The sequence below is a fragment of the Anoplopoma fimbria genome, chromosome 17 (assembly GCF_027596085.1).
Source record: "Anoplopoma fimbria isolate UVic2021 breed Golden Eagle Sablefish chromosome 17, Afim_UVic_2022, whole genome shotgun sequence".
NCBI lineage: Eukaryota > Metazoa > Chordata > Actinopteri > Perciformes > Anoplopomatidae > Anoplopoma > Anoplopoma fimbria.
Genome location: NC_072465.1, coordinates 797,411 through 936,883, shown reverse-complemented (window position 1 = coordinate 936,883; position 139,473 = coordinate 797,411). Strand labels below are relative to the sequence as shown.

The 139,473-nt window shown below is 38.7% G+C and overlaps 16 protein-coding genes across 28 annotated transcripts in view; 8 read left to right on the top strand and 8 right to left on the bottom strand.

The window, feature by feature from the left end:
• arfgap1 (ADP-ribosylation factor GTPase activating protein 1) overlaps positions 1-9,210 on the bottom strand; it is a 12,101-nt gene extending 2,891 nt beyond the window's left edge. The window contains exons 1-13 of one of the 2 annotated variants that reach the window (XM_054616712.1): positions 9,008-9,210; positions 6,680-6,751; positions 6,044-6,153; positions 5,779-5,950; positions 5,429-5,529; positions 5,251-5,337; positions 5,033-5,147; positions 4,882-4,938; positions 4,743-4,775; positions 3,204-3,260; positions 1,810-1,869; positions 1,237-1,292; positions 1-1,130 (exon numbers count right to left, since the gene is read on the bottom strand). The exon at positions 1-1,130 is cut by the window's left edge and continues 2,891 nt beyond it. In XM_054616712.1, the coding sequence (XP_054472687.1) occupies positions 791-1,130; positions 1,237-1,292; positions 1,810-1,869; positions 3,204-3,260; positions 4,743-4,775; positions 4,882-4,938; positions 5,033-5,147; positions 5,251-5,337; positions 5,429-5,529; positions 5,779-5,950; positions 6,044-6,153; positions 6,680-6,739 (1,248 nt within the window). In that variant the 5' untranslated portion in view covers positions 6,740-6,751; positions 9,008-9,210 and the 3' untranslated portion in view covers positions 1-790. The remainder of the gene's footprint in view (positions 1,131-1,236; positions 1,293-1,809; positions 1,870-3,203; positions 3,261-4,742; positions 4,776-4,881; positions 4,939-5,032; positions 5,148-5,250; positions 5,338-5,428; positions 5,530-5,778; positions 5,951-6,043; positions 6,154-6,679; positions 6,752-9,007) is intronic. The other variant, XM_054616713.1, reaches the window with a different exon arrangement.
• Positions 9,211-11,955: 2,745 nt separating this feature from the next.
• Positions 11,956-13,416, top strand: LOC129105901 (ammonium transporter Rh type B-like). Its single transcript, XM_054617169.1, has one exon. The coding sequence runs from the start codon at positions 11,956-11,958 to the stop codon at positions 13,414-13,416; it is 1,461 nt and encodes a 486-aa protein (XP_054473144.1).
• Positions 13,417-21,442: 8,026 nt separating this feature from the next.
• On the top strand, positions 21,443-26,484 carry LOC129105703 (translocon-associated protein subunit alpha-like). The gene is made up of 9 exons (XM_054616866.1): positions 21,443-21,571; positions 22,438-22,556; positions 22,648-22,741; positions 22,916-23,043; positions 23,364-23,498; positions 23,897-23,973; positions 24,913-24,991; positions 25,302-25,395; positions 25,521-26,484. The coding sequence occupies exons 1-9, from the start codon at positions 21,502-21,504 to the stop codon at positions 25,583-25,585; spliced, it is 861 nt and encodes a 286-aa protein (XP_054472841.1). The 5' UTR covers positions 21,443-21,501; the 3' UTR covers positions 25,586-26,484.
• A 2,623-nt stretch (positions 26,485-29,107) lies between these two features.
• On the top strand, positions 29,108-30,988 carry LOC129105219 (neuritin-B-like). The gene is made up of 3 exons (XM_054616115.1): positions 29,108-29,159; positions 29,843-29,999; positions 30,754-30,988. The coding sequence occupies exons 1-3, from the start codon at positions 29,108-29,110 to the stop codon at positions 30,986-30,988; spliced, it is 444 nt and encodes a 147-aa protein (XP_054472090.1).
• A 4,761-nt stretch (positions 30,989-35,749) lies between these two features.
• sys1 (SYS1 golgi trafficking protein) lies at positions 35,750-39,121 on the bottom strand. Of its 2 annotated transcripts, none has more exons than XM_054616959.1 (4): positions 39,076-39,121; positions 36,876-37,138; positions 36,712-36,779; positions 35,750-36,497 (listed from the first exon to the last, which is right to left on the bottom strand). In XM_054616959.1, exons 2-4 carry the CDS (start codon positions 37,035-37,037, stop codon positions 36,257-36,259), a joined length of 471 nt encoding a protein of 156 aa, XP_054472934.1. In that variant the 5' UTR covers positions 37,038-37,138; positions 39,076-39,121; the 3' UTR covers positions 35,750-36,256. The 2 variants fall into 2 exon arrangements, with proteins under 2 accessions (XP_054472934.1, XP_054472933.1); XM_054616958.1 differs by having other exon boundaries at positions 38,972-39,095.
• A 2,217-nt stretch (positions 39,122-41,338) lies between these two features.
• On the top strand, positions 41,339-46,611 carry LOC129105536 (bile acid-CoA:amino acid N-acyltransferase-like). Its single transcript, XM_054616611.1, has 11 exons — positions 41,339-41,508; positions 42,324-42,533; positions 43,004-43,103; positions 43,484-43,674; positions 43,767-43,942; positions 44,067-44,183; positions 44,317-44,402; positions 44,664-44,757; positions 44,879-44,959; positions 45,265-45,400; positions 45,556-46,611. The coding sequence occupies exons 1-11, from the start codon at positions 41,454-41,456 to the stop codon at positions 45,654-45,656; spliced, it is 1,347 nt and encodes a 448-aa protein (XP_054472586.1). The 5' UTR covers positions 41,339-41,453; the 3' UTR covers positions 45,657-46,611.
• Positions 45,959-46,906, bottom strand: LOC129105538 (protein S100-B-like). Its single transcript, XM_054616612.1, has 2 exons — positions 46,664-46,906; positions 45,959-46,102 (listed from the first exon to the last, which is right to left on the bottom strand). Exons 1-2 carry the CDS (start codon positions 46,841-46,843, stop codon positions 45,959-45,961), a joined length of 324 nt encoding a protein of 107 aa, XP_054472587.1. The 5' UTR covers positions 46,844-46,906.
• A 3,294-nt stretch (positions 46,907-50,200) lies between these two features.
• Positions 50,201-53,834, top strand: inpp1 (inositol polyphosphate-1-phosphatase). The gene is made up of 6 exons (XM_054616930.1): positions 50,201-50,368; positions 51,129-51,334; positions 51,412-51,472; positions 52,171-52,371; positions 52,477-52,651; positions 53,334-53,834. Exons 2-6 carry the CDS (start codon positions 51,131-51,133, stop codon positions 53,824-53,826), a joined length of 1,134 nt encoding a protein of 377 aa, XP_054472905.1. The 5' UTR covers positions 50,201-50,368; positions 51,129-51,130; the 3' UTR covers positions 53,827-53,834.
• A 4,323-nt stretch (positions 53,835-58,157) lies between these two features.
• Positions 58,158-63,649, bottom strand: dnajc14 (DnaJ (Hsp40) homolog, subfamily C, member 14). The gene is made up of 7 exons (XM_054616928.1): positions 63,558-63,649; positions 61,220-62,651; positions 61,002-61,108; positions 60,521-60,640; positions 60,241-60,401; positions 59,342-59,444; positions 58,158-58,478 (listed from the first exon to the last, which is right to left on the bottom strand). Exons 2-7 carry the CDS (start codon positions 62,435-62,437, stop codon positions 58,166-58,168), a joined length of 2,022 nt encoding a protein of 673 aa, XP_054472903.1. The 5' UTR covers positions 62,438-62,651; positions 63,558-63,649; the 3' UTR covers positions 58,158-58,165.
• Positions 63,650-65,767: 2,118 nt separating this feature from the next.
• Positions 65,768-73,105, top strand: nab2 (NGFI-A binding protein 2 (EGR1 binding protein 2)). Its single transcript, XM_054617258.1, has 7 exons — positions 65,768-65,850; positions 66,136-67,058; positions 67,222-67,355; positions 68,324-68,375; positions 68,525-68,639; positions 68,738-68,923; positions 71,390-73,105. The coding sequence occupies exons 2-7, from the start codon at positions 66,147-66,149 to the stop codon at positions 71,485-71,487; spliced, it is 1,497 nt and encodes a 498-aa protein (XP_054473233.1). The 5' UTR covers positions 65,768-65,850; positions 66,136-66,146; the 3' UTR covers positions 71,488-73,105.
• Positions 73,106-74,850: 1,745 nt separating this feature from the next.
• zgc:113184 (uncharacterized protein LOC553745 homolog) lies at positions 74,851-79,221 on the bottom strand. Of its 2 annotated transcripts, none has more exons than XM_054617334.1 (5): positions 79,126-79,221; positions 77,642-77,738; positions 76,464-76,598; positions 76,018-76,376; positions 74,851-75,916 (listed from the first exon to the last, which is right to left on the bottom strand). In XM_054617334.1, the coding sequence occupies exons 3-5, from the start codon at positions 76,573-76,575 to the stop codon at positions 75,740-75,742; spliced, it is 648 nt and encodes a 215-aa protein (XP_054473309.1). In that variant the 5' UTR covers positions 76,576-76,598; positions 77,642-77,738; positions 79,126-79,221; the 3' UTR covers positions 74,851-75,739. The 2 variants fall into 2 exon arrangements, with proteins under 2 accessions (XP_054473309.1, XP_054473310.1); XM_054617335.1 differs by having other exon boundaries at positions 77,642-77,735.
• A 12,910-nt stretch (positions 79,222-92,131) lies between these two features.
• Positions 92,132-97,182, bottom strand: LOC129105970 (probable nuclear hormone receptor HR38). The gene is made up of 7 exons (XM_054617257.1): positions 97,054-97,182; positions 94,601-95,436; positions 93,796-93,925; positions 93,391-93,554; positions 93,020-93,222; positions 92,734-92,912; positions 92,132-92,629 (listed from the first exon to the last, which is right to left on the bottom strand). Exons 2-7 carry the CDS (start codon positions 95,432-95,434, stop codon positions 92,367-92,369), a joined length of 1,773 nt encoding a protein of 590 aa, XP_054473232.1. The 5' UTR covers positions 95,435-95,436; positions 97,054-97,182; the 3' UTR covers positions 92,132-92,366.
• Positions 97,183-99,273: 2,091 nt separating this feature from the next.
• Positions 99,274-112,868, bottom strand: dgkab (diacylglycerol kinase, alpha b). 8 transcript variants are annotated; one of them, XM_054616355.1, is made up of 24 exons: positions 112,796-112,868; positions 110,459-110,535; positions 109,933-110,077; positions 109,424-109,498; positions 109,214-109,263; positions 108,172-108,246; positions 107,702-107,818; positions 107,428-107,545; positions 107,218-107,306; positions 105,891-105,965; positions 105,293-105,403; positions 105,114-105,212; positions 104,961-105,011; positions 104,019-104,092; positions 103,806-103,880; positions 103,646-103,731; positions 103,475-103,564; positions 103,211-103,371; positions 103,068-103,132; positions 102,867-102,957; positions 102,028-102,208; positions 101,762-101,882; positions 101,490-101,550; positions 99,274-100,696 (listed from the first exon to the last, which is right to left on the bottom strand). In XM_054616355.1, the coding sequence occupies exons 1-24, from the start codon at positions 112,866-112,868 to the stop codon at positions 100,616-100,618; spliced, it is 2,241 nt and encodes a 746-aa protein (XP_054472330.1). In that variant the 3' UTR covers positions 99,274-100,615. The 8 variants fall into 8 exon arrangements, with proteins under 8 accessions (XP_054472330.1, XP_054472331.1, XP_054472323.1 ...); XM_054616356.1 differs by lacking the exon at positions 105,891-105,965 and having other exon boundaries at positions 105,293-105,404; positions 107,186-107,306; XM_054616348.1 differs by lacking the exon at positions 105,891-105,965.
• Positions 112,869-116,062: 3,194 nt separating this feature from the next.
• Positions 116,063-124,455, top strand: stx16 (syntaxin 16). 3 transcript variants are annotated; one of them, XM_054616901.1, is made up of 9 exons: positions 116,063-116,515; positions 118,623-118,634; positions 118,757-118,864; positions 120,166-120,306; positions 120,540-120,702; positions 120,857-120,945; positions 121,935-122,078; positions 122,429-122,509; positions 122,888-124,455. In XM_054616901.1, exons 1-9 carry the CDS (start codon positions 116,390-116,392, stop codon positions 122,987-122,989), a joined length of 966 nt encoding a protein of 321 aa, XP_054472876.1. In that variant the 5' UTR covers positions 116,063-116,389; the 3' UTR covers positions 122,990-124,455. The 3 variants fall into 3 exon arrangements, with proteins under 3 accessions (XP_054472876.1, XP_054472874.1, XP_054472875.1); XM_054616900.1 differs by having other exon boundaries at positions 116,419-116,470; positions 118,536-118,634; XM_054616899.1 differs by lacking the exon at positions 118,623-118,634 and having other exon boundaries at positions 116,063-116,470.
• Positions 124,456-125,138: 683 nt separating this feature from the next.
• Positions 125,139-126,656, top strand: LOC129106245 (EEF1A lysine methyltransferase 3-like). The gene is made up of 3 exons (XM_054617618.1): positions 125,139-125,402; positions 125,486-125,597; positions 126,058-126,656. Exons 1-3 carry the CDS (start codon positions 125,241-125,243, stop codon positions 126,453-126,455), a joined length of 672 nt encoding a protein of 223 aa, XP_054473593.1. The 5' UTR covers positions 125,139-125,240; the 3' UTR covers positions 126,456-126,656.
• Positions 126,657-134,980: 8,324 nt separating this feature from the next.
• cnpy2 (canopy FGF signaling regulator 2) lies at positions 134,981-138,372 on the bottom strand. Its single transcript, XM_054617188.1, has 6 exons — positions 138,260-138,372; positions 138,012-138,118; positions 137,820-137,935; positions 136,657-136,854; positions 136,385-136,481; positions 134,981-136,257 (listed from the first exon to the last, which is right to left on the bottom strand). The coding sequence occupies exons 2-6, from the start codon at positions 138,109-138,111 to the stop codon at positions 136,214-136,216; spliced, it is 555 nt and encodes a 184-aa protein (XP_054473163.1). The 5' UTR covers positions 138,112-138,118; positions 138,260-138,372; the 3' UTR covers positions 134,981-136,213.
• Between the last annotated feature and the right edge of the window lie 1,101 nt (positions 138,373-139,473).

Genomic DNA, 139,473 nt, shown 5'->3' with positions numbered 1-139,473 from the left:
TGCACCTCAAAAAATGAAAACAAAAAAAACGACAAAGGTAATATACTGTAGCTCCAACTCATTACACATTTGATTATTTAATTTAGATTTTACGTATTCACACAGATTTGATTAATGATAGCCAATTTGTTGCAGTGGTTGTTTGTTCCTTCGATTTAATATAATACTTTGAGACTAAAGCATGGAAAGGGCTCTTATTTTATCAAAAATGCTTTTCAAAATAAATTTTGTAAGAAAAAAAATGTGCAAAAGGTCCAGGGGCAGAACAAATCACAATGATTGAACAAACAGAAAATCATGTCATTAGTGTTTAGTCAATCAAACTGTATTAACAAGATTTCATTTATATTTACAGATTCTTTTTTTCTCCATCATGCATGGTTTTTATATGTGAATTGAGAACCAGTATCATTAAACCCATACAGTTTGAACACTGGCTTATTCACCGTTAAGAGTATTATACTTGGGGAGAACAGGCAGAACGTTATGAGCATATCTACACTGATTTATTCTTTCTTCCTGGTGATGAAGGTAATTTACAATAAAATACATGACTGTAAGTCAGTAAAGTTTTACATTTTAAGAATATTCCTTAAACAATGAGCTCAACTGGGCTTCATTTATTGTTTCTTGGGTTTATAATAAATATATTTTGAATGGATTTATCGGAACTAAGCTGACGCAGCTCTTTCTCTAAAAGTGCCAGTGAGATGAGCGGAGGGAGAGAGAGAAACCGAGGGAAAAGGCCAGAGTGGGGAAAAGGGTGAGGAGATGTATGGTTGTGAGGTCACTACCAGTCTGCATTATCCCAGGTTTCCTCAGCAGGTTTTGTGGGACTCTTCTTCGTCTTACCATCTGCTTTCTCCCAGTTGTTGTCCCAGGCTTCCCAGCTCTCCTCTGTGCTGTGTTTGTTGTTGGACGCTGCTTCGGAGCCCCAATTGTCCCAACTGTCAGAGCTCTTCTTTGCAGAATTATCTGCGACGGTCCAGCTGTCACTGCTGGGTGATTTCTTGGCCTTTAAGGAGTTGTTGCTGCCAAAGGTTTCCCAGAAGTCATTTGAGACCGGCTGGCTAGAACTGCCCTGATATCCCTCAGAGGCATCCATGTTCTGGTAGCTCTCTCCGGTGGACCTGAACACCGTTAAAACATCATCTTCATGTTGCCTTGCATGAATTCACACAGTACAAAATATTTTGTATGTAGGATATTTAAAACGTATGAAGTTTTTATTATTACCCATCCTCCGGTTTTCCCGAGAAGAGATTAGTCAATTTTGAACCAGCTCCCTGAACCTAAAGAACAGACAAGACTTTTAAGCAATTGTTACATCAAATGTTAAAACATTGTTACTTTTTAAGAAACAAATGGTATTTGATAAATTAACGGTGGTTGAAGGGATAATTGAAGGAATATAAATATCTAACCTAAGTCTATTAACAATCAATATTAGCTACACAACAAATTATTATGTGGCATTTTTAGTTTCAGTTAGAGGCAGTAATTATAAAACAGAAAACAGTTATTTGTTTTCTAAAACTTTACATCAGTAAGTTCGACCACCAAGTACTCACCACCAGATTAAAAATGGCAGCAAGAAAAATGAGAGACAACATTACATTAGAATTGTTCAAACATTCATCATCACAGCGAAACCAGTCTCCTTTGAGGGTTTTGATGCAGTGGGCCAAGGCTGGTTCTGCTCTAAGAGGCCCAGGTATAACGTTATACATGTTGGATCAGAGCTGCTGTTTCTGGCTCAGGAGACTGGTTTGGCGTCTGTACAGCGAGGCAGAGGTCTGCCCATCATACCTTGGTTGCCAGCCCAGAGATGCCGACTGTCATTTCATCTAGAAATTTGCCATCTTTTACCTGAATGAGCCAAATTATTATTACAAAACTATTAAAAACAACATGTACACATGTATTAAGCAGCAGTTTGTTTTTGATTGAGAGAAAAGTGATGTGTTTTGTTAAGAGCACTGATAATCAACAGGAGGAAAAAATAACATTTTGTTTGTATCCAACAAAAGGTTATTCTTCCCGAGAGAAAATAAGTCCAAAGTAAAGGAGCTATAACTGCTCGGCAAGAGAGCAAGAAGATTGTTACAAAAGTGCATACTATAGATACCTTTAATCACAAATGCCAACTGTACATTAGAAGACAAAAACGTTTAGTTTAGAACTAGTTTCTCAGTCATTGGCCTTTCCACTTTATGTCAATCAAACCTAGAGAGTTAAAATTTACACAGAAGGTTGAAAGAGATCTTTCATCTTGATTTATTTTGCTCTATGAAAATGACATGTTTTCTTTTAGCTAAACAGGACTAATTTGATCTCATTTAAAGACACATCCAGGAGCTTCTCACTTGACAGTAAAGAGTTAGAGCAATTATGTGGAAACAACTCAACATTACCCCAGTGATTTTGCGTAAGAACAAAGCTTATTCTGATGCAAACGCTCAAACACATTGAATCTGCAAAGCCAGTGAGCTACTAATTGTCAACTGAAGAGCTCCCGGTTGTGTCATTTCATGTTTACAGGACATAACAAGAAAATCTCATCATTTGAGAAATGCAAGGACCAAGACCGGTATTCATCAGTGAAGCTTAAACTTAACTATTTCCCATTACATTTTTGAACTGGATTTCTTTTAAATGTCGCATTGATATTAAGATTAGATGCTGATGCAATATGCTTTGTATGTTTCAGTGTAAAGAATTTTCATGTAACTGACATTCAAACCAACTTGAATTGCTATTTTAACAAAAAATCTCTATATATAAAAAAATGTTTATAAGGCATTCAATAAATTACCCTGGTGATACTTTTAAACAAAAAACTGAATGCCTTGAAATGAGGGATGATCTCCGATACAATCATTTTGTTTCTCCAAATGTACTTTAAGCCTTGTTTAGTGACCCAGGGTTCAATCTGACTCACATCCGTTCCCAAATAAACAGTTCACAGCTGTGTGAGTCTGCAAATCCCATTGCTGAGTCACTAACTGGAGAAATCAAAGGTTTGATTTTTTTGCATCCTTGAAACTGCAGCTTTTGTCTTTTAATGTAAGCTGGCACAAAGCAGATAAACTGACAAAGACAGGCAGTGCAGAAAATAGCACATTCACATCTGAAGCTGTTTTTTATCCTCTAAAAGGACTATATCCCACCACCAAATCCACAACTTCAAACATCAATGTTACCTTGTCTTGGGTGGGTTTGATAACATTCTCATTTAATGTCTGTCCTAACTCTGCAGCCTAGTTGGAAGTCAGAGGGGAGAATTCACTTGAATGAAACACAGTTTAACATTCACAGTAGAGCAAGACACTGAGCTGCTTGTTCTGAGTTTGCATGAAGTGACAGTCATTCCCATTCACCATGACACTGAGCAAGCACTAGAGGGTGTAATGGTTCAAAAAACTTGTCAAGTAAACTTCTCTAATGAGGCAACACTGCATACTATTTCTTACTGTGTAGTTTGGTGAAACACATGAAGCCTTTTATGTGTTTGTCAGTATTCACAAATTAAAAAAAAACAAAAAAAAAACATCTTTGCTTTTCTACTCTGCCTCGGTAGTTCTTCAAAAAGAAACATGCTACATATAGGATTTATGTTCTAATTCGGACAGGGTCCGCCCTTTACTGGACTCTATGGGCAAAACTCTCCTCCAATCGAGAGCACAGATTTGCCCACTTAAATGAAGTGCCCACTGACTGCTCATCTCCACAGATGGAGTTACCACGTAAAGAACCTTGTCAGTACCCGCTAGTCCCGGCCTCATCTATATTATATACTGTGGGTTCTGCACGTATTGGGGTAGGCAAGCTCTGATTGAATGGCTATGCCATCGAGTCCAATAGAGGGCTCTACCTGTGCTAGAACTAGGTTTACAATATTGTAAGCTTCAATTTTTCCTTATGACTGTTTTCTTGTTGCCTTATTTATAACAGATAAGATAAGATTATAACAGAACAGATGAGTCGCCAACACCTAAACATACAAACATCTACAAAATGTTGCTCTGCATTGGTTTCAATTAATGCCAAACTTAATTGTTTTTACATACCATTACACTTCTACGGCACGGTTAGCAGTCGACACAAAAACTGTCATGCATGAATGGATAACCCACTATCAATGGATGTGAGTGAACAGTTCATGGTCCAACATTTCTATATTGGGGGTAGGAATTAAAGTCAACCCCCATCCCACAATACAGTCACAAACTGTCTTCCACAGGTTATCCATAAACTTAAAGTATAGGCACCAAGAAAAACACAGTATTCAAGCAGAAGCACGTGAAGATGGTGCTCACCATTTTACAAAATGTTTGTACTGTGACAAAGAAACTGACTGAAAAAAATGACAAGCTAACAAAAAAAAAATAAAAAAAATAGGTAATGTGTATCTTAAAACAAAGATGATGCAGAAAAAGCGCCATGCACCTATTATCTGCTTTACCGGTTCTGGGGGTGCTTTATAGCCCTTTAACTACATCCAGAGAAGGCAAAGAGATATTAAAGTAGTAACACAGTTATTGCAGCTTGAGATTTACATTGTATGGTAAGAGATTTACCAAGCTAAATGGCACATATTTTTTGAACACTCATAGTTCCCTTTAGGTAAAGGGGTCCTATTCAACAAAACAGAAAGGTCAGAGGAAAACTTAAAACGCAATCCTGAGAGAGAAAAATTTGTAGTACTGGTAACAGGTTACCCATGACTATATTAGTCTTACCTTTAAGGTTGCTTGGTTGGCGAGTTTAGATGTCTATATGAGAGGAAAACGAAGAAAAAATTAAAATACTTAAACACTTTAAATACTTAAATTCAATAAGGCTCAACATTATAAGCATTTATCTTGTAAATACACTTACATTATCTTTAGCGATGGAAGCAAACTTGCTAGCTCCAACAGCGAAAGTGCTCCAGCCCTGCAAAATAAATAAAAAATTTGAAAAATTGCAACATGGGAAGAAAAACCCAATTAAATGTCCACTCAGACAAGATTTATAAATTGTGACCTACTGAATAAATAGAAGTCATGGCATTGTTGATGAAGTCATCTTCTTTCTTCTCTGGGGTCACTGTGTTGCCAAAGCCAACATACCGATTCTCTTGATTCCCACTATAGCCCCCTCCACTAATGAAGCACAAACAAATATATAGATATAAAACACTTAAGTCAAAAAACAACAACAGACAAGTGCATAATAAAATAAATGTAAAGAATGTGAGGCTCTCACCTCTGATATGAGTTAACATCATCACTCAACCAGTCTTCAAAAGCTTTGTCGCCAGATTTTGCTCCGCTTTGTCCAGGTCCTCCAGAGCTGTTTGACAGAAGCATGAATTCACTACGTTAATGCCCATCCTGTAATCTGCCATTGCCCAAAGTGTGAGTGTTTTAAAAAACACTTTTACCGATGAGAGGATGAAAGGCTGGTCTTGGGTTGAGGAGATGTCCAGTTTCTGGCAGTTGATGTCTCAATGGACCACTCCTTACCCTCTGCTAAAGTTGCAACCTGTCATATACAGTGTCAAAAGAGCATGAATTAATCTGATCAAAAGAAGACACCGTTACAAGCTAGTTATCTCAAAGAAGCCTCAGCAAAATGTAGATCATCAGCCAATAGCTTTCAATGTAAAGATATTTATCTTATCTTGTATACACACTTGCAATTGGGAATTTAAAGTCTAGTTCTTTCTTTGTTTAGTCATAAATGTTAAATGTGTGAGAAATTATCAAAGACCAATACACCTGCACATCTCACCTGGTCTCTAAAGAGTGCAGCAGCTTTGCTGTTGTATTTCTCCTGTAACGTCCAGGTGGGATCATAATCATCTTGGACTTCAAGAAATAGACGGAATTTTCCATTTCCTCCCGCTTTCATCTTCTCAAGCTCAATATCTTTCCACTTGTCCATGGTGACAGAGCGCACAAAACTACACACAGGGCAGAAAATATACATTAATCATTATCGGGCTGTCCAGAATCTCCAAAATCCTCAACACCATATAATACTCCACTATTCTCACCTGAGATGTACTCCCAGGCCCCTGTGCCTGCCAGAGCACTCAAGACAAATCCAAATCCCATAGGTCACACTGACCCATTGAGGGTTAAAAGCGCCACACTCGAAACATAGCTGAAAAACAAAAAGGCACATCGGACAATTAATACATTTACACATCTCTTGAGGAAAACCTACAGAGATGGATTTAAAGACTTTTGTACATTAAAGAGCATATATAGCCTGACCCTGCATTTATAAGGAAAATATATATTGTATACAAAAAAGTTAATTAAACCCATGTGTTTTTTACATTTTACACAATCATTTCACCCTGACGTGTCAGTTAAATAAATAGAACAATTCTACATGTATTCATATTGTGCATCTATTTTTAGGTTAGGACACATATCTGTCAAATATTATCGCCAAAGATGCAAGCCAACAAATGTCCACTGCCAATGAAATCGGACCTGAAATGACTGCCACCATTTATTTTGATCATGAATGAAAGTGGGGAAAGTTTGTGAAGGGTAGTGAAATTGTTCTACTTTGCAGGCATCCCAAACACCTGCTATCCCTATAAGTGTCCAGTGAGGTGAAACTGTTTTGACTAAGAAGTGAAGGATAGTCATATGAATAAGTTGCTGTGAAGGCTTACATTATTCTCGTCTTGGGTTCTCACTTCCTTCAGAACTCTTCTGGTCCTTGGACTCGCCATGTTGACCCCACACTGAAAGACAAATGGTAGAGGACGTTCTTAAGTAAAACATTTAGTTACCAAAGTAGTATAAAAGTATAGATATGGTCCAAAGACACAAATACTTCTGGGAACAAATACTCCACTGTTTTATATTACCAAGCTACATCTTGAAAGAATTGTCTATAACTGTATAAAATCATATAAATACCAGAGCACTATTTCACATAGTGAAATCATATATTCCTATTGAACTGTCTCTTCAAGAAAAAAGCCACCCTAAAATAGAAGTGACACGTTATATAATAGAGGTCAGATTAAATTTTTTAATTTTAACCAGTCTCTGGTTCAAAGCTGAGGGGAGTGAGAACTGTTTTATTGATGTCATCTAAAACAAACTTGCTTCAAAGACAGCAGGATTGTTTGAGATGAACTGTGCCTTGCCTTGAAAGGGGATAGAAGCAGCATGCAGGGCACTGCCAAGGGAAGTGACAAAAAGCTGGGGAACACAGGGAATTTTAGCTTTTTTGATTAATAAACGATTTTAGATTCAGTTGATGATTTTAAATTGTTGTAAACTAATTTATGGTTGATCCACTGACTGATTAACCAACTCTTTGTTCCTGAAGTAGTTGTGAGCTTTAACTCTTTAATTCAAAATTCATTACTGTACACAGGAATTTAGGAATGGATAATGTGTTGTTGGTATTGGTCTTTTCACGATGACGATAACAAAAATAGGGGGAAAGCCAGCCCTCCCCCTTAACTTAGGTATTGAACTAAAATTGATTTGGTACTAAGAAATGTGGAAAGAAAAAAAATTCCCTCACAATTTTACAGAGCCCAATCTGACATATTCTAAATCAAGTTTCTTATACGACCAGTCAAAAACACAAATATATTATATTCACAACAACAGAATGATCACCTAATTCACTAACCATCTAATCATAATAGCAGTAGTTTAAAGACACCGGTGTTAATATAAAACAAGTCACAGAAACAGTACAAGATGCAGTGTACGGTCTGTATTAGGGTGGATTGGACCTGTGTGATTCTCAGATAGGTGTGATGTGTTCACAGAGAGGCGCTCTCCATAAACCCATGCAGACATTCAGCTGAATATGAAGAGAAAACGTCAGCAAAGAAAACTGAGTGGACTGGTAGGTTTACATTCCTCAAACCAGCATCACTTCATTAGCAGACACAACACAAAAAGGAGGAAACGTGTCAAGCCTCTAGTAAGCTTTGGCACTTATGGGGATTCATAGGAGCACATTTAGATTTATGGATGTTCTCTTTGAAAACAGATAGTTTTCATGTGTCCACAAGAACAAGGATGCAGGTACAGCAAATCAGATTTGTTTTAATTAAGATTCACTTGAAGCAAGGCCTAAATGCAATTGTCCATAATCATAACCCAGAAGTCATGGAGACACCTGCCTCTTAATGAAATGAATCACCCATGTTGACACTACTCCAGGTTTCCTCTCAGACGTGTAGTCGTGTCAACGCTGCTCGACACGTAGCAGACACAGACATACAGACACAGACACAGACACCGACCCTACAGACACAGACACCGACCCTACAGACACAGACACCGACCCTACAGACACAGACACCGACCCTACAGACACAGACATACAGACACCGACCCTACAGACACAGACACCGACCCTACAGACACAGACATACAGACACCGACCCTACAGACACAGGGTACGTGTGCATTCAACGACACACTAGTAAAACGTGAGGCCGGAGATGTCATCTGTTACTTCGGCTTATCACTGACATGTCAACAAAATGTTGCATGTCTTTCCACATGTTTTCTATGAGTTTTTAAGTTTCTACCATCCAATAAAGGTAAACAGTCAAAAATTAAATCTTACATTTTAGGAAGTCAGTCTTCAACACTAGTCCACCTGCCAAAGTCTTGACAAGTCTTATCTACCTGGATTCTTATGGTAACAGACTGTAGGTTAAATCTATGTGATCATACTACAGCTGCCTTTTGCTTTTGTTGTGTCAAATTAGCTCATGCCTCTGCTTTATAGCACCCCTATTTATATTTTATTGAGCCTAAATTATGCTCTTGAAATCTGCCTTCAAAGGGATAACTTTAAATAGGGCTGATGTGTGCAGAAGGATAACGGAGAAGATAAAGGTATCTTCCTGCTGCTGACATGTCAACAAAATGTTAGAAACGTAGGAGCATCGATGTGGTAGCTAACGAGGATGCTAACGAGGATGCTAACGCTAGCCGCGGGCTAACTGCACCGTTACCTGTCTGTGATGATGAACTACGACTACCCGCTGCTTTCACAAGGCTGCTGCTCCACCTGTAACCTCCACCCGTCTGTCTCTATGTGATATCACAGACTGTGTTCAACAGGAGTGTGTTGTAACGACGGGCTGCTGATGTTAAGCACCGGTAGCCATGTTCCTGTTTGCATACGTTGGCAGTGCAATGCATCATGGGAGTCCGTCCTCCTCTTCCTCGTCTGTGTTTGGTGTCGCTCTCTCTCTCTCTGTTCGCTCTCTGCTGCCTCTGCTGCTTCGGAGGGGGATAAGCTCATAAAACACAAAATCAAAACTTAGTAAAAGTAATGCAAACAAGAGACATAGTAAAAAAAAAAAAATCAAGATCAAAATAAGTATTATAAATAAATAAATGAGCAATAAAAAAAAACAGTAAAGAACAGTAAAGAATCCACAGTAACTGAAATATTATATATACAGACAGAAACTATTATAACTATTGTATTGTACAATAAAAACCTGTGCAATAATAGTTAAAATAGTTTTTTCTGTCTGTAAATATAATATTTCAGTTATTGTTGATTTTCTACTGTTTTTTATTGCTTATTTATAATACTTGTTTTTTTATTTTTCATTTTTTCGCTCTCTCTCTCTGTTCGCTCTCTGCTGCCTCTGCTGCTTCGGAGCGGGATAAGCTCATAAGACACAAAATCAAAACTTAGTAAAAGCAGAGAATGTCTAATATGAGGAGAACTGGCACTCTCGGGTAAGTTCCGGGTTTCCGGACTGGTTGCAGTAATAATCTTTGACCATGCGGGGCGCTCGTAGGCGAGTCCAGAATGAATGGGAGCCAACGGGGTTTTATCCTCAGAATCCACTTTTCTCACGATGTAATTTTTTGTCAAGTAATTTTAAAGTTGCTATCAAAGGGTGGGGCTAAAATAATAAACTCAGCTGAATATTGCATTTTTTAAGGTCACGTATCTGTTCTAAAAGGTGTTCAAAAAATGCGATGACGTCACACTGTCAGAGGTACTTTTACGGCAGTTTCTGAATCACTTCGGCACTTCCTTTTATTAACATATAATAGTATAATATATATATATATATAATATAAATACAGTACGCAAAAATAACTTCGACGGAAAGTCCTCCTTAAGATAATGTTTCCGATGCGCTTCAGCTTCAGATGCCGTCAAGAGGGGTCTCTGGTCGTAATCAGTCGCAAGTCCGTCCCTGACCAATCAGCATCATTAGCAGAATGCTAGCGTATACGGCCAACAACGGCCCAAACTGTAAGAAATCGAAAGGACATAAGTACTCACTCATTTGACTTTTGAACCATAATCTATATTGAACTTGCGGAATCTACAATAAAATTTGCGATATTTCAACGACAAGCAGGTGAAAGAGGCATAATTAGGACTCCCATTCAATCTGGACTCGCCCGCGATCACTCCCAGTGGATGTCTCATGGAACTACAACCAAAATCGGTACAATGGGGCGTATAGGGAGTGCCCAGGCTCTTCGTAGACGGGCTCTGGTAAAAGTAACATTTAGAGGCTAAACTGAGATAACTTTCTCCAACTTGGCCACTCCAAATTGATTCAAAAGACACGTTTTGACATGTCTTACTAAGATAAGATAATAAAAAAGATAGTGCAAACAAGAGACATAGTAAAAAAAAAAAAATCAAGATTAAAATAAGTATTATAAATAAATAAATGAGCAATAAAAAAAAACAGTAAAGAATCCACAGTAACTGAAATATTATATATACAGACAGAAACTATTATAACTATTGTATTGTACAATAAAAACCTGTGCAATACATTACACTGTGCAATAATAGTTAAAATAGTTTTTTCTGTCTGTAAATATAATATTTCAGTTATTGTTGATTTTCTACTGTTTTTTATTGCTTATTTATAATACTTGTTTTTTTATTTTTCATTTTTTATTTTTATCTTGTCTTTCTTCTACTATGTCTCTTGTGTGCACTTTACTCTTTGCTGCTGTAAGCCTGCAAATGTCCCCGCTGCGGGACTAATAAAGGATTATCTTATCTTATCTCTTGCACAGTGTATTAGTGTCGTGTGGTCTACCTAATAGGAGATGGTGCTACAAAGCCATGACAGTCAACCAGCATGATGAACATTACCAGGACACTGAAACTAAAGCAACTAATCTGTACTAATGCCAACTATACTTATTACATGTCTTTGCCTTATGTAAAGAACTTTGAATTAATTATGTGTGTGAAAGGTCCTATTATTCAAATACACTTGCCTTGCCTCTTCTGTGCATTTACACAGCCTATGTTGACGTAAAACTGAATACAACTGTGAACTGAAGCTTTATGTTTCACCTAATCCATAAAATGTATCAATCTTGAAAACAACAAAAACGGAGCATCTTGATTTGACGACCAGCAGTTTACAGTCTTCACATACCATACCGCCTAACCACAATGTCCCCTGTCTCTATATCTCTGAACCAAGAGTTGTTGCATGTCTTTCCACATGTTTTCTATGAGTTTTTAGTTTCTACCATCCAATAAAGGTAAACAGTCAAAAATTAAATCTTACATTTTAGGAAGTCAGTCTTCTACCTGAATTCTTATGGTAACAGACTGTAGGTTAAATCTATGTGATCATACTACAGCTGCCTTTTGCTTTTGTTGTGTCAAATTAGCTCATGCCTCTGCTTTATAGCACCCCTATTTATATTTTATTGAGCCTAAATTATGCTCTTGAAATCTGCCTTCAAAGGGATAACTTTAAATAGGGCTGATGTGTGCAGAAGGATAACGGAGAAGATTGTTTTGAGGAATCTGAAGGATTAAAGTACAGTTTGCACTGATTGGAGTTATGCTCCTCATCCAATGCCATTAGCTGCTCTTATCTGATAAAACAAAAATATAAAGGTATCTTCCTGCTGCTGGTGGAGTAACTGTGAGCGGTGCATCATCATGAGCCTGTCTACAAGTTTGAGGGTGCGCTTGCCGGCGTTTGTGCTGGTGTTGGAGGTTGTCATGATAGTTCTGTATGCTGTTTTTGTCACTTATGATGATAATGCCAATGCTAAGCTGCAAAACAACGAGACGAACCCGATGGAGAACTCCGTTTATCGAGACTATCCCTACTTTGCCGACGTGCAGATGATGATCTTCGTAGGCTTCGGGTGCCTGCTGGCCTTCTTCCGATTCTATGGTTTCAGTGGAATGGTCTTCAACTTTCTTACAGCTACATTTGCGATCCAGTGGGCAATCTTGGTACAAGGTTTTTTCCAGTTTTACTATGATGGTAAAATTCACCTGGGAGTAATCAACCTGCTGAATGCAGAGTTTGCCTGTGCTGTGGTGCTCATCTCTTTCGGAGCAGTGCTTGGGAAGACCAGTCCTGTTCAGCTCCTGGTCATGGCTTTACTGGAGATCCCTGCCTTTGCTGTCACAGAGTGGGCTGTATTGAAATACATTAGAATCAATGATGCAGGTGGATCCATTCTTATTCACCTGTTTGCTTGCTACTTTGGTCTAGGGGTGACGTTTGTGCTGTACCGCCCAAGCCTAAATGAGGGACACTCTAAAGAGATCACTAGTTATCACTCTGACATCCTCTCTGTATTGGGAACCTTGTTTCTCTGGGTGTTCTGGCCTTCATTTAACTCTGCTCTGACCTTTAAAGGTGACGATCAACACAGAGCGATCCTCCACACTTTTATAGGTCTAAGCTCATCTACTCTCACAGCCTTTGCACTCTCAGCAGTGTTCAATAAGAGAGGCAAGCTCACAATGGCTGATATTCAGAACGTGACTCTGGCAGGTGGAGTGACTGTTGGGGCTTCTGTGGACATGATGATTTCCCCTGTAGCTGCGTACGCCCTGGGCATCATGGGCTGCACTGCCTGTTTCTTTGGATACAGGTACCTGACCCCCTTTCTGGCCCGACACATGAGGATCCAAGACCAGTGTGGTATTCACAACCTGCACGGGCTCACCGGCCTCATATCATCCACAGCAGGGATCTGTGCCATCCTGCTAGCCACGGAGGAAACCTACGGGCCCAGCATGTACCAGATCTTTTCCCACCGGGCTCCACCTGAGGACGATCCAAAGTTCCTTGAACTGCAGAAGCTGATTCCTGGGCTGAAGCCAGGCTTGGGTCGTACTGCGCAGGAACAAGCTCTCTACCAGTTGGCAGCTGTCTTCTCCACCATCGCAGCATCTGCAGTTGGTGGGCTGCTCACTGGTTGGGTAATGAAGCTGCCCTTCATGGCATCCCCATCTGACAAGGACTGCTTTGACGATGAACTTTTCTTTGACATGCCTCCTGACTTTGACAGAGTAGATGTGTTCAAGACCCCCATAAGCTATGACGAAAAGGTACAAATGAGCTCTATGAACACAAAAGTCGACGCGGAGAGGCAGTAATTATGAGTCCATGCATTTTTTTATTATTGCCATTACCATTGTTTCAAAATTGTTATATATTGTAAACACTTGTTGCAAGAGTTACAGATGTATGATTTATTACCACTCTCTCCTGATGGAGAGATTCAATATATTTGGGATTTGAGCAAAAACATCCACTCAACTTAACCTTGAGCCCCTCAACAACAGCGTTTTACATTTGCAGTTGGAGTACTGTTGGCAAAATTGTAAAGGGCAAGTACAAGTATAAAATGCATTGCTTTCACATTATATGTAATAAAATTCAATTTGAAATAAATTATTTTATAAAGTGCACTTTTTCCTTTAGGTAACTTATAAAAGCTATGATCTCATAAAATAATTGATTCACTTCATTTTACCTATTTGATCTTACATTTTATAATTAACTCATTCCTTACCATCTTGGTCAACATTTCACTGCGTACAACTTTTCAAAGTTGTAAGCAGTTAGATAATTTATTTTCGACATGCATCATATCTTTTGTGTTGTATATTTGATTAAAGGCTGGACACAATAAAGTACGTCCTGCATATCCAAGCCAAATATTGTTAAACATTAAGCACCTGAGATAACGTCATCTAATCTATTAGCAACTGGGGGGAAAAAGAAGAGTGATATTATATTTACTACTTTGTTTATCTATTGATTATTGGGCCTATTAAGTTATTTGAGTTGAAGTCCATTAACAGTTTATTATGTCCTCAAGGAAAAAGCTGACACATACCAGATAACAGGATATGGTAAGTGATTGCCTGCATTCAAGCACATGACATTAGCTCCAAAGTTGAGGAATTTTATAACCATACTTTATTTTATTAAATTATAAGGTCAACAATGTGCCTTATCTAATCGTGGACAATGGGAAAGCAGAGTTCTATTCAGTATCCATGTAAATTGCATTTGATACAAATTTAAAAACACTCATAGATTGCTGATGCATACTTTTATCATCATCTTCATGGAAAAAGATATAGCATAAAGAAAAATAAATGAAATATTCTGAATTAGTTTCATCAGCTTTATTAAGAACTTCACACTACTGTGACCATGACTTCAAATTTGACCTAAGTTTGACCTAAGTGAAAGTGATGAACCACACAGTAGGAGTAGTTGAAAACAAAGATTTCAGTTCAGACCAATCAATCTGGTCAATTTAATCAACTCGTTGTCTGCATTGCTCTAATATTTCTTGACATTCAAATCCTGCAGGCTATCTTATTTTGCACAGTGCAAGGTGAAAGTGTGAAACGGACATATGATCTTCCACTCTGTAAACTTACGTGCCTACACAAGTTTACTTTTTACATTCTGTTTTATCTAGAGTTGCCTATTATTGCAGAAACCCTTTTCATCAGGTCAGATTTGACAGGTTTAAACATTAACCAAGTAAGTGGCTTTAATTGAACCCTAGGAAAGATTAAAGGAGCTGGCATTTACAGTATATATGGCTTAATGAAGAGGGTCAGGTATTTTTGACTAGTCAGATATTGATTGGTGGGAATGTAATTTAAAGTCCCTCTCTACTCAAAACATACCAGAATGACATTGTGGTATTACAACTAGTGTTGAAGCCAAATGTGATGAGAAAACATGAAAAAAGAAAACAAACTGTTTGGTGGAACATTTCAGAAACAAAGAGCAGAGCAGATTATTTGTCTTCAAACATGTCAATGGGTGTCATTTCAGTAAAGACACACAATTAATAAATCTCAGTGTGATTTAGCAGAGAAACAACAAGTCAAAGATATCGGAAATGATTATTCAAATGCTTCTTACAGAAGTGGTATGCCATGCACTTCTTAGCTACACAGAAGGGGTTGGATGAAAAACAACAAACAGTGCCATCCTGTGGTGGCAGGTCAAGAAGCACAAAGACGATTTAAGGAAACTCAGAGATGGTTGGCATAGCCCTCTCCGCCGTCTGCAGTGTCGACGGTTTTGGTGCGCTGATTTTGCACAGAAGCATACAGATCAGACAGGGTGGAGACGGCTTCAGCGTTGCTTTCATCCTCCTTCTCTGACTCAGGAGGCTCCTCCCGATAAACTACATCTGAGTACTGTATCTGTGGAGAGACACGGCCAGATTGTGGCCTGGGAGCCTTTATGGTCAGGTTGGCATAGCAGTCCTGAGTTTTGGACTAGATGGAGACAGAAAAAACAATAATCACACAACATTATATGTACAGGACAGGTTTAAAGAGTATTATATCAAAGTTATCCAATATGATGCAAAACAATCATCTCCTTTGCTTGCAAAGGGCCTTAGCACCACATGTTCAACAGTTAAGACCTCAATCTTTGAAAAGGAGTTTAAAGACTCTACCTGTGAGTCAGAATTGACTCTATGTTGATCCCTCAAAGATGAAGAGTGTTGAGGATCAACTCCTGTGAACAGAGTCGAGCCTGTGGAAAACAGCATCACACTGTAAACCGACACAGGTGAAGGCATTGAAAGAGACACACGTGTAAGACGCACTTACTTGACTGCATGTAGCTTATGTTTCCATAAATAGGATTATCTTCCATCTGCCTTCGGCTCCGTCTTAAATTGGACATACAAAGAGGTTATGTGTTTAATTTTTTTCAGTTTGGTAATTACTTCTGAAAAAGCCGACTGTTAAAGAGGATATAAATTTGTCTTCTCCTCTGACCAGTGAATATATAAATATATATATATATATATATGATCCATACCTTTGTCTTGGTTTACATACCCCTTTTCCTGTTGCAGGATAAAGGATAATACAATCACCATCAGTTACAGAAAATTAATTTGTGTTCACTGGATTTGTCACTAGCAAATAACGTATTTACCTGATGAACATTTGGATACACAGCAAAAAATATTCAAACACAGTGAGAGGACCAGTAGTGTGCTGATGACGCCAAATATAACCTGATCAACTTGTTTGGATTGACCGATCCAACCTGGAGAAACACAGAAAATAATGATTCATTTAAGATAATTTAATACTTGTCTTTCAATAATAATTTGTGTTGGATATGTTTTTTCCACCAAAGTTAAGCTATAAAAATTCATAAAATCATATTGACATGTCCTGCATTGAAAACGCAAAACATGATATGTCACACCTAACCACGTGTATTTGAGTTTTGGGGAAACTGGAGCACCTATAGAAAACATTTGCAGACACAAAGACAACAGGAAGGCAAACAAAGACCTCACCAGTATAGCGAGGTGACAGTACACACCACTGAACCACAGTGTCTACCCACTCAGAATTAAACAGTAAATTTAAGAAACTAAGGAAAATGGCAAGTTTATTTTTAGAGCACATTTCACACAGAGACAGCTGAAATATCACAATAATAGTGCACATAGAGTTTGAAAAAGCATAAAAGAAAAATTTAGTGGACACTGTAAACTTAAGAACACTGAAACTGCATTGTATACCCACTGTCACAGACGGTATGCACACATCAGTTTTGTAGGAAAAATGACATTCATTTGTTTGTTTACCTGCTGCTATTTTCTAACATAATCCATGACTGAGCGAATACCCATCCTCATTACAAGTGCAGGTAAAATGTAAAATGTGATTTGTGTCAGTGAAACCCTGGCCATGTGGTAAGCTGACTTACAGCTTCTTGTCCACAAATTTCGACCTGAGTCTTTTGTTTGGGTTTGTCACAAGACTGCACAAGGTTTAAAAAATATAATTTATTACCCAAAAGTTAAAGGAGTAAGTCTCAGCAGACTGTTTCATTCCCTGCTGGGTAAACAAGGCAATAAAACAAATCATGGAAGCAGATTTACACCACCTAGAGAATGTGTCTTCAGAGGATCTTCAGCAGAAGATGAGGTTTTGAGTTTGTGATGACACACATGAATGTGTGAACTGTGTGATTGCACAGTGTAGCAGGTTGCAAAAATATATGCTAAGCAAAAAAAATTGCATTCATTTCCTATCTCCAAAAATATTTGCAAAGCCATGTTTCAGTGCACAACAGGGTAGTGTTTGTTGCAGTGGCGTGCACTGAAACAAGGCTTTCTCTGAATCTATGTCTGGCTTTAATAAAGTGAAATATTCAATCACTGTTTATTCATCTTCACCACAACATTAATGGAAAATGCTTTTCAAAATCTGCTCTGATTGTTGTCCTCTTACTGTTCAAACGGCATTAAATCTAACAAATGAATAGATACATATATAAATTTACTAAATTCTCATTTATTATTAAAATAATAAATCATACACCAACTCAGTAAACAAATATTCAAAATGATCAGGAATAACTTATTAATTCAAGTGTGAACCTTTTAAATGCAACAAAAAAGGTCAAATTTAAACAGTAATATAATTTCAAGTATATAATGTAAAATAAATGTAACTGAATAGAAATTAAATAGATTGGCCAACGGTTTAAGCTATTTGCAGTCAGTATCGGCCCGATATCTGACATCAGTAGTGGGGCAACCCTATATAAAACCCATAATTATTTCATACAACATACCATATTGAGATATACATAATATTATTGGACATTCACAATTAAGTGGTGTGGTGTGAGCCACTGAGTGATTCTTCAACATGCATCTGTGTTTCACTGACTGCCTTCATTAAGTTACAGTTTCATCAGAGAGCGTCTGAAAGGAATAGTTAAATCACATTGTTACCATAGTAGCATCCAGTGGTGGAAGATTTATTCAGATCCTTTCCTGAAGTAAAAGTGCTCATACAACACTGTAAAAATAATCTTTGACAGGTTAAAGTCTGGTATTTATATTGTTACTTAAGTGAAAAAAATGGGAAAAAAAGGAAAATGGACTATGACCTCTCTAGTCTCTACAATAGCTAATGTAACCATGTTACCCAACTGGTCGCTGTAGTATTTTATTTATTTTTCTTAATGCATCTGAACGTCGCATATACCATAGATGACCTTTCAATCTCACATTAACCCTTACAAAGATTGACTATGGTAACGTCTTACATTGGATTACATTTTCTATATCTTCAATCAAGACTTACCACATTGTTGTGTCTCATTGCATCCTCTTTCCATGGCAATACAGTTTTAACCAAGGACAATTATCTATCTCTCTCTCTCTCTCGCTCTCTCTATGTCTCTCTTACTATACTGCTAATGTGATAAACAAGATTGCAGCATCTGTTGCATGTTTATCCTCACACCGTGTGATGCATTCTCAAGAGAAGAAGCTGTTAACACAGTTAAAAAAGAACTGTTGACGTAGCAGGATGTGTGCTGTTGCAGAAAACCACAAACTTTTTGGAGACTGAAAATAACATCAAAGCAACACGAAGTGAGACAGTGAACCTCTTTTGACAATATTAAGGAATAGTATAGTTAAAACAACAAATTTTCACATAAATTACCCTGAAAATTCCTTTTGGTATCTTTGAGAAAGTAAATGGTTGCATTCATTGGCTGGCCTGTGCGTAATATTTATAATTTTGTCATGTATCTTTTGAGACGATAAATTCCCCCCTCAACATTATGCTCAATATAATGGAGCATTATGGCGCCTGACTGAGGATAAACCAAATGTTCTTGACTCTAGACTCTAGACTTTACCGTCACCTGATGACCATTGCTACATGACTTGAGATGCAGAAATGAGCAGAGAATGATCAGAAAGACGAACGGTTGAAATGACAGAAAGATCGTAGCCACAAACACTGGTTACACCTGGTTACAATAAAGTCTGCTTGTCTTTGAAGATGGATTTAAATGTTGTAGTTTGAATAATGAATGAATGAAAACAGTACCGTTGTTCTGTCTTAAATCACATAATTTTACCAACTTCCTATAGTTTTCTTATTTTTACATTTCTGTTACATGCACACCACACCCTTTTCCAAATTTGACGTTAATGTCATTTCAGTGAAGTGGCGACTCAAGCCTGTCACATCCTCCCACTGGTCCCCAGGTCTGTTTTTACACATCAAACCCAACAACACTGGATGATTGGTTTCCTGTAAGGTGTGTAGGTTACTGTAGGCCAAGCCTTGTCCATCTTCCCATCATGATACACAGTTATTTTAAGAGATGGATCTGCAGAAGGAGAAGCCAGGGTATGTGTGAGTTTTTGAGGATTCATCAAAGGAAGCAGTGGGCACACAATAGAGGTTCAATAGAGGTTCTGTATATCAGATTGCACAGCTCCTCCTGATGACAATGTGTTCTGTATTGGGACTACATGATCACAAATCTCTGCCTGTTATGGTTTTATGGCACTGTGTGAAATCAAAGGAATAGTTAGAAAAATAAAATAGATACTTCTCAATGGAGGATTCATCATCCTGAAAGAGTTGACTTTGTTTTTCTCTTTAGATTTCAATAGACAGTATGCTATTGGTGCGAATGTGCTACAGTGACATCTTGAGGCCTTTTGGGCGTTACACATCCTACACTGTTTTCATTTTATTCCTCGTGGTTCCAGACACTCTTTGAACTCTGATACGAAGTTCACACAAACTCAGACAAATGGGGGCTGATTCATTAGTTCTGAGGCAAACTATAAAACTCCTCTTTATTCAAGGAATACAATGACATTAAGGTTTTATCTTCACAGTGACCTTACCGTACTTTTTTTTGTAGCCTATCCAGGAATACCTAATGTCATAGTGATCTGACAATTAATGTTAATAACCTCATGGTCTCAAGGATTTTTTATAGCAATCTATCCAATCAGCAAAACACATTTAAAGTGCTATATGAGCAGTAAAAGTTCTTATCAGGACCAGAGTAACCCGGATTATATAATTGTATAGCATTATATTACTGATGCACGAGCATGTAAAAAGCATGTCATTTCTGTGTCTATTGAAGAAAGCTTATTGTACTTAACATACTCATGAGAACTTCATTCTACAACAATTCATCTTTTTTTTTAAATACTTACATTGTTTAGATGCAAAACATGCATCTAAATTCCGTTAAGTAGAAGTATTATGGAAGCATTCAAGGACTGCTATTTATCACATAAACAAAAATAACAAAAATAATGTTTGCTATATAAAAGGACATTTTTTTAATAAAGAGAATATACTGCTGCGCTACAAGCTCACCCTTATCTGTTGTAATGAACTATTGTGCTGACAAGTGCAGAACCAAACTGTACTGTGCAACAAAATAAAAGCAAAATGAGCAAAAGTCAACTATTATTATTATTATTATATTCCTTTATTGATCCCCATGGGGGAAATTCAAGTGTTGCAGCAGCTCAACTACACAGACACAGACAATAAATACACATACTATACAACTACACAGACAATAAATACACATACTATACAACTACACAGACAATAAATACACATACTATACAACTACACAGACAATAAATACACATACTATACAACTACACAGACAATAAATACACATACTATACAACTACACAGACAATAAATACACATACTATACAACTACACAGACAATAAATACACATACTATACAACTACACAGACAATAAATACACATACATACTATACAACTACACAGACAATAAATACACATACTATACAACTACACAGACAATAAATACACATACTATACAACTACACAGACAATAAATACACATACTATACAACTACACAGACAATAAATACACATACTATACAACTACACAGACAATAAATACACATACTATACAACTACACAGACAATAAATACACATACTATACAACTACACAGACAATAAATACACATACTATACAACTACACAGACAATAAATACACATACTATACAACAAAATAAAGATAGAATTATTATCATTATTTGATAAGAATAAAAGTCTACAAACGAGTAACTTTGAAGGACAAACAGTTAAGTTGCACAATATTGTTTGAAAGCAAAAATGTGAGAGAGTTTTTGCATATTTTGACAGTTTGTCTCCATGAGTTAAACCGACAGAACACCACCCAGGCCAGTGGCCCTCCTCCCGGGCCTCAGACATACCTAGAAGGCGGGTCTTCCTCCTCTAACACCTCCTCCTCCTCCTCCTCCTCCTCCTCCTGTTGTCCTCTCTCTCCTGAACGCTGATGTGTTACTAACTTCAGCCTCTCTCTCCGACAAAATGTTCAAATTCGGATCCAGACTCCTGCTGCTGTTCGTGCTGGCCTTCCCCTGTGGCCTGCTGTCCATCGGTAGGTCATACTCTTAGTTTCGGTTCATCTCTGCTCAGTTAACAACGCTTAGACAGCCTCACATGTAGATATATTATATATATTGACGTGGCATAGTCACGTCTCCACTGCTGCTTCACTGACGTCAATGTACAGACGTTTTGTTCACAAGTTTATTCATAGTTATGACAAAGTTGTATCTCGTTTGTGAGCTTTAGAAGTGATTCTTTTTTAGAAAAAGTCTAAAAGTCCTGGTGGATGCAGCAGAAGTGAAGGTCTCGCTGCTGCAGGGACACGTCAGCATAGATCAGATGGTTCCTCTCTGTGTGTTTGTGTTTATTGTGTCTCTTTACTTTCAAATGGCAAACTAGTGTTTTATCTGCAGACAGGGAACGTTTTTCACAATGTCTCCACAGTTACATTGTTTAAAATGAGATCCATCCATTCATTTTACATTACATGTAACTAGCAGCAATACTCATCACTTTGAAACATAGTATTCATTGATTGGTTTGCTGAAGGGCCTTACTGGTGTGTAGTATTCCAATTATATTGGGCTACATTGTCATTTTTTTTCATAAGAGCAAATCATAATGTTCTCCCAAATTTTTTTCACAGCCACACTTTTGTTTCTCTGCAAAACATGGTTGTGTTGTATTGTATTCACACAAAAAAGTGGTGTGAAAGAAAACTATCAGTTAATGTTGATATGAGTTCATTATCTATTTTGTTAAAAGATGCTAGCCGAGAAAATCAAACTACCAAAAAAGTTTGGAAATACCAGGAAAACACAAAAATGGGACGATGCTCAAAATTCTGGACAATATAACATTTATCAACATTATTTCCTATGATGGTTAAACCATAACTCATACCGTTGTGTGCAGGCCATGTCTCCGCAGACTCAGACTCTGCTGAGGACATTGCTGAGGACCCAGAAGCTGCAGTAGATGAGGAGGAAGACGAAGAAGAGGTGCTCGTTGAGGAAGATCAGATGCAACCCATGGTATGTATGTTTTTATCATGCAGTAGTATATCCAACCATAGATTTAAATGCTGATGATCGAAAGACGATGTCATGTGATGTTCCTCTTCAGGATGGAGACGAAGAAGACTCTGATGAAGGAGCTGATAAACTGATATCCTCTAACCCTGATGCCGAAACAACCATCCTCTTCACGACAGGAGAAGGTGGGTTCGGATCTTTTCTTCAAGATTTCATTCACACTAAGTGAATATATCTTCCAAGAGTTTTATAGTGAGACATATTCGGCAAATCTGTGGCTTTGTTCCTTCATTTTATAAGTCGTACTTTAATCGTTTTTATGCCTTTTACGTTATATTTATTTGTATTTATAATTTTAGAGTTTCCTGCCAATGAAATTGTGAGGTTCCTGGTGGGTTTCACCAACAAGGGAAGTCAGGCTTTCACTGTTCAGTCGTTGGAGGCCTCCTTCCGTTACCCCCAAGACTTCCAGTTCTACATCCAGAACGTAAGTTTATTCTATCATAAAAACAAACAAACATACAAGAATGTGATAATTTGCTGATTTGTTTTCATTTTGAGATGATCCAAAAGTCCTCAATATGTGTTTCAAAGTTTTTGGGATGGGATTGTATTAGAGTATGTTAAAATAGGATTCTGAACAATATAGAGGTTAATAAAATACCTGCATAGGATAAATAAAACCATTACAATTGCACACATTGATTGAGTAGTGGAAGTTAAGAAAAAATCTACACCATTGATTTTTATTTATGTATCTAATGTATGGGTTTGTGTATGTTTCTGAATGATGTGTGTGTTGTGTAGTTCACAGCGTTGCCTCTGAGCACCGTGGTGCCGCCCCAGGCTCAGGCCTCCTTCGAGTACTCCTTCATTCCAGCTCAGCCCATGGCGGGGCGCCCGTTTGGTCTTGTTATCCTCCTGAACTATCTTGACACTGAGGTAAAAAGGTTTTTCATTATTTATTTATAAAATGTATATTTGTGGTTGTGGTGCTTGAGGTCTGTTCAGCTTCACGTTTTAGAGAAAAGATGTAGTGCGATGATGTCAGACGCAGGAAGGTTTTTCACAGCCCACCTCAAATTTAGATTATTCATGAAAACTAATACCTAATTAGTCATTGTCAGCAAAGCAGTTTGTCTTTTATGTTGTTGTTTTTTTGTATAATTGGGACGACTGGTGGCTCCTTACTGTCATTATTTTCTTCCTGCTGAGCTTTGACTGTTGTTTTCATGCTATTAACGAATGATGTGACAGACGCTGAGTGCAGCTCTAAAAAAGAAAGTTCTTGAAAGTTCACTTAAAGTTTTTGCTTACTAGTTTTAATTTTTTTTCGCCAGGGCAACGTGTTTCAGACTGCCATCTACAACCAGACTGTCACCATCACCGAGCTAGAAGAGGGAATAGACGGAGAAACGTAAGGCTTTCTTCTATCATGTTCTATCACGTACATACTTGTTAAAGAAAAGGTGGATGAAGTTTTTGCTCTTTCATATTATTTCACTGCAAAAAATGTAATGAAGACAGCACGCTATAAAGTAGCACCACAATTACTAAATCAGTAAGTTGACATATTAAACCAATATCTGCATCTCAGTTTTATGTAAATTTTGTGTAAATCAAATTATTTGCCCACCTATTACTTATTTGAAAGGTCTCTTACATGCAGCTCTCTAAGGCTTCACAATACCAGCCTTCCTAGTCTATTGCAGCACATGTGAGAACCTGTAAAAAGGAGGTGTGAAATTGGCACAAAGAGATTAGTTGTCAGAATTGTGCTGCTGGTGCAAGAGGCAGAAACTGTCACCAGCAATTTATTCAAGCAAAGCAAAGTGTTTTGCCTCCTAAAATCTCAAAACCAATCCGAATATGTGTGAAATACTGATCACTTGAAAGTCTTTTAAGGGTAGAAATGGGCCAATTTTGTTAAACTGGTCTTTATGATAAAACTTTTCAGTTGCTGACAACGGGAGCTATTTGCTTGAATATTGTTATTTTTTTAATGGCTTGTTTGCTTTTCTATATAATTTGCATTTAGTATTCATTAAATCAACAGCAGAATATTTAGGAAAGGTTATAGAAATGTTTTAATATCTCAGTCTTCAACTTGCTTGGTTGCTATAGATATTTAAATAAATTGCATCAGCCCCCCAAAAAATTGAAACATAGATGGCTTCACATTGTGACCATTTATTAGTTTGGTATGTAAGTACAGTAAACTCTACATTGTGTATTCAGTCAGCCAGTAGCCATGCATAACTTAAAGATTATGGTATGCTCTTCCGTCCCCTTATAAAAAAAGAAATCATTACTACACACTATTATACTACTATACGCACTATTTTTTTTCCTGCAGGATGTTCTTGTACATCTTCCTGGCTGGACTGGTGTCCCTAATGCTCTTTGGGGTGTACCAGGTCCTGGAGACGAGGACGGTATGTGTTTGTCTTCTATCGGCTGCTTTTATTAATCAAGTTAAGATATGTATGTTTGGTCTTAATGATGTACTTGGGAGATGGGTTGAGTGATTCACTCTGTTTTACCAATGCAATTGTAATAGAATATTTCCTGTGTGTGAAGTCAATGGCAGCAAAAGGAATAGAGTGCACATTAACTAAGGGTGTCGTCCATCCTCCTCCCTGTGAAATATTCTCCTTAGACAGGGAGACATTGATATTGAAGCAGGCTGATGGATAAAATGTTTTCTAAATTAGACATGTTGTCTTTTAAATTGTCTTATTGCAGAAAAAGAGAATCCCGGTGAAAATAGAGAAGGGCACTGGTGGGATGAGCGATGTGGACATCAGCTGGATTCCTCAGGAGACTCTCAATGTCATGAGTATGTTCAGTTTTATCCCAACTGTTACAAGTAATAACAGATAAACCAGACAAATTATTTGTTAGCTCACATTACTGTAACTCTCCATGAAATTGTTTTTGTGTTTTTTGCATCCTGTCTTACAGACAAGGCCTCCCCTAAAGCATCTCCACGGAAACGAACCAATAGGGCAGCTGGAGCAGATCAATAAAACTGTCCGTTTCCATCCATCATCATACTGTCCATCAGGCTTTTAAAGCTATTTTCCTCGCCGTGGTAACCCGATTCCCATTTACAATGGACCAACATTTCCAACCCGAGCAGCGAGTTTCTGATGTTTGTGTGGATCTCATCCTGCTGGAACAACCACCAGAGAGCATCCTGGACTCTACTGCTCTGATCAGAGCAAGGCCATTTAGACACTAACAGGACTGAACTACAGTCCAATTTTAAAGGGACTTTTTTATCAGTATGTATGTGTGAGATTTGATAAGAGATGAACCAATAAGTCATTAAACTTTTTGTGGAAAACAAAGCGATTGTGGTAAAAACTGCCCCGAAAACAGAGCAGAATAAATCAACTTGCTGGCTTTATGAATGCTGTCAAGTCATAGTTAAATTACTTTTTATTTTGGAGATTTGTTATCTTCATTTTTAGGTTTCAAATCATTCCCTTTTCATTTGTTGAATGAGGTGAATCTGCCTCTTCTATATCATGTAAACACCATTGTGCCTTTCTGCACTGTATCTGTGGTGCCCAGCAAAGACTTAATGTTAAGAAAAATGTAGATGCAATTGATTAAAAGGTTTCCCACTGATACCCCTCTCCTTTTACCATCCAGTCACATATAGAATGAAGTTGAAGTAAATAAATGTTTTTCAGTGGAGCAATGGCAGCTGCATTCACAACATATATTAAACAGTGTTCTCTTGAGGTTTCTGCAGGTTTAGTTTACCTGTTTTTTTTTTCTCCGTGTTGTACGGTAACTTCTCCTTGGTTAAACATTCCAAACTCTTTACTAAGTGCTGTTGGTGCAATCTGCCAGATTGCATGCCATTTCTTTTGGGAGAAAAATATGTTTTCAAAAGACAATAAAAGGGTCAACAAAGTGTACTGTGTCCCATTAGTTGCTCACTTAAAAACTGTTGTCTTCTGCCTTCTCTGACAGTTGTGGTTTGTGCAACCAACTACACAGAGTTTGGGTAAAATGTGGATGGTGTCACTCAAAGAATTCTGAAAGGAATTGACATGTAGGGTTGCAACTAACAATTATTTTCATAATCAAATAATGGTTTGGGTCAAAAAACATCCGAAACAATGAAAACTGCCCATCACACTTTCCCAGAGCCTAAAGTCATCAGATCCAGTCCAAACCCGATCCAACTGATCAACAGATGAACAGATGTTCAATTTATGATGTTAAGATAAGGAAAAGAAGAACATTCTCCTGTTTGACAATCTGGATCATCATATTTTTGCTTTTTAAATTATTTAAACATCAACTAATCAATTAATGTATTAATCGTTGCAGCTGTGATGACATGACATTTTGAGCCACAGAGAGTTTGCACAACGTTAAGCCTACATTTTACAGGTTTCATGTAATGAACTATGTAATGTGGCACAAAGTAACAAGACATTGATTAAAAGAGATTGTTTCTTTTTGGTCTACTTCAATAAATGTATTCCAAATAAATGCTAAATTTGTGTATCCCTTCAACCAGCAGGTTTACTGAACATACAGTAATGTGCAAGTTGTACACAGGTTTAATGCATCTGAAATAAAATACTTATTTTTTTATTTAGTACATCTGTATAGGAGTAGAAACATCAGGACATATAACTGCTAATCAAATAAAGTTTCTGTGTCTATCCGTGTAATGTGTGCATATTGCATTTGCTTATGCACTCATTTAATCATTTATTTCTATATCCCCATAGCAACATTTTCTATATGCCTTATGCTTATATGATAATGATGGGATGGACGCACATACCTTTAAACTCAAAATAACAGTCTATATAACAGAAATCTGTTTACCCCTATAAACCTACCAAATTACTGCTTCCCAAAATGAGAAAATAATGCAACTTTTAAAATGTACTTAATCTTTGCATGGTGGTGTGGACAGGATGAGATTTAACTTTGAAACACATGGACTATATAATACACTTGTAATAAAAAGGCAGCTATGCACTGTAAGAATAGAGAGGAGCTTCGACATTGAGATAACATCAGATATTATCTATAAAGTACGAGTAAGTGTCAGATAACAAGCAGGGGCATCCTGAGAGTCCTCCATGTGAAGCAGGAGTGTTGTTGGACCGTAGTCGTGCATCCTGCTGTGAGCCGACTGACACCCACTGCTACCACCATTATTATTACTAGTCACATTACTATTACTATTACCTGTACCATTAAGCATTTTAGCTTTACTTCCACCCTGAAGCCCTTTTGCTTTCTCGTTCTGCAGGTTTCCATGAATGAATGTTGTGGTACCTGGACCGTAGTCGTGCCTCCTGCTGTGAGCCGACTGACACCCACTGCTACTTCCATTATTATTATTAATCACATTACTATCCCTATTTTCATAACTATAATTCTACTGTAATAATTGCTGCTGTTATTATAAGTAGTCTTATTATATGAATCATTTATGTCATATACATTGAATGTGTTGTATCTCTGTTATGCTGCTCATTCTGTACACATGACATCTATTGCATTCTGTCCATCCTGGAGAAGGATCCCTCCTCTGTCGTTCTCCCAGAGGTTTCTTCCTTTTTTCTCCCTGTTAAAGGGGTTTTTAGGGGAGTTTTTCCTGTGCCGATGTGAGGGAAGGACAGAGGATGTGAGGGTCTAAGGACAGAGGAAGGACAGAGGATGTGAGGGTGTAAGGACAGAGGATGTGAGGGTGTAAGGACAGAGGATGTGAGGGTGTAAGGACAGAGGATGTGAGGGTGTAAGGACAGAGGATGTGAGGGTGTAAGGACAGAGGAGGATGGTGAGGGTGTAAGGACAGAGGATGTGAGGGTGTAAGGACAGAGGATGTGAGGGTCTAAGGACAGAGGAGGTGAGGGTCTAAGGACAGAGGATGTGAGGGTGTAAGGACAGAGGATGTGAGGGTGTAAGGACAGAGGATGTGAGGGTCTAAGGACAGAGGATGTGAGGGTCCTTTAAGGACAGAGGATGTCAGGGTCTAAGGACAGAGGATATTATTATATTCCTTTATTGATCCCCTGGGGAAACACATACTATACACAGCTGAGGGTGTAAGGACACACAGACAATAAATACACATACTATACAACTACACAGACAATAAATACACATACTATACAACTACACAGACAATAAATACACATATTATACAATAAATACACATACAAAACAGACAATAAATACACATACTATACAACTACACAGACAATAAATACACATACTATACAATAAAATAAAAAGGATGTCTCATGTGTACAGATTGTAAAGCCCTCTGGTGGTTCCTCTCGGGGAGGTGAGAGCTGTCCGGTGCTGAGGAGAGAGATGAGCTCAGCGCACAGCAGGGGGCAGGTAACGTCAGCAGCCGGCCGGAGCAGGGAAAGACTGGATACACACCCACCGACACCACCGACACACACCGACACACACCGACACACATCCATAATGGGCAGTTAAATCGGTTCCTTGTGATTCAGCTCCGCAGCCCTCCGCTTGGCTTGAAATGGGATGAAATGGGATTTTTCATGTCGACGAAGATCGGAGGGATCCTTCCGTTTGCCTTGGGTAAGATATCTCAAGACACTTCCGATGGAGGACTGCCTGACACCGTTTCTTTATCTCCCTTTGCATCAGAAATGTCACGCCATGATTGTAATCTTTATTCATCTCCATCAGTGTTGGTGATGGATGCAGTACACCCATCGACGACAGAGACTGGCTGTCTGTACTTAGGTGGTGTGCAACATCCAAAAATACATCTAAAAAAAAACATCAAACTGATTTATTTTTTAAAGGCCACTTTTACTAATATTCACTGCCTAAATTGTGCTTATTTTTGCATTCTCTTGCACATTATTGTGTATTCTACACGTTTTGGCATTTTGTGGAAGAAACATATGGGATGCAGTTGTCAGGATTATTATCTGTGGTAACATCTGCCATTAACAGCCCACTGACATTTGCCTAAAGTTGAGTTCAGACGACAGGATTGCAAAAAGCAATGTTAAAAACGTTTGAATATACTTATGACTCAACAAAATCAAACACAAATTGAATGAAATATTGTGTTTTTGTGAAAAAAGTTGCATGATCATGAGCAGTATTTGAAGTGTGGAGATGGTAGAGAAAGATAAACCAGACAGAGACTGTTCCACACAGAAGTAAATGACCAAATTACCTAAAAAAATTAGGCTATTTTGCTTGTGCCTATAAAATCAACTAAGTCATCACCTGTGTGTGTTTTTCAGTATTCCTGTCCCTAGTGGTGTCAGGAGACTCACATGTAGATGTGAAGTGTGAGAACATTTATAAGGACTTTTCTGATTGTGTCCTGGAGCTGGGACAGAGCATGGACAACTACCAAGAGAATGTGACCAGCGAGAGGGGAGTCGACGCCGTCTGCAGGTGATAATAGCTTTATGATTGAGTGAGTGTGTGAACAGCATCCAGTACCAACTTGTGCACATGGGACATCCCGAATTAAATGGGCATGTTTATACCTAAACAGCTAAAGTCACTTTTAACCGGAGAAGGCGAGAACTGAAAGACAAAGCAACTGAGATGGGCTCTAATAAAAACTTTAAGTAAAAGACGCTGATCTACAGCACTGTGCACAAAACTGTATTTCAGTACAAAAAGTATGAAATAATGCATGATTTAGTGAATGAATACAGACGGGTACAGTATGAAGTGTGCATCTTCTGATAAAACGCTGGAGAGAAAAAGAGCAGATGCCATGATCTCAGAGGGAGAATAGAGAAATGAATGGTGCTGAGACACTGAGCCATTGTACTAAATAATGTATGACTTTGCTGCAGCAGTAATGAAATTCCGGGGACGTTTTTTGTCATTGTTACGGCATGCACTCTACAACCCCTTCGCAGTATATTTAAGACAAAGATTTACACCTAAGCCTTCTGTTGGAAATGGCCCTCTTGCAATATCATCTGCGATATTGTTTCACTCTCTGATGCAGTTGCCATGGTAATTAAAGCTGAGTTTGACTTACTTGAAGCCACCATAACCGTCTGAGTGATAGATTACTGGCAAGCAAATTAATCCGAGACAGCCAGTGCACGTCTGCAGTCTGTAGCCAGGATGGATTCTTGAGTGAAATGGCAGACGCAGCGTTGATCTGATAATGCTTTGTTTGCCACAGCCACTGGGAAGACTTCCACACATGTGCCCTCAGAGCGCTGTCCGACTGTAAGGAGGAAGTCAGCTCCATCTGGGAGAATCTGAAGCGGGACTCCATGAAGATGCAGTTCCAGGGAAGTCTGTTCGACCTGTGCAGCCCCAGCTCCTCGCCCAGCATAAGTTCACCTCTCACTGCCCTTATTCTACCCCTGATAGGCGTGCTGATCATGGCTGGGCCCAACTGGTTCCTAGTATAAATCAGGGCGGGGTGGGGGTGAGGAGATGGGAGGGGTGATGACAAGGGCCTCAAATTCCTCTGGGTTCAGTCCTCCTGAGTTCAACCTTAAAGCCAAGGATTTAAAAGGGATGAGTGTTTGAATAATAAGGATTATTTTGTCTCAGAGCCATGCGGGTCTGTGGCTGGCCAATCAATATTTTCTGCAATGAATAATGTTTGAAACCTCCCTTATGTCTAGAAACTGATAGAGTACTGTAGTTGAGAAAACTACATTTCAGCCAACTCATCAGTCCAGGCAGACTAAGGCAAACCCGCCAAGTATTCAAGGGATTTCAGATACAAACAGCCAGACACCTGTGGCTCTGGGTTACCTATATACAAGGAGTGGACGCAATATCATGATCACCTGTAAAATCTAATGCAATGAATACTATATTTATGAACATTATCATGTTCAGTTTTTGTGGATTCAACCCGTAGGTCCTTTTTTAAAACAGTATTTGAGAAATTGTCCTGGTTTTCATTATATTCTAAGACAGCAGTGTGTTAATGTTTGCCCTCTCCCTGTATTGTATGGGTTTATGATAGTTGAAGGAATAATTGGGTGTCCTCGGAGCAGATCTTTAACACTGTCAAGTCGGTACGCTAAATGTAAAGACACTGCCAGTAGCTAGTTAGCTTAGCTTACCACACGGCTAACTTGTACTTTTTTACACTTTTTTACGGATTTAAACAACCTAAAAGTTAATTAGTGAGTTTAAGGTATGACCAGAGGGGGGTTTTGTTACCTTTGGACGGAGCTGGGTTATCTGTTTCCTCCTGTTCCCTTGTCCTTTAGCGACGCCAAGTTAACCGGCCTTTAGCCGTGGCTTTACATTTATTGTACGGACATAAGAGTGTGATCGATTGTCCCATCTGCTGCTCGACAAGAAAGCAAATTTAAGAAATTGAATTAGTAAATTTGTATATGTACAGCCAATCTATCGTGATGTTATAGCTGTCAAATTGCAAGAAAACATTTAAAGGAGCATGTCACAAAAAAGTAACAACAATATCTTAGCAATCTTTTATCTCAGTCGTTAAGAAACAATTTGAATATTTTGTCAATTTATTAATCCGTGAAAGGACAAAGCCTAATACATAACCAGGCATTAATCTGACAGACTTAATCAAACTAAAGCTAGCAACTAAACAACTTTCAGGTGTATTATATGCCAAATGCTCCTTTAATCTGTTTCCAAGTGTAGTAAATGTTTGTGTAAGTGACAATCAAGCCACTTGTATAATACTTTGCCCCTCCAACACTTAAGCCCATCGTGGTTGATGTTGCACGGCTGCTATAAAGACACCAAAAACCAACATGTTGACACAACCTCACACCTTCACTTCTCCTCTTTGCTCTCTCGGAGCTTCTTCCCACACTTTGGTTCAGTCTTATGATCGATCAAACTTCTGACCTGTTGATGTTTGTGTAGAAAAAGGAAATCTTAGGTGTGAATGTTCAGTGTTGTTTCATTAATACCTGATCCACTTTGTGTAAAAATGCTCACTTGCAATTAGCACGATATTACTAAAACTTTTTAAAGTACTCTAAGTACTTAATACAAAAAGTATTTCATACAGTATATTGGATTATGACAGAGATTTTCAAAGAAGAAATTATTTATTTCAATTTTAAACAGCTATAGGTAAACTAAAGTCAAAGCAAAAGCTTATTTTTGTAAAAAGAATTCCATAATCGCTTTTGTATCAATAGCATTTCAATTTATGGTAGACCCATTAATGCATTGCATAATTATGATATCAAATAAAACAGATTAACTGTGCTGCTCAATTATCTATTTAATGCTTTTAATCAATCTCATTTTGAGAAATCCTGACTTGATTTGAAGCTTCAAAAGCAGCCAAGAACGACTGTTGTGAATCTCAACAGAATAAAGTGTTGCAGTCCATAAAAATATATCTGGCATCATTCCCACTCATTTGACACATTAAGCTATAAGCCATGTGATATAATACTAATTATAATGGTGGTTCAATCACTATGAAATCAATATTAAGGTTACATTTTCTTCACAGAATTTGGTGTTTTCTGTACTGAGTATACTGAGAATTAATGAGTGAAAGCATTGATTTGTTTTGTTTGTTTTTCCAAAACTGTGTCATAATTTGCATATTTCCTTTAATCCTGATAGTCCTCATAGGCATTATCTCTTTGATCCCAAATGCATGATACATTTAGTGACAGTGCTTCAGAATAATGAACAGTATGTTGATTTCACCTTGGACAATGTGTACGGTGGTATTAATCTGTGCATGAAGTTAGGCTATAGCTCCTCAGAGTATCAGCATCCTTTTTATGCAGATTCATCACCCACCCACCTCCACCTCAGCATGTTTGTTCTAGTTGTTTCTATTGATTTCATGCTCGCATTATGTCATCCATCGTGTGTCTGGTGGTGAGAATACAAAAACAGTTGTGATGTCCTCAAAGCATGAGCAATATGTACGATCACTTATTTAAGAGAGGACTTTAATCCCTTTGTATGCTGTTGAAAAAAGCATGAAAATGAATGTTATCATAAGCATTATAACATAAGAAATAAACCCCTTATGACAGTTTAAACATGGAAAGAACTTCTTTATGTAAATGCAAGTTTGATATAAATGTTTTTTTCAGTTTACTGATAGAAAAGCACACTATTTACAAGACTGTATAAAGCAATATATGGCAAAGTAATGTGTTTGTAATAATAAAGCGCCATGTTTAAAACATAGTGTGTGTGTGTGTGTGTGTGCAGCACCTTCAGCAAAATAATGGATAGCAAAGATCTAGAAACACAAAAGAGTAAAATAGTGGAGCCTTTAATCGATGCAGTTTGTCTTCTGCTGTATGTCTCACTTACTACAGAGTTTCTGTTTTTAGCCCTCCCTGAAGCAAAGGGTTGTTAATGAGGATTTCAACCAATAGTTTTTCTCGTTAGTACTTTTCCCATCTGCTTCTTTCCACCTGGACACTTCCAGAAGAGACAGTTGGAGAAAGTGAAGGATCTGTGCCCGGGGTGGAAAGCTTTCAGAGATCTAACAACACGCTTGTGGCGTGCCCCTCATTAGAGGACCCATCTTTGACGTCTGAAGCATAATGGCCAATTATTTTCTCGCCTACTGTTTCCTGACTGAGATTTACAAGCATCCATATGAACTGGTAGTGTTTTATTAAACAGCATATGCACAAAAGTACTTGCAATATAATTCCTTGATGTTGGTGCCAACACCCTGTATTTAAATCTTCAGAAAGGAGGAAAAATATGTACAACTTGTCTGTGATGTTTCTGCACTAGAAACAAGTCAGAAATTGTAATAACATTAATAGGTCCATCTTTCAAGTTCTTTGTATTTTGACACAGTCTAAAAACTAACGTTTATGTTAAAGAATACGAAGGTGGCATTGCATTTGAAAACTTTTAGAGCAGCGATTGCAAGAAATTAAAAAACTAGTAGGGGACTTAGAAAGATTTACGCTTATTTGCTTTCTTTGGATCAGAGGATTGACACCATTCTCATGTTTGTGCAAATATAAAGCTACAGCAAGCAGCCATAAAGACTGGAAATGGAGGGGAAACAGGTAACCTGGCTCTGAATGTAATAAAATACGCTGACCAGCACTTCTACAGCTTATTGATTATTTAAGTTATTTCTTGTTTAATCAATAAGAAAACTGAAGAAAAGTTGTGGTTGCCAACACTCCAGGATATCACTGCACCCAGCAAAAAAATTGTTCAGCACATAACCTCGGTAAAAGTACATCTTGTTATTTTTAAACTTGAGTTTTATTCAAGCGAGTCATAACATTTTAATTAGTAAGCTTAAGAGGTGTTTAAGGGTTTAATGTAGTTACCTTTGGACAACAGACTAGTTTTTTCCCAGCTAAGCAAAACGCCTGGCAATAGTCTTATATTAAACGGACGGACATGAGAGTGGTATAATTGATATCGTCATCTAACTCTCACCAAGAAAGCGAATAAGTGAATTTACCATAATGTCCAAGTATTGTACAGCTTTTAAACAACAACCTGTGCTTCAAAAGCAGACACTGCATAGTCCAGACTATCAAAGCTGCAAAGATTTGATCTGACATTCACCACACAGAATAAAAAGATATACCAGTATATGTTACAGGACCGGGTGCTCTAATAATAGGCAGTTAATTTGAGTGTTTTACAAGCGATCGTTAAATGAGAAGTGTTCCAGAAACCAACCGTGCTGCACATTTCAGTACTTTCACATCCCCACAGAAACACAGACAGTCTGCTGTCAGAACGCAGCTGGTGGCTGACAAAATGTCCCCAAAGTGGCCCCCATGTCTGCATAATAAATCAAGACATACAGAGACAGAGACAAACAACACAAGCTGTGTAATATTCTGTACAAGCTTGACAAGGAAGGCCAAAACTGAGCATTGTGTGCTAAATGAATCCAGAACGGTAAAAAAAGCCAGATTTTATAGTTCTGAGTAACGATGTATTATGAAGCAGAAAACCTTTTCCTAAATTTGGATTTACACCATTGATTACTGTATCATAAAACTTTAGCATACCTGTATGAATACTGAACTTGTTACCCAACATTTAACTTTATAGTTGCATCCGTAAGAAAACATGATCAAATCTCAGATAGGTAACTTTGCACATAGACATCTATGAAATGCAGTGACTGCAACATTATAATTTAAAATCCAAAATATCCTATAACATCATGGTCACGTTTGTTTGCCAACCCGGCCAGCTTGTTATTATACAAACACAGAGAACAAATCATCCTTATAAATCACTGATTTACAAGGGTGTTTGCATTTGCGCTGAAGTTTCAATTTGTCATTTTAGGATATGCAAGCATCCCAAAAAAAAAATCCTAAAACTTAAAATGAGGAAATGGGATGCTCATGCTGACGTAATTAAAATGAACACAAAAGTGCAATTACTTAAAATAAAAAATGTATAGTCATTAGGTTCAGAGAACGGTGTAAATAGACATCTGCTTGTATAAGCAATAAAGCATGTATCATATGCTACAGAGCGACTACTGTCCAACATTTAGTGGCAGCTATGAATAATAAATATATCAGTTCATCTGGTTTATCACTTGAAGAGAAGATGGTTGAAAATCCAACATCTACGCTGATGGAGGTTCATGCTCCATTTCTTTTGAAAGCAGAGAAAAACCTCCTCTGAGCGAGTTCCACACAGTTTAACTCTCCACAGGTTTTCAGCGTGGTATGGAAAGAAATTCACAGATTAGATTTGGGTCCACTATTGACTGGAATAGCCATGAGCTCAGTCCGCATGCACAAGTACTCTCCGATTACAGCCATCAACGCCATGCAGGCTACATTGACGAGCCACCAGGACAGGGCGGATGGAAGATGAGCATTATAGATCCAGCAGCCGATCATATGGAAGAAGTGCACGGTGACTGTGAAGTCCAGGCACTGTTTCCCCCGACGGATAAAGAACCACAGACCGAGGGCGCTGCAGGAAAAATGACACAGAAAAATTATCCACTATATTTTTATGTAAATAAATATATTTTTCAGTATTGTTTATTCCTGCTAGTGTGAAATGCCTTAATTGTGCAGTTGTGAATAAATCTGTTATGCCATTTCATCAAGAGATGCTTGAACAAAAGCATTTTAGTAAGTCTTATCACTTTGGATGTACAGAGAAAAAAAAAAAAATTACTAACCAGGTAAGAGAGTTCAAGATGAATGCCATCATTGAGAGCCTGCCCTGCATTGTTGCAAAACCAAGGATCTTCCAAAGGAGAGAAAAGATTTAAATACCATTTTGAGAGTCTACAAATGTGCCACAAACATACGTCTCACAGCTGGCAGAGATTGTATAACTTACTTCATAGCTGAAGATCTGGTCCAGTGACCGACTGGTTTGCACCAGACTGTCCACTCCAGCTAACCAAAGACCCAAGAAGCTGTAGTAGATGCACTGCATCAACACAATCTGACTCACAATGAGGACCGGGTCCCAGATGTAGCTACGGAAGTGACTGGCCATTGCCAACTGATGTTACACTTACAGGTCCAAAGTGTGTTAACAGCTGGCCCCAAATGTTACCAGCTGGGCCATCGAGTTTGACCCGCGTGTGAGCTCAAAACCTGAAATACAAAAAAGTCAAATTTAATGAAATGCATTAACATATTTCATGTCTTCAGTTTTTAATGTTAGCCCAATAACTTTATTAAGCAGCAGCAGGTCAATGACTGCAGGATTATAGTAATTTCAGTAAGAATACAGAGAACTGCACTGCTGTAAAGTATTTTATAAACATTTGTTATTTAAACAGTTGGAATAGGCTAAGCTCTAAAAGCGCACTATTTTGGGTATTACATGAGGTAGAAGTGTTTAGATAAAAACAGTAAAGTGAAGTTCTGGACCTCACAATGAGCTCTACTGTGATAGTGTAAATTAAATACCCTCTATTAGCTTTGCAATTAGTGTGTGGCAATTTGGTATGTGCATAACATGTGAATAGTTTAAGCAGTACAAACAATCCTTAGTTACCTCACAAAATCAACTACTAACGTTTCTTTGTCAATAGGCCAGAAATGTTAACAATGCAATCTTGTCCCTTTTTCAACTTTTATCTTAAATGCATATCATGATTAAACTTTGAATACAGCTAAAATATCAAATGCATTGATATAAAACGATTGGCAACGGATAATGTGTAAATAATAAACCAAAGAATAGGAGTAAATTCAAAAACCCGGCACTGTATGAGAGCATGGTTGACTAAGATAACTATACATAACTCTAACAGACAACATATATACTTTTGAGCAATTTTAGTAACATGCATAGACTGCATAGTTAACTCTGCATGTGATAAAATAATAGGAGAGTTAAGGGTCTTTTCAATGACCAACACATAGCTGGTGTAAACCTCCACTGTTGTATCTATTTCCTCGTAGCACTTATTGCATTCGTATTAGTTGTTGCACTTATTGAATTCGTATTTGTTTACTGCACTTATCCTATTCGTAGTAGTTTGTAGCACTTATTATATTCGTATTAGTCTGTTGCAATTATTGTTTTCGTAGTAATCTGCCTCTGCACTATACTTTTGCTCTGGTTTATGCTTTAAGATGCTTGTTTAAGAAAGGAGATGCACTTATGACTTCTGGTGACTAGTAGTTCTCTTGAATACCTATGTTGAATACACTTCCTGTAAGTCGCTTTGGATAAAAGCGTCTGCTAAATGACTGTAATGTAATGTAATGTAATGTAATGTAATATAATGTAATGTAAACCTTTTTACTTGAATAAAACCTTTGATTACAACTATTGACTTACTCCATTAAAAGTTAATGCATTTCTTTTGAAATATATGTCAACTTAGTTTTTATATGGAGTAAATGATTGTACTTAACATTTTAACATTTTAACTGACTGTACTTTTGCTCTGGTTTATGCTTTAAGATGCTTGTTTAAGAAAGGAGATGCACTGATGACTTCTGGTGACTAGTAGTTCTCTTGAATACCTATGTTGAAGACACTTATTATAAGTCTCTTTGGATAAAAGCATCTGCTAAATGACTGTAATGTAATGTCATGTAATGTAATGTAATGTAATATAATATAATATAATGTAATGTAATGTAATCTATTTAGCCTCCACTGTGTATAGCACAGCTGTCCAGCGACACAAACACAATGCTGACGTTGGCGTTCATGGAGCAAACTACAGCCACGTTTCTCTGGTGACTTAAATACTGAACCAACCAGTGCCATTCACATCAAGAGAACACAGGAGCCGAGTTAACGCAGACATTCAACTGCTGGTTGAAACAACAGCAGCTCTGTAGTGAGTCCTGTCTGTCTGTCTGACGAACAGCTAACCAACAAGTTACCCCAAAGCTAGCATGCGTGTTGTCTTGATGGGCAGCGTTTCCTCTGTTTACCCTAACACACAGGCAGCTGATACAGACCTGAGCACCGTAACAAGGGTAGTAGGAAGCCGGATTAACGATGAACTCGTCGTTTGCTTTCTGTTTTCTAAACTTTACCGTTCAGGCCTAGTAATCGATGGTACCTTGTTAACAACACGGAAGTCACGGCGGTGGATCCGGAAGTAAAACTATTCGCTAACAGTTTCCTTTCAGCGTAAAATACCTAAGATGTATTACTGCGACTATCCGCTCTGAATTTCCCACGAAATTATTGTTCTGCTCGCAAACTATGGAGGAAATCCAACAATTATTACATGATAGCTACATTTGTACTTTCTATGAAGTATTTGATGTTTTTTTTAAATCCTTTTACTTAAGAGCAACGTTTATTTCGAAATCGTTTCCGGTTTACTTTCCGTAGGATTTAAAGGTGCGTTCAAGTCGCCTGTAAATCTCATATACAGTCTATGTTTGAAATACAAGTTTGTAATACATAAACTAATAAAGATATGACATACAAGTTAAATAACAATAAACATATAAGTTATGAAAATAAATACAAGAGGGGTGCAATGTATTTATCCTCAAGGGTTATTACAAATATATTTAAATAGTGTTTTTAAAAAGTGTTGCTTGCAAAACATTTCTGATTGCTTTATTTAAGCTTTTCTCAAAAATAAATTAGGAAATTCAGTTGGGAACCAGATGTTTGAAGATCAAAAATTGCTATTCATCTTTCTTTATTAAGATGCGTGTGGTCTCAAAAATGGCATAAAAAAAATCTGGATTTAATCTTGATATCATTCCATCTCTTTCCATACGTTCTATGTAATGCAATTTGAGGAAGCATTGACAACACATTATGTTATAATGAATGAATGTTTGTTACAAAATGTGTAAGGACCCTCTACAAAGTGAAATGCTGAAAATAGATTGAGTACACAAATATTAAATAACGTCTAATAACTTCAATGTTGTGCAGTGTATTGTCACCAAAATGACACCACACATCAATGGTCTTCTTCTGGTCATACTACGACACATATTTTGGAAAAATGTGATTTGCATAAATTTGTTGACTTTTTACTGTTAAAAACTATTGTACTACAAAATTAAGTTTTTGAAAATGTATATTTGCATAATATCTATTGGGAGTTTGATTGTTTCTCTATTTAATCTTGTTGTTTATTTAACTTTAAATTGCGAGTTGTTTGTTTGTTGTCTCGTTGACTTTGTACTGTTATTTATCATTAAATGGCTATGTACCCGATGTCAATGTGTCCTTGAAAAAGCTGAACAAAATAAAATTAAAAAAAACATTTAAAGTGTGACTGTTAGTAAATGTTATCTTTTGTCAGGGCAAATTTAATAATGTGACAATGGTGCCACCTCATTGTTATTTTTTTTGTCCATCATTCTTACTGGCTGTTTTTGTCTATAATTTAATTAGTTTATTAACATTTGATGTGAGTTGCATAAGAAAGCAACTATTGATAAAGTGGTTGGGATAAAATATGATATGATAACTCCTTGTACTTGGTTTTGTACTAATGACAGCTTTTTAAAAACGTGTATAATTCCTTATCATTTCCGGTCTACTTTTAATAAATCATAAGTTGCAGTCTTACTGGATGTAATAGCCTATAGTTAAGCTAATTAACTTTGATCCTAACTTTTGTTCAAAGGGAAAATTGGGATATAGATAGAGAAATCTTTGAAACAACTATTGTAAAATGAGTAATGAAAAATTGCTGAGCTTAAGTATTGTGAAAAAAATACTGTTTTGCGGTACTTGTACCTTAGAAAGATTACTTTTATTGAATGCCTCCTTATCCTTCTTCTATACTAGAAGGAAGAAAACACTTTGACGGTTACTTACTTTTAACGTAAAGACTTGATCTGTATGTAAAATATTATATCTTTTTACAGATGTATTTAAATACTGTCAGAAGGTTACGTTATATAATGATAGAGTAAAACACTATGAAACTTTGTAACAATCCGTTTACTTTTTATTGTTTAATAACGTTTTGTCACTTTGAACTTATTTTGAATGCAGGACATACTTGTTACAGAATATATTTATATTGCAGTGTTGCTACTATTACTTAATTAAAGATTGCTTTGGCACAGTCATAGGTGGGTTAAAGCTGAATATAATGTGTCAGGTATAAACGGAAAAGATCCACATGTTCCAGGACTGAGTCAGCCATAAAGCAGCATCTGTTTTCTAACGCAATACAGCTGGTTATTCTGGACAAAGGTCATCAGAGTTTAACATGCCTTTGCAGCAGAGTATACAGCTAACCCTTGGATCAGTTTTCAGGTTTAATATTTAACTTTGCTCCACCGTCGACTGGGCTGGAAAAATCATGTTTCGTTAAATAGACCTGACACGGAAGTGTTTCATGGGTTGGTTGAGTGACCCGTACTAGTTTCTTATTAAAGGGAAGACAGAAAGGTGATATTGGTCAGAGTTCATGTGGGTGTAAGAATAGTACGACAACTCATAGAAGCGAAAATGATACTATGCACCAGTGTACACAAGAACCTAGCATGTTTGCATCGGGCTGTGGGTAAGAATATTGGTCTTTATTGTGTTTTTAGAGATTATTGGAGAACTTGGTTGTGAAATAAGCTGTGAAATCTACTTTGACTGAGAGTAAATGTGCTACTATAATACTGCAGGTCTTCTGCATAAAGGTCTGATTGTGATTTATGTGACTATCTGAGACCTTTTAAAGTGTTTAAATAATTTCAAAACATTTTCTAGAAATCATGAGTATAGTACATTTTAAGATTACTACTGCGACTAAAAGGCATGTAGGTAAATTAACTCCTACCGGCTCCACCAAGGAGTCATCTTTCTGCACCATTTCTCTTTCTAAATGTTTATAAAGCTGGAAAAAAAACCTTTTCAGGTGTGCAGTTGTCCTTTATTAAAATAATATTTGCACACATTTCAAGATATTGAAATGTTTTCTTAAACATTTTTGCTATTGTCTCATGAATTAATGCACTTGAATCAGGGAAAACAACATGGCACACATGTCTCCTCCTTGGCAGTAGTTAAGTGTATTTTGATGCAGAAACTAACAGTGCAGTAGGAGGGCACTGATTAATCATAGGGTTAGTTATTTGATTCCAAGGTCCTCCTGTCCACATTCCTAAATCAGCTTAAGGAAGACAAGGGTTAAGGGTGTGTTTGTGGATAAAATCGTCTTGCAAATGCATAAATGTTCAAATTTCTACACATCAAGGTATGTCAGATCTTAATCCGCCCTCTGATACTTTACACACATTCAAATACTTGGCCTTTAGAGCATTTGGAATATTTCTAATGATTTTTTATTGTTTATTTACATCAAGTATATCTTTCTTCTACCTTTAGGCGGAGTTCGGTGGAAGAGCAGCTTAAGGACAGCCCCCCTGTTGACAGCCACTCCTGTTCGTGCCCTCATAGATGAACCGATCAGCATTAAAGGACATTTCCTGCCCCCTCAGTGTCCCGTCACAGTGTGTGCACAAATGCACAGTGATGATGGTGACCTGTGGGAGGCATTCGCCCATTATAATACAAATGTAGATGGCACTATCAACTGTGAGTCACAGTACAGAATATTCCCTGTTGGATTATATGTAATAATGTAATTTCTACAAATGCAATGTATTAACTTGTCAACACAATATCTGAAAGAAAACACAATAAGTGTGAAGAAAGGGTTCAAATAAATCTTAAAAAACAGCATTATGAATGTAAGATTTAAACTTTTGTTACTATGACCCTGCTATTTCTTTTTAGTTTTTTTACGGGTAGTTAACAAAACTTAATCAGTTTCTCAAAACTAAAATAAGATTTGAAACACTTAAAGAACAAAAGAGCAATCACGCGGAATAAAGTTTCAACTCAATCAACTGTAAAAAGTGGTTGATGAAAGTAACAAGTTAACATTTAATTTGTGTATTCATGGATGCAACGTTTAGAAACTAGATCATTTAAGCCATTTAGACTTCAATGCAGGCCATTGGTGATCTCCCCCCCCTCTCTCTTTTTCTCTGTCTCTTCAACAGTGACCAGGGATCATTCAGTTGGCGGTTCATATTTGGGCTGTGAGCCGATGGGACTGTTCTGGGGACTGCAGCCGGCTCCTGGTTCAAGAGAAGGTCTGAGGCAGGTGATGGAAACAAGCTCACAAAAAATGTTTGTGGCATCAAACCCAACTTTGTGTTGTCTTTTACAATTGTAGCAAAGCCCAACAACTCTACATGAGACCTGTAAATAACGGGGGTTCGTGCTTGTTCAGGCAGGGCACAGTGGTTATTTTAAAGTAATCTTTTCCACACACCTTCCAATAATAAATGGCCACAATCTAACTCAAACAATTAATGGTTTCACCCATGTTAGAATTTAGGTGACGTTTACACAGATTTGTTCTTGAGCATTAAAGTTAAAGGGCCCCAATGGCAAACTCAAATGCTTGTAATTTTGGCAATAAATGCTAAATGCTAAATTGTTAGATGTTCCTGAGTGAATCATGCTCTTTGTTTCAGGCTGAGGAAAAACAACGTAGAGACTCCATACGTAATGCTCATGTCCCTACTGGAGGGCCACGTCTCACCCAGTGAGAAACAGAGCACCGAGCTGGCTGCAATAACTACTGAGCACTGGTACATGGCACCAGGCGTACGGAGAACAGAGATCCGCCAGGATGGAGTTGTGGGGACTCTGTTTTTACCGCCTGGTGAGCATAAGATCTGATGAATTCACTCACAATTTATTTTTAAGACTGTCGTGTGTCCTCTGAACAGCACCTATTGTACTGATTTCCTGCAGGCCCAGGCCCGTTTCCGGCCCTGTTGGACCTGTGGGGAATGGGTGGAGGTCTGGTGGAGTACCGCTCCGCCCTTTTTGCATCTAGGGGCTATGCTAGCTTGTCTCTTGCCTACTTCGGGCACAAAGACTTGCCTTTCCCTCAAAACCGTATCAATGTTGGTGATTCATATTTCAAAGTAAGAAAGATGCTTCATTTCCTGCTTCCTGCATTATATACGTCTCATTTTAAGATAGCTCCCATTTACTTTGATTATTTTGTCATTCTTGTGAAATATCACATATATTTGTTTGTTTGTACAGTCAGCATACCACCTACTTCAAAATCATCGTCAGGTCTGTGGCGACAGAATCGGGATCGTAGGTCTCTCCTTTGGAGTCTACCTGAGTCTTAAAATTGCCATTGAGGCTGGAGTCGAAGTATGTTTGAGAGGCCTTTTTCTGTCATTTATTTCATAATCTACACTTTGATCAACACATAGCTCTGTGTAAAACCACACCTGTTTCTGGTGACTTCACATTGCCTTTCAACAATTAACGTTTTCTCCTCCAGCCATCCTGTTTGATTTGTATCAATGGTCCAGTAGGAAGCACCATCAAGCTCTCGGATGCAGATGGCAGGACTGAAAACTTTGAAAGGTACTATAGGATGCAAGACATCACTGGGATTGTTGCAGGAGTCTATCGATCGGATCGGGTCTAGGATGAGGTGTGATACTATAGACTAAACTACTTGTTAAGTATTATAGATAAAGCAAGGAATTGTTCATCTAGTTGTCTAATCGATTGAGATCTAAAGAAATAGCTTCAGAGGCAGTAAATGTGTATCACAGAAATTGTTTTAAACAGTTTCCCTAATAACCGATTATTGATCTTTTCTCTGTTAACTTGTCCCGGTAGTGACCAGAAACATTGGGTGTATGATGATCAAGGCTGTGTGAGTTTCAAAGAAATCTCCTTACCTGCAAACATTCCCCCTGAGAGCAAAGTGAAGGTGAAGACTTAAACACTCCTGAATCCTCCACAACACACATTTACACTGTGCACACTGAGGCTTACAAAATATAAAATCAATATGCATATTGATATATTGTGACATCTTGTGTTTTTTACAGATAGAGAACCTCACCTGTCCGTTAATGTACATAGTGGGTGAAGATGACCTGAGTTCTTCAAGTATGGAGAATGCAAACCTGGTAGACTGTCCATCTAATTTTACTGTTTCTTTCTACTGTTATTAAAATTATTGAAGTTGGAAAACATTTATTAAGTACTCCTTGATAAACAGTCAGTGCAAACCATATTGGATATTGTTTTGTGATATGTGATATTTGTTAAATCAAACATTTGAATAATCTTGATCTCACACTCATTAAAAAACACATTAACTTTAACTCTTAATCAAACTAAATCTTAAATGTATTAGCTGTGATATTTACTTTAATGTTCTCGTTTATAGGCTCACCGTAACGTTATTGCTCGCTGTTTTATTTGTAACCAGATCGAGGAAACCTTGAGGTCTGCAAGTAAATCCCACCTATTCACCCGTTTGTCGTACCCCGGTGCCGGTCACCTGATTGAACCACCTTACACACCAAATTCAAGAGTGTCCCTGTGGAGCTTCAAACCAAAAAGACGTGAGCCTTGTCCCAGAGCTGCATTCTTTTCCTTCAGCCAAATACAATTTTATACTCTTTATCATCATACTTTTCATCTTAGACCGGTCAATGAAATATAGAAAATGTAACTATTCAGTATAATACACCATAATGCTGCTTTGTTTCTCCTGCAGTGTTCACTCTGTGGGGAGGTCATCCAGCCCCCCACGCTGCTGCCCAGGAAGATGCCTGGAAGAAGATTCTGGATTTTTTAGAAAGTCATCTGAGACGGTGACTGTGTGGTACATCTTGAGATAGAAAATACAGGCTTCTGACTAGTCATGACTGATGTATTGTCTGATTTCAGGTGCAGTGACACCGAGTGCCCTTCTAGTCAACCAATGGTACTTGGTGTGTTGTCATCATTCATACAATTGAATTAATGCAACACACTTTAATAATACCAAACATGTAACAAAGAATCGTCATCACAGTTGTCAAAATCTTCTCAGACACCTTTAAAAAAATTCAGACACTTTTTTCTGTGCTCCTCAAATGTTTAATGGTTAATGAGTATACATGCTAACTAATTATGTTTTAAATGTTTGGGACGAACAATTCGTGGCATGCCGAGGTAACCATGGCGATGAGGTTGATGAACTCTTTGAAGTCAATCTCCAGGTCTCCGTTCTGATCGAGGTCCACAAAGAGCTCATCCAGAGTCTCATTCTCCTGGATTTTCTGTTCAGCAGGAAAATTGGATGACAGGGAAACAATTGCAGGCTATTTAAATCATTTTTGAAAACTAAAAGTCTGTAGCAACGTGAGTGACAGCATGAGGTTGAAATGCTCATTACACACCAGAAAACAAATTAATTAAACATGTTTGATCTGAAGGTTGTGATAAAGAAATTTTGTTTGATGATCCCCTGGCAACATTCAAAACGGTAACATATGTTCATATTATGTTAGCTTTTAGCTCAGCAATTATCTTAGGCTTATCTAAAATAATACATCATAACTTATTAGTTGATTTATAATTTGTACTATGATCTGCTGAATAACTAGAGTAGAAGTAGAAAGTAGCAGAGAAAGGGAATACTCAAGTACATTCCATTAAAAGCCAACATCTAATTTAAAACAACACACGTGTTAACTGTTACACACTGAAAGTAGACAAAAAATTGACACGCTTGTTAAGAGTCGGTTATCTTTAAGTTGTTTTTACAAACATTATACTGCAAAGTGCTGCTATAAACATGCCATTCTTTTTTTTTTACACTTTTTTCCCCCATAACTCACCATGATGAAATTACTCATCTCATTGTTGATAAGATCTTTAAGCTCTATTTTCTTCAGATTGCACTTGTGGCGGGAGTATTTGTGGAAAACTTTGATTATGGCGATCATGCCACTCTCCAGGTCTGACATATTCTTCTTTGAGGCCTGCGACAAACAATTTAAATCACAATACAAAAGCATACATTTTAATCTCACATGAGTATGTTGTGATAGAGATCAAACAATAAATATATTGTAATACAAGGCATTTATCATACTATGTTTATATCATTTTAAATATTTTAAATGGACAAAAATAAAACTATTTACCTAACCATTAAGTGTCTTACCTCCATCTGAAGAAACTCCTCCGTCCTGTAAGGATCCTACTGTAAGTCAAACTGATGGCTTATCCAGCAGTGTGTCTGCAGCCTCGCCCAGTTTACTGTCGACACTGAACTGGATTGATCAACCACACAAAGGCTTCTTAACTCTTGTGCACTACGTAATGGACGACTAATGGATATCAGTGGTCAGAGCTTTGACCAAAAACATTTGCTCTTAAAATAATCTATTTAATGGAAGTTTCTCCAATTAGCCTTGTGTGTGTGTGTGTGTGTGCGCGCGTGCGTGTGTGATCGAGTATATGAACTGCATAATAGGAGCATTTTCCTGTTTTCAATTTTGCATCCGCCACTTGTGCTCTTCCAGATAATGTCCAGCATATGAAGTGTACAGTTTGTTATAAAAAAAAAACAACCTCATTCATTTTCATCACACATCAACACTTCTTTTGGCACAAATAAGGTTCAATAATACATTAAAATGATGTTGCACTAATGATCAGAATAATGCCTATATTTGAAGATGTCATGTAAAAAGAAGAAAACTGTGTGCAAACTTAAAGTTCCCTCACTAACCTTACATATGCACACCCAAATTGAAGTTACAAATATATATTTTCCCCAATTTTATTTGTTAATAACTTCATTACATACTTTACATCAGAGTGCATATAAAGAAAATACCTCAGTAATATTCCTGGAGAGCTGGATGCTCTTGAATTATTATTATTTCTGCCCAAATATACAGCGCACAAAATGTGCTTGATTTTCCCTTTCTACTCTCTTATAATCTTTAGATAAGATTACTTGGGCTTTATTAGTAAACATAATTAATTTGTAGTGAATATGGTTAGGAAATTCTTGAAATATGTTTCCCGACAATAAATCACTGCCCTTGTAGTTTCTGGGAACTTTGGCAATCTGATATTACACAAAAAGAAGAGCAACTTCTATGAAGCAGAGGCAAGAATAACATATCCATGGATGAAAAGACAATAACAGGAGCTGTCAGAGTGCAAGTGAATTAAAGCCACTGTCCAAAGAATTATTATTATTAAGTTAAATTCTGAACATATTTTCCGGGTTCATTTTCTTAATCAGTAATATTCCATCTTTTAATTCAATTAATTAAATCAGTTCCCTATCCATCTCCATCTAACTACCGTGTGTTGACTTCTGACTCACTGCGTTCAGCAGCAGCATACTTGAATACTGAATACAATGACTGTATGGATGCAATCTAGATTAAAGAAGCAAACGCATACATATTTTAGCATTGTTTGCCCTCAATCCTACGTTGTAATGTTAAAATCAGTGACCCATTTTACCAACAAAAGCTACAACAGAAGCAACAACTCTGGATTATATGTCAATATAACGTCTTATTGTAGATAGATTTGTTATTATTTTACACATTACACTGTGCAATAATAGTTAAAAAAGTTAAAAATAGTTTTGTTTTTTTTCTCTGTCTGTAAATATAATATTTCAGTTATTGTTGTTTTTTTACTGTTTTTTTTTTTTTTTATTGCTTATTTATAATACTTGTTTTATTTTATTTTTATTTTTCATTTTTTATTTTTTAGCTTGTCTTCTTCTACTATGTCTCTTGTGTGCACTTTACTCTCGCTGTTGTAAGCCTGTAAATTCCCCCGCTGCGGGACTAATAAAGGATTATCTTATCTTATCTTAAAAACTTCCCCACTAATTTAACCTGAAATCCCCCTATTTCCGACCTCGGAAGCTTGAATTTCTCATTCGCATTTGAATGCAGCACTGGTGCATTTGAATGCAGCACTGGTGCATTTGAATGCAGCACTGGTGCACTTGAATGCAGCACTGGTGCACTTGAATGCAGCACTGGTGCATTTGAATTTGAAAGCACTGCAAATGCAGCACTGGTGCATTTGAATGCAGCACTGGTGCACTTGAATGCAGCACACTGGTGCACTTGAATCCGAGCACTGGTGCATTTGAATGCAGCACTGGTGCATTTGAATGCAGCACTGGTGCACTTGAATGCAGCACTGGTGAATTTGCAGCACTGGTCATTCGCATTTGAATGCAGCACTGGTGCATTTGAATGCAGCACTGGTGCATTTGAATGCAGCACTGGTGCACTTGAATGCAGCACTGGTGGAATGCACTGGTGCACTTGAATGCAGCACTGGTGCACTTGAATGCAGCACTGGTGCACTTGAATGCAGCACACTTGAATGCAGCACTGGTGCACTTGAATGCAGCACTGGTGCACTTGAATGCAGCACTGGTGCATTTGAATGCACTTGAATGCAGCACTGGTGCACTTTGCAGCATGCTTGAATGCAGCACTGGTGCACTTGAGCACTGGTGCATTTGCAGCACTGGTGCACTTGAGCACTGGTGCAGCACTGGTGCACTTGAGCACTGGTGCACTTGAATGCAGCACTGGTGCATTTGAATGCAGCACTGGTGCATTTGAATGCAGCACTGGTGCACTTGAATGCAGCACTGGTGCACTTGAATGCAGCACTGGTGCACTTGAATGCAGCACTGCACTTGTGCATTTTTGAATGCAGCACTGGTGCACTTGAATGCAGCACTGGTGCATTTGAATGCAGCACACTTGAATGCAGCACTGGTGCACTTGAATGCAGCACTGGTGCATTTGAATGCAGCACTGGTGCACTTGAATGCAGCACTGGTGCATTTGAATGCAGCACTGGTGCACTTGAATGCAGCACTGGTGCACTTGAATGCAGCACTGGTGCACTGGTGAATGCACTTGAATGCAGCACTGGTGCACTGGTGCATTTGAATGCAGCACTGGTGCACTTGAATGCACTTTGAATGCAGCACTGGTGCATGCAGCACTTGAATGCAGCACTGGTGCACTTTGAATGCAGCACTGGTGCACTTGAATGCAGCACTGGTGCATTTGAATGCAGCACTGGTGCACTGGTGCACTTGAACGCAGCACTGGTGCATTTGAATGCAGCACTGGTGCACTTTGCAGCATGCACTTGAATGCAGCACTGGTGCACTTGAATGCAGCACTGGTGCACTTGAATGCAGCACTGGTGCACTTGAATGCAGCACTGGTGCACTTGAATGCAGCACTGGTGCACTTGAATGCAGCACTGGTGCATTTGAACGCAGCACTGGTGCACTTGAACGCAGCACTGGTGCACTTGAACGCAGCACTGGTGCACTTCCTGGTGTCCGCACCTTGTTTAAAGAGCTCATTCCGCCGCCCTTCCTGCCGAGCACTGACGTAAAGAAACCAAAGCAGCAGACGTCAGTGTTAATTGTTGTTCTACTGAAACTACGTCCTTTGACTGCAGGTCGGACTGAAATAACACAGCTACCGAGAGGGACGGACGAGAGGACAAGAAGCGTTCAGGTGTGTAACCTGGTTTAGGTGATGTTACAACTGGCATTTGCACTTGAATGCAGAATGCAGCACTGGTCTTAAAGAGTGCTTTTTTTTGGTCCATTTTGAACTCCTTTGCTACATTATCTAACATCAATGCTAAGATAAACCCTAGAAAAGCTTAGCTGGGATGTCAAGATCAGTAACGGTACAATAGTTAGTGGACTGGAGTAAAGTTGGATGCAACAATATTTACATTATTTAGTGTAAATTGAGGCCTTTTTCCATCCTCGGTTAACGTTGATAATAGCACTCAGCAGTGTGTAGGTTGCACCAGGTGAGTCACTTTCTACACCAGGTGAGTCACTTTCTACACACCCTCTTGTGATTTATGGTATTTTGAATCCCATTATTTCACTATGAAATGATACAGTTTTTCTACATAGTAAGATTTTCATGCTCTCTGATTAATTATTTGGAAATTGGGATTACTGGAGTGTTTTTGGAGAGGGTTATGAGCTGCATTTGACTTCAGCAGAGATACTGTGATGGTTCACTGAAGCCACTTTCCTCCCTCACACAGTAATCTTTTTGTTTTTCTCCAGAACTGCCCTGTTCTCATTTTGAGGCTATAATTAGCTCGGTATGTGCAAGTGTGACCTGCCTCATATCTTTTTCTCTCTCAAACACACACAGTTTCCGTCTCTACGTTGACTAAACCCTCTCTTCTCTTCTCTTCTCTTCTCTTCTCTTCTCTTCTCTTCTCTTCTCTTCTCTTCTCTTCGTTCAGGCATGGCTGATCTGCTGAGGCTGCTGCTCCGGGTGGCTGAGAAAGCAGCGAACGTGGCTCGGGTCTGCAGGCAGGAGGCTCCCCTGTTTCAGCTCCTGGTTCAGGAGAAGACCGGAGATGACAAGAACAAGAAGTTCGTCCAGGACTTCAAGACGCTTGCGGACGTGGTGATCCAGGAGATGATCCGGCATGATGTTGGCGCTCAGGTAGGAGAAGTCAAGTTTGGACTGTCTGAATAAACTGGAGTTGGATTGTAATCATCTGCTGTCTTTTCTTTGGTCAGTTCCCTGAGATGGCTGGCTTCATTCATGGAGAGGAGTCCAACAAATTTGAAAATGGGCTTGGTAATAACTTGATATTGTTCTTTACACACTACATGTTCATGTTCTGTTGTTGACTTTGGATGTAAATAAGTTCAAGGTCAAAGAAGACTTTAGTCTGTCCAAATCTAATCTGTCCAAACGGTTTATAAATGTTTATTCAAGGTGTTAACTGATTCCATATCCGGTCCCACAGTGGTCCTCATAGTCCCATCTTTCCTACATGTCTGTTGAACTTTGGTCTTTGATTGATTGCAAATTTGGACCATGAAAGTACTGTATCAACTAAGACAGATCCTGCATTATTACCTACTCTTCTGAAGTGCAATCTAAAAATCTAGTTATAACTTCCTTCTTAAATTGATTTATATTAGGGCGGCAAACGACTAGTTGATACTCCGCACCTGGTGATAGTTGTGGGCTGCAGGAATATAGAAGTTTTTATCTGTTCAAATATAATGTAAGATTGAGAAGTGCTGTATACTGTTATTCACTCGAGCTTTATATGGGTAGACTAAATACTAGAAAGACTAAATAAACTCTTGATTTAGTTATCTGCACTTGAACCTCACAGTCATTGAAGCATATTTAGTCTCAATGATCAGAACAAATTGATAACACATCCATGTGTCACTCAAAGTATTAAAGTTTAAATATTTAAAGTACTTTTAATAATGAATAATTAGTCATTAAATGAAGCCACGCCGACTCTGTGTCACCAGGAGAGTGTGTGACGGTAACAGTGTGCAGCACAGAGGAGGAGACCGCGGCGTTGCTGGCCACGGTGCTGGGCGGTGACCACACAGCGGCGTCTCTGCTGGCTCGAGCCATCCACCAAGATCCAGCGACCATCGCCGCCGACACAGACGGTTTGGCGGTGCCCTTAAGCCCCTCTGAGCTCGGCATCTGGATCGACCCCATAGGTGAGAGGCTCGCTGTTTTTAAGTTTGATGCACTGAATCAATCCAGGAAACACTGCAGAGAGTTGAGCCTCGGTGAGAACTGCCTGTCTCTTGTTTTCTATTAAGATGCCACCAGCCAGTACATAGAGGGCAGAGAGGAGGTGCTGGAGGAGGGCCGACTGTTTCCTTCAGGGCTTCACTGTGCTTTGGTCCTAATCGGGGTTTATCTCCGGAGCACAGGCGAGCCCGTCATGGGAGTCATCAACCAGCCATTCAACTACAAAGACCCAGCAGGTGGAAGGTAGGTTTAAATTAAAAATCTACAATGTGTGTTCTTCTAGTTGGTGATGGTGTTGTAGAAGTCCAGTAGAACATCAGCACTTAATATGACCTCAATGCTCGAATGTATAATGTTATTAACACCTATGACAGCGTGTTCAAAAACTTAAACTTAAAAACAATATAGGCATCATAAAAGTACAATTTATGGCAGAATAGTTGTATTGAAAAGTGGCCACTGATATACAGATATTTTCAATACACATAGTGTTTTTGATCTCTGGCAAATATTCTGCAGCTGCATCTTGCTGAATATTTATTCATATTTATATAATGTTTATGAAATCAAACGATCGGTCAGAACTAAAAACGTAAGGGCCGTTTTCCTGAACCTTGTGAACAACGATGTAACCAAGATGTTATAAAATTGGCTTTCGCCTTAAAGCAGCTATAATTGATATTTTTACAATAACTATGTATCAAATGACTATGTTAGCTCCACTCAGCTTTAAGGAGCTTTACAGGGAGTTACAGCTCATTGTTTAGCTGTCCAGCGTTATTACGGGTGCAGCAGGCAGCTGTTGCGAAAAAGCTAAAAAAACAAAACACTGTACACTACCTACTCGACACCAATTGACAGACAGGCAAGTATTTAGAAAGGTAAAGTGAAATATTTTCAACCTACTTATTATTTGCGTTCACAGATGGAAGGGGAAGCATTTTTGGGGGGTGTCCTGTGGCAGCATCAATGTCTGCTCAGTGTCCCGGCCTAAAGATGGACCAGGAGCAGGGCTGTCCGTGGTGCTGAGCTCCAGTGAGAAGCCGGTGGTGAAGGACGCCCTGACCTCTCTGTGCGGCCCTGACAAGCTGATGTTTGCCTCTGGAGCCGGCTATAAGATCCTGTGCGTCATTCAGGGACTGGCTGACGTTTACGTCCTCTCAGAGGGGAGCACCTTCAAGTGGGACTCCTGCGCTCCTCACGCTCTGCTCCGAGCCCTCGGAGGGGGGGTGGTGGACCTGAATAAGTGTCTACAGTCCAGCTCTGGAGTGCAGGATCCCCAGATAGAACTAACCTATCATCAGCCTAACACTGAGCGTAAAGGAGCGGAGCGCTGGGCTAACCACGGCGGCCTGGTGGCTTATCGGGACAGTTCTCAGCTCCGCAGCATCATCGGACCGCTGAAAGACAAGCTGTAGGCCAAAGAGCAGTGGATGTTATCAGCACAAGCTGAAGCAGTTATTGCTGCGTATATGATTATATTCATTCTATATTAGTACAGAAAGGAGTGGGTACAGGTTGAAATATTTTAAATATAAATACATGTCTTATTTTTAACCATATATATTTGCAAGTGTATATATTACAAGAACATCCGGTCTGGGCAAAATAATGTTTTCAAATCCTGTCTGATAAGATTCAGGTTAGAAAGATTTGTTCGGAGAGCAAAGGTAAATACAAGAAATGTATTTTTTTTAAAGGGAAGAAAAGAAAAACATAATTTAAATATAAAGAAGCCTGTCTTGCTCTCAAGGTGCTGTTAATGTTACCAGCTGATGAAAATTCTAACTATCAATGCGTCAGGGAGTGGTGGTCAAAGTGTGAAATTTGAAAGAAAACATTTTACAACCACTGATCTACGTCAGAAAAATATTTCTCAGTCAACTTCACTGGTGACTTCTATGAGCTGCGACAATCCAATATGTTGGCATTATTTGTGATTTTTGTTTAGCTCAGACCTGATGAGCACTTATTAAGTATAGCTTTGTGACACAGAAAGAAATATTGTTAGTTAAAAGAAGGAACAGTGCTCACTGCTGGACGGCTGAGGAACACTTCACTGCCAGAGGAAAGACTTACCTGAAGGGTTTCTTTTAGATTTTAAGTAGTTTAAGTTGCAGTTATGAAAAGTGAAATTTTTCTGTCCTATCTAATAGTCAAGTGAGTGACTCAGTAATCTGCACCTCTCTGGAACAACTCCTTTTAAGGAGCAGAGGGGTAGACCTGTCCTGCCCTCTCTTTCCATGGCCAAAGCACCATCAGTTAATTAGGTCGGAAAATAGAAAAGCCATAAGAGGTAAAACAGTGACACAGTGTGGGTTTACAGTAAAATGTAATAATGAATGATGGGACCTATGCAAGCTGACAAGCTCCTCTAAAGAACTGACACAGATTATTACCATGATGTTTGTAATGATGACATGTAATCTTACGTCCATTGTCAATGTGTATGTTTAAATGGTATAGCTTTGATGTGCATTGTTAAATAACTGAGAAATAATTTATGTATAAGCCTTCTGAGCATAAAACAGAACAACAATGTGCGTATAGGAAATCCTCTTTATTTTGAAAACCAGAGTAAGCGGGGGAAAGAAACCCAACAGTGATATTTTAAAACTGTTTGCCAGCCAGGGAACTCGCCTCATAATTCCCTACAAGAAAAAGAAAACCCTGATGATTGTCAGATATTTTTTGCAATACTTCTGCATATTCTGTTTAAAAACTTGGAAAGAAAAGAAGGAAAAAAAAATCTGAAGTGTTGGCTCTCACATTGACCTCGACCTGCTACCTTTAATATACATCACTGTACATTTTCAAGTCAAGGTGTGGAAAACAACGCACTCTGCTCAACGTGGTTTCAGCTGTGAATACAGTTTCCCAGACGAGGACTGAGTTAGATTTTTGATGATTTATAATGATCTTTCCTTCCCGTCCACCTCTTTTTCCTGAAGTGACGGACAAGAACTTAGATATTCAAGACCTAAATTAGTGTTTAAGTTATTTTTGTTGATTACTTTCTGATTATCACGCGGTAACAATCCAACTTAACCCTAATCAATTAAAAAACTACATTTATTTTTGTGTTTGTTTCATTTAAAATGGCAATTTTCATTGACAGCAACTCAATCCAGTCTGGGAAACTGGTTAAATGCAAACATGAAAGAAAAAAAGCAACATGGCAAACTTTATGACCTGCTTCAATGAGCTCAAACAACACTTGCGACAAAGACTTAGCTTTTTAAACTATCAGAAGAAAACCCAAATTATGCATCACAATGCCAGAAAAAGAAAAAAAAATCCGAGAGCTAGGCCCTTCAGAGTGTAAATTAAATGTTGTTTTTCTAAAATGTGTCTCATTTAACATTCAAATTCTACCAAAAAATATCTTAACTTGCAAATGAGCTGTTAGCTTAGAGAGCTACACCTCCTACTCAGCTGCATCTGGAGGAGTCTGGTTAAGCTAAATCACTGATGACTGTTCAAAATCCCTCTGATGTTAATACAGGGGTGGGTGTGCAAATTAACACAAAAACAAAAAAACATTGAACATGGTACTTTTCATAATCAACTGTCAATATAAAAAATAGCTTTTATCAAATGCCTTATCACACACAGTTGCCATTTAACTACACCCTCACAATCTTCACATATCAGGTGTAAACAATTACAGCTCAGTTTTCTTAACTTAACCTCTGATGAAAATTAAATTGCTATTTCTATGCAAGAACCATATCAAGAAACAAAACCCAAAATACAACCAATTATTATTTTTCTGATGGTTTCATGTTGTTACATACCGTAACGCAAGGAAACCAGTTGTTTAGCTTTAGATGAGATATTCTGTAAACCTGTGACCTTGACATTTTGAAAGCTGAACCACAACCAGGTGGAAGTATTAACCAGAAGAAGACACCTTACTGCAAAAACCTTAAGAGTTTATTCAAAAGATTATTTATTTATGTATTTTTAAGCTGTCAGTCTGAAACAAGATAAAAAATTAATAATTTAAACGTAATAACCTAGAAACATATCTGAGTGCGACACACTCAGGAGTAGCACTAATATTTATGAATGTTTATTTTTCTATGGTTGATGTTTTTACAGTCCTGAGCTGTGTGATCACTGATGTAGGAGTCATGGCTTAAACTTAAGCAACATCATCGCCGGCATCAGATGGCACTTAACAAGCTGATAAAAATATTGACTGAAAAGTTTATTTTTCAGTAGCAGCATAAAGAACTACTCAAATAAACATTAACATATTGCATATGTTGCAAATTGCATGATGCTTTTAAATGTCATGTTATTCAAGGCTCACTGTGAAAGTCAGTAATGAACAAATTAAAGTAATGCTGATGGGAAAAATATATATATTTGACCTGAGCTGTAAATGTACATACAGGTCAGGCTTGCTTTAGTATTTCTAAATGATCACAATGTCTGACGTTTCACCGTGTTGTAACACTGAATCAACGGGGGGAAGTGTAGATTCATTATATGTGGTCTACAAAACACCAATGATTCCCTGGCATGGAGAAATATCAACATTACAAAATGTCAAGGTGTCACTTTTAAAGTTGAGGTCTTCTCAGCTGGTGTTCAGAAACACAACGGAACTCATTCCTGCTTTCATATTTGAACTTGGGCTGTAGAAACAATAAACAGCAGGCAGATTTAGCATTTTGGAATCAGTTTAGCTCAAAAACAAAAAACACTTATCATTTTCAGTGATTCTCTGGTAATTGCCACAAAAATATCAGCAAGAGTTTTAATATAACTAATTCTGCACAAATGGCCAAATCTTCATTTAGTAGTAACTTTGAACAGATTTGTGTAATATTCAGTGATACCTGGACACTGAAACTTAACTCCTAGAGATCACAAGTTTTACTTAAATAATCAGGAGAATTTTAATTTTGCATCATGTCAGTTTAGGAGACAATTTGCTTGTTTATAGAAATAAGGAAGAACTAGGAAAAAATTGCACAAATGCTAGCTGTGTATCCCTAAAGCTGGAGGTTGACTGCATGTCACTTTCATTTAAATCTGTATACTGAAATCCTGCTGTCTGTGGACACATTACCAGAGATTCACCCCATATCCTCTGATTTTATTGTAAAAGCAGAAAACTCTCTATAAAACACTTTTTTCTGCACTTCACTGTAAATTTAGTTCAGATGAGTTTAGTTTAACAGGTTTCCATTAATTCTTGGAACATGGTGGGAAGCTGCTCAGATCATTAACTTCTTCATATTGACTAAAGTGATCCATAACTCTCTCCTCAGGTGTCATGCTGTCTGGAACCAACGTCGTAATCAAACCATGTACAAAAAAATTACAACAAAAGTGAGAAAACCGAAGTATTAAAATGCAGGTGAATAAATCATGCATTGCAGGATTTGGCAGGAACTTATGAAAGGAAAACGGTTCATTACAGCATCCCGATAAGGATTTCAATGCCAAGGCTACTGTCATCATAAAGACCAACAAAAAACAAAAGAAATGAGGTGACAAGAGAGGTAAAGCACCATCACCATCACCTCCACCTCTTCAACCCTCCTTCAATACTTGTTCAGCCAACAGGCTCCTCTTCATGATCCAGTCTCTCTCACGCTCCTCCGGCTGATCTGACCACAGCCTTACAAATTATCTCACGTTCAGATCATGGCATGCCAACAGGCAGGCGAGAGACAAACATGGCCATTATTTATTGTGTGTCTGTGTTACTATTTCTGATACACTGGAGGTCAACAGACTTCACCTCTGGAAGGGTTTGCGGACCTTCTTCCTCCTTCTGGGGGGTTTGCCACTTTCAGCCCACGTCTCGCTGGACTCTGGCCGTTGACCCCCCGGCATGAAGAAACCTGTCTGGCTCGGGGGAGGGGAGAAGGGAGGCGCTCCAGCTCCAGCTCCAGCTCCAGCTCCAGGTGGGGGTTGATGGGGTGGACCTGAGGGGAAGAAGCCCCCATTGGCAGCCATGTCATTAGGAGGTCCTCCCTTGAAGATGCGGTTGAAGAAGTCTTGCAGATCTGCGGGGTTGGTCGGACCTGTGGCGGGCTCTGAGGGCGTCCTGAGGAAAGGAAGGTTTAAAGTACAGAGATCTTTTGTGCTGGAGCCTCAAGTGAAATGATGGTCTTTTTCTAATTTCAGAGATGGTCATATGGCAACAGCATATGAGCAGAGTAAATTATGGATAAATGTAAAAGCATTAGGGGAGACACAATATTCTATTTGAACATAAAGTACAATAAAAACAGTATAGGTTTCTTTTTTGTTAACATCACTATCACAACAATGCTCGATACAAGGGAAAGCCCCTCCTTCACACAATTAATTCTGGTAAAAAAAATGCATTGATCACAGTGGACAAACAAAAAAAGAGATAAAAAAGGATCAAAATTAAGTTATAATAATTACAGTCTTTAAAGGAAGCACATCATGCTTATTTTCAGGTCCATAACTATATTTTGGGTTTCTACTAGAACGTGTTTAAATTCTTTAATGTTCAAAGAACACATTATTTTTCTCATACTGTCTGTGTGAATGAACATACCTATATTAATCCTGTCTAAAAAAAGCTCCTTTTAAGCGCCATTAAAGTCCGCTCCCAAAAAGCCCAGACTGCTCTCATTGGTCAGTGTTTCAGGGTTTCAGAAAATGAGATATCACATACTGCAATATTTTTCATAGCACCGTGTGTCTAAAAGGAGGACTCTTTAATCTGTTCTTTTATCTTATCTTATCTTATCTGTTGATGGTATTTGCTTAATTTTTTCAAAAATGAAATCTATGGCAGATGTTAAAGATACGTAAAATTCCCTAAAACCAACCGCCAAATTAGTTTATGAGGCAAAACATAGGGCTGAACAAGGAAGAGGAGGAACAAAATTGTAAATGCTTTAGCACCATGGAGCTACAACAGAAGGGACGTACCTGTGTCGTGTGGAGTTGCTGTTGTTTTTGGAACCAAAAGAGATGTGGTACGGCACTCGGTGGGTGTCAGGAGAAATGCCTATTCGCTGGCAACCTGCCCACTCTGAAACATGACATCACAACAGGTCACATGACTAACCGGAAAAGGTGCATCTAGGAAATACTCTGAAACCATGCTCTGAAGCTTTACAGGTATATTTCACCCACAAGATGATCATTTGTATATCAATGTATACTCAGCCTGTGTAACCTTTAACTTTTTTTTTCTCAAATGCCTCTGAAGTGAACGAGGAATCAAAATAAGGAAAGAAAGTCTTTATTAATTGAAGTAAACAAAGGATGCTTTCAAACCCTCACACAACTCGTGCAGTATAATCCAAGTCTCATTTATCAAGTCGTATGCACAAATGCATTTACATTAAATGCTTAATACTATTACTACACTTTGGACTCGTCCAGACTTGCACGTACAAATAGAGCACCTGTATAAGCGTGAGTGTTTTAAGTGTGTTTTAAATAGTAGGTTTAAGCAAAGATGCATGTGTTTCTGAAGTAATAAGTATACAACTGCATAAATGAGTCTTATTATACAGCACAAGTTGTTTGAGAGTTTGTAACCAGATGTTTAGTATAGCATAGTTTTGCTCTTGTTAAGCACGGCCCCCCATTTACTTCAATTCATCAAGACTTTTCTCTTCATTTTATTTTCTGTGGAGGCATGCGATACATTCTTTAAGAATTCAAAGTAACACAAGGTCATCTTGTGGTTGAAGTATTCATAACCTGCAAATACAAGCACTTAATGGGATGGTTGCTGATAATATATGAGCTCATGCAAACTGCAGTTTGTATAACAGTTAAATTACTGATGAGGGGAGCAGATAAATCTTCACGCTCACCTGTAATATCATACACTTTGCCATCCATACAGGCAAAGTATGTGATACGTAGGCCCAACATGCTGGACTCGGCCCAGAGGTCCCCCTCCTCAGCACTATGGCAACAGTTGCACTCAGCACAGAACCGGGCTTCTGCAGGTTCACGATCCATCTCGAACCGCCTGAAAAAAACCAAAGGAAAGTTTACTTCATAAGACATGATTCAGTTGTGTGTAATACAGAATGTTTAACTTCAGTCTGAGGAAATACTTGACACTAATTCAGTTGATGAGCCACATACTTGTGTTTGCCTTCACACTTGGTACACATCATGGTGTTCATGGCTTCCTTCAGGTCATCCTGCAGCTTAGTAAGAAACTCATTCATGGACTTTGAGAGCTCGGTTGCTGCCATACGCTTCCTGTGTGGGGACGGAAAAAAGTTTGTGTCATAAACCTCACAGGCCTTAAGCATCAAACTCACTCTCTAAAAAATTATAACTATTTAACATGTGTCTAAATTGTAGGAAACTTGAATTTGGTCACATAATGCAGGGTCAGATTCCACTGCACTTACTTTAAAATAAGAAGTAAGAATATTTATTTATTATTACCAAACTGATAATACAACTTTACAACTGCAGAAAAACAAATTACTAAGGTATCAATGTAACTGGAAAAACAGATTTGAAAAACTACTGCTACTAAATAAATGTTTTTGAGGTTATTTGTTTTTAGTTTTTTTTTGCTCTTAATTTTGTCCTACTTTTTCTGTGTACTCACAACTCATACTCTCGTCGTGTCTCTGGGTTACTGACGATATCCCAGGCAGCCCTCAGAACTTTGAACGCCTCTCCAGCTCGTGGGTGTTTATTCTTGTCTGGATGGACCTGAAGTAGAAAGAACAGAGGAAAAATCTGTATGAGTAAAGAAGAAAAAGCCTCTGATACATTCGTTAGTCATTAATTCAGGCATCCAATAATTGTATATTTCACACACACCTGGACAGCCAGCTGTCTGTAGGCCTTCTTCAGTTCAGCCTCAGTGGCATGCACCTCCACACCGAGCACCGTAAAGGGGTCGAGCTCTTCTTCTGGTACCTCAGCCAAGGCCAGCAGTCTCTCCAGCTCCTGGCCTGGCTGGCTTCTCCCTGCTCTGCCGGGTGAGTCAGGGCTGGACGGTGGAACACGGCCATGCCTCCTGAACCTGCTTCGGACTCTCTCCAGCAGGGACACCACCCTCTTCCAAAACCTTGACTCCTGAAAAGCTGTCCAATAGCGTTTTGCCCTCTCGCCACCAAGACGAACCAACGCACTTTTTGCCCACTGGAAGCCGAGAATAACCAAAGCACAGAAAAGTCTCAGACAGGATAAGGCAGCTGTCTTTACCCACTTTACTAACCGAACAATTTTATCCACCATGTCTGTTCCTGTGCATTTAGTCCATTTCAGTATCCGACTAGCGTCTGCCTTCAGTCCTCCCACATCTGTGATCTTTACAAGGAGCTGCTGCCCAAGGTTGTATAGTTTCATCCCTCCAGTCTCCACACCAACTCCACAATTATGAGTTATTGTGACAATAATCTCGATCATCATGTGGACGCAGGAGATGCACCAGAAGCTCAGAGACTCTGAGAGCATCTCCTTGAAAGCTAAGACGAGCTGGTTGCCTGTCCGCCTGCGTCCTCGGTTCTGCTGATGGTGGTGGTGGTTACGTCTGCGGGTCTGCTTGTGTCGACCACCACTGGACGTTACATTGCCTTTTTGAATGGAAGAAAAAGCACTTTGACCACCCTGCTCTGAAACTGATCCACTGCTCCTCAATTTGCATCTCCGTCCAGGCCCAACGTTCCTCCAACCAGACTCCCCGTTCATGTGCTTCTCCTTCGCAGCTTCATCCTCTTCTTGATTTATAACATGCAAGTTCTCATGATCTGCAGTGTCGCTATGATCAAACCCATCTAAAACCTCCTCAGTATCCTCTTTGGCCTCAGTAGATCCACAATACTCTGCTTCACCAATTCCGGAGTCTCGTTGAGTGGCTGGATTTGGGGTGTCCTGAGATTTGAGATCTTCTTTATCTTCCTGCTCCCATTCATCATCAGTCGGTTTGGCCTCCCACTGATTAGACTCAGCTACTGAGGTGGAATCACCATCAGGGATCTCCTCGTCAGCGTCTGTAACGTCATCCATCTCCTTCTCAGCTGCTTCTCTTTCCATTTTCCTTACAGCTGTTTTATTGCAGCGCTGTGAAATCGGAATCTCATGGAAGAGGATCTAGATCCATAATCTGTGGTAAAAATTTTCCCCAGGCTCTCATAAGAAAGTGAGACTGGGGGCTCCTGAGCGTCAATCTCAGGTCAACCATATCAGCAGCCGCATCCAGGTGTCAAAAGGTATTTTTCACACCTCACATCATGCATCAGGCCGTTATCTGAAAAGCAACACGTAGAGTTCAGTTTACACCCACATTGTGAATTGGCTAAATAAAATGAGGCTAGATATGTTTTTATCAGTCGTCATAAAGTCCAAAGTACTTTCACTGTGTTCTGACATCAAATACACTAAACAATTGTGAAATCGATCATGAAAAGTAATAGTTGGTAGTTTTACCTTACACCTTCTGCTACCAGTACTACGATGATGTGATAATTCAGAGTTAAATGTTTTGTCACAACTACTACAGGGCTTTAATGAAGCTTTTCCTGGTTACATAACAAACTAAGAACGAATGAGTCGTGTCTTTGATTAATGATTAACTTAATAAACATGTGATGTTGCTGCATGACCTTTTCAGAGGCAATGTAAATAAAGACACTCCAACTTGAGATCACATTCAGATGATTAGTGGTTTGTTAATTCAGCCACTAAAGAGGAACACGAGCAACATGAACAAACGTTTTGACATTTCAGAGGCGATGAAAAGAGAGAAAAACAGACATTACAAAGTGACAACATTGAACTTAATGTAACCCTGATGGCATTCCCAGGTATGTGTCCAAGGCGGCTAATGTTAGCAGACAGACAGGGAGTTAGCATGGAGGAGCAGCGACGGACAGGCGGTGTAGGGCTAAAGTTAGCTCGACTCTGACTCAATAACCTGACTTATCTCGACTAAATAAGGTCCCAAACGAGGATAAAACGAAAGCACAGCTGCAGACTGTTCCCGTGTTTAGCTCTTAGACATCATCATTAGCTCACAACAGTAGCTGGACGAGCTAATGTCCTCTTCCTGTGGGCTCAGACGAGAGGCTAAGGCTTGTTTTGGACACCGGACGACACCAGGAAGAAAGAAAATCACTTCTATTTAACGTTCAAACAAACTAGATGTCATATATACCTCTCAGATAAGTGTGTAACCTTGTTTGTTAACAGACAGCCAAGTGCCCGTGTTGTTTTTTTTAGCCACTTCTTCTTCGCCTGCTCCTTTCCCTACTTTCTTCCAGTTTCTTCTTCTTCTTCTTCCTCCTCCTCCCGCAGCTTCTTCTTCGTGGTTTTGAAATGGTAGCAAACAGCTCGGATACCCTCTACCGCCACCCATTGGTCTGTTGGTATAGCTGGTAATTAACAAGCAGCCTTGACATCTAAAAAAAGAAAGATTCTCCATGACACATCTAGTATTCACTCTACCCATTATGTTAAATAAGATATACAGTTAAAAACACCCCTCACCCTTTTATAAGTCTCAGGAAGCTTTATACACAACATTACAAAAGACATTTGGACAAGCCTGTCCATTTGGTTTGGTCAAGGTCCCTTATCATGTCCAATTAAGGGAACTCTTAGTTCTACAAAATATATCAGAATTTAATTTAAGACAAAAGTGGAGGCCTTTGCTTGTTTTCACATGATAAGGCCCCCAAAGTTTATGGTTAGGACCGTTACAAATTGTTGGGAAATCACTTGCTCAGTCCTGTTTTTTACCAAGGAGTTTTCAAACCCTTCCTTTAACCCAATAATTGGGGAAAAGGCATCAATTTATTACGACATCATGCCTTGACTGCCTTGTTTACCTGCCTCAGCAAATCTTCTCCATATTGACACCAACTGGTCTAAAACTCTACAGTGAGGCTTTTAACAAACATTTTTAGTTTTAGTTTCTCTCCAGTTCCCCTTTCAATTATAGGATTAATTGGGAATTGTTCGAGTGTACACATACATGCTCAACTCAATGCATCTTCTTTAAAGTCAAAGATTATGGTAATATCTCCAGTTCGTGTATCTGACTTCCCACTCAGCCATACATTGTACTGCAAACTATATCATGAAACTAATTTTGCAAGCAGACATAAATACAATACTATGTAATCTATAAACCTCCTTATGTCTTAATAGAAGACCAAGTATTCAATAAACACATGGCATGAGTCTTTTACTGCTTTTTTAAAACTGGAAACCTGCTAAACCCTCAGATTGCAAGTGAAGAATAAATATATATGCAGTCACTCTCCGTGTGTGGTGTGACATCTTAGGCAAATAGCATAATATTAAACAGAAGAGTAAAAAGTCCTGGGTTGTCGACCCATGAGAATATCATGTAGCACATATATGAATTATTATTATTATTATATTCCTTTATTGATCCCCATGGGGGAAATTCAAGTGTTGCAGCAGCTCAACTACACAGAAACAGATAATAAATACACATATTATACAATAAAATAAAAATAAAAATAGAATAAAATAAAAAAAGAATACAAATAAAAAATGTACAGTATATCCACATGGGGGGGGGGGCTGTGAATGATGTCTTTCAGGGATTAGCAGAGCAGTTTATTTAAACAAATGTGTATTGGCAATATTATATATAGTTATAAATAATAGTAACAGTGGAAGTATTTATTTTGCAGATGCTGATCCTGCATGGCCAGAAAGCTATTCGATATTCACATTCAACACATGAGGTTAATTGATATTGTTAATGATTTTATGAGCTTATTTTTGGTGAATTTTAACAATAAAAAACACCACCAAAAAAATAACAACTATGAAAAATCCACCACTGTCTCATGTGTCCATTGGTTTCTATGAGACTGTCTATATGCTGACTGACTGCTGGTTCAGGGGGTCTTTCTCATGGAGAAACTCTGGGAACCCCCTACAGCTTCTGCATAAAAGGCAGGAGGGTTAATTTAAAGCCCCCACCACCGCCACCCACATCTCCAGTTCTCTACCGGGAGAGGAAGGCTCTTTTTCGGTCAGATGGCGTGCTGCAGTCCGCCCCCTCATCCTGCAGCCCACACAGACAGGACAGCCAGCAGCCAATACGCTGCTCCGGAGGAGGGTTTCTGCTGTGACTTCAGACCAGGGACGATACGCACAGAGGATTTACTACGACGATCTGAAGCTTGCAACTGGGTAAGAAACCAACAGGATAATACCTGCGGTGTGTGTGTGTGGAAAGGGTGTTTTCTGCCAACATCTGGCTCAGGAAAACTTGCCTCCAGTCGATGATTTTATCTGAGCTGGAGTCAAGAATCCAAGTGTGATTTGAATGTAACTCGCTTTTGTCTCATCGATCAGCTGAGATTAGTTTTTATTTCTTTACCAGTTTCACTCCTGGAGTACCGACTTGGAGAGACATCTTTCAGTGAAAACACTCTCTGTACGTCCGTCTACCTGACCTGAAAAAGGTAAGAGATATTTACATGTTCTCAAACATCTGTCATATGAGAACTTGAATGAATAACTTTTCTGAAAAGGTGGAAATAGTGTGGAAGAAACTATTCTGCTCCTAAGCATGCATACACTTCATATATTCATCTATTTGTATTAATGCTTCACCAAGACAAAAGCCTTTGGTACAGGTATACAGGTGCAGTCCAGATGGCAAAATCTTTATCTAAATAGATAACTTGTACTAGATTTTCTCCACCTGCAGGTATATAACTTTCGTTTCTGCTGCCTAAACTTTCCAGAGCGGCGTGCCATGTCTCTGCCACGCACACTTGGGGAGTTGCAGCTCTATCGGGTACTGCAGAGGGCCAACCTGCTGGCCTATTATGAAACCTTCATCCAGCAGGGTGGTGACGACGTGCAGCAGCTCTGTGAGGCAGCAGAGGAGGAGTTTCTGGAGATCATGGCACTAGTTGGCATGGCCACCAAGCCGCTGCATGTGCGTAGGCTCCAGAAGGCCCTCCGAGACTGGGCGGCGAACCCTGCCCTCTTCAGCCAGCCCGTCTCCAACGTTCCTCTCGGGGGTATCCCGCTGTTCAAAGTGGACGGGACGGGCGGTGGCGGATCAGCAGGCGGGCCCAGGAAGTCTGTGAGCAACGGGCAGCCGGGGTCACCGTGTGAAAGGGAAGATCGGGCGTGTCTCACTCCAATGCACAGTGGGAGTCCGAGAAGCCCTTGCTCCCAGGCTTCCCCACAGCCACCAGACACACACTACAGGGAAAAACTGTCTCCCATGGACCCACACTGGCTCAGCCCAGATCCTGATGGGAACTGCACTTTGGCATCGGCATCTGGACTAGAGGAGGAGCCGCCCAGCCCGCCTATGCTGTCAACGTATCCTCCAGGGCCCTCCACGTCTCCCAGCCCCTCCGGTTCATTTGCCCCGTCCGCCCTCTCAGCCTGGCCCGGAGGACAGCTGGATGGGGAGACGGCAAGGGCAGTGGTGGAGAGCGTGGATAGGCTCCTCAGGACCCTACCCAGGTCAGATCCTGCAGAGGTGAAGACTCTTCTTAGGATGAACAAGAAGATGGCAAAGACTGTGGGACACATCTTCAAAATGGAGTCCCAGGATGTTAACAAAGAAGAGGAGATCCGGAAGTACAGTCTCATTTATGGGCGGTTTGACTCCAAGAGGAGAGAGGGGAAGCAGCTCACACATCATGAGGTAAAAGCACCAAAGACAAGAACAAAGCTGAGCTATTTGAATGTATCACATCATGTTTCATACAGCTGAAATCATAAATATACATTTCAAACAAAAGTATGTGATTTCTCTATTATTTGCATATTTTCACAATGTCCGTCCTTCCTTCACTTTTCCTCCTCAGTTGATCATCAATGAAGCTGCAGCCCAGTTCTGTATGCGCGACAATGCCCTTTTGCTGAGACGGGTGGAGCTCTTTTCTTTGGCTCGGCAGGTTGCAAGAAAATGTGCCTACACCTCCACACTAAAGCATGCAAGGTAGGGCTGCTGCCTTTAGAGCTGACAGATCTGTTCACCAGTGACCAACACACCTCACACCTGCTGTGTCTTGATTGCTCCCCTATCTCAAGAAAAAATAAGTGAGATAATCAGGAATATAGCTTTTATTTAAGTCTGCACCCTCCACAGCAATATGGCAATTCTTCAAATACTAGGACGAGTAGCATCTTGTTATAATAAGCAACATTTGAAATAAATGAAATCATATCATAGTTGAAAAAAACACGTATGAGTCATCTTCCCACCAGTGCATTAATTTTCTCAATGAACCTGGTTCATATCACAGTGGGAATTAAGTTCCAACCTCTGTAGTGTTAATATGATAAGCTAACTTTAGCGCCACACAGGAATACACAAATCCCTTCTGTGTTTGTGAACGTGCACAAAACATTTTCAAATGATCTTTATGAAAGTAAATACCAACAGTTTTTCATCAATCCTTCAGTGTATTATTTCTAGAAAGTAAAAACAGAGCACTAATTATTGGCATATTATAACATTTAAAATGCCCTAGTAGTGTCTTAATTCCAGATATTATTTTTTATTATTTTCATATTTCCTAGTCAAATGATAAAGACCAAATTCACGAATGCTAAGACAAAAGTCCGCCTCGTGTACATTATCACATGGCATTCAAATATTTACAAGAAACATCCAAAATATATATTTGCATACAATCATTTTAATAAACAGTTCTGTTGTGTGACTTATTTTTTCTTGCTGCATCTTGTATAAAACAAAATCTTAATACAAGGTCCATTACTGGCTTTTTTCTTTCTGAACCTTCAGCCTCCATCTGCTGATGGAGACCTTGCAGTTAAAAGCTTTGCAAACGCAATAACTCTAAAGTGGACCTTGAGTCAAGATTATTTTTTGTCAAATAACTTGTTCCCGAGGTCAAAAAAGAACCTTCATGTTTAGTTGGCTCGATTTTTTTCTTCCTGCAGAACAAATGCAGATGAGAACAGTGTTGTGTCCCAGAAGAGAGCGAGACATGAGGTGAGTCAACAACATTCAGTGTTCAACATTCAGTGATGAATGTGGGATTCTAACACACGACCTTGTGTGTAAACATAGCCAAAGTCCATCTCACTTTTCAGTAATTTGAAGTGGGTCAGTAGCACTACATTGACAGTGATGTGCTTTAGGTAATCGGGCCTGAGAGTGTGTCGTTGGTTCTCGGAGTTGAGGGCTCGGAGGGCTTGACCCAGAGGGCAGACGATGACAGCTTATCTGCAGAGAGCCTCGACAGTGTGTCTCATGGTAAAGACTTCTGATGTATGTCGTAAAAAATATTTTTTTGTATAAGCTGTAAACTTTAGTCAAATATAATTTACATCCAAATCTGTCTGTCCTGTTAGACATCGGCTCACAGTGCAACCAGTCTCCATCCCCCCGTCCCCACACCGACACGTCCAACCCTGCCAACTGGAGTCGCCATCTCATACAGCAAACACTAATGGATGAAGGGCTGCGATTGGCTCGGATGGTGTCACATGATCGGGCTGGCAAGATCAGCCTAGGGTCAGAAAGAACACACTCTACAGGTGACTTTTCCAATAATGATTTACCAATATTATGTCTTCAATGAAAGACACAGAATAAAAGGTTATTTTGCAATGTTTGTCCAACTTTGTTCAGGTTAAAGTTTGACAATTTGGAAAATACTGTAATATTTGTTTAGGTTTCTGACTTATATTTAAACAATAGATTTAAAGCTACTGACAGTTAGCTTAGCATAACACAAAGACTGGAAATAAGCCTCTGTCCAAAGGTAACAAAATCCACTTATCAGCTCCTGTATAACAAACATATTGACATGCTCTATCATGTTTGTTTTATGTGTGATAAAAAACAAATATAAATTTATTTTTTGCTAGAAGCAGTTTTACTCTAACGTTTTTTAAGAGATTAAAGAAACAACCTATAATGTATTAAATAGTGATCTTTAGAGGTAGATTTTTTGTAAACCTCGGACAGAAGCAGGCCAGCTCTTTCCCCGTTTCCAAACTTTATGCTAAGCTAAGCTAAGCTAAGTGTCTGCCGGCGATCGCCTCATATTTTACGTAAAGACATTACGAGAGTGGTGTCAATCTTCTCATCTAAAGCTCTGCAAGAAAGTAATTAAGCTTATTTCCCAAAATATCAAACTACTTCTTAAAGTTGGAATATGAGGGGGGGGGGAATAAAAGAGAGCAAGTACATGTTGGGGTTGAATTGAAAACGACAGACAGAGACTCCCTAACCTTTCCTAACAATGAATATTTTATAGCTCTACAGCTTGAACTGTAGTGAGTCACAATCTCTCTGAGGTGACGCCTCCCACCATGCACAGCTGAACTCCACCAGACTGTAAATTAGAGAGGATAGAAGTTAGAAGGGGAAACAGAAGGAGGTGTAGAGCGATATAGAGAGAGGAAAAGAGTGTGTGGGGGGGTGTTACACTGTTATAGCACTTCTTTAGTACCCTGTTACTGTAGCATTTTTCTGATGCATCACAGCTTCTCACAAGAAAGGAAAAAAAAAGCAAGTGATCTGGGCAAGTTAGTCGTTCTAGGCTGTGAAGGCCAGGAGAAGAGATGAAGTGAGGAGAAGAAAGCCAGCAAAGACATGAGGGGGCGAGGAGGGAGGGGGGGCAGAGGAAGTACTCTGTGGGCGGCAGAATCGGACCCCCCTCTCGGCAGCAACTGACGTCAGAGTGTGTTAGGTGCGTGGGCTGAAGGGCGGGATGGATGGGCGTGGGGGCGAAGGAGTGGGAGGTAATTGGAGGGGCGTTGCATTGACTCACCAAGCGACAGTGTACAAAAATAAAACCTGTGGGCAGGGAAATGGCACAGTCTTTTTTATACATCTTCTCCATCTACCAAAAGAACTGCAGAAATCACAAAAAATGACATATGTTTCATCTCTGACGTCGATCTCCCTCACTTTGTCTTGGTTTTTTTCTCTCTCTCTCTCTTTCTCTCTCTCTAACTCATCCACCTTTCCTTCGTTCGTATCGCCTATTAATCAGAACTTTTTATCACTTCCTGTCAACGTCACTGTTTTCTGCCATAACTTATCCTCCGTCTTATCGTCAGGATATAATTTCCCATCATTAAAACATTTAAATAATGAATTGAAATAAAAACCACATGTATTTTTTTCCATGGATGTTGCTGAATATGTGCTATTAAATTTGTGTGTGATCCCAAATTACTTTCCTCATAAGTTATTATATCACAGCTTGCTGTTAGAGCACATGTACACATGGGGGTATCTTAATGAGCAAATAAAGAAATTAATAATCAGTAAATTAATAATCAATTTCTTGGGAAACTATTTAAGTGCTATTTACATCTACAACTTCTCTTGCAAGCTAATGAATGCACATCAGCGGTAATGGTTATAATATGAATACACAATGAACACCAACTTCTGTTTGGTTTATTTACGCATCTTGTTCACTTGATTTGTTGACTGCATCGCTGCCGTATCATTAGCCCACGACTAATCAAACTTGTGATACTGGAGACTTTTTGTTATTCAACAGTTTGGGTGGTTCATATAAACCATAATGACTTCATTGCGAAGTACATGAGAGTTTCTTGCTGAATTCCCCAAACTATTGTTCAAAGGTCTTAAAACACTGCTTGCATCTTGATTACTGTGTGTTTTCACTTTATCAGTAATATGAAAACTGTCCGTCTGGTCATTGTAAAACTGTGTGCTGTTCATCTTGCGTTCAAAGCGTTTAACAAAAATATGTGATGCAAAAACTCATAAGGCTAGACATATTTTATTTTCCTTTCATTTCCCAGTTGATTGACACAGCTCACAGTAGTTTTAGAGTAGATGTTACAGACAAAGTAGATCCATTCATGACCTTAATGCCACTTGCTTTAGTCTGGAATCGCTGTTAGAGCTCTTAATATACTTTTTAGTGGTTCTCTTAACTAGGATTTGTTCTTAAAGTGACTCCAAAGTTAATTCATTGTATCAAGTCTCATAGTAAACTTCACCTCTCTCCACAGAACATGACAGTAAAGTGGAGAGGCGGAGCTTGATAACAGCATGCAGGAGCAGCAGCCCTTGCATCATCAAAGACGACTCTAATCACCGTGGGAAATGAAAACGCTCAGCTTTCGTCAGGGAACTTGTCCTCAGGCCGGCCGCTGAACTCCACTCAGAGTCTGCTGTACTGGCTGCTACATACGCCCACGTCTGATGAGGAGAAGACTCTTATCGACTCCAAAATGAATATAGTAATTGTCCGAATTTACCAGCGACTGATCCCATAAACCTGCAGTGATTCCTAAACTTTTTTGATCAAAAATGTTCTGTTTAGTGGATACACTTTTTGTTTATTTTCCTTTTAAACATATGGACTAGATGTCCTGCAGATTTTAGCTGATAGTTGAAGAATTTACTGATTTTATCAGGAAGAACCTGATATTTTATCAAGTTAGACAGTTTATTTATAGTTCCGTTTGTTGACATGCCAACTGTTTCAGATGGGCTCGACACAGCAGGGGGCACTGCAACTTAAAAAATGACAACTTACTCCAGTAACATACTGTAGTTATGTCAAGGAAACTTGATTTCATTGGAAGACTTTTAGCTGCGTTTTCAAGAATTCACAATCCATAAAATGTTTGATAACTCTCAGCAGCTCCTCACCCTCAGGAAACAAATGGATTTTCTGGTTTTAAAGTCAGTGTATTCTTAAGGATTCAAAGATAGAGATAAATAAAGCCAGTGGATTAGTGAACGGCACACACTGATCTAGATTTCCCGTAAAAACGAAGCGCTGTCAGGTTCAGAGGCCTTTTGTCCTTTGCTGCATCGTCTAATCTCCTATGAGTTTTGAACACGCATGCTGAGGGTTATGAGATATAAAGCCGCAGGTCTTCATCATCTTCTCCCTCACATCTTTATGTAATATTTTGCACAAGCAGCTGAAATGGTGTTTTGTAAGAGATGATACTTCAGGCTATTCATTATCTGTAGTTATGTGAAAATGTTCTCAGAACACCTAAATCTGAACTCGGTGGCATGAGATAAGAACACTGATGCTTTTTGATTTCAGTTAACTTCTCAGTTGCCTCTCTCTACACATCAGGTTTCAGTGTCAGCTTCAGGGTCTTGCTCCGGGGCCGTCAGCAGGGAGGATGCTTGCTGTCATCAGCGGCTCTCATCTTTACTTTAATGTTGCTCCCAAAAGATGCCACTGTACAGCCTGTGACTGCATTCAAAACTACAATGCAAGATTTAGCTAATGAAGAATAATTACCATAGCATTTTTAGAAAATGTGGTGATTAGTGTAGATTTTTAATGCAATTAGGTGTAGCGGAAGCATATGGCAGTGTGTTGTTAGGATGATTTCTGTAGTCTTAGATATTAATTATGAACCGTCAGTTTCCCTCATTTGTCCTTAAAGACTTATTGTCACTTAGGGTGACTAATCTCTCTTTACTAAGCTTTAGACATAAAAGAAAACACACGCAGAGGTTTACAAAAAAAATATCATGGTGCTTAACTCTTGATACAGCAGCTTCTGCAAGATCCCTCAGCCGATATGTCCCTGTTTAAAATTATGACAATGTTTTCAGACTTCATGTAACGACAAGGCTTGTGTTGATAATAGCTAAAAAAATGATTTTTGTATACTTAAGTGTGTCAGTGAGGTAGCTTGCTGTGCATCAGTTACAATTGCCTGTCTCTTGAGCATTAGTAACCTCCTCAGTTTATTACGTTGCAAAACAGATTATTTATTTTGTTACATTTCAATAAATGTTATTTTATTGCTTAAAGTGTGTTGCATTGTTCTCGACAAAGAATCATTGTTTCTTGGCAGTTCTGATGTGTGGAAGAGGCTGCAGGAACTGCGTCACACAGGCAGCAACACCTCTGCTGTCGTCTGGTTTGTTGCACTCACGCTCTGCACCGATCAGCCCTGAAGCCGGCATGACTCACCTGTACCAGCCATGTCATCAGCAGCTCACACACACATGCACACACACACACACACCCACACATCCTCCCTCGCTTGTTTTTTAGACGGAGAAGTTAAAATCCATACGTCAGAGAACCTCAAGCTGTTGTAAGATGTCAAAACCACAAATGTTCACTGTTTTTCCTTATGTGTAACATAAGATCATTCATCAATCAATAATTCAGCAGTGTCTATTGATTGGTCGACCCATACACCATTTTGGCGGGACTGAAAATACTGTACTGATTGCAATGATCCACTGACTTTTCCTCTTGTGCCACCATGAGGACAACATTTTTATTTTTTATTGAAATATCTCAACAACTATAGAATGGAGTGGAGATATTCTTGGTCTCCAGAGGATGATGAGCGCCACCATCAGGTCAACATTTTTCTTTATCTAACGCTTTGGTTTATGGCCAAATACCTGCGAAGCTATGACATCCCCAACAGCTTCAGTTTAACTTTGTGTTTATTGCTAAAACTATATTAGTAAAAATCAACATGCTAACATGCTAGCTCAAAGCACTGCTGGCTTTACTGTAGACTCTTTTTGAGTCATATTGAATTTCACTTTCGCCATCACTGGACCAATTAAAAGACATCTGGTCAGATGCAAAAAGTGATGTTTATATGAAAAGTTTAATTTACCTTTTCGATCACACAAGAGCATATTATCCATGTTGGTTTTCTTTACTGTGACTGTTAGAGCAACAGCCAATGTGGCAGCAGATGAAGGGTGCCGTCATCATCATTCAGCTGTCAGCACCACTAATAGAGAGATAAGTCTATTTTTAGCCCATGATTCTCTCAGTAACACAGAGCTGAGCAGCAGACAGCTGATCAGTTAAATGCCTAACAGCAAACATTTAAAAAGCACCAGGAAGATTGTTAATAAAATTAGGAAATCTCTGCATATCTGCATACAATTTTTTTTATAGGATAATCCAGATGAGCATTCAAATGTCTCCTTTTAAATGTCTCCACTGCATGCAAATGTCGGCAATGTTTATCAGGATATTTCCCAAAGCTGAAAGTGTCTGTGGAGTCTGTTTGTCATGCAAATTCCCCAAAATGAATATAATAAACTAAAATAATAAACTTAAAGGGGAACTTTCCCAATTTTCAAAATTCACACAAGTTATTTCTGTGGTCTCAAACATCAACAACTCTCTCCCAAATACAAAATCTAAAGAGCTAAAACTCAACTTTGTGATTTTATCATGTAAAAAGTATAATAATAATAATAAAAATGTTGAAATTTGCATCTAAAACTAAGGTAAACAAAGCTTCCATTACATAAATGCCATTGCATACTGAACCCCTTTAATAAGGTCAGAAACAACAGCTAGCTGAAACAGGAATGATTAACAAGGACGGCAGTAGATGCCCCGCCACTTTTGCTATAAATTGATGGTAAAAACACATGAAAACTACAATGACATCAAGGTTTCAGATAGAAAGGTAGAATAGTAGGCCAACAATGCCTTAACATCACAAATGTTTTAAATTTAAATGTATTTGATCATTTATTCCTCTGTATATACTTTTTATATTTTTAGTTACAAGCAAGCCATCAGGCTCTATACATGCTTCAAACACATATGTATTATCTCATATTGTAGAGCAGTGTTTCTATTTACTAGGCATTATAATTCACCAACACAGAAAAAGTATTTTCCCAAGTTTGAATTTTCTAGTGAAATCATTGGCTAAATTAGAGCAACTAGGGAGGAACACAGTCACATTAGGTATGTGAAGTAGGATGCCTTTAAATGATAAATGAATTATACAAACTCCAACTGCAAGTTGAAACTAGTGGATAATTACAGTGGATAATTACAATAATTCACACTATCATAGGCTTTCACATTGTAAATGAAGTAGCTTAAACAGTTAGCTCAAAGGAAAGAAATATCTGGTCATGCAGGTAGTTCTGGTATAATTTTCCCCAGTGGGGATTGGGTTAGGTTCATTTTACTTTCTACGGAATAAATAGTTCCTATAAAAAGGTCTGTGGATGGATAAGTAAAAACCTTGACAAATAAAATCATGGCACAAGATATAGTAAAGTAGCTGTGAGCGGGATGTGTTTCTTGTGTTAATTTGGGTGAACTGAGCCTTTATAAATACAATATCTCAATACTTTCACACACAATTGAATCATAAGAAGTTTTCCACCCTTCCTTATACATCTCAGAGACAGAAAAAGATGGCAGCATCAGCCTCTGCACAGTTCATCTAGCAAACGGCTAAACATTATGTTGAGCAGGTCTATCTAAATGCTATTTGCAAAGATCAGGTTAACCCAGTTACACATGCTCCATCACAGCATATCAAATGAAGACACAGCTCGTATGTCAGGAGGAGAAGAACGATCCATTTAGTTTAGGTGACGTGGGTGTAAAGATGGCGTAGGAACTCTCCCCTGGTTGACGTGTCTCCAGGGAAAACCGCCTGGCAGAACTCACAAACGTGAGACTGCATCGCCACGTCTGACATCAGCAAGCCGTCAGATTGACTCAGCAAGTCTCTAGGCAGGGACGGACTGTCCGTCGCAGGCATCTGACACAAACAGAGAGGACAAGATATGGTAAAAATCCAAGGACAGATTTGAAATCCCCTCACCACCACAGCTGGGATTATAGTCCTGTTAAGACACCTACCCCCACTGTGTGCTTTTTCCTATCTCTACTATGATGATCTGCTTGGCCAAGATGATGTGAGACACCTGAAGAGGCTCCTTGCAACCTTGTGAAGTCAAAGCTTAACAGGGGTGCAACCATTTGCTCCAATGACCCGTCTTTCTTTCCCTGATGAGGCAAATCCACACAGAGCTTTGACATGTCTTCAGTGAGGAGATCAGCAAAAGTCCCCATGTTTGGAGAGAGCTGATGGACGCCACGCTGTGCTGCTGTGGTTGTTAGTGCGTGAGGTCCTTCATAGAGAGATACAGGGATTTCTTGGGTACACTGGACGGGGATGGACATCATATCACGTAGCTCTCCATTAGGAACATTGGCACCTGCAGACAGAGAGTTTTAGGTGTGTTTAGTGAATCATGGCAGACGTTTTTATGAACATTGGAATTACAAAAGGTTTTTACAGGGACCTTGCTGTTTCTGCAGAGCGGTCGTGAGTTGATGTAGCAGAGCAGCCTGTCTCATGCAAAGTGACCTCAGAAGAAGGAACTGCCGGTACAGTTCACTGTACGCTTCCTCCATCTCACCAGCTCAGGGATCTGCAGCTAGTAAATAGAGGAAACTACATTTAAATAAAACACTCAGTATGACTGGCGGCATATGAGGAACAAGACTAAGAGTCTACAGCTAATCTTGCAGCTCGCTAACTCAGGTACAGTGGAGCTTTGAGCTAAATGTAACGTCAGTATGCCAAAATATTAAAAATGACAACACTAAGTAAATATATGCCAGATTCACCATCTTAATAAGCACTTTTCACAGCAGCCACTTTGACTTGTTGTAGCAGTGTAAACACAGATGTAATAAATAACATTAATTATGGCCTGGTTCCATTTAGGTGGACCAGGGCCCTGGTACTGTGCATGCTGGCTCACTGGAATGATTGTGACACACGAAATAGAATGGGACCATAATTCATTTTATCAATTTATCATTATCAAATTTTATGTGAAATATCACTATATCCAGCTTACACACGGATCCATAGACATTCATTTTAAATTTGTCATGAATTCACACACACTGCACCTTAATCAGCTGAATTTCTTTGGATTTGATTTATTCAGTCAACAGCTTAGTTGGTAAAGCGGCTCGTCCTTTATTCACAAGGTTGCCATTTCGATCCTCAGCTCCTACTGTCCGCATGTAAAAGTGTCCTTAAGTGAGCACTGAACCTTAAGAGGCTCCCCGGGCGCTTTACAGCAGCCCACTGCTCCTACAATACTTAGGATGGGTTAAATGAAGAGTATACATTTTTTGTTTGTACCAGTATGCATGGGACAATTCTAATTAAGGTTACTTTTTTTATTATTCCCTGACATTACGTTTTCAAAATATAATGTAAAATATATATATATGTACACACACATGTATACCCTGCAGGTGGGAATGTAGGAAACAAACAAGTTCTAGTTTTGCAAATTATATATTTTTTTATTTACAATTCCAACAAGGACTCATCTAACTTCCCATAAGGCCTATTCAAACGCCAATACCTTGGTCCTGCTTTCTTTTTTCTGGCTCTTTATGATGAAGTGAATTTAAACATACAACACACTGTCTGGTGTATCACCCTGAATAAACTTACCCCTCATAAGCTCATCTGTCGCTGCTCCAAGAATTCAGGACTCCTTGTCATTTCATACAGCTGTGCTCAGCTTCCTCCATCCCCAACAAGCTTCCTGCTATAGACAAAGAATCAAACAGCTTCAGAATGTAAATACAGACTCAAAGCATATCTACGGGGAACCACAACAACACATTTGTGACAGCTGAACAAGTTCTCAAGGTGAGGTCTTACCAGCCACAGTGACTGTATGATATGTCTGTTTACCCCCAGGTGTGCTAATGTGTTAGGAAATGTTAACCATGAGGAAGTGGCTCTTGCAAACAGGGAAGTGAAACCCCCTTTCCATTAAAAATGAACCTCACCATCACTAAGTTAGACTGTTAAATATAAATATTTTTTAGCATAGACTCAAAAGAGGAAAAAGTCAGGCTGCTTTTGTACAGTGCTATTTTTTTTTTTTAAGATTTTGTCCTCACATTGCACCAAAGCATCGCTCCATCTTTGATTTTAAAATGTTTAATGATGAGTATCAGAAGAAATAGAAGATAGAGGGGCAAGAGGAAAAATTTAAATGGAGCAAAATTATTTATACTTTTGAGTATTTTAATCTTTACAAATGCAGCATATTTTATGATATCATTAAACTGTAGGCTCTGTAAACACAACCATAGTTAGTTTTCACATGGAACACATGACATACATAATAAAGAGTAAAAGTCTAAAGTTACAAACATTGGAAATACTCAAGTACAAAGTAAGAAAAACACTGTTTAAATCATGCTTATGTACATTACTTGAGTTAATGTTAATATGTTTAAAACACCTATGTATGTCATGTGTTCCAGTGTCGTTCATCATACGTTTTCCACAATGCAACAGGTTGACCAGAAAGTCAAATATATCTCCCTTTTTACACAAAGATGAGGGCAAAAGAATACATGAAACTAAGTCGACTCCTTCCAAAACTGTACAAGCCTTGTTGTTGCTCTTCTCCCTTTTCACTAGGCTGTGTTCCCCAAAATGATGAGTGATTTAGTGTCTGCCTCATCACTGACTCCAGTCTAATGTTTCAGTCTATCTGATACATTACAACTGAGCTGTATCAATAACACCAGCTTCTTTGGTTTGTGTGTTTTATGGGTTAAAAGGATTCTTGTAGTTCTCACTGGGATGTTGATCAGGTGTTCAGCAGCTCAGTCAACGAGGAAGAACACTGGTTCTTCTGTCTTCTAGCAGGGAGAAGTTGATATATTTGTTGATATATTTGTGATACAAATCATCTTCAAAACGAGTAACTGTCTCACTGACCTCACATGAATCGCAGTTGTGTATTTGTCTCTGTAATGTGGAAATGAAGAGTCACACTTTTAACTTGTTTGCTCAGTTTGCTGGTAAAATGCGGAAATCAATCCTTAATTCATTTTCTCTTCTGCTTTTTCCCAGCTGTAAATCATATATATACATATATATATATGTATATATACATATATATATTAACTTACCCTAAAAAGCATCGATCATTCCCAATAGGAAGTGCAGACGTGGTTACTGATGATGAGGATAAACCTTCCTCTGATCAAGGTCCGCATTTTACTACGATGACGTCTCAACATCAGCAAACCTGCCAAAATAATACTTCCTGTGTAAATGCCTTCACAATAAAAGGCAAACACTTTGACAACATGGGCTACACACTTCAGATGAGTCTGTTTCATATAATCATTTGGATTTTGCATATTATATTTTGACATTTAACTGCTCAGCTATATTATCTGTAAATTTGATTTCCTCTACTGAATTTTTACCTTTTGTTTTAAAGCCATAAAAAAAATCTAAATTGTAGAAAAAGGAAAAAAAAAAAAAAAAAAAGAAAAATAATAATAATAATAATAATATATATGTTTGGATACGTTACGGAATAGTATATATATATATATATATATATATATATATATATATATATATATATATATATATATATATATATATATATATATATATATATATATATATATATATATATATATATATATATATATATATTTATTAATAAATGAAAATGTTAATAATTATTATGACTAAGGAATGTTAATTTCAATGAATTACGGAGAAGGGATGGGATTAAATAAGTGTAAACTTCTTCCCACCCCTTTTCGAACATGTTACAATTATCAAGTATTTATCATTTATGTATCGAATTATGCTTTCTATTTTGTTTAACATCAATAATTTGTGTATGATATATATTTTTTGTTTTCTTTTACATGTTCGAAATAAATTTAAATCAAATCAAATCAAATAGAATGTAAACTCCCACCAGGTCAAATAAACCCCCCAAAATAAGGCCACCTGATAAGATATAGAAGGTGTGGTCCCCACAGTGTTTGGCATGGTCATTAGTAATTAATTTTGCATTATGTTTGGTTATGAGCCAAAGTATTAAAACATTGAAATAAAAAAAATTGACCTGATGATGGCAACTCTGAGGGGATCTTAGTACCATATTTCATGGCAATCCATGAAATAGTTGTTGAGATAATTTTCTCAAAGCACCTGTTAAAAAAGCTCTCCATGAAAATGAATAGTCATGTTTGGTCCCGGGGCTTTCACTCTGCGGGCATGTGTGGCATTTTAGGTGTTCAGTCACATGTTAACTGTATCTGATATTGATTTAAAAATAGACCAACATTAAGTCAGCAGTCCTTCGGGTGGCAGACTGCCTTCAATACCGTTCTTCCACTTAGGAGGAGCAGAAGTTTTTGCCCTCAATGTCAACCCCCGACAGCTGAGCTCACAGCAGCACCTTGTGATCTTATGAGGAGTGCCAGCTCCCTTTGCTTCAGACTGGTTATGTAACTCTATGTGAGGTATGGGCAGCCTTCATCTCTCTGATACCGAGTCAGGTCTTTGTCAAGTCGCTTCTACTCAAGAGGTCCATATGTGTCATTGCCTTATTTTTAGCTGAGAGAAACAGTTGCTAATTTGCTCCATTTGCTTTCTTATTATCATCTTGTTGTGTTGTTAAACATATTATCTGCTCGCTGACCAGTAGTGATAATGCCAAATCGGCATTGATTTAACGGCAGTGAGTAACTATGGGCAAGTAACTATAGAAACACTTTATTATCCAGCCCGTGATTTAAAGTGTCTTGTTGTGTGAATCAAATATCAATATAACAGGTTCTTACTGTTACTTAAATGCAGGTACTGTGTAACAAAAAAGTATATTGGGATCAAAAGGGGGGTTTTCAGATTAATGTAGATGAATAGCTAATCTTTGATGTACTTGTATGAGGAACTAATTAATAACACAGGCTAGTCTCATACAGGCTTCGTAAGAACTGTTGTTGAGGATGAACAACAACTACACATCCATCTAAATCGGCCATCCAGTTGGCTAGCTAAAAATCTGTTAAATCCACATTGGCAAATATCTGGCCATAAATGATTGATAAGTTCCGTATTATTACAATATTTGTTCCCCTTTTCTTTTAGCTTTCTACCTTAAAACTAGTTTGCAATATACCCTCAAGCCTTGTTGAGACCTCTGTCGTCATTTTTTTTCCAGTGCTTTTTCTTCAAAAACACCTCCATCTCCATTAATGTTGTTAACACAATTTTTCCAGAACCTCAGTTTTGTTTCCCATTACCGTAACCCTTAGGTTCCCAATATAACTTATTTATCTTTTCCCCTAAAACACCAAATTGTTACTCCCTTGTTGCCCTTTATATAGTTTTCTTCCGACCAACAGGAACTTTTAAGTATTTTATTGGTACCTGATTCATAAAACTAAATTAAATTTACCTTATTGGCAGCCAAAATGAATAATTCACCATTTGGGTAAATTAAGAACCTCTGGGCGTTGCCTAACCATTAAACCACAACTTAACATTTCTGTTTGAATACAGATTAAACCAGCTAAACGTAAAGAGAAAACATTTAATACAGAGCTGATGAAAATGTCAGTTGCTGGCTGTAGCTTCCTATGTAGCATAAATGCTCACACACTTTTAGTCATACCTGTTTATTTATCTGTATTCATTCTTGTCTGGTGCTTTTTATGAACTGCACGTCAAGGCAGAAAAATATTTTTAGTAAAAAAGAAAAGTGTTATAATAAGTTGATAACAGTAAAAGGCAGCAACAAATGTATTATACAAATATAAATAACCCTCATACTCTACACGTCTTTACACTGTGTGATAGATTGTATGTTAATTCCTATTTTTAACAGCTGCTCATGTGTCCAAGGACTTATCACTTCCACAGCTCTTAAGAGGAAGCAAAGTGTCCAAACTGTTCAGGAAATGTTACTTTTCTTGATAGTTATAAATCTAATATATTTGCAAAACACATTACAGTTAAAGAGGCTGCATCTACATCTTCAGCAGTCATTGTGTATAGTTGGTTGATGCAGTTATCTAAATATGTTTTATGTACTAGTAGCTGGTTTGCACCATGTGTTTGCTCTGACCTTGAACCTCTCCACAAAACACACACACACACACACACACACACACACACACACACACACACACACACACACACACACACACACACACGCACACAAACACACGCACACGCACACGCACACGCACACGCACACAAACACACACACACACACACACACACACACACACACACACACACACACACACACACACACACACACACATACACATACATTCAAACATGCCACAACCTGTCCACATTCAAACATGCCACAACCTGTCCACCCCCCTCCTCTAACACCATCCCTTTACACTTGATCCCAACGTGTTTGTGTGTGTACGTGTATGTGTGTGTGTGTTTGTGTGTGTGTGTGGTGGTGGTGGTGGTGGAGGTGTTGGGTGGGTGGGGTGGGGTAGGGTTGTCTTTGCTGTGAATAACTTCCAGGCATGCAGCCAGGAACTATCATCCACCAGTGCAACACTATCCATCTTGTCAATCTTGTTTTATAATTGTACCGTTCTCATATTCTCTGGCTGAGCAGAGAGGAGTTTCCAACATAAGAAACACACATATACACATCTAAACACACTCTGTGCTTTTCAAGCAGCATCTTTACATCTTATTGATCAAGTTTTTAAAGGTTTGTTATAAAGTATATGAAATAATACAATCAGTGATATGTTCCTTCTTTTATTATAAATAAAAAGACTCAAACCAAACCAAATAAAAGTGGCTTAAAATCTAAGAACACGTTATGTATGAAACATAACAAAATATATGTATATGTTTTTATTTTAAAGTATTTATGGCCAAAAGACATTTTCAAACTTCTCTGATGAAATAAAATCAGCACAAACATGGCTCTGAAACATGTTATCCGTCTTTGAAGTGCACCACTGAGTGTCCAATTAATAAAGTCAATGCCCAAGGACACAACGAAGACTGCCAATAAATGTCCACTGAGCAAATAGGTTTCCACCAACCCTTCCTTTCACACACCTCAGGATGATAATTCAGCCGGCTCACCATTCACTTATGAATTTAATCCTGCGGAGACTAAGAGCTTAAGATGTGATGTGGCGCATACAGTTATCACAGGGATGGCATGAGCAATGACATCTGCCAACTCGTTTATCACCGGACTCCCTTAGTGAGAGAGACAAGATCCAATTACAGAGGTTTCTAAGGGCTCAACAATGGCCTGCTATAAATACACTCACAGAGGGTTTTCCACAATCAACAGCACACCCACACACATACAAGAACTGTTGCAAAAAAATGTTGTACGTGTACAAATTAATGTGTGTTTGGATGAACATGGGAGACTCAATGCTCATCACAGGAACTAAATTATCAAGGAAACTTTTCTTAGACACCTTCATTTTTGTATTTTTATGAAGCAAAGTGAGGAATTCAGCATTGTGCTAAGTTGCTCTTGAAAATAAATAAGATCAATATCTGCAGAACATTCTGTGCACTTGTTTGTAAGTGCTTGTGCATTAAAACGTATAAAAGTGGGAGAACAGTGGAGAAGGAAACACAGAAGCCCCCACAGAGCACTAAACAGCTTCACAAAGTTATTTACAGCTCAATCCATCAATAGACAGCAGGTGCAGCATCCTCACAAACAAACCTATTAGCTTTCCGCCCGCTGGAACAATATCCTCTCTAGCAATCAGCTGCTAACACACACACACACACACACACACACACACACACACACACACACACACACACACACACACACACACACACACACACACACACACACACACACACACACACAAGCACACAAGCACACGCACACAAACACACACTCTTTGTGACAGGCCAATATGTACAATTTTGATAACTTAATTGCTGAATTCTATGAAATTGTGCTAAAGAAAAAAAAATTAAGTAATGTTGGTTGTCTAAATGTGTTTCTTTCATGTATCACTGTAAATGTATTTAATATTAAATTATCAAAAGATAAACGTTCTGATATTGCGGGAAAATGTCTCTTTTGAGTGTTACATTATTATTATGCAGTTTAGCATTTATTGGATTATTTGTAGCCAAACTAGCAGCCAGGCTTTGTAGATAAAAAATTTGGTTGGTTTGGTCCACCACTTTGGTCAAGACCAAAGTATCCAACTAATGGATGTATTACCATGACTTTCCATTTTATACACACATTCATTGTCCCCAGAGGATAAAGTCTGCTGACTTTAATGATCATCTAACTTTTCCTTTAGCACCAACAGCAGGTCAAAGTTTCCACTAACTGTGTGAAGTATCTCAAAAAACTTCTAAATGGATTGGCACAACATTTTGTACAGGCATTCAGGGTTCCCTGGGGACCAAGTGCCCCCTTGGATGTCCAACAACGCTCCACATACCACATCCTTTTAGCCTACTGTATCTTCTGTATTTTAACTCTGATCCACCGCTTTTCATAACCCCCTTCCCTTCCCTGTGTGTGTGTGTGAGAGTGGTGTAGCACAAAATGTAAAATGTGTAGGGTTTGTAGAGGACGGGTGTGTCTGACAACGTCAATGAGTTGAATTTCATTTTAACTATTTTATTGGGTGATCTATGAAAACACATCTTACTTCATTATCTCATCACTGGTTTATGTTCAAAATGTTATCTACAAAGTATTTACTACTACATCTGTCAAATGAATGTCTTGGAGAAAAAAAAAGTCTTACAATTGTACTAAAATAGAAGAATTAAGGAACATGATACTGCTTACTCAAGTACAAACACATTACTTATGTACTTAAATAAATGTACTTATCAACATCCCTATAATTGTGATACATTTACAATTGTCATATACGTGCAACAAATCACCATGACAAGTGAGTCACATTTTAGTGGTCAGAACATAATGTCTTGTGTGTGCAGGGTGTAAAGCTAAAGTGTGTTCCTGATGGCAGAGTGTTGCATAACAGGGCATGGGTCAAAGTTTAAGGGGCCAATGGCAGCTCCAGATGGTACCTTTCCACTTTTGGAAAAAGATGGTGTCAAGAAACAGTCAAAGACGAGATATATTGACAGGGGAGTGTATTTTGAGTCTGAGTTTTGGGCCGTGTGAAGAGGCAACATGTCTGACCTGTCATGGATATGTGACCATAAAGAATGAAAAGTCACCGCAACATTAGAAGGAATTAAACCACTACAGAGTTCTGATTAAAAGAAAAGTTTTAGTTAGAAGCAAGGGAACTCTCTGAGCTAAATCCTTATGAAACCTTCTTATTAATTGTACTCATCTGCTGGTCCCATTATATCTGACTTTGGAAGCATGCTTGCCATTCATGTAACATAATGAACAACTCAATGCAAGCTAGCTTTCATATTGCCTCCTCCTCTTTTCTCCCCTTGTCCCTTTTTTTCCACTCTGTCTGCCAACACCAAAATCCAGATGACCGGAACGTGGTGTACAGTAGGATCGAGTATCGAGCGGCTGAATGCAGTCTGCTGTGGCTGAGAGTGGCACGGTGTCTTCTTGCCTTTGGTCAGGGATGTTGCCAACATTAACACCATGTCTGACAGAACAACACAGATTCTGTGAAAAGGAGATGAAGGACTACATTTGGTCACTTTTCATCACATCATTGATACGTAACAAGCTGCAGTGCAGCGAGTGCTGCATTAATTAAAGGCTAAGCTTTGTTTTATGCACAGCAACAGACTGGAAAACATTTTCTAAACTCTTAGTAAAGAATAGGTCTTTTTCTCCCAACAAAGCCCATTAAAAAACACCAATATCAATTAATTTATCCTACTCACAAGTTTTGCAATTCTAGCCAAAGCCTTATAAAGCTCATTCTATATCGGCCTTTGTGAGGCTTTCTTAAACACATTTGAGCTTTGAGCTGAATTCTGATGTCAGCATGTTAGCATGTGCACAATGGCTATGCTAACATGCTGATGGTAAACCTGTTCACCATCTTAGTTCAGCATGTTAGCATGCTAACATTTGATGGCAGCTGGGGCTGATGGCAATGTTTCATGACCAGTTTTGAACTGGTGATGGTGCTAAAGATGAGAAGTTTGTTATTACAATTAATCCTGAAGGGGAGGGTATGAATGTCCGTGCCGAATTGCATGGCAGAACACCCAATAGATGTTGAGATATTTCTTGCTAAACCACAAACGTCAACCTCGTGGTGGCACTAAAGGAAAAGTCAGGGGTTCACCAAAGTCATTAGGATAAACTTTCTGTAACAAATGAAGGTTTGTACAGAAATGTTGTGGAAATCCTTCCATCAATAAGCCACATTTTAACACTGGGTGACATGTTCCTTCATTATGATGACCCAGGTTCATTATGATGAACCTTGGCACTGAAGTTTATTTGAGTCGATATCGCAAACACAGTTCTGCTGCTGTAGCTCAACAAATCTGCAGCTTAAAATAGTCTCCATAAAAAACTTAATTTCTTCCTGTTCGAGAAAAATTTGCAATAAGCAACAGTGGACAGCAATTTTGTTTGCCCAAATGTCTGAGAGAGTCAACTGAATCGACACCATGAAATGGCCACTTCAATTATTTAAAGTCAACAGAAGAGGAGTTATACAAAATAACTTAATAAAAGTTAAGGCAACCAATGCAACAGTGCATCAAAACAGGACAGTTAAATGTGGACTCTTAAATATTAGATCTCTGTCATCTAAGGGTGTACTTGTAAATGATTTAATATCAGATAATCATATTGATTTATTTTGTCTTACTGAAACCTGGCTGTGTCATGAAGAGTACGTTAGCCTTAATGAATCAACTCCTCCAAGTTATATTAATACTCATATTCCTCGATGCACAGGCCGAGGAGGTGGAGTAGCAGCCATCTTTGACTCAAGCCTATTAATAAACCCTAAACCTAAATTAAATTACAACTCATTTGAAAGCCTTGTTCTTAGTCTTTCAAACCCGAGTGGGAAAGCATTAAAGTCAATTTTATTTGTTATAGTGTATCGTGCACCAGGTGCGTATTCTGAATTCCTATCTGAATTCTCAGAGTTTTTATCTAGTTTAGTCCTTAAGACAGATAAAGTTATTATTGTAGGGGATTTTAATATTCATGTGGATGTGTATAATGATAGCCTTAGTACTGCGTTTAGTTCATTATTAGATTCTATTGGCTTCTGTCAGTGTGTACATAAACCGACTCACTGTTTTAACCATACCCTCGACCTTGTTCTGGTTTATGGTATTGAAATAGAAAATGTAATTGTCTCTCAACAGAACTCTCTTTTATCGGACCATTATCTAATAACCTTTGAATTTTTTCTACCAGAGTGTACGCCATTAGGCAAAGGTTTCTACACTAGATGTCTATCTGATAATGCTGTAGCTAAATTTAAAGAAGCGATTTCTTCAGGGTTTTATTCAGTACCATTGCTCAATATAACAGAGGACTCCTACGCTAGCTTTAGTCCGTCTCAGATTGACCATCTTGTTGATAGTGCTGCATGCTCACTGAATGACACTAGACTCTATAGCTCCTCTAAAAAAGAAGCTAATAAAAGAAAGGAGGTTTGCTCCATGGTATAATCCTCAAACCCGCGATTTAAAGCAAATATCGCGAAAACTTGAAAGGATATGGCGTTCCACCAATGTGGATGAAGCGCGGTTAGTCTGGCGAGACAGTCTTAAAATATATAAGAAGGCACTCCGTAATGCTAGAGCAGCCTATTACTCAGCATTAATAGATTTAAATAAGAACAACCCTAGGGTTCTCTTCAGCACTGTAGCCAGGCTGACAGAGAGTCACAGCTCTGTTGAGCCGTGTATTCCTATAAACCTCAGTAGTAGTGACTTCATGAACTTCTTTAATGATAAGATTCTAACTATTAGAGAAAAAAATTATAATCTACTGCCCTCAACCAGTACCCATCGATCCACAGCTGTAGAACCTGAAATATATTTAGATGGCTTTTCTCCCATCGACCTTCAACAATTGACTTTAACTATTTCTAAGTCTAAACCTTCCACCTGTCTCTTAGACCCGATTCCGACTAGGCTGCTTAAGGAAGTTTTACCTTTAATTAGCAATTCTTTATTAGAAATGATCAATCTGTCTTTACTAACGGGCCATGTACCACAGGCCTTCAAACTAGCTGTAATTAAACCTCTTCTTAAGAAACCTACTCTAGATCCAGAGGTGTTGGCTAACTATAGACCTATATCTAACTATAGACCTATATCTAACCTTCCATTCCTCTCCAAGATCCTTGAGAAAGCAGTAGCAAATCAGCTCTGTGACTTTATGCATAACAATAGTTTATTTGAGGATTTTCAGTCAGGATTTACAGTGAATCATAGCACAGAGACGGCACTGGTGAAAATTACCAATGACCTTCTAATAGCTTCAGACAAAGGACTTGTCTCTGTACTTGTATTGCTAGACCTTAGTGCTGCATTTGATACCATTGATCACAAAATCCTATTACAGAGATTGGAGCATCTTATAGGCATTAAAGGAACCGCACTTAGCTGGTTTAAGTCGTATTTATCAGACCGATCTCAGTTTGTATATGTAAACAATGAAAGCTCGATGAAAACCAGGGTTAGTCACGGAGTTCCACAGGGGTCTGTTCTTGGACCTATTTTATTTACCTTATATATGCTTCCCTTGGGGAATATTATCAGAAAACACTCAGTAAACTTTCATTGTTATGCAGATGATACCCAGTTATATCTATCAATTAAGCCAGACGAAACTAACCAGTTCTCTAAACTTCAAGCATGTCTTACGGACATAAAAACCTGGATGACCTGTAACTTTTTAATGTTAAACTCTGAAAAACAGAAGTTATCCTACTAGGCCCAGATCACCTTCGAATTCAATTATCTAACGATATAGTTTCTCTAGATGGCATTGCTGTAGCATCCAGCACTATCGTTAAGAACCTTGGAGTTATCTTTGACCAGGATCTGTCTTTTAACTCTTATATAAAACAGATCTCAAGGACAGCCTTTTTTCATTTACGTAACATTGCGAAAATCAGGCAAATCCTGTCTCAAAGTGATGCAGAAAAACTAGTTCATGCATTTGTTTCCTCTAGACTAGATTACTGTAACTCCTTATTATCAGGCTGCTCTAATAGGTCTCTTAGATCTTTACAGTTGATCCAGAATGCTGCAGCATGTGTTCTAACAAAAACTAAGAAAAGAGATCATATTACTCCAGTATTAGCTTCTCGGCACTGGCTCCCTGTTAAATCAAGAATAGAATTTAAAATTCTTTTACTTACCTACAAAGCTCTAACTGGCCAGGCACCGTCTTATCTTAAGGAACTTATAGTTCCATATTACCCAACTAGAGAGCTGCGCTCAATCAATGCAGGGTTACTTGTGGTTCCTAGAGTATATAAAAGTAGGATGGGAGCCAGAGCCTTCAGTTATCAGGCTCCTCTTCTGTGGAACCAGGTTCCAGTTTCAGTCCGGGGGGCCGACACACTCACCACTTTCAAGAGCAGGCTTAAGACCTTCCTTTTTGATAGCGCCTATAGTTAGGGCTGGTTCAGGTTGGCCTTGGTCCAGCCCCTAGATATGCTGCTATATGCCTAGACAGCCGGGGACTACCTAGGATACGCTGAGCTCCTCTCTCCTCTTCTCTCCCTCCATCTTTATGTATTAATCTCCTATTTATGCACATTACTGATTTTGCTTCTTCCCCAGAGTTCTTGTGCTTTCTCGCCTCGCAGGTTCCCAGGAATCTGGGTTATATTTGGACTGTCATCGTGCCACCTATTGAGGCCCTGCTGACACCCACTACTACTACCACTATCATTATTAGTCACATTACTATTATTATTGCCTGTACTATTACGCTTATTGACTTGCTTGTACCCTGGTGTCTTTGTGCTTTCTCGCTTCTATAAATCGTGGCTGTACCTGGACCGTGGTCGTGCATCCTGCTACGGCCCTGCTGACACCGACTGCTACCACCATTATTATTACTAGTCACATTACTATTACTATTACCTGTACCATTAAGCATTTTAGCTTTACTTCCACCCTGAAGCCCTTTTGCTTTCTCGTTCTGCAGGTTTCCATGAATCGTTGTGGTACCTGGACCGTAGTCGTGCCTCCTGCTGTGAGCCGACTGACACCCACTGCTACTTCCATTATTATTATTAATCACATTACTATCCCTATTTTCATAACTATAATTCTACTGTAATAATTGCTGCTGTTATTATAAGTAGTCTTATTATATGAATCATTTATGCCATATACATTGAATGTGTTGTATCTCTGTTATGCTGTTCATTCTGTACACATGACATCTATTGCATTCTGTCCATCCTGGGAGAAGGATCCCTCCTCTGTCGTTCTCCCAGAGGTTTCTTCCTTTTTTCTCCCTGTTAAAGGGTTTTTAGGGGAGTTTTTCCTGTGCCGATGTGAGGGAAGGACAGAGGATGTGAGGGTGTAAGGACAGAGGATGTGAGGGAAGGACAGAGGATGTCGCATGTGCACAGATTGTAAAGCCCTCTGAGGCAAATTTGTAATTTGTGATTCTGGGCTATACACAATAAACTGAATTGAATTGAATTGAATAGCCCATAAGAAAACAGAGGAAACCAAATATATATTTGAAGAGAAAGCATAGAAAGTATCATCTCACAAAATATTTTCAAAAAAGTTTTAATATCAAATATTCTCTGTCTTTTAACACTTCTGCACCACTTTACGAAAGCCCTGGCAGTGTTTTTCAAAGTCACACACACACACACACACACACACACACACACACACACTTCCCAAACAAAACATATACAGTAGGAGAAATAAGTGTTTTTCATATTTTTTGAACACTGTTTGGGTAAGTGCTTTAGCTGCTCATCTTTTCATCACATTTGTGATTCCTTAAGATATTTCTTTAGTTCATGTGGAGATGAAAATGCAAAAATAAATCCAACATATAAAAACTGCACAACTGAGAAGAATGTGGAAGACAGTAGGAGAGCTTCACAAACACATGCAGGGTGATGTATTTGCAGCCAAAGACAAGAAACCAGATGATGTCAAACATTAAATATCTGCTTATGCATGTGGATTTTCAAGCGATCTTGGGTAAACAAACCATATAAGGGGTATACTGTATATAATTGTGGATACAGGGAGACTCTGAATGTGCTTTGACTTAATTTAATCTTAAACTGGGAATGCTGCAGTTAAGAATTTCACTGCCACAGCACCTGTCAGCACTTGATGCCCTTTAGCAGTACAAGTTGTCAGTTCAAGTATTGTATGCTCTTTTTCAAAGTGTATTAACAATCGCATGCCTCAGGCACTTCATATCAAAATCTGGCACTGACTGGAAATCATATTCATAAATGGAATAAATGTTGATGGTGACACTGAAATTGATTATTTCCCATGTGTAATAACTGGGGCTTGCTGTATGTGATATTTGGAATGAAAATTCACTTAGTGTCACTTGTTATGGTTGAAGGAGCGGAGCTTGATAAAAGGCACTTTGAATTTACTCCACTTTTGTTCTTGAAAGCCCACATAGTGTGTTCTTACAGGGACATGCAGTTCAACGGTAACACTGCCAACTCCAGCCTTTACAAGTTGTTGCAAAATGGCAGCATGGAGTTATGGCAGAACATTTTGCTTAGTTTAAGGCAATAAGGTTTGTGAGTGGTAGTATCAAAATAAGAGTAAACTTTGGTCCGAGACCTTCAACAGGAGCACAATTAGGACTATCTTTTGTGATACAAAGAAATTAGTAAATATTTCCCTTTTGAAAATAAGGATGTGTGATTCTGTCTGCCTTTTACTATTAAATTATCTACTATTTCAGCTTCTTAGTGGGAGCAAAAACAACTTTAAACACTGTTTTTTTTAAGAGATTAGTGTGTTTCTTTTGATTTTAGGAAAAGCTGAGTATGTAACACTGCATTGCATCTACCCAAATATACATGGCTTACTAGCTGCATAGCACAACATTCACACATCCAGCACAGCAATAAAGTAATTTTACAAATGCACGCAAAAATATATATATAAACTGTGTCCTGAACTGTTAATGCCATTTCAGTTCTGCCTGTGACAGTTTCATTGAACTGAAATACATCTTTATGCAGTACTCACTCATGTACCATATTCCTTTTTAAAACTTTATGTTAGAAAAATAATAATAATGGTCTCTGAACAATGTCAGACATTTGTCAGCACACAAGTGGATGTGATAGAAGGAGGTTTACCAGAAGAGTTCAATGATAATACCTCACATTAGGTGCTTTGAGTCTATCATCTTTACAAATAACACATTTATGTTCATGTATTTTCAGAACGGCAAAATATCCATAAAAATTTTCTCCACTATTGGTGGAGGAGGGACCAGGTCCTCTAGTTTCAGATAGAAGATGCGTTGTAGGCCCTGTGTGCACAGAGTCCTCAGTTCGGGGAGTTTGCCCAGAAGACGAGAAAGATAGTTGGGCTGGGTCCGGCTCAGTTCTGAGCCGTTTCCGCTCACATGTTCCCTTAAACAAGTTATGAGATGACTCTGAAAGTCCTCGACCCGTTTGGGCTCTTTGAGGCCATGGCGATCTAGATGAAGAAAGTGTTCTTATGAGAAACACAGTCATGAATATAAACATACAATTCAAATGCAGTGAGATTCGCTGTAATGAGAAACAAACAGAGATTCTCACCGGTGATGATAACTAATGCTGCAAGACAGGCAAACAAGGAGATGTCTAAGTTCATGCGGTGAAGGCTCTGGGAGAAATCCATGATGGAGTCAATCCAGTCTCCAAAACTGCGAACGCACTGCAGTCGATGGAGGACCAAACCGTTACAGAAGATCAGCTTGTTCTTCTCTGGATTTGACCTATTGGGTTTCAAACAAGTAGTACAATCAGCATATTGAAAGGTGCACATTAGTCTTTTGAAATGTTAGTTAACAAATATTTATTTTTAACCGTAAAAGAAGACGACCTGTATGCAAGTCTCAGAATGAAGAGTTCAACAAAGGCTGATTCAAGGAGCAGCTCCTGATCCTCTGTGCAGAAATCAGTGAATCCCGGGATGGTTTCAGCCCAGTTTCTTATGACATCCAAAGAACCGGTCAGCAAGTCATAAAACTGCTGGATATCACCGGCTTCCTCCTTTTCTTTCAGGTTGACCACAGTCTCCTGGTACTGAGTAGGAAGAAAAGGGAAGGGTCAGTGCTTCTGAAGAGAATAACAAATAAAATCAATGAGCTGTTTGCTGTCCATGAGTTCATTCTACCTCCTGTGTTGAGTTAACTGTTAATAATCTAATTGGTATAGAAGAGCTCTGAACATGTGGCAAATTTTGAGATTTACCTTGGAGTAGTCAAGTTTTCCAATGGTTGGGTTTGAGTCTAGATGAGCCCTTACAAGAGAGGCTATGATGTTGACACTGGGGGTTGTGGAGGAAGCCTCGGCCACAGTCTTGGGTTTGGAGGGCAAACGACCACGGCGACCTTTGAGGCTGTCTGTCCGAACAACTAATACATGGACAGAAAGCAGAAGCACTTGAAGCACACGTTTGCGACACTCACATGGCCATCGCTTCTACCAGCAATTTAAAAAACAACTGCTGTATCAGCATCTCCTCTTCTGCAGCTGGCACCATACGGCTCTGGTTATACATGTCTGTCATTCCTAGCTTTGGTTTCACAAGACTGTCAGTACAAACCCCAGTTTCTCATACATTAGTCACTGAAAGTGAGTCTGACATTGCAATACCTTCTTTGACCATTCCCACGGCGAGACATTTCTGGAAACGGCAGAACTGGCAGCGATTTCTCCTCCTCTTGTCCACAGGACAGTCTTTATTGGCGAGGCACACATACTTTGCATTTTTCTGTACGGTTCGCTGTCAAACAAGGAAAAAATACATTACTATGGGCAAACATAAAATAAATCTGCATACTGTCTTATGTAGGCCTAACTCAGTAGTATAGTCCAACCAATACTGTATTTTTTAGCCTCATACAGATTTAAAAGTTGAAAAAAGTCCAATAATAATACTTTACACAAACAGGTAACTCACAGAAGGAAAAACTTTCAATGACGATCCATTAAAATTGGACTTGTGACCAAGATATGTACTTAGTGGTACGTTGTACATTTAAACTGGTCAATGCTTTCTCTTGGACAAAATTTGTATGGTGTCTCTATTTCTAAACTATCTCAAACATAGCTTTGATGTTTCGTACCGCAATGCTTCATTTCTTATACCGATATATTTAATAAGCTATTATCTCCAAATATGTCTGTATGGCTGTGTATTTCAAGCTGCAATCTCCTCAACCTTCGCTATCAACTATCTGTCCTATCTATTTTGCAATGGCACCGAGCTGCATCCTGTGCAAGACGACTGTGATTGGTTTAAAGAAATACAAACAAGCTAGAGTGTTTTTCAATGCTAATGATAAGTGTGGAGCCAGACCCTTTTTCAGTGCTGACACAGCCCGGTGGAGATAGGTTTGGCTATGTAAGACTTGTGCGGCTCTGCTCAGTAGAATAAACCTGCGATTCAGCTAATTACCTTGAAAAAACCTTTGCAGCCCTCACAGGTGCGGACTCCATAGTGCTGACAAGATGCATTGTCACCACAAACTGCACAGCGGCCCTCACTGGATCCTGAGTTGTGGGTTTTAGGAGATGCCATGGCCCCCTCCGCTATCCTGGGGCTTTCCAGGGGTCCGTGCTCCAGGGACATGGGAGGACAATGAAGTGGCGATACATGCTGCTGAGTAGGCAGGAAGAAATGGTCTTCATGGCCTGGCTGAGCATCCTGATGCTGCCCCAGGGGAGAGTGCTGCTCTGGTGCGGGGCTGCCGAAGGTGAAAAAGGAGAGCTGATGGGCCATGGCACCCTTATCTGCCACAGAGGACGGGGGGGCTGAGGGGTAGGGGCTGAAAGGGGAATCCCACACAGGTGCAGACTGGGCCTGAAAGCCCGATGTTGGAGGGGAAGCAGCAGTATAAACTGGGCTGCCATAGTAGTCAGAGCCACATGACGATAGTGTTTCATCCAGGCAGCTCAGCGCAAAGGAACCTGGGTAACAGCCATACACCTGAAGATCATCCAACTTAAAGGCTTGGCTTTGCATCTGAGCGCTTTCAGCTTCCGTGGCATGGCTGAATGAAACCGTAGAGGCGGGAGGGGAGGTGGTAATCTTGCAGGAATAAGCATCAAACTCCCCCATGTAGCCATTTCCCACCAAGGTGTTGATGCTGGGCAACGAAGATGTAGACAGCTGGTCCTTTTGGCCACTGATGTCCATCACCAGTTTGGCACTGAGGTCAGGATTCAAGAACTCAGAGCTGAAGTAGTTCTCATGCGGCAGGGAAGCATACTGGGTTTGTACACAGGGCATTGCTAGGACAGAAAACAGAAACAATTACAACAAATTAAAATAAACCTGAACTTTAGTCTTTGTTATACTGGATGTCTTAATACTTCAAAAATAAGCTCTTCCTGTAAGTAAATGCATTGTAAAATAATTAAACACTTGGGATAACTAGGGCTGAGAGGGAGTTGTCGGCCTAAATACATGTATGTGATACAGTAATTTATGCAATGAAGTTCAGACATCCCAATAAATTAGATATTCGTTAAGGTCAGCCTTTTCTAATCAGCCCTCTATAACCTTCAAAACAGTAGCTTACTTTAACACCTTTAACGCACAAGGTCTCATTTCCTCTACATGCCATTGCTCTAGCTTCAGGACCAATCAGTCCTCTTTATAAAAATGCAGAGGGAGATCCAGTGAAGCAATCAGATATCATCGGATATCGTGTTACTGGCTGTTAATGCTTTCAAAACCTCCTTCAGTGGAGGGCAACCCTCTATCACAGGGACTGTACCAGGGAGTGCTGCTGGATTGTATTTCAGGGTGGGCTGAATGCCAGTCGAAATGGGAAAGAAGGAAAAGCCTGTTTGTGTGTGCGTGTGTGTCTGTGTGTCTGTCTGTCTGTCTCTGTGTGCGTGTGTGCATGGTTGAGTGAATGGGCGTGTATCTACTTGTGCAAACTTCGTCACTCTGGGTTTTTCAATTCAGTGTTTTTTAACACATACATTTTTCTAAGATTCCTAAACTTACATTTAAACTTACTCACTTCTCGAGTGTTCAACGTGTGTTTTTTGTCCTATAGGACAAAAAACTATATATACTTTATACGTCCTCTCGTATAGCAATGGTAATAGAGCCACACATAAAACATACAACCTGTTGAATCACGTTGAGTCATGAAAACATATTGTTGTAAGCTCTGAGCTATTAACCTCAGCATATAGATCAGACAGCTGAGAAAACTGCAAGAATAGTAAAGATGCAACAGTAGTATTTGTACGAGCAGGATTCACTAATGACAAAATAAACCCGCTTTTACAATTGCTCTCTCCATAATAATAAAGTTCCACTCTGTTGATCAAGTTTATTAGGTATGCCTAAACCTATAGCTAAAACTATTGCTAAAACAGACTGACATTGATTTAACTTTATGGTGATTCTGTGTTCTGATGGTACGGTGTTGTTTGTAATATGTTGTCCACCCTTTTTATATCAATGAGGATAGTATAGTTAAATCAACAAACATAGTTTCAACATAACTAAACATTATAACCATGAAAAAGATTTGCATGGATGTTTTATTGACTGCATTAGCTTTTTCTTGGTGTACCTAAACAACTTGCAACTGACCGTATAGCTCTCATACCATACTTTAAACATTATTTATTTATACCATACCATACTTTAAACATTATTTATTTATACCATACCATACTTTAAACATTATTTCCCATTAAACTAATTTGAGTATAAGGGTGCATATGTTTTAATGTATCAGCAGTCCAGTCGGCTTTGTCCTCTGAGCCTTTATTATTATGGAACTAGTTCAAATGAAGAATAAAGGCAAGCATATCAATCTAAAAACCAGCATTAATGTGGCATCTGAATGAATAAATATCAAAACAAAGTTAACTTTCACTCACCTGGTTCATGTAAATATCCGGATTTTTAAGCTTTTCATTTATTCCAAACGAGTAAAACTGATGAATGTCACCTCTGCCAGCTGCTGTCAGCACACACACTCATTTAAACACACTCTCACACACACACACTGGCTCAGACCGACGCAGGAGGATCCACACACGCTTGTTTTATTTTGGCTGCGTCGACAAAAGGGCCGGGTCAATGCCCATATATGGTGAACGGGGCGGTGGAACGTTCCGGGTCAGGAGCCAATCAGCGTCGGCGACACAGACGTTCTTCCGTGTGACGCACACACGGGATTCCATTGACGCAAGAGACGAGGCAGCGTGCGTTCTAAATATACACCAACAACGACAGCGGCGCTCAGGTGGGGCTATTACTGGATGAAAAGTGCTAAAAATAGCCTTAGTTTGGAGGCTCAGGCGGTTTATGACTGGAAATATAGATGTTACACACGAATACAACAGGGGTGTGTTACCACGTGGCAGGAAACACCTGTGTGTGTGTTTAAGGATTCCTGTTGGACTGGATAGAAACCACCGACTCTCTGGCATCTGTCAACTAAACTAAACTAAAGGTACCACGAGCACACCTTTCTATTCACCGTCCGCATTATAAACAATATGGACTCATTGAACAAGTCAAATGAATCTACATGTTCACGTCTGAACCACGTAATATGAGTGAAAGATTGCAAAAACAATTCCTTAATAATGTCGTCTGCTGTTTTACCTCGCGGTGACGCACACCTTTTTTTTGTGAAATGTAAGCAAGAATTTTGTTATAACATGACTCTCGGAAACAAAGATGATTACACATAATACAGTTTAAGCAGTGATCAATGATTACAGTAATGCTGAACACTGAATCATTTTTTGAGACGTTATGAATAAACACTTTAATTATATTATGTACATTTCACAATAGAAAATTACTACAAGAGGCAAACCCCTCCATCCAGGAGGACCTCCAATCCAGGCAGACTGCATTAGACAAACTTAATCCTGTGATCACTTTGAGCTCTAAATTATGACCCACAAAATATGTCAATTACATGTTGAACTCAAGAGATGGGACATCAAAAACCATTTCACCATGTCATCATCACGCAATTCACACTATGGATGTCAAGGACACAGCTGCAGGTGTCCATTTGTCAACATGAATCCAGCATCTCTCACTACCCTTATTAATACCCCACAACAACCAGAATAACATACACACTCTAACACGTATTTGGGAGTGATCTAGTTTCTCTGTTAAGTATGAAGAAAGTGAGAGGGATCATTCAGGGTGAGAAGCGGTTGAGAGGATCTAAACAGACCTGCGTTAATGGAGTCAATTACAGGGGATTGTGTATGATGCTGTGTTTGGCCCAGTATGAATATAAAATTACAGGCTAGACTGAATTTTTTTCTTCTGTCACTCATTCATGCAAGAACACACATGCTGGCATGTAGTACGCACACATATATAAATACAAAGGCTAATGCTCTTTAATTAAACAGGTGTTGTGTAAATGAATTCTGTAATGTAGTCCATTTATGCACCTGAAGCTCGACCAGTCTGGATACAACGATCTGACTTGTTCTATCTTGTTTCTTGTATGGTTTTGAAATTAGTCAATTTGTGATAAAAAATTTTGAATACAATTTGTTACCATAAGTTAACACTGGCACATTTTGAAAGACATGCCTTGTGTCTTTTGACAAGAAAACTTAACAAAGATGAAAACTTCAGATTCAATTCAGTCAAAATATTTTTGTTTCATCTATCATTTACATCAACTCCTCTCTCTGCTCTTTCCTCCATCAGCAATTAGTCCTTATGTTTAAAGTCTGATGCCTTCTCACAAGAGTTCAATTGTGTCATAAACGCGCACGCACACACACACACACACACACACACACACACACACACACACACACACACACACAGAACCTACCGTTTGCTGTTGCCACTTCTCCTTGCCACTTCTGGATTAGGCCTCCTGCTATCCCTCCCACACTGATGCAAAGCCTGCCTCAGTGTAGGCTTCCATGCTTTGGATTTAAGGAGATTCAAGCAACTCAGATTTAGAATTTCAATTAGTGGGCTGCATGCAGAGTAATAATGCATAAACATATAGCCTGGTACTTCAAATAAATGTACAAGTCAATTCTTTGAAATATAAGCATTAATAAGTGCTCATAAACATTCTTTATGGCAGATAAGCATGGGAGTACAGTTCACACGTTTTAACGATGTTTTTACAGGCAATTTGTGTTTTTTTTACCTTGAGAGCAGTTGAAGCAGCATGTTATTTAGAACTGTGATTTATATGAACATGTAAACATTCAGGTATTCTGCAATTTGTCCTTTAAAAGAATTAAACATTTAGATGAAAATGTTTTATTTTGTATCCTCATAATGAATTCTGTCGCACCTTAAGGTACATGTCTCTCTCATTACAGTGTGAGAGCTTCATATTCAGCTGCGACGTACAGTGCAATCTCCCCAAATATAAACAGGTCAGACAGTATAATACAAAGAGACTTGTAGTGGGGCGACAGACTGTAATTATTTCTGAGGACATTCAATAAATGTGATGGTGTGGTGCTGTATGAGCCTCACTGAAACTGAGTACGCAACATTGTCAAGACGCAAATGCAAATGACATCTACACAATCTGACATTAAGACAAGATAATAAATGAACATGCAGGCGCGTTACATGTTTACATGTATTACTACTGTATGCACTAATAGACTCAACACAAGACTACTGACGTCTGAAAGACACATAATGCTCACTGAAACTAAATCTCATCAACATTTTTCCAGTCCCACAATATATTATTTGGTGGAATATATCTTATTTCATTACATTTCTGAAGGCTTCTGTGTATTCTGTGACTGTTTTGAAGAAGCCTAATCAATAGGAACATCTTGTTACAAAGGTGATCCAACAACAACAAATTGTCAGCAAAGTCTAAGAAGCATTGTGCACTTTAATGTATTAAATACAGTGGAATGCTGTTTTTTACGGTAAACAAATTAGTGCATTCAGTGAATTGTTTCTCACATCATTTCTTTACACTGAAATAATGACATATTTTTCTTTCAGTTGGAAGAACACTGACAGGTAAGACACAGGAACAGACAGGTAGGATAGTGTTGTTGAACAAGGTGAGCTGCTGTGAACAAAGCCAGTTCATCACCAGCTGCCTTAGGAAATACAGATGCAGCTACTGTAAGTGTGATGAACAACACAATCACAACAAACAAACAAATATATTCCTTATCCACACACTGTAGATACACAACATGCTCTGCTTTTTAGTCTACATAAACAAATAAATGAATTCCTTACATTTAAGTTGGCACACAATAGCAACAATCAGACTTAGAAGTGAAATTTGCACTCTGAAGTGCAAAACACATACACACTAATACTTAATAAAAGAAACACACAGTTACACTGTTGGAGATAGACGTCTCTCTTTCATCCTGCATCCTTAAAGTTAAATAGTTGTTGTGTTGTGACCCTCAGCAGACTGGAGGGTGTAGTGGAAGCGTTGATCTACTTGAGGTGAAAGAAGCCAGTTGATTTTGTTGGTACAGCCATCAGCATGTTAGCTTGGTTCTTGTGAGTTATGTGGATCTATAATAAATACAAAACAACTTCAGTGTTTAAGAATTCAATAACTTAATTATAACTAATTTATAAGCTGTCCAAAACGTCTCAACTTAAATTAAATCAAGATTCCCAAAATAAAAAAAATGCGTACTCCTATTTTGAAGACACATCACTTCCTGTGTTATTTCAGCTCTCCAACATTCCAATATCCTCCCTGAGCACTCAATCCTAGCTGACTTTTAATGATGTCACATGCATGATCAGTGAGTATAACTGGGTGCAAGCGATTCAAAGATTCAGTTTCCAATTTAATATCTACACCAAGCACCAGTCAGTTTAACTTGAAACTGATTTAGAGAGGTGTTGATTCAACTGTATGATCATTTTTGAGACTACAGTTTGTGGTGCTGTTGAATTGTTTTGCATCGTACTGAAAGTTTCTAATATTTTGTCTGCCCAACTTTAATCAATGAGGTGAGAGTAACTATTAGATATAGACGTGCTTGCTGCTATTTGAAAATCTGATCTTGGAAGCGGTTTTGTTTTTTAAGATTTCATATTTCCCCTGGCTTCGTTTTGAAGATTATGACATTGTGGATTGTGTGTATCTAACACAGATAAACATAATATGGGTGAATATTTACTATGTTTCGCTAACTCAAATATTGTTGCTCTTATCCGTGCTGCTCTTATCTGCACTAAAGAAATCTAAGAATACATTTTAACATTGTTGTACACTGGGATGCTATAATCACTGACTTTAATGAATCTCATATGTTATGTCTCTTGGGACTGAACACTGGTTTATGTGACTTACAGTACATGGAGGCTGCATCCAGGGCTCCCCATCGATTTGCATGGGCAGGGCTTTGTTTGTCCTGCACACAAGGAGGAGAGATCTAATTATACTGTTCTATTTATACTGTTTGTCGACATTATGTCAAATGTATGTCTGTTTACACCAGACTGCATAGCGAGTGATAAAATACCAGGAACACCTGGCAATGAAATGCAATGCAAAACAATGGCCACATAAATAGGTCATGTATTTTTGCTATTGTGATCCTTCTGTAGGTAAAAGTGCACAACCTGATGGTTATTTGGCAGGTCTGAGCTAGTCTGTGCCCGGCGCTCTTCAGTCCAGTGTAGATCTGTCCCATGTCTATGACTCCTTCCAGCCCCACAACCTCCAAGCGCTCGTCACTCATATCTGCAGAGCGACGAAACACTCACAAATGAAGTTTAAAGAGTTTGTAAAGTATTAAATCAGTATAACAAACTACATATCTTGACAGCTTCCGCACACAAGAAGGCAGAGAAGGCTTACTGACAAAATGATTTAGGAGAGTGCAAACCTTGAGAGATTGTTTTAAGAAGTTCAGGGTCAGTGATAACTTCACTGGGCTCCCCCACTGACACGCTGTCAGGCTTCTTGGACTCGCCCCAGAGGTTGGAGCCTCCGTGCATGCTGGGTATGTTGAGGACAGCTATGCCCTCAAGTGACTTGCGGCTCAGGTCCAGAGACCTTCCACAGCACTGGTGGAGGCAAAACAACAAATTGGTTACACGGCTGAACAATAGTTTAAAAAACACTTTAACATTAGCAAACAGGTGTACTCATTAGAGTGCAGATCTCCGCCAGGTGTGTCTGCAACCATCACTGCTGTATTGTGTGATTGAATGAATACAACCCACAATTGGCTAACCCCTGTTAAGAAACCAATGGGTTAGCACCATGTTTGTAAGACATCGGCCTAAAGTTGTTGTAAAGACATTTCCTAAAATCTTGCCAAAAATCAAATGAAACAAACCAAGCTGTCTGCCCGCATAGCAGCAGCTGATTGGCGGTGATGTACTCAGCAGTGTGTGTACTGGTAGTTACATTAGCTGTTAGCCAAACACATCAACCAAAACACTAAAAGTGACAAACTCAGCGGAGTTGTCACTTGCAGCCCCTACCAGTTAGGGGACGGTTGCAAAGTAGAGCGTGACGAGTCACAAGGCAGTCAGTGGCAGTATCAAAGAGGCAGTAAAATATGTTTTGAGAAAGTGGGAGTCACCGCGACCTGAAGAGGTCCTTGAGCATGCATACATAACTTGGCACGTAAAATATTATGCAGTTTGCTGCAGCAGGATGCGAGATTATCCATTAACCTTGGCGTAACAGCTATATGACAGTATTAGATATTCTTACCTCAATCGTGAGACAGTCCTTCAGCTTCTTGCAAGACGCAGAGATGGTCTCAGAGGTGGCAAACTCAAAATACCAAAGTTTGTTCTTCATTCTTAAATACAAAAGAGAACAACAGCTTCATATCTATTGGTTGAAAAAAAAGCCCTGTTACATTTTTATTAGAAAAGACTGTTGGTTCAGACAATTAGTGTGTATCCTCACCTACTGTTGAATCTCTGGGGGTGTTTCTCTCTCATGGAGTGGAAACGATGGGCGATAGAGGCATCCTGTCAAAGTCATAAGGTAATTTATTCACTTTTCTATGTATCATGTTACTATTCCTTCCTGCTGAGGCAATGACTTACCACTCCAACAGAGAAGTAGTTGTTAATGATCTCGTAGGGCACAGGGTCTCCATCATCTTGGGGGTCGTCTGGTATCACCTGGATGCTCCAGCGGTCCATGGAAACCAACTCGCTAGCTTCGATCTCCTTCAGGATCTCTCTCAAGTCGGACCCCTCGTAGCCTTTTGTGGGATAACAGAGGAAGCAGATGAAGTAAATGCAGGGCTCCAACGTCAGTGCCAATACCTTGGTGACGGTGTAGAATTAATGTGCTGATGGTTTTACCTCCTCCCCAGCGTAGACAGCGAGCCAGGTCATTCCCGGTGCCCAGAGGCAGGATAGCTATTGGAGGACGCACCTGCAGATCTTCTTTGTCTGAAATCACCGGCACGTTATTCAACTTTAGAGAAGTTCATCTTAATGACCTCTCTAAAACCCCAAAATTACCAACAGTACCTATGGCATCCAGGAGCCACCCGACGGTGCCGTCTCCTCCACACACCAAGATCCTGAACTCACGCAGATTGCGGAAGAAGTGTAGTCTGAAGAAACAAAGGCATCATTAATGTGAAGAAACTCATGTGTGTAAAGTTATAGTGGTGAAAGGGAACTGTACCCTGGAGCAGGACCTCCATTGGAAAGGTTGTACACCTGACGTGGGTTCAGCAGGTACTGAAACTTCCTGAGCACTCTGTGGAAAACAGAGAAGTACACACAAATAAACACAACCAGGAAGTGAGAGGAGCCATATTCTTAAAATGAAAAGATTTATTTTACACATTGATTAAAAGAAAGTTACACAAACATATCGAGACTGTAGGCTGTTTACCGTTCACCCTGCTTTCCTCCACTTTTTGGGTTCACAAACACCAGCAGAGGGTGGATGTCTGGAATCGAAACAATCTGAAGAAGAATACATGACGGATTAAGATCCAATGGATTATGCAAATCATTTGAAAAACACACATGTGATATGTACAGATATATGGACACATGCTGTGAGTCGGGACTGCACAGATTTTATATAGGAAGTACGAGGCCAAATCATTCAAACGTCTGCTGCTGTCAAATAAAGAAGATCATAGGTAATATATGATAGAAGGTAATAGCCTTGGTTTATACATGGACACCGTACACCATGACTTCACTGTGTGTCTCGGACCAAAATAAGTTTGAGTTTCTTTAACATTTAAACATTATGATCATATATTGTAAATGCCATGGCAGATACATTTTCGATTTTAGGAATATTCAACATAAAAAATGTGAATGTTGAAAAAACAATGACACAAAGATAACTGAGCCTTACTGCACACAGAGTCAGAGTATTTAGTCATGAATATTAAGAATTGAATAATGCTGCAGGAAGTTTGTAAGTTTTACTACTTTTTTACCATTATTTACATAGAATATATTAAAACCAACATGATTTAAGCTGTGACAGGAGGTTAGGATCTGGTACTTTAAATGTAAATACTGGTTTAGCAGGTTTGTCCCAGCTGAAGTGGATGTAGCCATGACAGGCGTATTTGACAGGACCTCATCCAACACACTGAGCTGATACAAATAGACTAAAAAGACAGTCCTTTTTAACATGAAAATCTTCCAAAAATAACATGACGAATCACTAAGGTTGGAGATTCTCCAAATAGCAATGATATGCAGATGGTAGTTTTAGCAGACAACTTGAAAGAGACCTCGCAGAGAAAACACATGGGTGTACAGTTGGGAAAGGAATAAAAGTGTGTAGGAAGATTTGATAACAGCGGACCTGCAGGATGTGGCCATCAGGGGTGACATTTAACAAGCTGGTGTCTTCCTCCTGCAGGAAACACATGCAAATTAGCCAACCAACAGACAATAAACTTACAATTATCCTTAAAATCTAAAGCTGCTCAAGCTAAATTTATGGTGCTCATTTTACCTTTGAGACGGCGTGTATGGCCCACGGGGGCAGAATATGATCTTTCAGTGGCCCACAATCACAGGACGATAAGCCAGAGAAAATACACTCATCGTGACGCTTAAAAGACAAGTCTCAGTTAATATAGAGCAAAGAGATCTTATTGAATTCATCTAATTCATGTCCAAACACGTCCTCACCATCTCCTGGCACCACACACAACGCCTCCCCGCCAAAGTCTTGATCTTCTTGTTGCAGACCTGACACTTGGTAGCGTTAAAGTCAGCTCTGATCCAGTCGTGAACTGCTACCTGAGACACAAAGGAGAACAAAAAGAGGAAAAGGTTTAATTCACTACTACTACTTACCTTATTTTATTAAGTTTCCTTTAACCAGTTTGATCAATGGAAAGGATTGCAGGACTGTTACCTCTTTGTCCATTTCTTATTACCCAGAATAATTTCCACTTATTTTTCAACTCAAATCTTCAAGTCTTAAGGTGATATCCATTACATTACAGTCATTTAGCAGACGCTTTTATCCAAAGCGACTTACAATCAGTAGTATATTACATATCCAACTTCCGCTCCAGGACCAACATTCATGTTCACCACAGTAATGCCAAACCACAAACCAACCCTAAAGGACTTCAGTAAAAATGAGGTTATAATTGACTTAAAAAGATCACACCCTCAACAGAGCAGCTGTGGATACAGCGTTAGATTTATGACATTTTGGATAACCATTGACAGGCAGACGTGCATCAACTGATCAAATATCCCTATGGCACACTGGCACCTCTGGAAGCAGCTGACGAAACTTGGCCAGCTCCCTGTTGTGATCCTTTACAGGTTGTAAGTTGTGGTTGTGACGCTACACAGAAAAAAAGACAATAAACACATCATTTAAAAGCCTTTACATTTTTGCAAAATCAGGACATTTAGCAGATGTGCAGAGCAGACTGTGCCAGCTGTAATCTGCACTTAAAAAAAACACTGATGGGCTGCACTTGTTATTGACTAATGCACTGTGATGTTCCCTGTCGTTAATGTGTTTACTGTTGCTACCATTTGTTTCTTTGGCAGGGAAAAGAGAACTGACATGGATAAAGCTGCAGCTCGTCTGGTGTTCAATCGCCCCAAGTTCTCCCACACAACTCCCCTTCTCCGTTCTCTACACTGGCTCCCTGTAAGAGCATCCAGTTACAGACTCTGGTGCCTACAGGGCAGTGAGAGGAACAGCTCCTTCCTATCTCCAGGCCTTGGTCAAGCCCTACACCCCCGCCCGACCACTCCTCTCTGCTGCCTCGGGGCGACTGGTTGCCCCGTCGCTCAGAGGTCCCTGCGGCCGATCCACCCGGTCACAGCTTCTTTCTGTCCTGGCCCCTCAGTGGTGGAATGAACTCCCCACTGACCTCAGGACAGCAGAGTCACTGCCCATCTTTCGGCACAGGCTGAAAACTCACCTCTTCATGAAGTACTACCCTGAGCCTTCCTCGTAGCACTTATTGCATTCGTATTAGTTTGTTGCACTTATTGTATTCGTAGTAATTTGCCTCTGCACTATACTTTTGCTCTGGTTTATGCTTTAAGATGCTTGTTTAAGAAAGGAGATGCACTGATGACTTCTGGTGACTAGTAGTTCTCTTGAATACCTATGTTGAATACACTTCCTGTAAGTCGCTTTGGATAAAAGCGTCTGCTAAATGACTGTAATGTAATGTAATGTAATATATTCACTTGAAAAATATGAGCTTACAGTTAATTCTTGACTATGTAAACAGTAGTTTTAAAAACCAAATAACTCAGGGTTCACTTACTAGATTTTTCCAAAGATTTGGTTTATATGTGACCAAAAAATACTTAAGATAATAATAAGATAAAAGTGCAGTGGAGGGTCAATTGTCTTGTACTGCTGCCACAGTAGGGACGTTGGAAATATATATTGAGAGATGGTCAAATGCAATGTTGGTTTTGGTTGGTCGGCTTCGGAGTCATTGACATAGAATATCAATGGACTAATCCTGTAATTTAGCTACAGTAAACTTAAGTTTTTTCCTTTCACTAAAATGTAGTGTAAGGAAATGGAAATGAAAATGAAGTTGAGTTTTCGTGTGTGTCCTTACACCAATCTCCTTTTTAGAGCTGACAAAGGTACGAGCACAGGGTTCAGGATTCTTGTTAGCACAATGACTGTGGACGGTGTACTTGCAACCTGAGGGAGAAGAACACATGTTACAGGGGTGACTGAGTTCAAGATAAAGTGTTCTCAACTAAAACCTCTGCTTGTGTATGAGGTGCATGGTTGCCCCCTAATGGCGGCTGTGAGCTCTTACAGTTGCAGCAGAGTCCCTGCTTCCCGAGGCCGAGCAGCATGCTCTGACACACGCTGCAGTATGTTGGCTTGTTAAAGTGCTTCATCCTCCAAATATGCTGTCCATCTCTCTCTGTCATCTGTGGGTGAGGAGACTAAATTAAATAAAAGTGGAACCGAAGCTGAAAAAAGTTACAAATTTGAGTAATTTGAGTTGCTTCATTCATTAACAAACACAGGGGATGTTGTGGGGAAATGTAAATGTTTTATGTGCAGTCAAATGATTGTTTTGTCACCTTTAGTCCAAGCAGAACAAGTAAAGGCACGTTGTTCATGCCTCCCTTCACCCATTCTTCCAGATTGACAGTCCCACTGTCGTCCACATCGATCGCTGTCATCATGTCTTTGAGCACCTGTCCAATTACAAAAACATCTGCTGGTTATTCATCATCTAACTCTCACATATACTTTCTTTTACATCTGTCATCTGCTGTTTTTAACTTGAACTTTATTTAGTCATCACATACATACATACGTTAAATTTGACCACTGCAATTAACCCATCCTAAGCATTTAGGAGCAGTGGGCTGCTAAAGATCTGCTCAGCTTAAACACTTTTTCTGATGTAAACAAACTATAACCCTCCTACTTAAAATTGTACGTTATCACACTTCTTCTGAAAATTAATAAATGCTTCAATGACAGAAAAAAGAAAATCATACAAGCTTAAAAATAAAAAATAAATGGATCAAACTGAGAAACATACTGGTCTGAGTTCAGTCACATCCCAGCCAAGGTAATCAGCAGCTCGCATCATCTGGGTGATGATACGATCCACCTCCTGATGGAGAGAAAACCGGTTTTACATTCAAGGTCACCTTATTCATCATGTGCAAAATACTGTGACCTCTGACAAATTACAAACAAAACCAGCCAATCTAAGTCAGTGTACACCTCCACAAAATGATGTACTGTAATACTGTAAGGTAAATGTAGCCCAACTGCACTAGGGTCTTTTTATTTAATTATTAATTGTTTGTTTATTGATGATATAAGGTTGGCTTAAGAACAGTTTTGTTTTACGTTTTATGATTATCAGACTGTTAATATCCCAAAAAATCATAAATAAGGCTTTTCAGTTTCTCTTTCTCTGTGACAACTCTATCAGCTGATTGTGGGCTTTCACCTAGTAAACCAGATTCTGTCCCGGTCGTAAAGCCAATCACATTGTTGCTGTCATATTTTAAAAATGTTCCTCATTCATCATTGGATTGCAGAAACTCCCTTCACCACCACCACCACAAGTGTCTGGACTCCAGGGGGATTATGCCTTAATCTGACCTCAGCATCACTGCCCCTCTATTATATTACTTCTCAATGGAGTCTAATCACCAAAGATTTCTCACATCTCATTAATTTTCTAATGCATTTGATATAAATTATTGTTCATTGTAATGAAGTCTCTCCTGTTATTACATTAGCTGGATGTTCACTGTCAGCGGCATTTTCTGTTCTGCTCATTCATCTATCAATATTTCAACTTATATAGTACATATAGAGAGAAGCCTATTGTAAACCCCAAATAATTTGACTTTTCAGGGTTTGTTAAGGGGTCCAAGACCAACAAAGAAAACCTGTAAGTTAGACATCACCCTTTTTTACATTTTGCTGAACTAATTGTAAACAATAAATGTACATGTATCAACTGTTGCAAGTTATTTAAAAAGCATCCCAAATATTTTGTTAATTAAGGCACTTGTTGTAAACACAGAACAGTTAGAGAAACACAGTGATTTTTAATAACTTACAGAGCTGTCCAGGAGTTGGTTGCAGTCTTTATCATAAAGTTTGAAGGTAACTAGAAGCAAAACAAAGTCATTGTTTTTTTCACTTTCTCAGAACTTCTAGATCATCCAGATCGTCAATCTTAATCATTCATTAGTGGTAAAATGTACGTTAATTGCAGTTGCACTATAATAAACATGTCACAAAATGTTCAAAAGGAGGATAAAACCAACATTCGAGCTTCTCGCGTGGCTGTCCTTCCTCCAGCACTGAGAAGTAACAGGATACATCACGAAGAAAGACCCCACCTGAGGATAAATAAATACAGAATCAACCTTTAGACCAAACTGGAAACCTTTATTACATTACTGAGATTTGAAAACAGCATGTTTTTTTCCCCTTCTGGATGAAAGTGTAGAACTGCAGCAATAAAACAATAAAAGCAAGTATTATATCAAAGGTTTGTTATTGGAACAGGTGCACTAATCTCCAAAGCTTCACTACGCCTACGGCTTCATTCCTGTGACGCAGCACTACAAGATAAAATAAACCCAAACAAAAAAACAGGTGGGCGTTGGACAAAGTGTTCAACAGGAAATAGTCTTTGTAGCATTCTTAGATTATTTCAGGATGTGGTGTATTCCCAACACACTCAGAGCTGAGCATGACAAGATTTTCCTCTTAACACCTGCCTGCTCCATGATGTTATGTATAAAGAGATCAGGTTTTCAAATAGATTTACCTCCTTTGGGCAGAGGGCTCTTGGTGGACGCATCCTGCTCCACATGTTGAAAATAGTTAAAAAGACGTTGGCAGAAATCTGCAGGGAAGTCATCCACTTCTAGGTAGGTCTTGAGAAAGAGACCGAAACCCACTGCATCCACGCACTGTGAAAGAAATTAAACTCATTTATAGGAGACTCAAGCTCAAATGTGATTTCTAGATGATTCCAATTTACTAAAAAATATATTTAATTTGTAACTAATTAAAGGAAAACAGAGACAAATTAATTAACTCCATATAACAGTTTATGTTAGAATATAAAAAAAATGTATGTATAAATGTGAACTTAAATGAGGAAACAAATTCCCAATATAAATGAATAAAAAAATATATATAAACTTGGTTTTAATTAAAGAAGAAGTTTGACTAATACTAAATTATTTTGTGAAACTTCTGAACAAATGTATTAGAAGAAATGGGAAATGCCTACCCTGTAAAATAATAGTAAGACTTACCACATGTATCATTGATCTTGCATGACTCACCTCTCCAACGCTGTGCTGGGCCAGGCGACCACCAGGGTGAAAGTCCTTAATCACATCTTTCAACCTCAGACTGCTGTCTGCAAAGAGAACATCAGGAAGTGTATTAAAAAGAAAAATTAAAATAATTATCAAATTATTGACACATTTTTCTAATATGAATCTGTTTCGACCACAACAAATAGAAGAGAAAATCTGAGAGTAGAGAATCTTAGTCACTAATTCAGCTCTTTGTCTATTTGCCGTTTGTCCAACACATTAATCACAAGGCTCCTGAGTGCTAAAACAGGAAACAAACGCGAACGCTTCACTAATTGTGAACATGGACGTACTGTGTATGTATCCTACATTAAATCTGGGCTGTGGTGTCGGAGAGGAGCAGATGTATTATCCTTTCATCCATTATCCAACAGTGCCCCCCCCCCAATGCTAAAAGCCTACATACCCATTTAATTTCTTTCAAAGCCTCTGAGAGTACAGCAGAATATTTTTAGCCTTCTTTGCTTCCTGTCAACAGGTCCGCCTACTTCTGTATTAGCTTGAAGTGCGGCCCATAAGAAAAAAGCACAAACAACAACTCCAAACTGTATGGCGTTGTTGTTTGTGCTTTTGTGTTGATGGTGAATGGTCCTCAGAGGATCTATATGGAGCAATTGTTGAGGAACTTCCTCAATCATTTATTTGATTGTCGATATTTAGTGACTACTGCTGCTTTCTCTCTCTTTGTGAAAATGGATTGATCTCCCAAAGGAGATTCTCAAGTTTTAAAGTAGCTGGAAACTCATTAAAGTAAGTCAGTGATCAATCAGGGAGAAGAGAAGTGGGCACACCTAAATCAATCAGAATGCACTTTAATCTACTTTCTCAGTTTCTCTATTCTGTATTTAGCGCACAAAAGTAAGAGGTTTCAGCATTTCCTTACCCTTTACTCTCCTGTGTGGTACATACAGCAGGTAAAATAAGTATTGAACACTTCACCATTTTTCTCAGTAAATATATTTCTAAAGGTGCTATTGACATGAAATTTTCACCAGATGTCGGTAACAACCCAAGTAGTCCATACACACAAAGGAAACAAAACAAATAAGTTCAGAAATTAAGTTAACATCATCATTTATAAGCTTTTCATTTTTTTTGTATACAAATCTTATTAATTTGCAAAGTACCTAGTACCCAAAGCTGAGAAATAAATGGATATTTCCCTCTAAACTTTATTGGAGTAGCAGTAGAAACCGGCACGAAAATAAAAACAACTCAAGTAAAGTACCTCAAGCTTATAGGAAGTGCAGTATTTTAGTAAATTTATTTAGTGACAAAAAACATAAAATACTTGCATTCAAAATCTTGGTAAAATTACAGAAGTAGCAAAATATACTTTACTGAAAAGTAAAACTGATTGTTATAGATTACAGTAAATTTTGGGACCATTGTTATTGATGCATTAATGTCAAGGTGCAATTGTCTAGGTGGAATTCATTTCATCCATCCATCCATCCATCTTCCGTAACCTGCTTATCCAGTTAAGGGTCGCAGGGGTGCTGGAGCCGATCTCAGCTGTCAATGGCCGAAGGCAGGGTACACCTGGACAGGTCGCCAGTCTGTCGCAGGGCTGACATATATACCATTCACACATATATGACATATATACCATTCACACTCACATCCACACCTACGGGCAATTTAGAGTCTTCAATGCACCTAAGCTGCATGTCTTTGGACTGTGGGAGGAAGCCGGAGAACCCGGGGAGAACATGCAAACTCCACACAGAAGGTTGTCCAGCCCGGGAACTGAACCCAGGCCCCTCTTGCTGTGAGGCGACAGTGCTAACCACTACACCACGCAGCCAGAATTCATTTCAATTACATTATATACAGTTTAATCTGTAATAATGTGTCACATTTCATGAGCTGATTACATGTATTTTTTTTATCATAATCAGCAAAGTAACTTTTGGCTGTTAGGTAAATGTAATGCAGTAAAAAGTAAAACATTTGCCTCAGAGTTGTAGTGGAGTAGAAGTAAACATTTGCATAAAATGAAAACACTTAACACAGTTCTTGCACTTAGTTTCATTCAACAAATGCAAATCATTATTCTTTATGAACATGTATACAGTAATAAGTGTATATAAAAGGCAGTTGTATACAATTATGAATATGTTAACTTTATTGATCTATTGATTGAAAGACAGATTGTGTTGTTACTTGCCCCCTCCCTACAGCAAGGACTGAGAAAACTTCCTCTTCAGCTGGTCTCTTTATGTTTTACGTGCAGCATTGACATGCCTGTAATATTTAAAAACTGTTGAGATAAAGTTAAGTGATAGGAATAACACTTACATTCCATGTAATGCTGCAGCTGGATAAAATCCACGGGAGTCAGAGGCCCTTCTGTCTCTTCAGGCGAGGCCATATCAAGCAGCTGACAAGAAAAAAAACAAACAAATCATAAAAGGGAGGAGAATTACACCAGGACAAAGCCTCGCCCTCAAGAGAGGCTGCAGAAACAAGGAGGTAGTCTTTTGTATAGAAGGTGGGTCACAGTAACTGGTTTGCCACCATTCCTTGGATTGTGAGGACACTGATCCACCACACTGTCTGGTTCCAGATATTTAGACAGTCTGGGGCTTCTAGCTGATGATTCCCAAAACCAGAACCAATACGACAATACGACCATTACTGTACTACAATGATTAGGGGAGGTTTTATCCCTCATATTTTTAGCTGACACCTTAGAAGCATGGACATGAGTCAACAGTTTGTGACAAGATCTGACAAGATTAGGATTTACCCACAAGGAAATATGGGCAGGCTAATAACATAATAACAGGCTTCATCCTCCAATGACGAACAATGAATTTAACACCAGCCTGTGGGAATATTAATTGTGCTGGTACAAGTGTCCACCTATCTTCTCTGCACAAGGCTCCTGTCTCACAAAAAAAACACTTTGTAATAATCCAAACGTACTGTACAAACACCGAAGCAAATCACAAATCATCAATTAAGACCAACCTTTTAAAGGGCGTCCAATCAGGCTGGATCAGGCTATGATTTGAGGTATGATCAGGCTATGATTTGAGGTATGATTAGGCTATGATTTGAGGTATCTGACTTTTTAACTTCCCTGTGCTTTCTGAGCACTGAACAGGTGTTCAGTCATGCACACAGGAAGAGGGCTGAACACTAATAAAGGCTCCTTACCTTCCTCTCTCCTCAGGCTTCAGCTCAATAAAATGCGTCCCAAACTCTCATGTTCACAACACGGAACTTTGATATGTTGGTTGACGGCAGCTGGTGAATGTCCGTCTCGGTATTAGCGGATATAAAGGATTAAGAGATGGAAGGAGGAGGAGGAGCTTTCAGACACATAATGAGGGTTAGTGGCTCCGTGTCCCGGGTGTATGCACTCACACACTGCACCCTGCAGACACATCAACACATCAACACATCAACACATGTTCTACACCCGGCTGTACGCCTCAGGCTCTCTGTTTTATTATTATTATATTCCTTTATTGATCCCCATGGGGGAAATTCAAGTGTTGCAGCAGCTCAACTACACAGACACAGACAATAAATACATACTATACAACTACACAGACAATAAATACACATACTATACAACTACACAGACAATAAATACACATACTATACAACTACACAGACAATAAATACATACTATACAACTACACAGACAATAAATACACATACTATACAACTACACAGACAATAAATACACATACTATACAACTACACAGACAATAAATACACATACTATACAACTACACAAATACAATAAATACAACATACAGGAATAAAATACATGAGTTAACAGAGTGAATACATACAGACAATAAATATTATATACTACACATAAACAACTACACAGACAATAAATACACATACTATACAACTACAAAACAGACAATAAATACACATATACTGACATACAACTACACAGACAATAAATAAACATACTATACAACTACACAGACACTACACAGACAATAAATACACATACTATACAACAAAATAAAGATAGAACAGGAATAAAAAATGTACATGAGTTAACAGAGTGAATGAGCATATGTAGATGAATTAAATATTATATGTGGACTCATAAATTGCCTTGGTGAAGCTCACTGCAAAAACGCTTACAGACTGGGCCTTACTATTTAAAATGTACTGGGATTTTGATCAAAACAAGAGCCAGTAAATTGTTTGCTTCAGCCGGTATTTGTGGACATGTCTGACATTAGAAGCTACCTGAAAAGGCATTGAAAGGAACATAAATTCAAAGGGTGTGCCAAATTTCTTTAAGGAAGGCTGAGGTCCATGATTTATAGATAAAATATGCTGAGGCAGTCAGTGCAGTAGGCTAAAAGCATTGAAGATAAAATCCCACAAACTGAAAGTGGACCAGTTGGCGGGTCAAAGGTTTTGTGGTACAGGCAGATAGCCCTGCCCGTGCAAACTGCAAGTGCAATATATATATGTAATGGCAGGGAAAGGGGGAAAACATGAAGGACCGTCAGATTCATCAGATTCATCAATTCATCTACATATGCTCATTCACTTGTTAATGTCATTTTTATGTTCTACTTTATTTTGTTGTATATATTTTTATTCCTATGTCTGTCTGTATAGTATGTGTATTTATTGTCTGTGTAGTTGTATAGTATGTGTATTTATTGTCTGTGTAGTTGTATAGTATGTGTATTTATTGTCTGTGTAGTTGTATAGTATGTGTATTTATTGTCTGTGTGTTGTAGTATTGTATTTAGTATGTATGTATTTATTGTCTGTGTAGTTGTATAGTATGTGTATTTATTGTCTGTGTAGTTGTATAGTATGTGTATTTATTGTCTGTGTAGTTGTATAGTATGTGTATTTATTGTCTGTGTAGTTGTATAGTATGTGTATTTATTGTCTGTGTAGTTGTATAGTTGTATTTATTGTCTGTGTAGTTGTTTATTTATTGTCTGTGTAGTTGTATAGTATGTGTATTTATTGTCTGTGTAGTTGTATAGTATGTGTATTTATTGTCTGTGTAGTTGTATAGTATGTGTATTTATTGTCTGTGTAGTTGTATAGTATGTGTATTTATTGTCTGTGTAGTTGTATAGTATGTGTATTTATTGTCTGTGTAGTTATAGTATGTGTATTTATAGTTGTATAGTATGTCTTGTATTGTTGTGTAGTTGTATAGTATGTGTATTTATTGTCTGTGTAGTTGTATAGTATGTGTATTTATTGTCTGTGTAGTTGTATAGTATGTGTATTTATTGTCTGTGTAGTTGTGTATGTGTATTTATTGTCTGTGTAGTTGTATAGTATTTATGTGTATTTATTGTCTGTGTAGTTGTATAGTATGTGTATTTATTGTCTGTGTAGTTGTATAGTATGTGTATTTATTGTCTGTGTAGTTGTATAGTATGTGTATTTATTGTCTGTGTCTGTGCCCATGGGGATCAATAAAGGAATATAATAGTTCTGCATTGTGAACTGTACCACTGTCTCTCCGGTAGGTGGCGCTAAAGGGCCGCAGCTGTAATTACCAACCGCAGTAAATGAGTAGTAGAAGAAGAAGCACTCCACGCAGGTGTTTACGTTTTCCCACTTCCGTAGCTGCCTAAAGCGGAATAACGTTACTAATCTAACGTTGAATTCCCAGATTTGAGCAGAAACCCTCGGCCATGTCTCTGCGTTTAGCCTCAGTATTAGATATGCCTGACAGATAAGTGTCATTAGGCCGTTTGCTGTCCACTACAGGCGCCGTATCGCGAGTTTTCCTCATCTTTCATCGCTAAAGCTAAAGCTAAAGCTAAAGCTAGCGGTGTTAGTAGCTGGTCAGCGGCAGTGGACATAATTCAATAAATCACCTGATCCGCATTTTATCCAGTGTTGATTTGTAAATCAAACAAGGCAGTCATGGCCACTAGGCGTCTGACCGATGCCTTCTTGTTAATGCGGAACAATGCGATCCAAAACCGGCAGATATTGGCTGAGCAAGTGAGTACATACGACCCCCGTCTGAGTACACGTAGCAATGCTGCGGTGAGTGGTCTGCATCGTTTTGACATTTTACTGTGTGTGTTTGCATATAGCCAGTCACTGAGCTGTGTTAGCTAGCTGTTTACATCCATGTCTGTGCATTACTCAGGAAGGTTTCACCTCAGGACTGGTTGTTTAATGTGACTCTGGAGGAGGATGGAGGAGGATGGAGGAGGAGGTGTGCAGGTGTATGTTTTGAGCTCGTAATACAGAATGTCTACAGTAAATGTAAACAATGGATATTAAATTAGCAAAATTCTAATCAATATTCCCCATTTCTTAGATAAAAGATACCTCTGTAAAATGTATATTGGATGTTTTTTTGAGTTAAAGCATGTTTTAAAATGTCTACATAGTGCTTCTCTCTAGTAAAACATTTTCTGTGTTCACTACATAGTAATATGATCTAGTGTAGATCAAATTGTGCCTGTGACCTGTAATTAATTGTTCCACTAGAATGTAGCTGGTGTTATCATGTGCTTATTAACATGTATGACACAAACTGAGGCAAGGACAATTTCTGTGTACAAATCCTGGAAACTCCTGCTTGTAATTAAAAAAAAAATACTAATAATCATTGAATTGTCATTATCTCTAGTAGATTGATTATGAAAACTTATCATGACATTTTTTTTAAGGAATGATTCACCCCTATATATATCTTCATGTGCACGCTCAGTCCCGTTGCAGTTTGTAGTACTGCAAAGCACAAGGTAGTCAAGGCAGTGTCCTACTTTTCCTCAACACAATTTTGAAGCTTTAGCACTAGCAGTTTACAGCTTTCCAGTGTTTGTGCTGGAGTTCACCTTATGTCTCTAGTAGAGGAGGCCGGGTGCAGGATACACAGCACAGCAAGCAGGTGCAGTGTGTGTGCGACCATTCACACTCAGTTGAGAACATTTTAACAAGTTAAATGCTCGCTGAGGTAGATTTATTGCTGAAACCCTGTACAAAAAGAGGCACTAAACACAAGGATATCCCATCGGTTGAGGATACTTTTCCCACAATATGCTGCTGTATTTCAGCTACTGAACCCTTACTCCTGTTAACCTTAATTTTTTTCTCCTCTGGTAAACTTTCTTTTATCTGCTCTTCCTGATGGCTTGGAGAGGCTGCTCTTTCAATGACACAAAACAAATCAGCACAACAAACCTACAGAGTGGAGACCTATTTAAATGGCTGTGGCTCCTGGACGGACACTGTCCGTTAGTGCATCTCTGTGTATGACACAGTGTGGAGTGATGTGCTCGGGTTTACCTCAGGTCTATCAGCGAGTAGGCTCAGAGATGGGAAATCTCATAGTGATGCTGTGGCCTGGTCCTCCAGTACTGAGAAAAGTGATTATTCCCTGACATTGCACTTGCTATGTTCAGCAGATTCATTGCTCGTACAATGTCTGTAATTCCACCTACTGAGAGCAAAGTGTGGTGTAAAATAGTGAAAGATCTCTACAGATCTTGGAATAGAGCTGTCATTTCAAGAACATCTGTATTAGCAGACGATCTCCTGTAGTCTCAAGATTTCACACACTCTAACTAGACCTCCTTTGACTCCCTACTGGACACTTATTACACTTTTCCAAGCACCTTGTGTCATGTAGCTCAAATAGAGATGTTACATGAACAATTATGTTTGTAATCTGACAAGTAATGTCTTACTTGTCTTTCACTGTGACTGTTCAGTGTACGTTTGGTCCCATTGTCCCTGTATTAGACCTTACACACATTTAACTCAGCCATGTCAGGTGATCTTGAGCCATTCTCAGCCATTCTGTCTTTCTCTTTATTCTTGCTGGTTCTTTCATCTAATGATATGTTTAATGTGCAACTAGTTTCTGGATAAATAAGATTTATTTTTGCATTTGTTATAGTTTTACACTTTAGCACATACACACAAACTCAGGACAAATTATAAGATTGCATATTAACAGCCAGACCGTATCTACCTCTGCTGTACAGACATAATGATTCTCAACAAATTAATTAACTGTTGTGGATTGGAATTCACATCAGATTTCTTCCAGGGCTCACTTTCTGTTACTTCTGTCTTTCTCTCCTTTTCTTTTTCCTCTATTGGATGGGACCAATCTGCTATCTGCCAATCACATTAGGAGCTTGATGAGGTACTGTTGATTCCCTTTGTGGAAAAATTACATAAGATGCTTAAAATGCTTCACCGTCATCATCATGTTGAATTATTATATACCATGTTCTAATCAAACAATATGATGTTTGTGTTTTTAAGCTGGCTGATGATCGAATGGCCCTGGTGTCAGGAATCACTCTGGATCCTGAAGCGGCCATTGGGGTCACAAAGAAGCTGCCCCCCAAATGGATAGAGGGGATTGATGAGGTGAAACAAACAGAAATATATAGACGTATCTGTAAACGGCTTACTTATACAAAAAAAAAACCAGTTTGTAGAGTGAAGAGAATGAAACATTAAATAAAGAGAATGAAACATAAAAAAAGATAATAAAACATTAAATAAAGAAAATGAAACATTAAATGAAAGAATGAAACATTAAATAAATAAAACATTAAAGAATGAAACATTAAATAAAGATAATGAAAAATTAAATAAAGATGATAAAACATTAAATAAAGATAATGAAAAATTAAATAAAGATAAATGATAATGAAAAAATTAAATAAAGATAATGCAAACATTAAATAAAGAGAATGAAACATTAAATAAAGAGAATGAAACATTAATTAAATAAAGAGAATAAAACATTAAATAAAGAAAATAAAAGATTAAATAAAGAGAATGGAAAATTAAATAAAGAGAATAAAAAATTAAATAAAGAGAATAAAACATTAAGTAAAGATATTAAAACATTAAATAAATAAAACATTAAATAAAATAAAACATTAAATAAAGAGAATAAAACATTAAATAAAGATAATAGATGATATTGCAGCCTTCGTGGCATCAACTTAAGATCTTAAAAATAAGAACTTGAAAATTTAAATATATACATATACCGTATTTTCCGCACTATAAGGCGCACTTAAAAGCCTTTAATTTTCTCAAAAAACGACAGTGCGCCTTATAATCCGGAGCGCTTTATATATGGATTAATTCTGGTTGTGCTTACTGACCTCGAAGCGGTTTTGTGTGGTACACGGCGCTCTGTCAACATGTTTTAGTAGACTTAGTAAACTACAAAGCCGCACCGCTTGCAGCATCACGGCCACCGTAGTCAGGAGCGTCGCGGAGTAATACATACTGTGCTTCACCATAATATTACAGTGTGTGTGTATAAGGACCCAACATGGCTCCGGTCAATAGACACGCTTACGACGCGGACTTCAAACTCAAGGCTGTCAGTCACGCAGGAGAACATGGGAATAGAGCAGCTGCGAGAGAATTCAACGTTAATGAATCAATGGTACGGAAGTGGAGGAAGTTTGACTGACTGACTGTTTTGTTTCGCTTAATGCGCCTTATAGTCCGGTGCGCCTTATATATGAAAAAAGATTGAAAATAGACCATTCATTGACAGTGCGCCTTATAATCCAGTGCGCCCTATAGTGCGGAAAATACGGTAATCCTGTAATCTTAAACTGGTGAAATCTTCTGTATGAGCCAACTAATTTGTGTACAATTTTAAGTCACATGACTTTTAACCATCGGGTTTCTCCTTTCAGATCCAGTATGAAATCACACGGGTTCGCCAAAAGATGAAGGATCTGGCCGTACTTCATGACAAGCACATGAATCGACCCACACTTGATGACAGTAGTGAGGAAGAGCATGCCATAGAAATCACTACTCAGGAGATTACACAGGTACAATAAATGACTACTGTAGTTAATAGAGATAATGTATATTTATATAGACAAAAACCTTAAACACAGATGTTGCAGATGTTTTTACTTGAGCACAAAGTCAGAAGAGCATGGTATAGTATTCAATCTTGACCGTCTATGCTCTGATTGTTTGAGGGAGTGAATACAAACACATCTGACAATATAACATGGAGTTTCTTTCTGCTTGCTGACTAATTTTGTGTTCATTGCAGATGTTTCATCGATGCCAGCGAGCTGTGACAGGGTTGCAGTCTCGTTGTGGTCACTGTACCGAGCAGGAGGAGAGGCTATTGAGAAACGTGGTCTCGTCCCTGGCACAAAGCCTGCAGGAACTGTCCACCAATTTCAGACACACACAGTCCGGCTACCTTAAACGTGAGGACTGCAGTAAAGCTGGGATTCCCCTTTTGAATTCTCATTCTTCACTATTGTTTTTTACATTTATAACCATTATTAAGGTTAATTCTTTTTTATCTTAAATATATATTTCCATGCTATTCAAACATCATGTCATTTGTTTATATTTCAGGTATGAAGAATCGTGAGGAGAGATCAAAGCACTTTTTCGACTCTGGACCCTTAATGGAAGAGGATGAAGAATTAGCTGTATATGACAAGGTGACCGGCTTTTTACAATTCCATCACCACTTCCTTTGGCTCAGGCGTCCTTTATACAACAAAAGAAGAGTTACTTCATGTGATAAGTATTAGTACAGACGAGAGAAGAAAACCCTCCTTTAAAAGTTTATGAGCACATTCACTTGTTAATGCGGGTTCATCTGTGTTACGTGAATTTAAATTTAGCATTTGTACATATTACATTTTCAGTTTTTGTCACTTTTTATTAATCCCCACTAGAAGACAGGACAGGAGGATATCTACTAACACAAACCAGTGAAATTGAAAAGAAGTTAGATAACAATTTTTGAAGTATAATTAAGCCATTTTATTATATATATATATATATATATATATATATATATATATATAAGCCATTTTTATATATAATATACAAGCCATATATATATATATATATATATATATATATATATTGTAGGAGTGTGGGAAACAAAAAGGGCTGAGAAAGGCTTTTTGTGGACGGAGTAAATAAACGTCGGCTTTATTTCACACACTGCCATTCGCTCTAACAACAACAAAAACACACGCTCCCCCGTCCCACCTTATATACGTCATCAACCCGCTAACGGTCATGGGTAATGTAGTTGAATCAACCTACAAGTAAATACAACGTCAATATAACAAGGCTAGCTCGCTGTGAACTCTGACCAACATTGTTCTGCTAGTGAGTGGTCACTACAATATAATATATATATTATAGCTTAAACCCATTGCCCACAGATGGATGTCCTTTTGCCTTTGCCATCAGAGTGTATGCTAAAATCTACTGGGTGTAATAATTAAAAACAGCATTACTACTGTTTTTTTCTTTTGATTCCAATACAACTTTTTCTTTTCAATTTTGAAATAAATTGAAAATTGATCTGTAATTTGGTCTGAGGTAGTATCTACCAGGGCTGTGGCTACATGTGTTGTTGCATTTGGAATAATAATTAATTACCTACATCTTATTCTTTCTTTCATTTCAGGGTTTCACAGACGACCAGCTGATGCTTGTAGAGCAGAACACTGTGATGGTGGAAGAACGAGAGAGGGAGATCCGACAGATAGTGCAGTCCATCTCAGATCTGAATGAGATTTTCAGGGACTTGGCTGGAATGGTGGTGGAACAGGTATTTGAGTCCTGACACGCTTACACACAAAATGAATTAGACTTAATTAATATTTATGGCATGGGTGCAATCACTGAGGTACCAAAGACAAACGTTCCGGTCCTCCACGTACATGCATTGGGAATTTTAGTGAGTTACCCTATTGACTCCAAAATGTAAAGCATCCTTACATATTATCATTTCATATTTGGTATTTGTATCACCAAAGCTTGAATAAGAATTATAAGGTTAGTGGCAGTGCTACACGAAACTCTTAACAACTAACAAACAACATCAGCCTTGTTAGAAATAAAGAATCTACAACTGAAATGTTCCTCTGCTCACAGAAGTCCCTTCTCTTCTCCCTCTAGGGCACCGTTCTTGACAGAATTGACTTCAATGTGGAGCAGTCTTGTGTGAAAACAGAAGAAGGAATGAAACAGTTACAAAAGGTAAATGCAACAAGCTCATGTCTTCATACACATTTTGGTGACTGTCACCATTGTTTTTAAATCACAGTTACATTTCAGATTGCTGCTGATTTAAGATTTTAGTTCTTAGATACACAACACTTTTGCTTGTAAGCCAATAATGAATGTTAACAATCACAAGAGGAAAAAACCCCTGCAACTTTCACTACACTACAAGACACAATTGTTGTTATAATTGGCCAATTATTTTACAAACAGGATCCACAAGCCTTTTCAGTTATCAAATCTGTTTAGAATTAATTTGTTGCATGACGATAAGATATGAAGGGTTTGCCTTCATTAATTAAATTGAAAGCTAGGGAAATGCAGTGTTTGACATTGTTTTCATTTTCTTTGCAGGCAGAACAGTATCAGAAGAAAAACAGAAAGATGCTGGTCATTTTGATCCTCTTTGTCATAGTCATCGTTCTAATTATTATTCTTTTTGGAACAAAGTTTTAATTATGCATTCCTCTGGCTTTTGTTTTCTGTGTGGGTGTTTGTTGTGCATCTGTGTGGACTTGGACTTGATCTTGGTTCTACCCAAAACAAAGCTAAATGCCTTTTCATACCAGGAAACGTCAAGAAGAATTCTTCGCCCCTTTGCAGGTGCACTTTGGGCAGCTTGGAGATGTTTTGTTGTTGATTTTGATGAAAGAAACAATCAACAATCCGTCTGAGCTGTGGCTATTTTATCATGTGACTGGCGCCCAAATCGCCAAGACTCTGACAGAGTTTTGCCGAACCCCACAATGTTGACATATGTATTTGTCTTAACAAAAAAAAACACTTTGTGGTGTACACAAATTAACTACCAATGTCTAAATGCTAAAGCAGAGTGTTTTCTGCTTGAACTCTAAGCATGAATTGTGAAGTTTGTTGTGTGACGATGCATCATTTCTGCCCAGTAAACCCATGCAAACGTTTCTGTGAGAAAGACGTGATAAGAACGAATGTTTGTGAGAGAAATATGCAGTAGATCTCATTTCACTGCAAATAGATTTTCATTCCTACATAACATCTATGTCCCGGCTAAGTATTTAACCTTGAAAGGCTAAAAGAAAATGTTTTGTATTAGGACATTACCAGATTTGATTAGAATAGTCATTTGTTACCAAAAATATTCCTTTGGTTTAAGGACCACCTGTTTTTTTCCTTTCCTTTTACTGCACAATTTAAATGAATATTGAGATCATAGTAACTCTATTGTCAGCCTCAGGAGGTGGTAGACAGCAATGAGCATTCTCCAATTCATCCTGTAATTTTAAAATCATACCTGTGTCCCACATGCTGCACTTTTCATGAAGTGCTCATTTTGATTATTATTTTCTTTTTTTTTTATGGTCCTTGCTTAAAGTGCTACCTTTTTTAACTCTTGCAGTTTGCACAAATTGAGGCCTGAGGGGGAGGGTGGTTGTGTATGGATGTAATACTACTGTCATCTGTATGATGAAAATAATTATTTATTTTTCAATAGCTTCAAATAATCAAGAGGTTCAGAGGTGTTCTGTCTCTGGCTAAAATACTGTATATTGAATCAAGTGTATCTGTAGTTTAAACCCAACAGTTATTGTCCACTCTAAGAAAACTGTGATGTAGTCCAACACAAGCAGACGTATGAAGACAACATCATTTTTATTTTATTTTCATATTGGACATATTACATTTAAGTTGGCTGTGTTGGATTTTCTTTATATGTTCTTGTGTTCTATAAAGACTGACGAGTGGAAATGATGAAGAGCTTTATTTAACATATCTGTACTCGACTCTACACTTTATACACCTGTTAAATCATCTTTGTCATTGATGTAAAGATATGTGTGAAAAATTGTTATGTCTTATTGGTACTCTACTTAAGTTTTGTTTTCCAAACAAAACGCGTGAGGAGACAGCAACTTTTTTTTTTTCTTTTTTAAAATAAACCTGGAATATTATGGTGTTTTGTGTTTTAATTTGTAGCATTGACGCATAGATACAACTGAAACAAATTAATATAAATTCTATCAACTATTTTTCCAATTGATTGTGTAAATCACTTTTCAAGCAGAAATGCAAAACATTTTATGGTTTCAGCTTCTCAAATGTGAGGATTTGCTGCTTGTCCGTGTTTCATAGCACCATGTATTAAATATTGTTTCGTTTTTAACTGTTTATATGGACAAAATAAGCAATATGAGGACATCCACTTGGACTAAGGTGATTCACCTTTTCACAGTTTCCAGTGTTTTACACACCAAACAATTAACTAAGTAAAGAATTGGCATATTGACTGTGTCTACTCATAAGTGTTGAGGGCAACCACTAATGTCTCAATGTAAAATAAAGATGGAATCAAATTTCTTTGCAATGCAGAAGTTGAGGGGTGATAATGTTGCTTTGAACGCAGGAGGCACCTAGTAATAGGTCAAAGTTAAAGAGTCTCAAATAACATCAGCAATATGACATGCACAAGTTATTTTATTTTAAGTATAACATTAATCTTCTTTATGTCAAAATAAGTTAAAGTTATGCAACACATTGCAGACTGCACTGTTAACCTGTAAGTGCTCTTTAAGGATCTTTGATAAGTCACCTGACCCGGAAGCGAAGTGTGTTTGTGTTACCTTTCAAAGTAAAAGCCTCACATAACACACCCTCAGCTGTTAACACCTGTTAGGCTAGGTGCATGGTTAGTTAACCTTTATATCCAGTGAACATTTGTTCTTAAACAGCCATGCTTTGTGCAGGAGACGACGACGACCCGTTCCCAGCTGATGACTGTTTGTTTGCGGACACTTTCTCTCAAGAGACCGTGTTCACTTTATCCGGACAGCAGCTGAGGATCACACAGGTGTTCGGTGCTAACCTCGGCGTGGCTGCTCCGGTCTGGGAAGCTGTAAGAGACAACTTGGTCTATCTGTATACCTGCTAAACAAAGGTGGAGCTTTGTGTAACGACAGGGTGTGTTTGTGCACACAGGCGTTACACCTGTGTGGTTACCTGGAGGAGCAGTCGGTGGAGCTCAGGGGGAAGCGCGTCATCGAGCTGGGAGCAGGCACAGGTGTGGTCGGTATCCTGGCTGCACGGCTCGGTATGTTGTCTATGAATGCACTGTACTGATTATAAGTGGCAGAATATGATCCCCAAGATCTGCTGCTCATATAGTGTCAGTGTTCAAAATGTAGCACCTATTCAGCTTTGTCAAAACACCCTGATATACTTTATATGTACAGTAGCAGTGAAAAGTTTGGACACACCTTCTCATTCAACTACTTTGAAGAATGTAAAATATAAAACATATTCTGGTTTGTTGAGCATTTGTTTGTTTATCACATAATGTCCATATGTGTTCCTTCATAGTTTGGATGTCTTCATGTAGATAAAAATAAAGAAAACCCACTGAATGAGAAGGTGTGTCCAAACTTTTGACTGGTACTGTATATTTAAAGGACCTGAATGTGTTGTATCCATCTGCAAATAAGATATATTTGCATGTTGAGTTGAGAGTTTTATCAACAACACATTGGAATCACATTTTCATATTCTTCCAGGTGCAGTCGTGACGCTCACAGACCTTCCTTTGACTCTCCCACAACTTAAGTCCAACGTCTCTGCTAACATGCCATCCAGTGGTTGGCCTACCAACCTTCCCACCGTCCTCCCTCTGTCCTGGGGCGAGGACCACATGAACTTCCCTTCTGACTGGGATCTGGTGCTCTGTGCAGATATTATTTACCTCCCAGGGACTTACCCACTGCTGGTGGAGACACTAGCTCATTTGTGCAAGAGCAGAGCCGTGGTATATCTCTCGTCCAAAATGCGGGAAGAGCATGAGACTCCAGGTTTCTATGAGGAAAGTCTGCCCAGCAGATTTAATGTGGAGCTTGTGCACCGTGATGATGATCAAAATATTAATATCTACAGGGCCTCTCTTCGGAAAGACCTGTGACGGCAGGAACAGCCTGCTGCAGGGCTTGGATAAGTTACTGAACAGAGACCAGTTATGACGTTCTCTTGTTTACCTTTTAATTATTAATTTTTTAAATCAGTGAAGCTCTGTTATTCTTTCATAAATCCCTTACCTTTTTGTTATTTGTTACTTGCATTAAAGTACTTTTTGTAAGACACATTAAATAAAATGAAGGACCAGCAAAACAAGTTTAAGTTCTAGTTGTTTTTTGATGTCTACCAGCCTGATGTTTTGTTGATAAAATCAGAGGTTAGTTGTTCTCAGCTTCTCTTGTCACGACTTGTTTTTTTTCTGAGACAGGATCAGTTCTTTCATTACAGCTTCAGGTTTCAGTGCAGGTCTGCTCATAATCACCTGACTGAAGAATTCAGGTTCTTCATTTCATTGTGTATTTCTCCATTTTTACTCTATGTTGTTGTTATCAATCACTATATAGTTTCAGAGATGAGTTGGACAAGGTTATCAGTGTGTGTCTTAAATAATGGTCAACTGTTCTTCAGCTCTAAATTGAAAGTTTAAATCACATATTTCCTGTTTGTATATCTGATTGTTCTCTCAGTTAAAACACTGTCTAGGTTCATTTTATTAGTACAAGTGACACAGTGGCCGGTTTGTAGTCAGACAACCCGGTTTGGTTTATGCAAGGATGTTGTTTCCAAGAGAACTGAGCTGCATTACCTTTAGATGAGATCGAACACAAGTCACATGATCACAGCTTTATAGACACACTTTTACAATTAGCTGCTTATTGTTATTATATTAGCTGGGCCTTACATGAATACTACATTTTCTGCCAAAGTTATAACAGTTTTGTTTATTTCGTGAGACATGTATGTGTTTTTTGTCTGTTATCCTCTGACTGGTTCGAAGTAGGCGGGGCTCTGTTGGAAAAAAACTGACATTACATCCCACATCTATCAATGAGGGTTCAGCAACATTTGAATCAAAATGTTATGACATCTTTGGGATTGCTTGCTTACTGTATGTTGCTAGGCTGTTAATCAAATCTGATCCACACCCATACAATCCTGAGGAAGCAGATTCATTTAGTTTGAGTGATAAACTTAAATAATACCCAAGGATGGTTTTTGTTGTTGTTGCTAATTCAGTCAAAAATATTAAGGTTATAATGTTTTTAGGTGCTTTAAAAAAAAAGTCTTGATGATGGATACTGTCATTGAGTTTAACATTCACATTTCAGTCTTTTGTGCCGGTTTGCATTAGCTCAATCTGGAGAGACTAGAAATTAGAAAGCTACATGGGTCCAATATATCAAAATATTGTTCTCAAACTTATGTCACATGATGACCGTTTAGTTTTAGGCTATTGTACAATCTTGTTTTTATTGAGATGTACAAAAACCCAAAACAAAGTTCATCCCGTCCCCAACTATTCTGTCAACATCAACAGATTGGCCTCCCTGCAGCCCCATGTCTGTACGTACTTCATCCCCTCTCTCCTGCTCTCTGCTGATGTACAGACTTTCTGTTCAGAGAAGGAAAGCCTGTTTGTTACGCTGGAGAGTTTCAAAGAAAGGGAGACGACCCGTTCCGCTGTCCGTCTCTCCCTCCGCTACAATTCAGCCGACAAACAACAGATCCCTATCTCCATGTAGAGCCTGCCTGCCATCACGCCAAGCACCTCCCACAAGGGTTTCATGCAAAGTGCAGATCCCTGATTTTGTTGTCATCATGATTATTTGGGAGAAGTTATGAAAACTGCGCATTGAAGAAGTGGTGATGTTGACCAGAGTGCCATATGAGCCGATTGGAGACCAGCCAATTAGAAAATGTTACAGTTGACTTAGTTGTCACTTTCTGAACTAAACAGTTTGTTTAATTCATGTGTAATAAAAAATCTGAGTCGTTTACATTAGTTTTGTATGTCTTTAAATAGAGTGAGGCAGCTAAAGATGGTAATTCTAAAAACCTGATTTAAAAATTCCTCAGTGGTATTTGGACATGTTGACCGGATGAGAGGAGGATGGGCTATAGTGATGGGGGAGTGTGTGTGCGTGTGTGTGTTTGTCTGTGTGTGTTTTGTGTGTGTGTGTGTGTGTGTGTGTGTGTGTGTGGAGTGGGAGGGGGGACTGGAAACCATGGTCCTTTTAAAACAAGTTGTCCTGTTGTGACTTCATTAGACCTCACATCACCTCATGAGCAGCAGGGACAATAATCTCAAAATAGTAACTAAAGGTAAGGGTTGTATGTGTGAACCAATGTCTTCATAATCTAAATTGTAGGTGATACTGTTTTATATTATTTTTTATGTAGTGTTATCATGTGTTATATTCATCGCTAAAATATGCTTTTTGAGTCTAGAGATTTTATGCATGTTAAAAACATACTGACAGTTAAATATATGATTCTATGTTTCATCCAAAAGATGGAGTTCTGGCCCGAGAATCAGGGACAGTCGCCTCTATACTCCAAATTTGGTACTGTTCCTGGGAGAAACTGTACACATAAGTGAGTTCATTGCTATGATTACCTTTTCAATCACTGTAATCATTAGATTATATAGGTTTTGTGCCTTTTTTATGCTTGTTTGAGAAACTGCACAATTTTTAGCAACACAATATTTTCACTTGTTGGACATCAGCAATGGACCACATTGATGCCATAAAATGATGCTAAAAGGAGCTATTTGTGATGAGTAGATTTTCTAAAACACATGATATTAAATGTGATGGCTTTTACATATTTCCATTTCACCCACAGCTACCATGACAGACATCAGGATCCCCATTATCCCCTGAACTATGGTGAGCAGCAGGATCATGGCAGGGAGTCCAGATACTGGAGTCTACCAGGATCAAGAACAGGAGGGGCTCCACAGAAGTACACTAACTGGACGGACCAAGAGCTGGCATCCCCTTCTTCCTCTTACTTCCCTTTTATTCTAGACCGTCACACTCAGCAGCACCAGGACCTGGGAGACAGAGAGTGGACAGCAGCTCAGCAAGCGGCGAGAGAATATGAGAGAGGATTTCTGAGGGAGGCGTGGCAGAGGAGGTGGGAGCCCTGTGGTCCTGTCCGCCACAACAGGGAAGTTTCTGCTAAGAGGAGCGACAGCAACTATCGAGAATTGGAGGCTTGGGCAGCTCGATACAGCCATTCACTTCCAAGGAGGAGACGTATAGAGGCAGAGTTGAGGGGCGCCTCTCAGGGGCTGCTGGAGAGCAGCAGGGCTTCAGAGAGGGACAGCAGGAGTGGGACAGATCCTCGAGTGGCAGCGCTGCAACAAGTCAGACAATCTGCAAACATCGGAGAATCAGGACTGTGGTGTGATAGAGGGGGCAGAGAGCAAGCTCCGGCCTATCATCTATCAAAAACTCCTGCCACCGACACAAGCCACATGCTGGACATGAAAGAAAAGGCCGGATACCAACGGAGGATGTTCAGCCAACCTCCTGGCTATATTGCTCCTCCTCCCTATGACAGCCCACATAAAGGCTCACCTGTATTGCACCACTGTGACACCAGCTGGGAGCAGAAAGGTAAGAGACAAACCAACTGGTCAGAGCCCACAATTAGGAGGGAGGATGTAGTTGCAGATCTGCAGGATCACAGAAAAGATGAGTTTACAAAACCAGATGGGAATCAAAAAGGCTTCCAAGAGCTTGAAGGACTGAAGCACCGACGACAGGAAACAAATGCTTTACAGGCAAGTAGTTATTTCAGTATCCAGGAAAAACACATACAGCCTGAGGGTGTGTTGTATGTGCAACAGCCCCAAGTGTTACAAACAGTTGAGAGTAAAAAGATAAATGAGGAACTGTCCTCAAAAGTCATTGAAGGAAGGAAGTTCAGATTAAACAAAAAGACAGGTGGGATGACCATATTCTGCTTGGTGTCTCGAATAGCAGGCACCACAGAATCCCCATCTTTGCCACTTTGTACTTTGCAAACAAACACAGTATTAGGAGGTCTAAGGAGCAGTAGTGATATTAATCAAACACACAAACTTGCAGATGAGGTAGACTTCAGAGCGCCAACACTCACAGAGCCGGCAAATACTTATGATGGGAGAAACATCAAAGCCAAACAGGAGACATCCACCTGCGTAGAGAGTGAGATGCTTGAGGTTAATATATCAGAAAAAGTAGAGACAGATAGTGTGTCCCTAGAAAAAGTGAATACATGTGATGCTGATTCTACATTTGGGAAAGCGGTTGCTCAGTCAGTGCAGTCAGTTAAATATCCTCTGTGGAGGGAGCCGAGTATTACAAGCAGGGTTGAAACTGAGAGTATATCGCCATGTTTGAAAGCAAACAGCGAGGAAGAAGACTCAGATGTTCTGCAAGACCAAGAAAGAAAAGTTAATCCAGTTGATGTTGAAGTAAGAAGACTGGACATCAAGACAGGCACAGAATCTGAAGACAGTAAGGGTCTTCTGGTTATCGACACAACCTGTGTTGTTGTTGTTAAAATGGAGCTGATTCCATCACCCAAGAAAGAGCATGTTCACTATTTAAACACCGAACACAGTCAACTTGATACTCAAACGAACGTCTCTTCTGAATGTGTCCAATCAAACAGTCAGCTGAATCAGGAAGAGACAACCGACCAAAACACACTAACAAACCCCCACAGCATTACAGAAAGGCCTGAGGTCAAACTAGACTCATATCTTATGGAGGAAACGGCACCCGAGGGACAAAGTGATATCTCTTTCTGCTGTATGTTCTCATCTTCAGTTTCTGAAAAGGAAACGCAGCAACCTAAAGATGCATCGTCACTTCTGAACTCTTGTTTGGATGACCAGGAGATTGAACCATCTCAAATTAAAGTTAACGACATTGATGATGCAGTTGAACAAATCCCAAAGGACACAAGAGAAGAGGAGCAGTCACAGAATCAGTTAGAGGTTGACCAAACTGAGGAAGCTGTATGTTTGCAAGAAAATGATGACACCAAAGATCAGGTGCCAAATGAAGGTGGTGGAGATTTTGCAGGACTTCAGGATCAAGTGTCTAATACGTCTGAAGAGAAAGACATTGTTTCTCAACTCAATATTGACATCAAACCTGAACCTGAAATTGAAATGAATGAGGATCCTCTGCTCAAACCTCCCAGTGAAGAAGGTACAACTGAGCAGGAAGACATTTATACTTCTTCTCATCACTCTCAGTGTCTCACTAAACCATCAAACCTTTCGGATTCTTCTTCATTTTCACCCTCTCCACACTGTGAAGCACCAAACCCTGCCTTTTCTGTCATGCCCTCATCCTCAGATCTTACACCTTTCATGCACATCTCAGAATCAAACAAAGAGGAACTTCCTGATCCTGAGTTGATCTCCCTCAATTCTGCAGAAAACTTGGCTCTTCAGCCTGAAACCTCCTCTCCGACTCACACCCCACCACTTCTTCATTCTAGATCTGCAAGCTCCACTCCTCATACAGACCATTCCCCAAGCCCTTCTCCTCTTGATTGTTTTGTTGTTGAGGACCACGATGAGGAGGTTGAAACATCACATGTAATAAATAGTGAGATCAGTGAAGCCCTTCAGGACTTTGCCAAAGATATGACAGAGGAGCTGGTGTCGCAGCAACAATTTGAAAGTGACCAACCAGACGATGTTTGTGTAAAAGAGAACAATGTCACTGATGAGCAAAAAACAAAAGAAGTCGATAAGGATCCCACAGACCATATTATGGAACAGACTCTCAACATATCCATAGAAGACGCCATAGAGGTTGACATTTTGCAGCAACAACATGAATGTGTCCAAGCAGAGGATGTTGCTTGTGTAAAAGAGAGCTATATGACTGAAGAGCAGCTACCAAAAGAAGACAAAGAGGATCCTACAGTTTTGGAACAGACAATATCCCAAGAAAAAGTGACTGACAGTCAAACTGAAACAAAGGTCAACTATTTGCCTCAACAATGTGATAATGAAGAACAGAGTTTCATAACTGAGGAGCAACCAAGAAAAGAAGCTGATGAGGAACAAAAACTATCAACAGAAAATGCTACAGACTCTCAAACTCAAATAGACATGGAAATTTTGCAGCACGTTGAACCACAGACAGAACACTCCAACTCTTCTCCTCCCTCATCGTCAGACTCAGACTTTGACGTGTTTCAATCACCTTTGGAGGTGTTTTCACCCTCTGACTTTCCTTCTCCTCCACACATGTCTAACGAGTCAGACACAGAACTAGTTTATCCCTTGCACTCAGTCTGTCCCTCTGCTCTAAATCCTGATGCTGGCATCAAAGAAACTGACCCTCCTTTTCTTTACTCCGACTCTTGTGAGGAATCCCTTCAGTACTCATCTTCCTCTTGCACTGATTCATCTCCAGTCCTGCCTTCCAGCTCTTCAACTCCTCCTCCTCAAGAGGAAGGTGGAGGTGTTGACCCCAACTTACCTCTCGAAGAGGAACCCCAGTACCCCAAGTCCCTGTGGGACGCGGTAAATCGCATTAGGAAACATACAGCGCCTGACTCTGAGAATGAAGAGGAGGAAGTGAGTGAGCTGTGGGATCCAGAGAGTGTAGGGGAGGGCTTGTGCTGCCTTAATGTGGTTGCAGGCAAGTATTCAAAGAGGATAGTCATTGATGGAGTAAAACAACAGGCAGCTTCAACAGAACAAAGTGTTGAGGATGATGTAGAGTTGGGACAAAACCAGGAGGATCTGTGTTATGAAGAGCCAGCCGGACATGCTGAAGAAGACACACTGTCCTGCAGCAGCACCAGCAGCCACGGCTCTGGGGACACAATCATTGTTGCAGATGAGGACGAGGTCGAGGAAACGCCACCTGATGAGGACGAGGTCGAGGAAATGCCACCTGATGAGGACGATGAGGACCTGATGAGGACGAGGTCGAGGAAACGCCACCTGAAACGCCACCTGATGAGAAAGAGGTCGAGGAAACGCCACCTGATGAGAACGAGGTCGAGGAAACGGCACCTGATGAGAAAGAAAGATGAGAACGAGGTCGAGGAAACGGCACCTGAAACGCCACCTGATGAGAAAGAGGTCGAGGAAACGCCACCTGATGGCAAGACGAGGAATGAAGACGGGTTTCAGGCGGCTGAGGGAAAGCGATGCTGCTCTGCTGAAGTAAAAGATGAGACTGCAGCTAAGGAAGAGGGAGATAGCGATGGAGACGAGAGCACCACAAATGTGTATAGTCAGAGTAAGGACCATCAGGTTGAGGTGGTGAATAAAACAACCAAGACAGAGGAAATGACGGAAACAGAGAGAGAAGAAAACCAGCAGGTGGTTTTCATGCCATCAGAGGTCTCAGATGAAGGGATGATTCAAAGTGAGTCAACTGGTTAAACAGAGAACATTGGTCTGATTCATGTAATTGCATATCTAATAACTACGCACAATCTACATTGATATTGTGCCTGATAAGGGATTGAAGTCTCTGATTTTTTTTGTTTGTTTCAGTTTTATCATAGAGCTCGTATTTTTGATGGATAAGTCATGATCCATTTACTGTTCTTATAGAAATGTAGAAATATGGCCTTAGGGAAATCGACAAATATTATCTTGTAAAGCAGACTTTGTCATACATTTTCTCTAAATGTTTTCACTGTTTTTAGAGGTTTTAAGGTAAATGTGAAATGATGAAAGAGGATATACTTAAAGATTGATTATTTGGAGTGATTTTATGCTGTGGGGATATTTCTGGCAGAAGTCAATCCATTCTTCTGCATTATAAGTGAATAAACTGGAGTGCAGTAACAGCATGATGTGGAAAGTTAATCTCCTCTTGTCGTGATTGTTTTAATATCTGATCTTTCCAAGGTTAAGAATGATCCTTCAATATTAACATTTATGACAACACAAGCTCTGGAAATTGGAAATTTACAATTTCATTATAACTGGACAAACTCCATCTGCTGAGGACTCTTGTGTTATACAACTGAACTGAAATGAACTGAATTTTAGTGATGATTTACATTTTGAGAAAAGTATTTTTTTAAACTTAAACTAAATACCATTATGGTCTTCCCACCTACATTTCAGTATTTTAGTTTTTTGTCAGCAGTACATTATTCTAAATACAAATATTAAGTTAAAAAGTATCGGCCACTGTATGTGTCCTCTCCTCTCAAAGAAATCTTAAATAATAAAAAACGGTTACCTCATTTTAGATTGTTTGAATAATTTGGATGCTATTAGCTCAAGAGGCAAAAGCATTTAACAACAAAGCCCTTTGAAATACGTGTGTATCATTACTCAAACACAAATGGTATCAAAATATAGTAAACTAATGAGTGTTTTATACAGGAAGTTGTGAATGTTAGAGTTGTTAGAATTAATAAAAAACAATGGGTCAAAAATTTCACAGAAATTTCAAAAGTTTGGGACTTGTATGTCAAAAATCTGAATTTACTGATATGAAATATTTAGTGACTCAACTAATTTATGATAGTTTTGAAAGTAGAAGGTAAACTTTAAAAAAAAAAAACATTTTAAGGGAAATATCAGACAAATGTTCAAAGCAAGCTCTTTTTTTCTCCACACACTAAAAAAAGAAATACCAAAAATACTTTTATTCTACAACAACAGTACAGCATGAGGACTTTCCAACTGAGTATGATTCTTTATTTCAGACTCAACTATCAGATTGTTGACTACAGCACACTCTAGCGGTGTTACACTGGTTCAGTTTTACTAGACTGAGAAGAAAAATGAAGCTCAAATTACTACTTTTAGAAAAGGCAGTGTTTGGAGTTTTTAAGAACTTTAGAAATGTTCTTATTTCCTTAATTTTTTTTACTTTAATGCAACTTTCAACAGATCCTAAATTGGCAAAAAATCTGTTATCAGTTCATTTCCAGCATCAACACACCCAACTAAGTAGCAACATTGTATCCGTTTTCTAAACTGTAACACATTTCACATCAACAGTAACAATACCATGGAGCTAATAGTAAAAGAGTATCAATGTTTGAAAAGTGTGACGTTACATAGGAAGCAATAAAGGCACATTTCGCCACTTGGACGACAGTGAAACTAATTTCATTAAATTCTCAAATAATCTTCATTTCTGATCTTGTATAAATGTATCTTTAACTTTTCAGTTTTACCTAATAAATATTCAACCAAAACAAGTTATTCATGTGATCTAAGACAGTTCAGTAAACTAGGTGAGCATTAAAAACTAAAACTAGAACTGAAAACATAATTTGACATCAAATGACTCTTTCATTGCTGAGCGGGCAGTATGGTTGTCCATTTACTATGAAGAAAAAACACTATTGGCATCAATAGCTTAGAGAGAGACTCAATCAATGTAAATTAATATGAACTTTAGGACCACTTCTCCAAATTTCAACCTGATCTCTGTGTATTTGTGTCTTAAATTAGAACTTTTACTGTATATACACAATTAATCCTGTAAGAAATCCCGTAAGGAAGTACAACTTCATTTTTGCAGTTTCACAGTTTCTGTTTGTTTCTGAAGAGCAATTTAACGCAAGAAAGGGGCTATTATATAATACACAGAATATTGTAAAGCATTATAACTTACAGTATGTAAACAAGTGACAAGAAAGTCCAAAGAGATGCAGCTAAAACTGGCGAACTGGTCCTTAAATTGTCACAGATCACAGGAATAAGACTTGGATCTTCAGCTGGATTTTCTATTCTCATACATACTGATTTGTATACATCTTTTATTACTGCCATGACATAAACCGGTGAAAACATTTCAGCACCCAACGTCTCCATTTCGCCTGAGAACAGACAGCAGCCATGGCGAGGCGATATCAAAGTTCATCATGGGTCATTTCCAGAGCGTGATCACAGAGGTCTGCAGAGCACACAGAACATGTAAACAATGAATTAAAATACAGTCGCTGGAAAGGAACAACATACAGAAATGTGTAAAAATGTGTAAGACTTAAAAATAAATGATGCATGTTGAGTCTTAAACATACCTGTCCTCTTGCTGCAGAGTTTGTCTTTGACATTTTCTGTCTCATGTGCGAAGAATTCAATGACTTCATCTTCATGCTGCTCAACAATTGTTTCACACTGCAGAAATAAGTAAAAAAAAGAAGTTTTACAAGCTGAACGATTCACTGAATTTTTCAAGAATAGGGTTGTTGGTTGCATAAAACATGTTAACATAATAATTACCAATAAAAGCACATTAATGCAAACATATGATGGTGCATTTAAAAATCATTTGGTGATATTTTGTACTCACTGCAAATTTTAAACTGCCTGTAACTCTTGAATCCAGCGTGGCCTCTGAGAGGTCCATGGCCTCACCGCTCCGAGACTTTATCCTAACGTAGGACTTCCTGTTTGTGGAAGAATCTGAGTGCTCGCCGTAGTCCCCCATCGTCTCACACACAGTCTCCATCAGCTCCAGAAGGTTTCCCTCGGAGCGAGCCAGAGGAACCTGGTGCCATCAGAGGTTACGAAAAACTCTGAATTAGTGAGGTGTTTCTTATAAATTGTGGTAATAATTAACAAAGTGATAACACTTTATTTACCGGTCTAGTGGTGTTGCAAATTAAAGTCTGTTGACAATATGAGTGCACTTGCCTGATTTTTGTCCCTCTACTCTCCCCTTACACTTAATCTAAGACTAAATTGGATTTGATTTTTCACAACCATAATATTTGGCACTATTCAATATATACGGTGTTATCGACATATTTCAGTTCTCACTCAAAAAGTATTGCGGTTTGATACTCAAATTGTGGTAATCTGACTGTAAATGATTAACAGTAACAGGGCTGCTATTATAGATTGTCTTCATTTTTGATTAATCTGAAGATTATTCTCTCAATTGACCTTTTTGGTCTATGGAACATTAGAAACAGTGGAAAATATCCATCACTATCCGATAAACAGTCCAAATCCTAAACATATTCCGTTTACTACCATATAAGATAAAGACAATTAAAAAGATAAGATAAGATAAGATAAGATAAGATAATCCTTTATTAGTCTCTTGAAGGGAAATTTGCAGGCTTACAACAGCAAAGAGTTAAAGTGCACACAAGAGACATAGTAAAGAAAGACAAGATAAAAATAAAAAATGAAAAATAAAAAATAAAAATAAAAAAACAAGTATTATAAATAAGCAATAAAAACAGTAGAAAAACACAATAACTGAAATATAATATTTACAGACAGAAAAAAAAATAACTATTATTGCACAAGCTGGGAAAAGAGAATGTTTTACATTTATTTATTGATAAAATAGTTGCAGTCTAATTCGTTAGGTTAGTAGTAGCATCTCAACCTGCTGTAAAACAGTTGGTAAACCAGTCAACATCTCAACCTGCTGTAAAACAGTTGGTAAACCAGTCAGCAGAGGGTTGGACGTGTTACTACGTGGCTGTGCTGCAGGCTCACCTCTCTGATGGACTGGCTGCCGTCTGGGTTGATCCTGAAGGATCCAGTCTGGATCATTTTCTTTGGGTCTATTTGGGAGATGGCCCATTCCATCTCCTCGACCAGAGCCCTGCAGGCTGCGAGGGCAGAGAGGACACTGCTGGGTAACGTTATCTGTGGTATGGACAGAGAGGGAGTCTTAAACACACTTACCTCCACATCTGATGTCCTGTCCTTGTCTGGCTGCCTGGCTGCAGCTCAGGAGGAGACACAGAAGCACACACGGTGCGAGCAGGACGGCCGCGTCCCTCATCTTGCGTCTAAACACAGATTACACAGACTGACAACCGGCCACAGAAACACTCAAATGACTCTGTTCTCTCAGATAACACTTGATTTATGTTCGACTAGCGTTGAACCAAAGAAAAACACACATCTTGTCACATTCTCCTCCAACTTACTCGTTTCTGGCGGAGTCTTCTGAGGCCGCCTTCACGTCTCTGCACGCTGCTCCATCGCGTTCAGTGGAATGTGGTGACGTAGGCGACGGAGCTGCTGGACGGGACGACGGGCGCGCTCCCGACAGCGCCCCCGCGTGTCCGGGAAGATGGCGCGACGGGCTCCGTTCTGACGTTACCAAGGCAACCTCTCAGCACAGCATTATTATTATTATTATTATTATTATTATTATTATTATTATTATTATTATTATTATTATTATTATTATTATTATTATTATTATTATTATTATTATTATTATTATTATTATTATTATTATTATCCCCATATTATTATTATTATTATTATTATATACTTTATTATACAATACACAGACCCACATAAAAACACAATAATACACATACAACTCAATACACAGACAGACAATAAATACACAATATACAACTACACAGACAATACTATACAACTACACAGACAATAAATACACATACTATACAACTACACAGACAATAAATACACATACTATACAACTACACAGACAATAAATACACATACTATACAACTACAAACACAATAAATACACATAATAAAACACAATAAAACATAATAAAACTACAATAATAAAACAGACAATAAAACACAATAAAACATAATAAAACAATAAAACACAATAAAACATAAAAAATAATAAAACATAATAAAACACAATAAAACACAATAAAAATAATAAAACACAAACAATAAAACATAATAAAACACAATAAAACATAATAAAACACAATAAAACATAATAAAACACAATAAAACACAATAAAACATAATAAAACATAATAAAACACAATAAAACATAATAAAACACAATAAAACATAATAAAACATAATAAAACATACAGCATTCACATCAGACTTTTGACTTGGTCTCAACACAACTGTGCCTCTGAGATCAAGACTCTGGCTTATCAATGATGTGGAATAGTAAGTTAGTTATTGTGGGATTTCTGAATGGAAACCGATAATTGAATCACTATAGTGTGAAACATGATATACTGGACCTCTCAGCACAGCAGAGAGCTCTCCTTCATTTCAAAGACATTTTACTGGTTTTATGCAGTTATCGACTGAAATGAACTAAAAACGAACACAGTGTGCAGGAAGGATCATGGGACAGATATTACCCCTTTAGCTCACATAAAATGTAATTGGTTTTACACTTTAA

Excerpts from the sequence above, each read along its gene's own strand:
- LOC129105901 (XM_054617169.1), top strand. The coding sequence starts at position 11,956 with ATGAGCCTGTCTACAAGTTTGAGGGTGCGCTTGCCGGCGTTTGTGCTG.
- LOC129105703 (XM_054616866.1), top strand. The coding sequence starts at position 21,502 with ATGTTCAAATTCGGATCCAGACTCCTGCTGCTGTTCGTGCTGGCCTTC. Across the intron at positions 22,557-22,647 it reads AAGATCAGATGCAACCCATG|GATGGAGACGAAGAAGACTC; the intron begins GTATGTATGTTT and ends GTTCCTCTTCAG. Across the intron at positions 22,742-22,915 it reads CCTCTTCACGACAGGAGAAG|AGTTTCCTGCCAATGAAATT; the intron begins GTGGGTTCGGAT and ends TTATAATTTTAG.
- LOC129105219 (XM_054616115.1), top strand. The coding sequence starts at position 29,108 with ATGGGATTTTTCATGTCGACGAAGATCGGAGGGATCCTTCCGTTTGCC. Across the intron at positions 29,160-29,842 it reads GATCCTTCCGTTTGCCTTGG|TATTCCTGTCCCTAGTGGTG; the intron begins GTAAGATATCTC and ends TGTGTTTTTCAG. Across the intron at positions 30,000-30,753 it reads GGAGTCGACGCCGTCTGCAG|CCACTGGGAAGACTTCCACA; the intron begins GTGATAATAGCT and ends TGTTTGCCACAG.
- sys1 (XM_054616959.1), bottom strand. The coding sequence starts at position 37,037 with ATGGCCAGTCACTTCCGTAGCTACATCTGGGACCCGGTCCTCATTGTG. Across the intron at positions 36,780-36,875 it reads ACCAGATCTTCAGCTATGAA|ATCCTTGGTTTTGCAACAAT; the intron begins GTAAGTTATACA and ends CTCCTTTGGAAG. Across the intron at positions 36,498-36,711 it reads ATCTTGAACTCTCTTACCTG|CGCCCTCGGTCTGTGGTTCT; the intron begins GTTAGTAATTTT and ends TTTTTCCTGCAG.
- LOC129105536 (XM_054616611.1), top strand. The coding sequence starts at position 41,454 with ATGATACTATGCACCAGTGTACACAAGAACCTAGCATGTTTGCATCGG. Across the intron at positions 41,509-42,323 it reads ATGTTTGCATCGGGCTGTGG|GCGGAGTTCGGTGGAAGAGC; the intron begins GTAAGAATATTG and ends TTCTACCTTTAG. Across the intron at positions 44,960-45,264 it reads GTATGGAGAATGCAAACCTG|ATCGAGGAAACCTTGAGGTC; the intron begins GTAGACTGTCCA and ends ATTTGTAACCAG.
- LOC129105538 (XM_054616612.1), bottom strand. The coding sequence starts at position 46,843 with ATGCTTTTGTATTGTGATTTAAATTGTTTGTCGCAGGCCTCAAAGAAG. Across the intron at positions 46,103-46,663 it reads AGATGAGTAATTTCATCATG|AAAATCCAGGAGAATGAGAC; the intron begins GTGAGTTATGGG and ends CCTGCTGAACAG.
- inpp1 (XM_054616930.1), top strand. The coding sequence starts at position 51,131 with ATGGCTGATCTGCTGAGGCTGCTGCTCCGGGTGGCTGAGAAAGCAGCG. Across the intron at positions 51,473-52,170 it reads CAAATTTGAAAATGGGCTTG|GAGAGTGTGTGACGGTAACA; the intron begins GTAATAACTTGA and ends CTGTGTCACCAG. Across the intron at positions 52,372-52,476 it reads CATCTGGATCGACCCCATAG|ATGCCACCAGCCAGTACATA; the intron begins GTGAGAGGCTCG and ends TTTTCTATTAAG.
- dnajc14 (XM_054616928.1), bottom strand. The coding sequence starts at position 62,437 with ATGGAAAGAGAAGCAGCTGAGAAGGAGATGGATGACGTTACAGACGCT. Across the intron at positions 60,641-61,001 it reads ACACGACGAGAGTATGAGTT|GAAGCGTATGGCAGCAACCG; the intron begins GTGAGTACACAG and ends GTCCCCACACAG. Across the intron at positions 58,479-59,341 it reads AGCAACTCCACACGACACAG|GACGCCCTCAGAGCCCGCCA; the intron begins GTACGTCCCTTC and ends TCCTTTCCTCAG.
- nab2 (XM_054617258.1), top strand. The coding sequence starts at position 66,147 with ATGTCTCTGCCACGCACACTTGGGGAGTTGCAGCTCTATCGGGTACTG. Across the intron at positions 67,059-67,221 it reads AGCAGCTCACACATCATGAG|TTGATCATCAATGAAGCTGC; the intron begins GTAAAAGCACCA and ends TTTCCTCCTCAG. Across the intron at positions 68,376-68,524 it reads AGAAGAGAGCGAGACATGAG|GTAATCGGGCCTGAGAGTGT; the intron begins GTGAGTCAACAA and ends GATGTGCTTTAG.
- zgc:113184 (XM_054617334.1), bottom strand. The coding sequence starts at position 76,575 with ATGGAGGAAGCGTACAGTGAACTGTACCGGCAGTTCCTTCTTCTGAGG. Across the intron at positions 76,377-76,463 it reads CGCTCTGCAGAAACAGCAAG|GTGCCAATGTTCCTAATGGA; the intron begins GTCCCTGTAAAA and ends CTCTGTCTGCAG. Across the intron at positions 75,917-76,017 it reads GGAAAAAGCACACAGTGGGG|ATGCCTGCGACGGACAGTCC; the intron begins GTAGGTGTCTTA and ends TGTTTGTGTCAG.
- LOC129105970 (XM_054617257.1), bottom strand. The coding sequence starts at position 95,434 with ATGCCCTGTGTACAAACCCAGTATGCTTCCCTGCCGCATGAGAACTAC. Across the intron at positions 93,555-93,795 it reads CGTGGGAATGGTCAAAGAAG|TTGTTCGGACAGACAGCCTC; the intron begins GTATTGCAATGT and ends TCCATGTATTAG. Across the intron at positions 92,630-92,733 it reads AGCATTAGTTATCATCACCG|ATCGCCATGGCCTCAAAGAG; the intron begins GTGAGAATCTCT and ends TTCTTCATCTAG.
- dgkab (XM_054616355.1), bottom strand. The coding sequence starts at position 112,868 with ATGGCCTCGCCTGAAGAGACAGAAGGGCCTCTGACTCCCGTGGATTTT. Across the intron at positions 103,565-103,645 it reads GTGGCTCCTGGATGCCATAG|ACAAAGAAGATCTGCAGGTG; the intron begins GTACTGTTGGTA and ends CGGTGATTTCAG. Across the intron at positions 101,551-101,761 it reads ACCTGCCAAATAACCATCAG|GACAAACAAAGCCCTGCCCA; the intron begins GTTGTGCACTTT and ends CCTTGTGTGCAG.
- stx16 (XM_054616901.1), top strand. The coding sequence starts at position 116,390 with ATGGCCACTAGGCGTCTGACCGATGCCTTCTTGTTAATGCGGAACAAT. Across the intron at positions 120,703-120,856 it reads ACAGTCCGGCTACCTTAAAC|GTATGAAGAATCGTGAGGAG; the intron begins GTGAGGACTGCA and ends TTTATATTTCAG. Across the intron at positions 120,946-121,934 it reads AATTAGCTGTATATGACAAG|GGTTTCACAGACGACCAGCT; the intron begins GTGACCGGCTTT and ends CTTTCATTTCAG.
- LOC129106245 (XM_054617618.1), top strand. The coding sequence starts at position 125,241 with ATGCTTTGTGCAGGAGACGACGACGACCCGTTCCCAGCTGATGACTGT. Across the intron at positions 125,403-125,485 it reads CTGCTCCGGTCTGGGAAGCT|GCGTTACACCTGTGTGGTTA; the intron begins GTAAGAGACAAC and ends TTGTGCACACAG. Across the intron at positions 125,598-126,057 it reads TATCCTGGCTGCACGGCTCG|GTGCAGTCGTGACGCTCACA; the intron begins GTATGTTGTCTA and ends ATATTCTTCCAG.
- cnpy2 (XM_054617188.1), bottom strand. The coding sequence starts at position 138,111 with ATGAGGGACGCGGCCGTCCTGCTCGCACCGTGTGTGCTTCTGTGTCTC. Across the intron at positions 137,936-138,011 it reads ACAGGACATCAGATGTGGAG|CCTGCAGGGCTCTGGTCGAG; the intron begins GTAAGTGTGTTT and ends CTGCCCTCGCAG. Across the intron at positions 136,258-136,384 it reads ACTCTGCAGCAAGAGGACAG|ACCTCTGTGATCACGCTCTG; the intron begins GTATGTTTAAGA and ends TGTGCTCTGCAG.